This window comes from Microtus oregoni, unplaced genomic scaffold, assembly GCF_018167655.1.
Source record: "Microtus oregoni isolate MIOR12 unplaced genomic scaffold, Mior012 000005F_ref0000423, whole genome shotgun sequence".
In the NCBI taxonomy this organism is placed as follows: domain Eukaryota; kingdom Metazoa; phylum Chordata; class Mammalia; order Rodentia; family Cricetidae; genus Microtus; species Microtus oregoni.
The window spans coordinates 9303363-9447541 of record NW_024543064.1 but is presented as its reverse complement, the minus strand read 5'-3'; the positions used below and the strand labels follow the sequence as shown (position 1 = coordinate 9447541).

At 43.1% G+C, this 144179-nt stretch overlaps 3 protein-coding genes, 1 non-coding gene and 1 pseudogene across 4 annotated transcripts; all 5 read right to left on the bottom strand.

The window, feature by feature from the left end:
- Positions 1–5048: 5048 nt before the first annotated feature.
- On the bottom strand, positions 5049–14219 carry LOC121448824 (arylacetamide deacetylase-like 4). Its single transcript, XM_041653051.1, has 4 exons — positions 14055–14219; positions 9796–10012; positions 7391–7454; positions 5049–5823 (listed from the first exon to the last, which is right to left on the bottom strand). The coding sequence occupies exons 1-4, from the start codon at positions 14217–14219 to the stop codon at positions 5049–5051; spliced, it is 1221 nt and encodes a 406-aa protein (XP_041508985.1).
- A 39889-nt stretch (positions 14220–54108) lies between these two features.
- On the bottom strand, positions 54109–66900 carry LOC121448765 (arylacetamide deacetylase-like 4). The gene is made up of 5 exons (XM_041652974.1): positions 66733–66900; positions 63251–63467; positions 60240–60303; positions 54902–55707; positions 54109–54747 (listed from the first exon to the last, which is right to left on the bottom strand). The coding sequence occupies exons 1-4, from the start codon at positions 66898–66900 to the stop codon at positions 54933–54935; spliced, it is 1224 nt and encodes a 407-aa protein (XP_041508908.1). The 3' UTR covers positions 54109–54747; positions 54902–54932.
- A 9285-nt stretch (positions 66901–76185) lies between these two features.
- On the bottom strand, positions 76186–85440 carry LOC121448527 (annotated as a pseudogene).
- A 10475-nt stretch (positions 85441–95915) lies between these two features.
- Positions 95916–96074, bottom strand: LOC121448979. Its single transcript, XR_005974444.1, has one exon. It is a non-coding gene; the product is annotated as a U1 spliceosomal RNA (small nuclear RNA).
- A 4738-nt stretch (positions 96075–100812) lies between these two features.
- Positions 100813–123452, bottom strand: LOC121448446 (arylacetamide deacetylase-like 4). Its single transcript, XM_041652488.1, has 5 exons — positions 123272–123452; positions 108996–109132; positions 103902–104118; positions 103144–103207; positions 100813–101587 (listed from the first exon to the last, which is right to left on the bottom strand). The coding sequence occupies exons 1-5, from the start codon at positions 123450–123452 to the stop codon at positions 100813–100815; spliced, it is 1374 nt and encodes a 457-aa protein (XP_041508422.1).
- Between the last annotated feature and the right edge of the window lie 20727 nt (positions 123453–144179).

Genomic DNA, 144179 nt, shown 5'->3' with positions numbered 1-144179 from the left:
GTAATAACCAGCTTTGGTAACACCAAGATTTGTTTGTTAGTAAAAGTGGGGCACACTGCTTTTTTTTTTTTTTGCTCAATGCTTGTCTTCTACATAAGTTTCTATGTGGTCTATTAGCAGGTAATTTTGTGGGGTTGACTCTATGTAAATTTGGCTGTTAGAACGAAGAATAAATGTTGTCACTCTAAAGCCTCATGGTGTGGGGGAATGGATTCTGTTGCCCATGCAAGACAAATTACACTGCTGAGGTCTTTGGGGAATGAATTCTACTTCGAAGGGTGAATCATGGCCTCACAAGAGTTTTACAGATATGAGCATGGCTTTTCCAAAAGGCAAGTGTTTCCACAGCTCTGCAAAACAGATTAGTCCATGTGGATGTGTACGTATACACTTCCTGTGGGTCTGCCTATTGGTCTGTCAGCTGTGCATTCACGTAGACTCTTGTGGGCTCCAACACTGGTATTAAAGGCATACACCACCATGCCCAGCTTCCTTCCATGTTGTTTTAGAGGTGGGTCTCTCTTGCCACCTTTGTCACTGTGCTGAATGCTCTAGACTAGCTCACTCAAAGAATTCCAACCAGTTCTCCCGTCTCTTCCTCCTATCTTGCTTTAAGTGTCCTGAGATTATAGATGTGCACCACATCTGGCTTTTTATACAGATCCACTAGGCTTGTGTCTGACTCATCTCCCTGGCCTCGCAAGTGTTAATTTTGAGATTTCAATTAAATTTTCATGAGGAGGAGAATTTTCGAACATGGATTTCACAGATCTTGAGTATGAATCCTTACATTCCAGGTATTTGAACCCAACTCCAGGGTTGGATAAAAAGCTACCATGTTAAAGCAAGAGAAAGCGCTGAGGGTCATCTGAGCTATCGTGGAAGCTCCTGTCCCACTTATGATCTAGCAGATGCAGAGACACCCAAAGAATTACAAGGCAGACCCCAGAGTTTAAGAGTAAATGACCTGGAGACTCCACAGAGTAAATACTCTCCCTTTGAAAATTGACTTGGAGATAGCCACTGATTTTGGCAGAAACTGAGCACCTCAGCATGTGTGAGGGTTTTCTCATCTTTCTTTTCTTCTTCCTTCCCTTCTTTCTTCCTCCCTTCCTTTTTTGTCTTGCCATATAGACTAAAATATATAATTTATAAAGAAAGTGCATTTATGAATGCTTTTCTGTATGTTTTGGAGCCTAGCAAGCCGAAGAGCAAGATAGCAGTATCTGATAGGAGCTCATGAGGACTGAATGGCTAACACCCTGAACTATGAACCCCAGAATTTTGCAGAGCCCAAGTTTCCCATCATGAAGTGACTGTTGGAGAAGAAGGAAAGGTGATGGTGCCCAGCACTGATCCCTTCTCCCCACTTCATCCCTGGGAAGATTCTTACAACCCAGATCTGGACCCTGAAGAATTGTTGATGGTCAGAATCTCAGTGGGACATTAAATTTTCCATTTCATGTGTAGCGGACAAGGGTCAGAATGAGGTGGTACAGGTCTATAGTAGAGTTTCTAATGGTCTGACTGGATGGTTAGAAACTTCAAGGAAAAAAGAATAATGGAATCTGAGGTTAATTAGACAACCATCTCAAAATGAAGTGAACTGTGATGACAACAATACTCCATTGACTCTTAGTCTATTGAAGAAGACTTCAGGATGTTGGTGGTGCCAGTTCATGAAGTATCTGCCAAGAAAAGATGCAGATGTGGAGTGATGCTAGCCCAAGAGTTGTAGGCAACAGAGGTAAACTGTTCTACTTTCATTTTGGTTGCTGGGATGAAATATCCCAATGGGGAAAAAAAAAACTTAAAGTAAAATTTCATTTATTTCAGCTAGAATTCAAGATTGCCGTTCATGATTTTGGGAAGTCATGAACTTCAAACAGTAACATCACATCCATAGTAAAGACCAGGGAGAAGTTTAATAAGTATGTACTTGCTTGTTTACATGTATACAGCTCAATTTCAAGACTCCCTACCTAAGGAATGTTGTTGTCCACAGTAGGCTGAGACTTCCCACAGTTAATTTAGGATAATCACCCATAGACATTCTCACAGGTTAGCCCAATGTAGGCAATCTCTGACCTCCTGGGTGATTCTAGATTAGGTCAAGTTGATAACTATAGCTAACTACCATACTTTACCACTCCTTGACAACGCGATACACAAACACATTACTTTTACTCACTGTCCTCAAGGCCTTTTTTCATTATATATAATATAGTCCAAAGTATCTTAATTGTGAGCTCCTATAAAATTAGAATCCAAAAAAAAAAAACAATTTATATTCTTATATCATGCAATAGCTCAGTAACATTTCTACTCCAAAAAGGCAGAACAGGTTATAGCAAAAACAGCAAAACTAAACTCCAGCAGAAATAATATAAAATCATATAGCTCTAATATCCAGCTTTTGGGGCTCATAATGTAATTTTGATTCCAAAGGGCGTCAGTAGCTCCACTTTTTTTACTCTGCCTCCTATACCATATACTGCTTCTCCCTTAGGCTTAGTGCAGCTCCAGTCCACAATTGCAGCTATGGTTGGTGGGCATCTCACAGTCCTGGCGTCTCCAATATCATGGGGCCTCAATTGCAATTGAGGCTTCATCTTTACAGCTTAATCCAGTGGCCCCTCAGAGCCTCTTGACAGGGGTTCTGATCCTGTCACACTATACTAAGCCTCAGCTGATCTCCACAATGCTCTCCAATATTGTATCTTTCATGCCTTCAAATCCAGCTACCTAGGGATGACATTTATGGCAGTTTGAGATGTAGCCCAGCCCCCTTGTACCACCACTTCTGTGTATGAACCCCAAGAACACATTTTCCTGGGCATTTACTTTCAAAGATAGGCGACCTGCTACCTTTAGTCTTTCCCTATTGTAATTAACTAGGAGCACCACAAGATGGTGCCTCCGATGGGTGAAGTCTTGCCCTTAGGATGTGCCTTTTATTGTCCCAGTTCAGCATTTCAAGGGTGGGTACCTCTGCATCAGTTACAGTTCCTCTCTCAGCATCAGCCTGAATGCTCTCCTGGTCTGCAATTTCTCCTGTCAAACAGACTAGTTCATCATCTCCTAATTCAGCTTGAATTGGGCTCTCTGGCTCTCATAAGAAAGAAGAAGCCAGAGTCCCATATTCTTGGTCAAAATGCCACAGTAACAGCCCTTATCTTCATTCCAATGCAGTCCTCATTCATGATCTGGGTCTTCACTATCTCTGCTACTCCGAACATTTTCTTCTAAGTCCCCACTAGAAAGGTCCACTAGAAGCTCTACTTCTGTCAGTCAATGGAATTTCCAGCAACTCCCTAACATGTTCACCTGCTTTTTTTTTTTTTGACAAAATAGTTTCAGGTGCCCAAAATCACATGGTCAGGTTTATTACATCAATGATCCCACTTTGAAGTATCAATTTCTGCCCTAGTTTCATTTCTTTTGCTATATAAAAATATCCTGACCAAAAAAAAAAACAATTTAGGGGAGGAGAGGTTTATTTCAGCTTACAATTCCAAGTTACAGTTTATCATTCTGGGAAAGCCAAGGCAGGAACTTCAAACAGTTGGTCACATCACAGTCACAGTAAAGAACAGAAATGAATGCAAGTGTGCTCACTTGCTTGCTTGTGCTCAGACTGAGTTCTCCACTTTCATACAGTGTGAGCCCTTGTCTAGGGAATGGTGGCTCCTATGGTGGGTTAGGTTTACCCACATCAATAAACTTGAGATGTTCCCTTCCCCAGACATGACCATAGTCCAACCCAATGTAGACAATGTAGACAATCCCTTCCTGAGACTCTTCCCAGGTGATTCTAGATTGTGTCACATTGCAAATTAAAGCTTACCAGCATAGAAAGGTAAGGTTACACAAAGCCAAAATGACAGGCATCGAGATATAGGATTGGATATTTTCTCTGCTGAATTTTGGTCTTTACTTAACTTGTTTTCTTCTTGTTTATACTTTTAGAACAGAAATGTTTGTTCTGTTGTTTAGTGGAAGCATAGGTTGCTTTGTTGTTGGTTGTTTTGTTTGTTTTTTTTCTCTTTTTCCTTTTCTTTACAGAGATTCAAAATTATGTAATTGTCTTGATATCAAAAGAGACTTTTGGCTTTTGAACAAAAGACTAATGGGAACTTTCAAAGGTGAAATCAATTAGTTTTATATTACAGGATTCCCCAAGAACACACAGAAGTCATGAATGTGAAATGCCCTCCTTCAGCTCATTCGGATATTTAATTCCTAGCTGGTGGTACTGCCTTAGATGGTTGGGGAACTTTTAGGGGCTGGAGTCTTACTGAAGGAAGCAAGCCATTGGGTCAGGACTTGAAGTCTTGTGGCCCAGCTCCTTCCCTATCTGCTCTCTGCTTTCTGGCTTCTAATGCAATATGACCAACCACTTCATGCTTCTGTTGCCATGGCTTTCATGGTGGACTCCTCTATAAAAACATGAACAAAATAAACTTTTCCTTCCTTAAGTTGCTTCTTGTCAGATATTTGGCCATGGCAGCAAAAGTGACCAGGTATTCATTGTCAAAGGTAGAAGCCAATTGAGTTATAACCATAAAGAAGTGACTCACTTCTCCTCTTCAGCATCCTTTCCTTTTCTAATTGAGTTATAACCATAAAGAAGTGACTCACTTCTCCTCTTCAGCATCCTTTCCTTTTCTACAGTTCAACCACCCTCAACTTTTGAATCTATCAGAGACTAAACTGCTCTATAAGACAGAGTCCTTGTGATATAATTGTCTTTGAATTACTAATCTGGCTTTGAAACCAGTTGAGGAGACAATAAGATGAACCAACTCAAGGGGATCTGACCAGCAGCGAATCATCGAATCCTTTGCTGATGTCAGAGGTCATCCTTGACTTATCCTACTTATGTGTGCTGTCATATACTTCTTTTTCTCTATTTTCCTCTATGGGTTTTGTTTTTGTTTTTCATTCTGCTTGTTTACTTGTTTCTTTAGGGTTGTTTGTTTGCAGTGCTGAAGTTTTAATTGTGCATGCTAAGCAATTGTTTAACTACTGACTTCACCCTCAAGACCTCATATGCCCTTTATGTAACTGACTGTAGAATTCATAACCTCGTGTGAACAAGGAAAAGAGAAAATGCCCTTATCAAATAAAAGTATGCATCCGTGAAAGCCATCTTCTACATGGCACCAGGTCACAGGGACCCCCTGGTCCTCCAAGCGCTTCTTGTAGAGCAAGCAGTCATCACGGAGAACATCATACTCACAGCTCACCAGGAATGCTTCGGGAAGCTGAGCAATGGTCTTGTCATCTGCTAGGAGAGGTGAAGCTTCCAAATCAAAAATGTGTGTCGTTTCCAAATAGGCAGTCTCATTAAAAGGTCCAGGAAACTCGGGTTGTAGGTCTTGGCTCTTGAATCTTTGGGGGATGTTGTCAGAGCCGAGCCATTTCTTATACTTCTTCCAGTAGTCTGGGGGTATATTTATACCTTTCAACATAGCATCCATCCAGGAGAGGTCAATGGCCAAATACTTACACGCACAAGTCATCAAAAATTTTCTAGGTAGGAATGGGGCGTTTTGATTCTGCTGGTAAGATGGTAACTGAAAATTGACAACCTGGGTGATTGGATAAATCAGAACCTGAGCCCGAAACCGAGGGAGATCTTGCCTGCCCAATAACACCTGGGTGATAATGGCTACCGCCGCAGCTCCTATGCTCTCTCCACTAACCACCAACCGAGCAGGGTCTACCCCATAGGTTTTCAGGTCTTTCAAGAAGTGGATGGTGGCATTCAGGCAATCCTGGAAAGCAGAAGGGTGATGGTGGTCAGGAAGCTTGCGGTACCTAAGGAGGAAAAAACAAACAAACAAGCATACAGAATGCTAACAATTACAGGGTTTAGTGGGGGCTATTCAAATAGCACTCTCTATGCCCAGAAGAGACAGAGCCTGACTGAACCTTAAGAGTAACCCAAACAAATAAAGATGATGCCCTGATTAGCTTCAACTGTCATCAGATGGAGCCTATAATTATTTGAGAGGTGAACCTCAATTAAGGAACTTCCTAGATCAAATTGACCTGTGGCCTGAACCACACTCAAAGGCAAAGGCAGGCAAATCTCTGTGAGTTCAAGGTCAGCTTGGTTTGCAAAACAAGTCCCAGAGCAGCCAGGGCTGTTACACAGAGAAACCCTGTCTCAAAAACAAAGCAAAACAAAAATAAATAAATAAATAAGTCTGGTTGTGGGTGTGTCTGTGTGGGATGATTGTCTTGATTGTTAATTGGTACAGGATGGCCAATACCACTGTGGACAGCACCATTCCCTGGGCAGGTAACCCTAGGCTGTTAAACATGAGCCTCCAAGCCAACAAGCAAGAAACATTCTCCGTGTTTCCTGTTGTACTTGGCCGTGAAGTAAGTTCCTTGGTCAGAGGAACTTTGTGGACTAGTAAGCAGGCTGCCTTCAAGTCCCTGCCTTGACATTCCTTAATGACAATCTGTGACCCAGAGTTGCAAGCTAAAATGAACCTTTCTCCTGCTTTGGTCAGGGTGTATTTTCACAGTGACGGGAAGGAAACTAGCCTGGGGCTTTCCTCATTGTTTTTGATTTGACTTTGAATAACCTGCCCAGTGACAGATTGGCAGAGATTCTCCATTCAAATACATATAGACCAACAAATCCCACAGAGAATTATGCAAGTTGAAAGTGGGAAAACAAGTCATGAAAAGTACAGGGCAATGACATGCCTTATTGCCTGTCTGGAAACATGGGGAGGCGAAAGTTAAAGTCAAGATGAAGGTGGTTCAGCGGACATACCAGGGGAGAGAAGAGAGTGAAGGGCAGCAAGAGAGAAGAGAAGAGGGATGGTCTCCTTGTGTATGCCATTTTTGGGTGTTTATAGCCTTGTCCCACTTCCTGTGCTTGCTGTTGAGCATGTGAGCTCTGGGCTTGCTACTCCTACGGCCTTGCCTGCCACACGCTGCCATGCCTCCTAGTCATGATGGACTCTTACCCTCCTGGAATCATTCCCAATAGACTGAAATAAATTCTCTCTTCTTTAAGTTGCCTTTTGCGGTGGTAAATTTTTTTTTAAAACTATTTTTCATTTAGTTTGTAATTATGTGTATGAGTCTTTGTGTGGGTTTGTGCACATGGTGCAATGCCCACAGGAACCAGAAGAGGGCATTGGATTCCCCTGGAACTTGAGCTACCAGTGGTCTTTGAACCGTTGTTTTGTTTTATTTAACTTTTCACTACCTAGATTCCTTCACATCACAGTGCACCTTTCTATCTCCTTTACTAAATGGCCACAGACTGGTCCAGAGCAGAGCAAGGCCATCTAATCTCGTACTCACCCTATCAGGGCTCGTTGGTACCTGCTGAAGTCAGTGTCTATTGTAAGTTACTCACCCCACTGACAGCAACACCGAATCCGTCTCCCGGGCCAGGTAGCTGCATGTGTTGTGGTAACAATCTGTAAGACAAGAGCAGGTCCAATGCAGTCCATGAGGAGGATCTAGAACTTTCTACCACAGCCCTGAGACAGAAGCTTCTGGTATGAGTCAGGAGATGACATCCTTCCTGTCTTCTGATTCTTGTCACCTCTGAAGTGACTGTAGCCAGATCTTCCAGGGAAAGCCAGTTATCATTCTCAGGGCTCCAGGGGATTTGGGGGCTCATATTCTGTATCATTGAGCTTTATACTGAGGAAACCGAGGACTAAAACGCTTGGGGAGTCTGAAATGGACAAAGCTAAGATTGTGGAGTTTAGAATGAGTTTAATAAATTTTCTTTTTGTTCTTGTGAAACAGGGTTTCTCTGTGTAGTCTTAGATATCCTGGAACTCACTCTGTAGACAAAAGTGGCCTTGTAACAATTTTGTATGTTTCATATTGAATAGGAAATATACAAAGGCTGGACGGAACAGTTCAGTTATGGGGAGTATATCTGAACTTCCAGAAGGGGGAGCCTCTAAGATTACTGGGTTGCACATTCAGGTCCAGCTCCAGGCCTAGAACCCGAGAGGTGTTCTAAACTCAGCCCTGTCCAGCCCTGGCTGCAGGCATGCAGAGGTACTGGATGGCCTGTGTACACGTGTTCTGCTCAGGACCCACTGGACCAGCAACTCTGAAGTAGGAAGCAAGAACTAGGATTTTGTACATTTCACCAAGTAATGTAGTGATGATGGGCAATCGCTAGGTGGAAACAAGGTCTTTCAGTGATCTGGTCAGAACTGAAACCAGGTGCTGAGGCCAATGCGTCGAGGAGTGTCAGCTGAGGCAGGAGGCCAGCTCCTGCGTTAAAGCTCAGAACAATTGTGCTTCCGCCTTGCTATATATTTGCATCATCCAGGCTCCCTTGAGTACAGATGTCTGGGACTGCCTTTGACAGGGACTGAACTGACTTGTAGGAAGGGACTGGGAGCGGGTGTGACATTAATGGACAGCCAGTCTAGAGTCCCTTTTAGTCATGATCTGGACCCTTTCACCGGTCCAGCTTCTCTACGCTGTCTCACTCACATCCTTCCTCCAACTAAGGGCCCCTAGTTGCTCCAGTTTTAGAGTTTTGTACCTGTCACTCACTCTGCTTGGAGTACACAGGGCAGGGTTGAGATAGGGACACATCCCTGCGGACACTGAACCAAAGGAACGGCAGGACTTCAGCTTCTCATATAAGGAGCATCTCTATGGGTGTTTTACACCACTGAAGAGCCTGACAATCTAGGAGATGCTTCCAAGGGTTTCTGAGACTGAAAACTGCTGCTGGACAGGGATGGGACCCCACGGGGTTCTAATCGTAGTTAATTTGGGGGCATCATATTCAACACTTTCAGGTGTAGAAGAGCCACAGATATTTCTGCCACTAGGTGGCAGCAAGTATTCCCCATCTCATCCTGTTCTACTAACGGAGAGGGCCATCCATCTGTCCTTGTCTACCTATGTCCATGCTTCTCACTCATTCAACCATTTGTTCCTTTGCAAATTTACCCTTGCACTCAACCATCAATAGATAATTATATCCATGTGTTTATAAGTCAGTCAAAAATTACAAACAATAAGGCCAAGCACTAGGGATCCAGCAACACAGACCACACAGGTCTCTCTCTCTAAGCATTCCCATTCTTTCTAGGGGCAGAAAGACAGGAAATAAAGGAACACAGGGACTGGGGAACCAAAGAAAGCTGATGTGGTAACAAATTCCATAAAGACATTTAACAAGTAAGATGTCATGGGTGGAGCTGGAGGATAGGCGTTTAACCTCAGAATGGCAGAAAAATTCTGTAGGTAGATATTGGGGGAGGCCACTTGAGAAAGGCCATTTGTGAAAAGATTCAAGATCAAAAGGGTATTCACCCATTCCAAGCCAGCCATGGGGGACATGTTTTGAGAACAAAACAGCATGCCAGAAGACCAGGAGGGATGAGCTCAGCACAGCAGCACAGCTCAGCACAGCAGCACAGCTCAGCACAGCACAGCTCAGCACAGCAGCACAGCTCAGCACAGCTCAGCACAGCTCAGCACAGCTCAGCACAGCAGCACTTTGCGAAGGAATGGAAGGGAGGAATTACACCAAAAACTTGGCTGCTAGTGACACTGTGTCCCCTCCTGGACTAAGGCTTATTATAGAAGGCGTTTCCATGGAAATCACAACCTTATTGACTGGCATAACCCTTGGGCTCTGTCTGGCCTCCTCAGAAGGATTTCTGCCGCTGCCTTCTTTGTATCCCTCCCAAGAATTCCCAATGGAATGTGGTTGTAGTTATGTCAGTTGTGAGAACCCCCCTCCTTCCCTATACCTCAGAGACACTTCCTTACCCAGGCCGCCAAACACACAACCTCCTCCGTGGTAGAAGATGATGCCTCGTCGGAGGCCAGAGGAGGCAGTCTTGGGCTGGAATAGCCTCACAGGGATTGTTCCAAAATGCAGGTTCTTTACCAACACACCATAGTTATTCTTTGGCACCACCAGGTCTTGGATGAAGCAGAAAAAGTGGGGCATGGAGCAAATTTTCATCTTTTCCAGTAAATTCCCCTGCAGAGAGATAGAAGGGAAAGACAGTTGGCTGCCTTCCACAGTCATCCATTCCTTCCTCTCTACTGCTGTGGCCCAAGGTACTGTATGGGTCAACTCAGGACTTGGCCAAAGCTTCTAATTGGATGGAATTGTTTCCCGTAAGTAAATCAGTGCCTAGTTGTGAAGGTCTAGGAAATGAGGGACACAAACTAGGAGAGAAACTACTCCTCCTTGTCGTCAGGATTTCCCAGTGGCCTTTGCAACAGTGGTCCCACAGTTTTGATCCTATGCTAGCTCCAAGCTCATTTCTCTCACCTGGCACTTCACCTCCTAAGTACATCGGTGCCTCTTCACATTGATTTTCCTATTCCTTAAAAATACATCACGAGACTGAGTGTGGTGGTGCATGCCTTTAATCACAGCATTTAAAAGGCTGAGGCAAGCAGGTCTCTATGTGTTGGAGGCCAGCCTGGTCTACATAGTGAATCCCAGGACAGCCAGAGCTGTAGCTATGTATAGTGTTTATGTTTTGTTTTGATTGATCAAAAACAAACACAAAGATCCAAACAAAAAATATGAGGAGAGCCACTATTTCCAGTCCCATGGTCATTTTATGACTCATATGATAGCCTCTGTCACACACAGTACACAGTAAAGTTGAGTGCTGGCCCAAAGACTATCACAGAAACTTGAAGTTTCTCGGTACATCCTTTGCAGCTGTGAGGCCCATGCCTACTTCAATTTCTTCTCCAAACTATGTGTCCCAAACTAGGTGACTCAGTGACAACTATTCTCATAATTCTCTCATCCACAAAGCAAGATTAATGCATATGTACTCTAGGACTTCTGGGTGGTATAAAGTGGATGGGTTATGAAAATTACCAAATGGTGAAGTTTGCTTATGGTGATTCCCTTATCCATGATGGTCTGAGCATCAACTATGTGCTTGTCAGAAACTCTGTGGTGTTCTTTAAGTGTGAATGACAGGGATAGAATCCACTGGTAAGCCTGAAAGTCAAGGCCACTGTCGTAGTTAGGGTTTCTATTGCTATAAAGAGACACCATGGCCGTAGCAATCCTCATCAAGGAAAACATTTAATTGAGGTGGCAGTTGACAGTGTTAGAGGGTTAGTCCATTATCAGCATGATGGGGTGGCATGGTGGTGTTCAGGCAGAGAGCGCTGGAGAAAGCTGCTACATCTTGATATGCAGGCAACAGGAAGTAGACTCAGACACTTGGGCAGTATCTTGAGCATAGGAGACTTCAAAGCCCACCCCAATAGTGACACACTTCCTCCAACAAAGCCCTACCTCCTAATAGTGTCATTCCCTTCAGGGGTCATTTTCTTTCAAACCACCACAGGTGCTTTAGATTTTTGAGGAGGAAAAGGTGAGACTAGAACCTGGTAGCCACAAATGTCTCACAACAGGACAACTTTGGACTATGACTTCTGTACTGACTGACATGATGTGGGATTCCCCTCTGTATGCTGTGAATGCCATTGGTTAATAAAAGAACTGCCTTGGGCCTATAGCAGAGCTATAGGGGAACAGAGCTAGGCAGGCAAAACTAAACTGAATGCTGGGAGAAAGGAAGCAGAGTAAGAGAGAAGCCATGTAGCCCCACTAGAGACAGACACTGGAAACTTCAGCTGGTAAGCCATAGCCACGTGGCAAATATACAGATGAATAGAAATGGGTTAAATTAATATGTAGGAGTTAGCCTATAAGAAGCTAGTGGGCCAAGCAGTGGTTTAATTAATACAGTTTCTGTGTGATTTTTTTTGGGTCAGAGCTGCTGAGCAGCTGGGGACCAACAAGTGGGCCACTTAAACACTCACATGGGGACTGGGTTAGTGAGTTCAACTTTTTACTCCTAAACATATTGGCAGACACCAACACATGTCCTGGTGGTGGATTCCACCTGGAAGATTAGACATTTGTGAGTTTACTTGCCACGTGGCCTTTCTTCTTATTGGGGAAATACCAATGATCTTAGGGCACCTTTAACAGTTTATACAGTCTGCAACCACACCCCCTAATGTCACCCTCTTTCCTTCCTCTCCTCTCCTGTTCCACTATACTGAACTCCAGACTGAACATCCAAAGTCCAGGCCCCTGGATATCTTAGCTAACAAGATACCCATGTGCCTCTTCCCTCACCACCTTTAAGCTGCTAGCTCAGGTGTCACCTCTCAGTAAGGCAGGTTTCTTCTGCCTCTCCCTAGCAGAATTCATGGTCTCCTCCTGCCTTTTCTTCACCAGAGTCAGCCACTCAGGGCACTGTTCTGAGAGCAGGTTGGGCATGTTCATCATGAGTGTGCGTCATTTGCTACTAGAAGGGAAGCTATGAGTGATGTTTGTCTTCGGCATTCACCTCTGTCCTGGAAGCCTTGATTGGCAGCTGGATTCGAGGCCCAGTGTGCCACAGTGCATAGTCCCATTGGGCACACACAGAGACTGAGAGTGTCACAAGGGATAAACACAGCACAGCATTGGCTCCGTGCATAAGCCTCTTTGTTTGCTAGGAAGTAAGGAAGAGGGAGTTTTGTCTCTTCTTTTCTGTAATACACTGAGGATGGAAGGTTCTAAGAGACATTTCCCAGAGTGGGATGACAAGGACTGGTCTGTCTCCTGACACTCATCTTCAGGTCCTTCTCCAACTTATACTTTTCACCAAGCTTGGTACGGCACAGATGCCCAACCCAGTTTTTAGTCACTCTATTTATCTTGTATTCAGTAAGCACCTTTCCTTTCTCATTTCTCTATGACTTTATAATTCTGTGTCAAAATAAAATATAAACCCTCAGATCTAACCACATTTTAGTTTATACTTATTAGATATTCAAATAAAGTGATAAATACCAAAAACCATCTATCTCCAGTTAATCTCTCTTTTAATTTTCAAAGCTCGAGAACAGAGTCTAAGAAGGAAAATACAATACTATTTTGCCCTTCCCAAAATTTTAAAATAATAACAGTAGTAATGCAGAGAATTAAAACACTATGGAATTCTTAGTTCTATATGGGACATCTGTATCAAACTCCTCTCCCAGGCTCAGAGGTCTTCACAGAAAGGTGTACAGAAAGATTATAAAAGCTAGAGGAAGTAGAAAACTTGAAAGAAACAGTGGCTTCTGGACATACCAAGACTGTAGCATATACAAACTCACACAGTTTGTACAAGACCTCCTCAAGCACAAGCCAGACTGAACTTTCAGCACAGAGGGGAGAAAGGTGGACACAGAACTCCAGTACTAGCTGAGGGGCTATTGACATGCGATAGCATCTGTGTGAGGAAAAGCCTGTTTATTAAATGATGTGACCCCTGATGGTGGACAAGACTCCAGGGCAGGCTCAACTCCCAAAAATACAGAAACTTGACTTGATAAAAATAAATGAATTAATTAAAAAAAATCAAAGTTGTGTGGGCAGGGAGTAGAGAGGGTAGAAGTAGCAGGAGAGGTAAAAAGGGTGAATATGATCTAAATACATTATATGAAATTATCAAATAATAAAAACATTTTAAAAATTAAATGGGAACAACCTATACCAAGAAGGTACTAAAATCTTGTGCTGTGGTTTAAGACTTCTGGTTTCAAACATGCAAAATATATCAAGAACCATGGGGACCAGGGCATCACAACCCTTCTACCCCTAACTGAAGACCTTATTTCTACCAAAAGAACAGTAGGCCTGTTTTTCCCAACTGGTGATGAACAGATAGCTTTATGCTACTCTACCAAGGTAGGACCACTACACATAATTACTCCCCCAATTTTTATCACACAGACTCTACAGTCCTCATCAGAAACCTCCTCCATGAATTTCTTCCAAAGTAGCTGTCCCCATGCTAGTAGTATATGAACTGAGAGAGTTTAATGGACACTGTAATAGGGCCACAGTATTTACAAAGTCCTTATCACAATGTCTGTCATCATCACTGACCAGTGTATATTATCAGGCGCTCTTAAATTATATGGATCTTTGCCAAATCTTTTCCCAAGGCTGGAATTTTGTCTACACCAGGCAGAACACAGTCGTTGAAAACAAAACTTACCAATGTTATTGTCAGCTGGAATACATAGTGTAGAATGTGAAATCTCACTCGGTGGGTGATGGGAACAGGAATATGGACAGTGAAGATCTCCTCTGTAAGAACCCGAATACTGACACCCAGAACCAGGAGGCAAGCAGCCATGAAGAGGATTATTGCCAAGATCATGGTGGTCTTGTCCCTTCAGAATGCACTAAGGAAGACCCGTCACCTGGAAAGATCTTATAGAACTCTCTCCTCCACAGATCCAGGTACCTTATAACACAGAGAGTGACTCCAGGGGCTGCCCCCTCCCACTGTAAGCAGTGATGACACTCTGGGAAATGTCTTTCTGTGATGCTCAAAGGATCACGTCAGCTTTCCACCTGGAGAAGTTCCTGCCTGGCAGAAGTGGAGCCCTGGCACCTTGTTCTAGGGCAGGTTGACATTTGTCATACCACTTGGGGAGAGTCACCAGCTGATGGGAGGGGTGACACCGGTGAGGAAGACATCACTGGAGTATGGTGTCAATGCATTACTAGATGTGTGGGAGATTGGAGAAACTTGCAGAAGTCACATCAAGGGCCCTACAGGTCTTCTTTCAAGAGCAAAACCAGAGATTTGAGAGATGGCCCCATGACATTTGATGAGAAAAAAACAGAGGGGCTTTCGGGAAGTCACCCATATACTATTCTCTTTTCTTGATAATCTGATGTACTTGCTCTCAGAAATTAGCTTTATAATTACTCCTTGTCTTAGCCACATCTTATGTTTTTATGTCTCACACACTGACATCTATGGTATAGCTGATGTCACAGGGGATTAGCCAATTTAGAGAAAAAAAATAACCTCACCTTGAGCACATCTACCTGGATGAACCAAGACATGCAAGATAAACACCATCTACTTTATTAGGTTCTCAAAGTAAAGAAAGTATGGTAATTCTCCTAAATAACTGAGAGATTGGAGAGTGTATTGAGTGAGATCTCCAAAAGTTGTAGGTATGAGACAGAGTCACAAGCAGGACGTGGCAACTGTTGTATGGCCTTTGTTGTGAGCTCTAAGGCATGCAACTGAGCCTGGGCATTTTAGTCAGAAAGAATTTGCCCATGTAAGGGAAGAATTGTAACAGGAAAAAAGACAATATGGACATCCAGTATGAAGACCGGGACTTTATAACAGCTAAGTACATGAAAGTGTTACAATTGAGAACAGTCTCCAGCTAAACTGTTTGAATTGAAGAAGAGTCAGACACGGAACAGATGAACCCTTCACAGGCTGCCTTGTGAGTGGGGAGCTCATGGTATCAGTCACTGTGCCAGAGAAGCAGAAACACACGATAATATAACTACTCAATCTTTCATGAGACAAGGGTTGTATGATCTGTGACAGTACAAAGGGAATCAGCCTATAATAGATGACCCTATGAGAAACACTTGATTACTGCTAGCTGAGTCCCCAGTGAATGTTAAGGGCTGGAGAACAACAGAGGATGAATAGGTATTACTGGAGAAACTGGGTGAAAGAGAGGTGGTGTTTTGTTGTAGGAGGCTGCTAGCTCATTTCCTACTGCCCAGCAGCTCAGACTTGAAATAAGCACACAAAAACTGTATTAATCAAATCACTACTTGGCCCATTAGTTCTAGCTTCTTATCAGCTAACACTTATTCCTTAATTTAACCCATTTCTAGTAATCTGTGTAGTGCCGTGTGGCTGTGGCTTACCGGGTAAAGTGCCCAGCATCTGTCTCCAGCAGGGCTGCATGGCTTCTTTCTAACTCCTCCCTCTTTCTCCCAGCATTCAGTTTAGTTTTCCCCATCTACTGCTATTCCCTGCACAGGCCCAAGACAGTTTCTTTATTAACCAATGGTATTCACAGCATACAGAGTGGGAATACCACATCACCTCCCCTTTTCTGCTTAAATCAAAAGGAAGGTTTAATTTTAACATAGTAAAATCACATATAACAAAACAGTTATTGTAGAAGGAGGGGCCGCTTGTTCATCCTGGCTGCCCAGAACCAAAACAACCACACAGAAACTATATTAATTAAAACACTGGTTGGCCCCTTAGCTCTAGCTTCTTATTGGCTAATTCTTACATCTTAATTTAACCCATCTCCATTAATCTGTGTATTGCCACATAGCAGTGGCCTACCAGCAAAGTTTTGGCAAGTCTTAATCTGACATGGCTCCATGGCATCTCTTTGACTCTGCCTCCTTTCTCCCAGCATGTCATTTAGTTTTTCCCACCTATCTAAGTTCTGCCCTATGAACAGGCCAATTCATTAACCAATAAAAGCAGCACATAGACAGAAGGACCCCAGACACCAACTTATCAAGTAAGAATTATAGCTACAATACTTAATATCTTTTATCTTTTACCATGACTAAGGAAAATGATATCTATTCTTCAACTCCATCACAGACTCCAGAAGGATATAGTATTGTCTAAGTAGACAATAAGTTTATTGGAAGCAACTTTCAAAACTCTAGAATTGACAGAGACATCTCACTACCTGGACAATCACTCAAAGTTCTTCTATACCATTGGGGCATCCAATCTTCAGCCTGCAGGCCCATAGTATCAAACAGACTTATCCATGAAGCAGGAAATTTTAAAGACAATTTCGCCTATATTGGCAGTTTGTCAGTCACATTTTTCTGTGTACTGCAGAATGCTAGCAGACTCTTTCATGAAGCAGGAACCCTGAAGGATCATCTCACCTTTAGGAAAGTTCAGCAGTCATTTTTCTGTGGTCCTGCATGTCTAATTATGCAGGTTAGGCAAGAGCAGTTTCTTGCCCAAATGGCTAGCAAACTCCATAAGAAGCCTCTTTGATGCCCATCTTCCTCTTGAAGTAGCTTGGTGCTTCCAGGAGCACATGTGCCTCACTGTGATGAAAAGTTCTAAATTCTTAAGACACTTTAAATGCCATATTCTGTAGTCTTTGGAAGATTTGAGGAATCCCTATCCATCTGAAATACTTCTCTGTACATCTAGAAAATCTAACTAGCATGACTACAAGCTTGACTATTTTAGTGACAATTTACCTATATTTTAATTATACATTACATTATTAAATGAGCTGCAAATCGCAATACCTTAATCAAGAGCAGAAATATATATACACAGTATAACAAAATTGACCTTAAATGTATCAATAAACCAAGATCCATACCAATGCAAATCTCTATAGCATATCCCCCTTTAAGTGTAAGGAAATACTTATAAACTGTATTTGGGAATATGGGCCTAGGTTCTCCAAACTGCTTCCTGCTGTTTGTTGGGAGAAGTATTGTCTTTTTGGGAGTGTTCACAGCAACCTTTTTTTGGGGGGGAGAGGGGTCCATCAAACCATATTAGTCTGGAAGCAATCCAAAGGTTCTCATCCTCTGTGGAAACAAAAGAACTTCTTTTCCAAAACAACATATCTTTAGACTCAAGATACCTTTGAAATATATATGGTGGCTTAGTTTAGCAATCCCCAGAATCAAATGTCTCTCTGTAGTCAAAAAATTAAAGATAACACAATAATATACATAATCCAAACTCTTTGTGAATTTTCCATCTTTCGAGGTGAGATTTTCTTTACTCCTTTTAATCTATGATTGCTGTACTCTGTCTCCTACTTGTCTTGGCCAAGTTTGGCAGTTGTCTTCTTTTGTGTCCTGCTTGTCCAATTGGGACAGCATACTGTTAGCAGTCAAGGTAAGGGCAACTTCATGCTCATATGCCTAGTTTTTGCCATAAAGAAAGCAAACTACGCATGGAGTTTCTTTGATGTTCATCATCCATTTTTTAAATAAATTGGTGCTGTCAGTGTTAGACAGGTTTCATTGTAATGAAAAACCTTATGCTATTAAAACATTTTAAATGCCATATCCTACAGGTCTTGACGTGTTTGAAGATCACCTCTCTATCTAAAATATATCTCTGCATCACCTTGAAAACATATCTAATATGACTATATGTTTGATTGCTATAGATGACTATTCACCTGTATTTCTTTATTATCCTAAGTAGTTTTTAAGAGCTAAGACTTTATATTACATTTTTAAATGAGCTACATAGTTACAATACCTCAAACAACAATAGAAACATATGTATAGTATAACAAAAATAACCATAAATTTTTATCAATATACAAAATTTCATACCAATGTAAAAATATTTGAGACTAGCAGTTGTTCAAAAGTAGACTCAATAATCCACCCTTTTATCTGATAATTTTTTCTTTCTAAAGAAAGAAAATATCCCCTATTTTTTTCTTTAGAAAGAGATCCTTGAATCTAACATGTTTAGTTTTCTCCCTGAACATGACCAGTAAAAATTTGTAACCAATTCCCCTAAATGATGACACACATCCATAACCCACCCACCTCACCTCTTGGGAATGTGGATGTTGTGTTCTCTAGACTGCTTCCTGCTTTCTGTGTTTAACAAAATCTTTAGGGAACCTGAGAAAATTGAGATAATGGTCAAGACTTGGAAATACTAGCCATAACATTTGTTGTCCAGTCTCTTTGCAATGGTAAAGTGCAAGGCTTATGTGCAGTCCTGGCTAGAATAGTCTGTGAGGCTGAATCATCAGTAGCCTTGCACCTGTTCTAAATATAGAACTCTGAGGAAACTACAACAGAGGCATTTTGAGAGACCGGATAATCTGGGCCATCTATTTGCAATTATGTCTGGTCCTCTTGCTCTGAAAACACAAAACTTATGAATCCTTAAAGGATTGTAAAGTGACTCTGAACTCTTTAGAACATTAGCCAAAAGCTCAAAGTATGAGTTACTGATCTCTCACGTCGACTAATCTAGAAAGCTTTGTTCAGATACCTGTTCAATGTAAGAATATTTTATGTGTCCTTCCAAGATACCTATTTATTTGCAGGGACTTTGAAGAAGCTGTATGTTATAAATGTTTAGACAGCTGGAAGATCGGGGACAGGGAGGCTACTCTCTAAGAAAGCCTCCACAAATATGCCAAACATGTCTCACTAGCCCTTGGCATCTCTCAGTTCAGTCAAGCAGACCAAATGGCACAGTGAGTTAGTATACCCACTGAAGAAAACAGTATGGTGAGTCCTCAAAAATATCAAAACTGCTGTGATCTCTCTGTATCAATTCTATGTAAACATCCAAAGGAAAGGAATTCAGCAACTAACAAGAGATATCTGAATATTCTTGTCAATTGAGGCAGTGTTCACAGTAGCTAAACTATGGAATCAGCCCAGAAGCCTGTCAATAGATGACTAGATAGAGAAAATACGATGTGTCTGTACACATTGGATACTTACACACCCAGAAGGGAAACTGGGTGGAAAATGACATCGTCATGTATATTGAAAAAATCCAGACAAACTCTTGTCTGTTTTCTCTCCAAGAGAAGATAACCCAGAGTAGTAGTAGGACTATAATGGGCAGAGAAAAGGAAGATAAGGGGTAGGGAGAGAAGGCAGTAAGGTGGGAGGGGGTAGAGGGGAAAGTAAGTGTAATCAAGTCATGATATATGGACATATCAAAGTGTCATAGTGAATCTATCAGACTATAAAATTAAGATACATGTTAATTAAAGGTGATAAAAAGGAAAAAATACTCTGCCTGGAGTCTTATTCTAAACCCTTCTATCAAAGTATTATAGTAAATCTATCAGACTATAAAATTAATATATATGCCAATTAATGTGATAAAAAGGAAAATATCTGCTCAGATTCTTATTCTAAACCCTTCTATTTTACGGTATTTGGGCAACTGGTCAGATCTGCCAGGGGTTACCCCAACCTGGATACTTGTAGCTTTGTAGACGGGACTGGTAAGTAAATGCTAAAGATGATTAGCTGAAGATTTTCCCCACCTCTGGCATGAGTTAAATCACAGAGGCTGAAGAAAAGCACACTGATGTGAGTTTAACAGAAACCAAGATGGTGCAGCGAGGTGGTGGAATGTGCAGAGAGATCCTTCTCCCTGGGTCTCTTCTGTTTGTGTCTTGGGAACAGAAGAGCTGATATCTTTTGAGCCAGACTCTTTGCAAGGATGGTAAACACGACCGGAAGCTACAGATAGTGCTTCTTAGAGTATATTTACTGCCTAGTATGATACACACCGGGGGAAAGGTTATGCAGGTGTGTTTGCTTGAAAAAGATTGCAGTTCCCTGAGGTCTGGATTTCTCAGTTGTGATGCAAGCATCCTACAAGCTTCATCCATCTTAGTATTCCTATATCCTCCCACTGGGACCTGAGAGTCAAGGAGACAAGTACCAGTCCAAAGTTCATTCTGCCTGCTGAGTTATACTAAAATTTTCAACCACTTCAGAGTGGTTGACAAACCCTTGACATGGTTCTCCTGTGTCACCTGGAACACAAAGTTTCTTGATGGAGGGGAAAAAGGAGAACATTGGAGATGAAATCCTCTTTCTAACTCTGGAGTGTTCTTCCTGCCAGACACCTTAAGTTGATAATTCTCTAGCACTGGCTTCACAGTATGCAGTTTCTCCAACTCAAAGGTGTGAGTTCCCAAGTCATATGAGGGATGGTAGAGCATTGCCCATTTGCTGGACATCTCACAGACGGCACAGCAGGAGGGGAGCCGCTCGCTACACAAATCAATCTTGGGCCTACTCAACTCCATAGAGACAATGGTCACACCATGATAAAGCCAGTCAAGTTCTAACCCCACTCCAGGAAACTAGCTTCTCAGAAGTCACGTGACTGGCATAATCCAACTGATATGTTTGGAGATCCCCCACACTCCTGCAGCACTTCCTCCCTTGACCTCTTTCCTCCCCTCCCCTCTGACACAAGCCCCTCCATTTCAATAAATGAACTGTCCTCCAAAAGAGTCTCCCTGGTCATTCATACCTGCCATACTCACCGACACCCTAGAAAAGACTCTTCTCACCAGATCCTCTACATCCTGGGACCACTGGTGCACAATGGCCAATTGGGGTCAGAGGACACACAGAGGTCCCCACTATCAATGGTTCCTTCAGTGCTTGCCTTCTGGAGTACCCAACAGATGTCATCCTTGAGTGTCATTTGCTTCTCTTGGTACCACTCAGCCAGGTTTGCATCAAAGCAGCAGCAAGGTACTTCCCATGGTATATCTAGCATTCATTGGCATGCTTTCAAGTTAGCTATGGTCATCCATTCCAACATTAAGTTTGGATGCAGAAATAGTATGAATGTTTCTCATATCCATGAGTGCTTTTTGCTCACTGCCTTCTTTTTAGTCCCTACCTACTACAGCATCTAAAGTAGTATCTACTCTCCAGCCTTCTGGCTGTATCATCCAATAAGCCCAAGACCATGACTAGAAAGGACCACCATGAAGTTCAGAGGATTCTTAGGATTACAGCGTCAGCCTATTATTGTGGAGTACAAAGAACAAACATAGTCCCGAGACAATACTGAAAAAGTGTGCCATTGACCCTCCCACACAGAGGCAGATATTCCTGTCCTTACTGATTGAGATGGACAGAAAGGCAGGTGAGTGTCTGCTTGAAAGTGGCCTAATGCTGTGTTTACCTGTTCCATTAAAGACACCTACCACAGCTCGAGAGCAGCTGCAGTTGCTGAATGAGTAATTTTAGGATCATTGACAGTCGTTTCCCAAGGTCCACCTGGCTTCTGAGTATTTTAGATGGGGGAATGAGAGCAGGGTGTGAAATTCCTTTCTGGGTCTAATACAGAAGCCTAGGTCTTGTTGCAGTCTGTGGGGTACAGTACTTACTCTTTTTACTGTATTGACAGGAAGGAAGGTGCTAGAACTTCCCCCATGGTACTACAACAGTGACCCCTACACTGTGGTCAGCGAGCAGGTGGGAGGTTTCTACCTGATCCCCAGGGTACCTGTGCTGTCTATCACTCTGGCATAGAGATGTAAGACACATTTATTTGTGTTCCAGTGTGGCCATCTGAGGAAAGCTGTCATCTGTGCGTGAAACTGTAAGTTTATGAAGCCAGTGTTAATTCAGAATATGCTTCTAACAACTTTGGGGGTGTGTGAATTATTTCTTTTTCTTCTGGGATTACCTGATCTGGAAAATGGCTGCTAATCCCTTCCATCAAAAGGGGACTTGGGGAAACAGGAGGATTGGGATAAAGGAAGGTTGGATAGGGGAGCACGGAACCACAATTCTTAGTTAAGGGAGCCACTTTAGGGTGGGCAAGAGACTTGACCCTAGAGGGGCTCCCAGGTGCCCAAGCTGAGGTCCCCAGTTAGTTCCTTGGGCAGCTGAGGATAGGGAACCTGAAATGACCCTATCCTAGAGCAATACTGACGAATATCCTGCATATCATCATAGAACCTTCATCTGGTGATGGATGGAGATAGAGACAGAGACCCACACTGGAGCACTGGACTGAGCTCCCAAGGTCCCAATGAGGAGCAGAAGGAGGGAGAACATGAGCAAAGAAGTCGGGACCACGAGGGGTGCACCCACCCACTGAGACAGTGGGGCTGATCTATTGGGAGCTCACCAAGGCCAGCTGGACTCTGACTGAAAAAGCATAGGATAAAACCGGACTCTCTGAACATGGCGAACAATGAGGGCTGATGAGACGCCAAGGACAATGGCACAGGGTTTTGATCCTACTTAATGTGCTGGCTTTGTGGGAGCCTAGCCAGTTTGGATGTTCACCTTCCTAGAAATGGACGGAGCGGGGAGGACCTAGGCCTTACCACAGGGCAGAGAACCCTGACTGCTCTTTGGACTGGAGAGGGAGGGGGAAAGGAGTGGGGGGAGGGGGAGAAGGGTGGGAGGAGGGGGAGGGAAATGGGAGGCTGGGAGGAGGTGGAAACTTGTTTTTTTTTTCTCCTTTTCCCAATTAAAAAAAAATTAAAAAAAAAGTTTTAAAAAGGTTTGGAAAGACTGCTTGATGGGTAAAGGCTTTTTTTGCTATCAAGTTCCATCCCTAGGACTTCTATAGTAGGAGAAAAGCAACTGCTGTAGGTTGTCCTCTGACAGCCACACACCCTATTAAATAAAATAATAAAAACTGCATATACAATATATCATATTATAATTGCATACTTAAACCAAAGCGCAAGGCCCTTTTCTCCAGTGGACCTAGCTTCTACTATAGTCTAGAGGCTTCCCCTTACCCATTGTTGGGGGTAACTTCTCCAGAAAACACATGGGTATGTTCAAAGCTTTTAAGTACAAAAAGTCTTTACTCTCACTGACCAGCAATTGTATGAGGAACTCACCCAAACCATGCAGCCCGACTGATGTGGGATTCCCTTCTGTATGCCGTGAATATCATTGGTTAATAAAGGAACTGTCTTGGGACTGTGCAGGGAATAGAGGTAGCTGGGAGAAACTAAACTGAATTCTGGGAGAAAGGAGGCTGAGTGAGAGAGAAGTCATTTAGCCCCACCAGAGACAGATGCTGGAACTTTAGCAGCAGATACGTGGCAATACACAGATTAACAGAAATGGGTTAGATTAATATGTAAGAGTTAGCCAATAAGAAACTAGGGCTAATGGGCCAAGCAGTGGTATAATTAATACAGTTTCTGTATGATTATTTTGGGTCTGAGCTGATGAGCAACTGGGGACTAACAAGTGGGCCACTTATAACACTGACATGGGGACTGGATTAGTGAGTTTCTGTGTGATTATTTCAGGGCTAAGTGGCCAGGAACTAACTAGTGGCCTCCTTACTACACTGGCCCTTGCAATTCTTGGCATTTTATACGCAAAAACACATCCTGGTTTGACACACTTCAATTAGCAAGAACCATTAGCAATGAATGAAGCTACAGAATTCAAGAAAGCAAGGTTAATACATTTCTGGACTTTGCTAGAACTATGGACTATGGTAGATCAGATCTTGGTTCTTGTTTTGACAGGTTTTGGAGTCTCTGAGCTGGGTTGTTGGGTCAGAATGGTGTCTTAAACGTGGCATCAGATGTGCTAAGGTCTGGAGGCCTGTCATACCATTGCTGATACTAGCACCATATCAGTTATGTTCAAACAGGAGAAAGAAATCACACTGCAATATGAGCAGACACAGCTTAATAAAAAAGAACTTTTAAACTAATTCAAAGCACAAGAGAAAAAGATCCTTGGCCAAGAAATAATGAGCCCACTAAGGAGCACAGGGAGGGCAGATATAAGGAATGGCTGCCAGTCCTAAGTCTGGGATCATAGCCTCAGTGAAGGGCACGTTTCCATGATTAACTGTATTTCAGAAGCATGGAGGTACTGAGTTGGTATAATACTCTGGAGTACTAGTGAGTCCTCCATAAAATCAGCTGCCAGGGAAGATATGGAGGGCCTGGGGGTGGTCGGTAGGGATATGAACTGTTCTAAAGGACATTGGTAAGGCAGGCCTTGAGGAAACCACTGTATGCAGGAACAAGACACTGCAGAAGACACATATTTCAGGAGCTGACCAGAGCGCAGCGGTACTGAGAAGAGACACCTATATCCTCTAGTGCTTCTCCAGCAGTCTCAGCGAGCAATCCAAAGCTCCATGTCTATTTCATTGACTGTGCAATGAAGATTGGCAGTGGGAGTCAATACATATATAAGCGGTGAAGATATCTCAGTAGGTATACACATAATAAGAACTAGGAGACACATTTTATGGAACATTCCAGGTAACCTCCATGATAATGTTCAGGAAGTCAGTGGTCTGTGGAAGTTTCCGGTATCATACTCTTCAAGGTGGAAAGTTTCCAGATCTTATACCACTGAACATAATATTTGAAAGGCCTCTTTATAATTCCTTTTAATTCATAGTTCTAATTTAACACATATATTGATTTTGTGGTATTTGAGGTAGTTCTCTTATATAAAATCTCTGTAACACTAAATTATCAAACAAAGTGGTAAACAAACCTTTGGCCATGGTGTGTCTATCAAATTACAAATGAAAAATCGACCTTTGTGTTTTTCTATTTAAAGAGTCCTTGTCTAATCTACAACATGGATTCTATAATAATAACTCTCAGGTGTACGGAGCCTGAACCGGCTGCCTCCTATAACCAGGCAAGGCTTCCAGTAGAGGAACACCAACGAAGCCATATAAACTTTGACCTACAATTTGTCCTGTCAGCACGACGTGCTGGGGTAAATGTGGCACAGGAATTGCAGGAGTGGCAAATCAATAACTGATCAAGGTTGAGGTCTATGCCACAGAGGGATCCCACCCCTATACTGCCTGGAGGACCAGAAACCAGAGACCTAGCATAGAACCAAACATGCCTGGCAAAAAAAGGCCTACATTATTTTTAAGCTTGTATTTTTGTATGTTTTTTATTATCTCTTTGAGAATTTTATTTTGATCATATTTATTTCCATTCCCCAATTCCTCCGAGATGCACTCTGCTTCCCTACTCACCCAACTCCATGCCTCCCTTTTCCTTTTAACCCATCAAGTTCATTTTTTTAAATTTATTTATTATGTATACAATATTCTGTCTGTGTGTATGGCTGCAGGCCAGAAGAGGGCACCAGACCTCATTCCAGATGGTTGTGAGCCACCATGTGGTTGCCAGGAATTGAACTCAGGACCTTTGGAAGAGCAGGCAATGCTCCTAACCACTGAGCCATCTCTCCAGCTCCCATCAAGTTCATTTTGTGTTGTCCATACACTCCTGGATATGTGGCCTTCTGCTGAAATACAATCAGCTTGCCAGGGCCTACACTTTTTAAAAATTCATTATAGAGCCGGGCGATGGTGGCACACGCCTTTAATCCCAGCACTTGGTAGGCAGAGGCAGGCGGATCTCTGTGAGTTCGAGACCAGCCTGGTCTACAGAGCTAGTTCCAGGACAGGCTCCAAAGCCACAGAGAAACCCTGTCTCGAAAAACCAAAAATAAAATAAAATAATAAAAAAAATCATTACATATATTTTTGCTTTCTTTCTTTATTTTTGGTCTTTTGGTCTCTACAGGCCAGAAAGGTTAGCTCGTTGACAGGGAGTGATGTTCTCTTTCTGACAGAGGTGAGAGGGAAGCTGGGTGGCTCTGATGGTTGGTGATGACATGTCACGACTTCTAGGGTCATATGAAATAAAAGGCTTAGCCCGCTTTTGGAGAGGTCAGGAAGTGGTATTGCAATAGGCTGAAGGACAGACTGGCATTGAGTGGAAGTCAAAAGGACGTCAGTGGTGAGAGATAGTTACTGATGTTGATGACAATGATCGACATCCCTGATAATACCACCTGGAGTTCAAAGGTCATTATTCTAGATGCCAATCATTCCAGAAGCTTAAGTAAGCATGGATCAAAAACACAGAGACGAATTAAAAACAAGAATAAGTCTATAAGAAGTAAGAGAGTCCAAATCCCTGTGAGTTCGAGGCCAGCCTGGTCTACAAGAGCTAGTTCCAGGACAGGAACCAAAAGCTACGGAGAAACCCTGTCTCGAAAAATAAAAAAATAAAGAGAGTCCAAATCCATTCAGAAAAGATACCTGGGGCCTGTCTCAGCCAAAAGACCTATAGTAAATTTTCATTCAGACCCAAGAATAGTCTCGTACTTTCTTTGATTTTTGAGTGACTTTCCTCTACATCTTCTGAAACAACAGGTTGCACTAAGGAAGACACATTTGCCTCGCAGGTCTACAGGACAACATCCATGACCCACCAATTACTCAGGATTTCTACTAAGAAGCTAAGACATTGTTGGGCCTCTCTAGCGTCCTCTTCCAGATGGATTATAGGTTTAGAGAGATGTTTCTGACACTCATTTCTATAGCTGAGATTTTTACTACCCAAAGGAGATCGCAAAAAAAAAAAAATGAACAGTCCAAAGTTACCCATTCTAGGACCATATTGTTTGTGGCAAGCATTCTAAAACTGGGTATTCCTGGCATTCCTAGGACTTTGTTTCTGTTACATTTGAAGCACGAGTTCAAAACCAGGCATTTCTTCACACACACACACACACACACACACACACACAAAGCCTACAAAAGAAAGATCATCAGAAGATAGGAACTCTGATACACTGACAGCCTGACCATCACAGAGAAGCTTGACACTTAGTCAGGAGTGCTAGAAACATGTTGATCTCATATAGAAAACAATAGCTTGTCCTGTTAAAGTGTAGGACTCCTACATTGGTGGTCTGACAATATGTTGACGTAGTTGACTAGAATACAGGACCTCATAGTCTCTGGGGGTTGGATTCTTTTGGTCTAAGACCAGGGAGGTAGTCCTCTATACACAGAATTTGGTCAATAGGAGCACAGTTGTGAGAAATGTGAGCACATCAGATTTTGATCAAAGTAAAAGGAGAGAAGTCTCACCTGGTTTCAGACAGAGCTGCAGATATATATATATATATATATATATATATATATATATATATATATATATATATATATATATATACTTTGGTAGTATTTAAAGGGAAATGGAGTCAGGAAAAAATGTAGCTACATTCGTACTACTTTGGGTCCCCTGGAACTGGAGTTACAGATCGTTGTGAATTTCCACGTGGGTCCTGGGAACAGAACCCAGATTCTCTACAAGACTAGCCAAGCATTCTTAACCCTTAAGACATTTCTCCAGTCCCTAGATTAACCCTTTCAAGCTTTCTAGGAAATTTAGGGGGCCAACATGGCTGGAGATGGTGCCTCATTGTAAGAACTCCACTCCATTGGAAATGAAAGCAGGGCCATTATTGAATTGTAGGGACTCAGGGAGTCCTGTGCAGGCTCTGTGAGGATAATTGTTATGCCTCTATGCACACAGTGAAGGTGCTATGCTGGCTAGCTTTAACTTGTGTCAACAAATCATTTAGGAAGAGGGACTTCAATTGAGAAAAATTCCCCCTCAAGACTGGCCTGTGGTGATGGAGGAAGGTCATTGGCTAATAAAGGCACTGCCCTGGCCCATTTTATTGGTTAGAGGATAGGTGGGAGGAGTAAGCAGAACAAAATGCTGGGAGGAAGAGGAAGTGAGCTCAGAGACTCGACCGCTTTCCTCTCGGGAGCAGACGCCTGAGAGAGACGCCATGCTCCTGGCTCCTGGGCAGATGCACGCTAAGAAGCTCTGACCCAGGATGGACATAGGCTAGAATCTTCCCGGTAAGCGCACCTAGGGGCGCAACACAGATGATTAGAAATGGGCTAAATTAATATGTGAGAATTAGCCTAGAAGAGGTTAGATAGAAATGGGCCAAGCGGTGTTTAAAAGATTACAGTGTCCGTGTAATTATTTCGGGGCATAAGCTAGCCGGGCAGGCGGCTGGGGTGTTGGGGACGCAGCCCCGTCGCCCTTATTATTACACTGTGGAAAAATGTTTGTGGTAAATTTTTGTAATTGACGATTGATGTGGGAAGGCACAGCTCACTATGGGTGGTGCCACCCCTGGGGTCCTGAGTTCTATAAGAAAGCAGGGTGAGCAAGCCATGGGAGAACAAGCCAGTAGGCAGCATCCCTCTACAGCAGCTCCTGGCTCCAAGTTCCTGCCCTTTTTGGGTTTCTTCTCTGACTTTCCTCAGTGATTGACTGTTAGGTGAAACTGTAAGCTGAAATAAACCCTTTCTTCCTCAAGTTGGCCATAGTGTTTAATCACAGCAATAGAAGCCCTAACAAATCCAGGGATCAACTAGAATTAGTAGATATTGAAGTCCTTCCATGGGAACACGGTAGTGAAATCTCTTTGGCAATAACTTGACAGCATAGATTCCCTCCACTGGACAGGTTGTAGCAAGGGAGGATGTCTGAGAACAAGTGAGATGAGCTTTGGAAATTACTTACACGTTTGAGAGATCCCCAAACCTATAGAAAAGGTTCAGTTAGAATTCAGAGGGCTCTGGCACCCATGGGTGTGGTGTAATAAAAGTCACTGTGGATCTTCTACTGGGAGAACCCAGTGAGCGACAGTCCACTTTCTGGACTCTGAAGCCACCTATCTGAGGCAACCATGAAACCCTTACTTAAAACCTTTTGATTATCCTGAGGGGTACATTAAGGATGAATGAGCGTGGAGTTGAGAATTAAGACAACCTTGAGTGGAAACCAAGCTTCCTGTTTAACTTATTGATTGCTCAGAAGTTACCTTGAAAAGTACCAGTGTGGTACTTTTCCTGGATCTCGCAATACATAATGGCCACTTGATTTGAAAATCCTGATGGCTACTAATAGGTACAAAAATCTCAGGGGAATATTTTATTTTTATTTTTGTTTTAATTTAATTTTTTAAGTTTTTTAACATTTCATACATGAGTACTATATTTACATCATTTTCACTCCTTTCCTCTCTCTACCTCCTCCCATATCCTTTTGACTCCTTCTCTCAAACTCATGACTAATTTATTATTATTCGTTATTATTATTAAATATATGCATATACATAACACATATATGTGTATAAGAATACAACTCACTGAGTCCATTTAGTGTTGCTGATGTGTACATGTGTTTGGGGCTGACAGATTTGGGATTTGTTGATCTGTCAGGGAGCTCTTCCCTCGAGAAAGCTGGTTCTCCCTCTCTGAATAGCCACTGATTGCCTATATCTCTTCAACTAGGGGTGGAACCTTGTGAAATTTTCACATCCACATTGGCATGCCAATTGGTGTTGCCATTATGTAGGTATTGTTTAGGCAACCATATTGTCTAGAAGAGGTTATCTATCACTAATCTTTCTGGTCCTCTGCCTTTACAACCCTTTCTACTCAGGGGCATGTTTAAGACAGGATAATGGGCAATGAGGAGGTGCTTCTCTCCCCAGTTGGCTTCGTGCGTGTGAGTTCCACGGAATGCGTGCATTTGTGTGAACGTTAAATCTCATTTCTGTCCCTAGCTAAAGAGCCCTGGTGAGGGCAAACTGTGCTACTTTGAGGGCCGATGTGGAACTATCGAGAAGGGGCCCAGATCCTAAGAACTCTGAAGTTCACTGCTGCATACTAGAAATCCTGTGTCCTGACGCCATGTCCGTACTTCCAGCTGTGAAGTGCGCTGGGAAAGTAGAGCATCCTGTAGGACCGGTCTAGCCCTGAAAGTAAAGTCAACAGTGCCAGAGAGAGGCTTTGGTGTAGGGATAAGTCCCGCCTCTTAAGGGGCGTGTTCGCCTTGGGCTAATGTCTGCCTATAAATTTGGCGAGCAAGCTCCGAGCTTGTCGCTTCTGCTTTCCTGGTCTCCGCGGGAACGGTGGTTCTGTAAGTCTATTTCTACATTAAAGCTATATATATATTTTTACACTCTGTCTGCATTCATTTACGCCGTTACATTTTGGTGCCCAACTTGGGGCTATTTTGCCCCCAACTCAAGCGGGTAGCCCGCTAGCTAACACAGCACCCTCCCCGGTGCTGTTTTTCAGTTCGTGACTCCGGCCCCAGTACCGAGTCCGAGACACACTCAGCTACACAGGCCCATTCTGCCTGCCTTGCTAAGTTTTGCAGCGGAACCCCACTGCCTGAATTAGCAGAAGCTCAAGTACTTGCGGTTTTGCAACAAAAGCTGCCACAGCGTCAGATTTGGTCTGTTACAAAGTGACTTGGCCGGTTGTGGTGGCCCACGCCGGTAGGATTTGCTGAAGGAGGCAGAGGCAGGAGGATCACAAGTTTGAGGCCGGCCAGGCAGTGGTAGAGCACGCCTTTAATCCCAGCACTTGGGAAGCAGAGGCAGGCAGATCTCTGTGAGTTTGAGGCCTGCCAGGCCTTGGTAGTGCACGCCTTCAATCCCAGCACTTGGGAGGCAGAGACAGGCGGATCTCTGTGAGTTCAAGGCCAGCCTGGTCTACAAGAGCTAGTTCTAGGACAGGCTCCAAAAACACAGAGACCACCACTGGCAGGAACCGATCATTGCAGGTAAAAAATTTTTCTTTTATAAATAAAATGTCTGAACACATTACTGCTCAAGAATTTAATGATTTTTTTTAATTGTACCATGTGGGAGATTTTACAAGTGGTGTCTATCACCCCACATATATGGATCCTTCTGGGATTCGTAGTTTTCATTGGCACCAAATGGTTTGATAATAGAAATATGATAAAGTCTTTACGAGACGAATCCAGGATTCTTAAGGTAGAGATTGAACGCTTAAAAACAATTGAGAATGACAACAATCTTCTCAAGAATCAGGTTGAAGTTCTCCAGACTGATAACAATCTTTTCGAGAATCAGTTTGAAGTTCTCCAGGCTGATAACAATCTTCTCAAGAATCAGGTTGAAGTTCTTCAGGCTGATGTTAAGGAGAAATTCATTACTATGGAAGAGGGAACAGCTGATCTGGACCATAAGATTCAGTCCCTTTCTGTAGGAAATGAAACATTAACTGAGAGAATCAAAACTGCTGAATGTGACAATCGGATTTTGTCTAAAGCTTATGACAGATTGACGGAAAGATTGTCAATACAAGAAGGCACGGTTTATGCCATAAAAATTATGTCCAAAGATGAGATGTTATCTCTAACGGACAAACTTCACACATTAGAATCCTCAATGAAGGCTTTGGAACATAATTCTGGTCAGGAGATTCAGACATTGCAGAAGGCAATGGTGAATAGAATTGAAAAGATTGAGGAATTTCTAAATTCTGATGAAGAAGAGCAAAGGGTAGAAAGGAAAATTTTAACTACATCTGTGGGTAAGTCTCTCCGGGACAATTTCCACAAAGCTCTACCTACAGCTCTACCTGCCTTTCCCGTAATAACAACAGAGAAGGTGATTGGTTCCAAAAACCCTAGGGTCATCAAGGAGGATACATGGGAGCCTGTGCGTATGAATGATCTCAAGGAAATAAAACAGGCTGTCATGACTTTTGGGATGCAAGCCTCTTTTGTTAAAGAGATGCTAAAATCTTGGGCCACGACAAGCAGAGCAACCCCCTCGGACTGGCTCCAGCTGAGCTCTGCGGTACTCAAGAGTGGACCGCAATTGAAATGGAAATGCTTATTCAGGCAAGAGGCTAGACTCTTAGAACAGCAGGAAAAAGCGAAGGGAATTGACATTTCCCTAGATCAAATTCTAGGTGAAGGGCCCTTTTCCGATCCTCAGGAACAAGCTAATTTGGATGAAAACACACTCTCCATGTGTACTACAGCAGCCTTAAGGGCTTGGGACAGGGTACAAGACCCAGGACAGAGAATGGAATCATTTGTCAGAGTTAAACAGGGTCAGAGAGAACCCTTTAGTGACTTTTTACAAAGATTAACTAAGGCTGTACAAATAGGGATATCTGACCCAGAAGCAAGACGTATAATGATTGAGTCTTTGGCTTATGAAAATGCAAATGTGGAATGCAAAAGGATTTTGGGTCCTTTAAAGCTCAGATCAGTGCCGTTGGAAGAATGGGTCTTGCATACACTCAATGTTGATACATTTGATTATGGCACTGAAGCATGGGTAGAAGAAGCAATTTCCAATGGTAAAAGGAGACACCAGAATACCAAATGTTTTAATTGTGGCAAAATGGGTCATATGAAAAGGAATTGTAGACAACGGATTTACAGAAATAATAATAATAATAATAACAATAATGCATCTTTCAGAAATAATAATAATAATAATGCAACTTCTAGAAATAACAGAAATAGGAGGACTCAGCCTTCAGGTTTATGTAGAAGATTTGGAAAGGGCAGACATTGGACGAATGAATGCAGGTCTACAAGAGATAGACAAGGCAACCTGATACAGTCGGGAAACGTGAGAGGGGGGGCCTCACAGGCCCCCATGGCAAACATGGTTCAGTCATATCCAGTTTCTGCAGAGAACGTGCCTCATCAGGACAATTAGGAAGCCCCATGCCTACTGTTACAAGCAATAATGATCAGAAAGATAAGTTACGTGTGTTTTGGCAAACTTCTATAAATGATCAAAGACCTAAACTGAGAGTGTGTGTAAATGGCATTTTTATTACTGGCCTACTGGACACAGGTGCTGATGTAAGTATCATTACTCCAGAATCTTGGCATCCGTGTTGGCCTCTTCAGAATGTAAATGTTCAGCTCCTGGGAATTGGAACCCTATCTCCAGTAAGGCAGAGCACGAGATGGGTTGAATGTATAGGGCCAGAGGGACAAATAGGAAAATTAAAGCCATATGTAGCCAATATCGCAATGAATTTATGGGGTCGTGACCTATTACAACAATGGAATACCGAAATTAACATTCCTGCTAAATCTAGAGCCTATATTTCTGAGAATAATATTAAAAGATATTACAAACGGAGAAAACCGGCCATTCGGGCTGTACAAGAACAAGCAATTGATGTCCCTTCAGAGATACCAACAGCCTTGCCTCTAAAATGGTTGACTGAGAAACCAATATGGACAAAGCAATGGCCTTTAGCTGAGGAAAAGTTACAGGCTTTAGAACAGCTGGTACAAGAACAATTAGATGCTGGACATATAGAAGAATCTACCAGCCCTTGGAATTCTCCTGTATTTGTGGTTAAGAAAAAAACAGGTAAATGGAGAATGGTGACAGATCTCAGGGCCATCAACAAGGTTATTCAACCTATGGGCCCTCTGCAATCTGGAATTCCTTTGCCCTCTTTATTACCAAAAGGATGGCCTCTCATAGTTATTGATTTAAAGGATTGTTTTTTCACTATACCTTTGCAAAAAGAAGATAGAGAAAAATTTGCCTTCACAGTGCCTACTTATAACAATTCTCAACCTTCGAGGAGGTACCACTGGACTGTCCTCCCCCAGGGTATGTTAAATAGCCCCTCCCTGTGCCAATATTTTGTGAACCAACCATTGCAAATAATACGCAAGAAATTTCCCAAATCTATAGTATACCATTACATGGACGACATCTTGTTATCCGATTCAAACATGGATACCTTGAACAGACTGTTTGAAGAAATAAAGATACTTTTACCTAAATGGGGATTGCAAATCGCTCCTGAAAAGATTCAGAAGGGAGATTCTGTTAATTATTTAGGTTATAAAATAGGTTTGCAAAAAATTAAGACACAAAAAGCACAAATTAGGAGAGATCGCCTACGGACTCTTAATGACTTTCAAAGACTGTTAGGAGATATTTCCAGTCTACGACCAGCTATTGGAATAACACCTGATCTAATAATTCATTTGAACAAAACCTTGGATGGTGATAAAGATTTAAACAGTCCCAGAGAATTAACAGCTGAAGCAGAAAAGGAACTGACAATGATTGAGGAAAAATTACAACAGGCACATGTGGACAGGGTGAATCCAGAGCTCGATTGTATTCTCGTCATACTACCATCAAAAATTTCTCCTACAGGAATTTTAATGCAGAGAGATGATATTATTTTGGAATGGATCTTTTTACCACATAAACCAAGTAAGAAACTGAAAACTTATGTGGAAAAAGTCTCTGAGTTAATTATAAAAGGCAAGCTGAGACTTCGTCAACTAGCAGGCATAGACCCAGCAGAAATTATAGTGCCTTTCACTGCTGATGAACTAAAGAAATTATGGGAAGATAATGGCAAAGAGCTTGTGCTAATTTTTTGGGAGACATTAATAACAACTATCCAAAAAGCAAGCGGCTTAACTTCATAAAGAGAACTTCTTGGATTCTTCCTCGAATCGTCCGTGATGCTCCAATAACTGGAGCCCGTACATTCTATACTGATGCCAATAAATCAGGGAAGGCAGGTTACAAATCAGAAGACTTGGATAAGGTGGAACAAAGTCCGTATACTTCTGTCCAGAAGGCGGAATTATATGCCATTCTTATGGTGCTAAGGGATTTTAAAGAACCTATTAATATAGTTACAGATTCACAATATGCAGAAAGAGTTATTTTACATATTGAAACTGCTGAATTTATACCTGATGATACTGAACTAACCTCATTGTTCCTCCAGGTTCAAGATTTGATCAGGAACAGGCTTTGCCCTATGTATATAACACACATCCGATCCCATACGGGTCTGCCAGGTCCTCTAGCACAAGGTAATGCAGAAATTGATCAATTATTGATTGGTAGTGTGCTACAAGCCTCTGAATTTCATAAAAAATATCATGTTAATAGCAAAGGTTTGAAGAAAGAGTTTTCAATTACATGGCAACAAGCTAAGGAGATTGTAAAGAAATGCCCTACTTGCTCTTTCTATAACCAAACGCCACTGCCTGCAGGGGCTAATCCAAAGGGCACCCAAAGGAATGAAATCTGGCAGATGGATGTGTTCCACTTTGCAGAATTTGGCAAATTAAAATATGTACACCACACCATAGACACGTATTCAGGTTTTCAATGGGCTACTGCCCTGAGCTCAGAAAAGGCTGATTCAGTAATCACACATTTATTGGAAGTTATGGCCATCATGGGTATACCTGCACAAATAAAGACAGATAATGGTCCAGCATATGTATCTAAGAAAATGAAACGCTTTTTTGAATATTATAATATAAAACACATTACAGGTATACCAAATAATCCTACAGGTCAGGCAGTTATAGAAAGATCAAATCGTACTATAAAGGATATGCTGAACAAACAGAAAGGGACTGAAAATACCCCCAGAAATAGATTACATAATGCTTTATTAACCTTGAATTTTCTTAACGCTAATGAGAAAGGAACGACAGCAGCAGAAAGACATTGGATAATGGAAAAGTCTGCTGAACTAAATCAACCGATTTATTTCAAAGATGTGCTGACCTCTCAGTGGAAGCCAGGAGATGTGCTACGTTGGGGAAGGGGTTTTGCTCTTGTTTCCACAGGAGAAGAAAAATTGTGGATACCATCAAAATTAATAAAGTTTCGATTTGAAGAGGAGAAACCTCTTGGAAAGGAGAAATGACAACTCATCCACAACGATGATATTCATACAGGTGGTAAGAAAAACACATAGAATGGGGGCAGGGTTCTGTTCTTATCTCCACAGGAAAACACTCATCTTTGAGAAATTCATGGGACCCTGGATGTTTGGATACTGACAGATGGAAAAATACCTGCCCAATAGGAAATATCAAGACAACTGAATGGGTTGTGTAAGTAATATTAAACCATATTTCTAAATTTATAAAGCTGGTTTTGAAGTTGGACTCTGGCTCAGTCCCTCTCCAATTCCAAGCCTGTTAGTAAGAGAAAAACCCAGAGTTTCTGGAGTTTCTGTCTCATGTCAAGAGCCATGATATGGGACAGAAAGAAATATTAGTTTAGAAAACATCTTTGCTTTTCTTCATATCTATCATACTTTTCATTGAATATATCTATCATGTCTTTCATTGAATATATATATATGTCTATATATGTCTATATGATTAATGTTTAAGTTTTTCATAATGAACAATGAGTTTTTCCTGAAGTGACATTTGAAGTTTCCAGGAAGAAGATGGGGCCCCATAACAACAACTCCACCTGGTTGATATGACGTCATGATACTGATAGCGCTACTACAAGACCTGCTTTGGGTACCAGCTGCACAAGACAGTTCCAACTTGGTTAGCTGAAATGGTGCACATCTTATACAACATTTTGGCCAGACCTGCACGAAAATACTCAGAGACTATTTGCAATTTTAAAAGACATTATCTTGAAATTTAACCATCATTTTACTTTCACAGGATCCCCCAGAAAGAACGTCGCCCCTATGACAGCTGGAAGTAATTCTAGAGAACGACGTCCCCTCTCCCAGTAAAGTTTGCCCTTGGGTTTAGGGACATCATTTAGGGGTTGATTATAATTAGTATATGATTGAGGGTTGGGGGAGGAATTTTATAAGCTCAGGGATCATTTTGAAAAAAAAAGAGGGAATGATGGGATAATAGATTTATAATTGTGAGTTACTGCTTTTAGACAAATATATTGGTATCAATTCTTGTATAATGAAACAAAGTTAAATTATATGGACTATTGTACGCATGCATGTTTCTACCTCTGTTTAAAACATTTTTATGTATTGACATATATTGTATTGATATATATTGTATATATTTACCATATTGCAGTGTACATTTCTACCTCTGATTAAGATACTTATATAATATTTGTGTATTGATATATATTTACCTACTGCAATGTATATTTGTACATTGTTTATATTTGGAGGTCATTGTCCTCATTTGTTTCACAGTCGTTTATTGTCTTAGTCTTTAAGTTAGATAGATATTGAGAATTATATAGACTAATTGTCATCTAAGTTTGTCATTTATAATTAGACTAATCAGGTTCTTTAGATATATAGAGATTATACTCAGTATAGATAGATAATCTTCAACCTCTTCAAAGAGCTGTAGAAAATGGCCTTTAATCTAACTCAGAGTTTCGTGATAGTGAGACACAATTGCTCCTGGCAACACCGCTCTATTCCCGAGAGAATGTTGAGCACCAAAAACACTCCATCTGGAGCCTTTCTATTTGGCAGAACTGGCCTTTGGGCAAAGAAATGCCCATACCTCAACCACTGACACAGATACAGAGCATGCATCAATGGATAAAACAGGACTGTCATATCTTGCCAAGACAGGGTAAGATAGTTTTGAAAAGTTCCTTGCCTTTAATAATGGTATGTCAGTTATGTTAGGCCTTAGCCAAAATTGGTTGACTCAACGTTGCAAACGAGACTTTGGGTGATTGCCCAGGTAGTCAGTTGTCTCTGTCAATTGTTGCACATTTTGGATATATCTCGTTTGTTGAGTAGTGTTTATTCCCTTCTCAGATCTTTGACTGAGTTGAAGATTATATAATTGTAGTTACTCTTTACATTATTTGGACTTCTTGAGATAGAATGTTCAGCAAAGCTTTTGTTCTCAATATTGTTTGTTGTATTTATTATTTGTTGTTATTGTATGTAGTTGTATTTGGTTTAGTTCTGTCTTATTTAGACAAAAAGGGGAGATGTAGGGATAAGTCCCGCCCCTTAAGGGGCGTGTTCGCCTCGGGCTAATGTCTGCCTATAAATTTGGCGAGCAAGCTCCGAGCTTGTCGCTTCTGCTTTCCTGGTCTCCGCGGGAACGGTGGTTCTGTAAGTCTATTTCTACATTAAAGCTATATATATATTTTTACACTCTGTCTGCATTCATTTACGCCGTTACACTTTGGGGTTAGGATTTTGCAGTAAAGTAGCAGCATGTAAAGCGTGGCAGGGTTTTACAGGGTGCTCTAGAATTAGTAAGAGAAGCATCTGGCCCCTGTTGAGACTCATCCAAAGGCTCTTGACTGGAGAGTTTTAAGGTAGGGATGTAAGCTACTACATCTATCTCAGGGGTTCACTTAGATGCCTCCTCAACCAAGACAGCCTCAGTTGCCGGTACCCGGAGGGAAGCAGGGTAGTCTAGTGACACCAGGTCTAATGAGTTGGAGACCTAAGCAGTTAGGTTCTGGGAGGACCCCAAAATCTGGTTGAAACTCCCAGGGATGCTCTCTTTTGTCCATGTACATAGAGAGAAGGATCAAGCAAGATCACTGTCTGCTTTAGAAACCATTCCATCTCATGCATCTAATCTAATATCTCTTTCTCTGGTTCCCTTAAGGCCTCATAGAGGAATCTACCTATAAAGCTGAACCGGTGCAGGGGAGGGCAAATTTTGCATAACCTTTCCATGCTCAGGAAGGGCTGTCATTGCTTTCAGATGTGGGGCACCACAGCTCAAGTGGTACCCTTGCAATCACTGGAAAGACTCCTTGAACCATAGGGCAATATAAGTCCCAGCCAGGAACCTGATCTTTTGAGGAGAGATTTAAGTCTTTGGGGGGATACACGAAGCAAGATCTTGGAGAGTTAAAGTAGTATTTTTCTTCAAAGTGAGTTTGTTTAGGCTGCAAACTAACAGATAATTTATGCATTGAAGGATGCTTCTCCAAGAGTAAAACTGAAGGAAGGGTGGCTTTCAGAATGGGACCATCCAGAAAGCCCTGATGTAAGACAATCCAGTAAGCTTCAGGGTAGCCTAGGTGAAGGGGTCCAGTTCTTAAAGCTGCCTAGGAATTGAGAATCTGGATATATGGAAATGCAAAATAAAGCACCTTTGAAATCGAACATTGTAAACCAAGAGGTGCTGGAGGGTATTTGTTCTAAGAAGGTTTAAGGATTAGAATTTGTGGCATAGTTAAGGACCACAACCTCACGTGACCCACAGGTGCTGTACCATCTCATAGGATCCATCTGATGTTTTAATGCTACAATAGAGATATTGCATAGAGGGTTCCACAGAAGAGTCAGTCAGCTACCAGCCAAAATCTATAAAGACTTTCATGCCTTAGGCTTTACAGCAGTGGTTCTCAAACCTTCCTAATGCCATGACCCTTTAATATAGTCCCTCATGTTGTAGTGACTCCCCCATCATAAAATTATTTATTTGCTACTTCATAACTGTAGATTTGATACTGTTGTGGATTGCAATGTAAATATCTGATATGCAGAATATCTGACTTGTGGCCCCAAAGGGGTCATGATCACTGCTTTAAAGGATATCGACATTTCATAGGAAACTGTTGGATAGTTAAGAGTAATTGTGACAGGAAAGATTGTAGTGAGTGCCCAAGAATGGATGTAGACCAGACTTCAGAAGAAACTGAACGACTGGTGTGAGAGTCTATAATAGAGACTGTAGGGCCAGCATGTGAGATTTCAGACATTGCCGAGCCATTATAGGGTAGGGGACCAGGTATTTAGGTCACAGAACCTCTAAATTCTCAAAGAATCTCAAATGAGTCTTAGGTTTAGGAGTGATGTTTCTACAAAAGAAAAGATGAAGACAACTAGTTAGGACCAGAAAGGAATGAAGATATTTGTCAATCAGAACTTAAAGGGGGTAGAAATGTTGCTTAGGGTTTGTGCTCAATATTCGTGACAAGGGATGGAGACTGGAAAATCTAAACAAAGAAGGTGACCACTCCCGTATTCAAAAGCAATATACATCTACAGTTAGCCAAGGTTCAACCATGAGATGGAGAACATGGGATCATGTGTAACTTCAGTCCAAAATGTGAAGCAGAATTTTCTTTTCATTGTTTGGCTCTTCATAGTCCAAGAACAATGTCAGGAGAATTGGTTCTCTTCCAGCTATGACTTGAGTCTGAGGCTCTTAGATAGAGGCTGGCTTTTTCTCACAAAGGGTCTTCCAGTGACCCCTCACTTTGCAGCTTGTACATACTGGGGTAGGCTGACAGTCTAGTAACTTTGGACACTTCAGCTGAAATGTTCAAGGTACAAGGATAGCAGAAAAGAGGCCTTTGACCAGAGTGTGGGTTTGTCATCTTAGACTGAACTGTGGCCACTAACTACATTGAGATATAAGATGTCCTGAGATGGACAAGGAAGAAATGGTTGCTAGGATTATTAATTAGGCTTGTCTCTTGTCTCTTTCTTCCTCCAGTTTGGCATCCATGACTCATGGGGTTTCCTTTTTGGAAGACATAAAAGTTATGTCTAATAAAGTTGTAAGGACTCAGAGATCTCTCTCTGGTCTAAGGTTTCATCTAACTGCTCGCTTACAAAATGTTCAGTAAGGATGGGTTTAGCCTTCCAGATTCTCAGAATCCATGTTAGTGCTTGTGTGCTGTTTCATCTGGCCTAGGCTAAAAGAGAGCAGTGCTGTTGGAAGCTCCCTCTGTTATTTCTTGTAACTCATGGTTAGTGAGTTTGATAATGGCATTTCTCAAGTCCTCTAAAGTCAGGTAATCAGTTTTGGTGGGTCCTTTATCCTACCCTACTCCCTATATCTATTGCCCCATATGGCTAACAGGGCTCTGAGTAGGGCATGGCAGTGGAATGTGATGTGGGAGTGATTTCTTTCTAATCTGTTGCTTTCATTGGTTAACTAATAAAGAAACTGCTTGGCCCTCTGATAGGGTAGAATTTAGATAGGTGGGGTAAACAGAACAGAATGCTGGGAGAAAGAAGCTGAGTCAGTGAGTCGCCATGATTCTCCCACTCCAGATAGACGCAGGTTAAGATCTTCCCTGGTAAGCCACCTCGTGGGCTACACAGAATATTAGAAATGGGTTAGATCAATATGTAAGAGCTAGCCAATAAGAGGCTAGAACTAATGGGCCAGGCAGTGTTTAAAAAAATACAGTTTCCGTGTAATTATTTCGGGTAAAGCTAGCCGGGTGGCAGGAAGCGGCCCGCTGCCCTTATTACAACAGGAATGAACCAAGTTATAGCTTAGATATAGATGAGTATGAACATCATCAGCCCAGGACCACAGGACTTTTCTCTACCTGTACATCAAATGGTCAGGGTACCATAGACATTCTGACAAGCTTCAAACACTTCACAAAGTCCCTGAAATTGACCAGATACACTAGGCCCCTCCCTACTGCTGAGAGACACTCTCAGACTAGCTGAATTGTCTGAAATTGGTAGAGAAAAGCTAAGCTGCCTGAAAGAAGCTCAGACCAACTGATCTGCCTAGAAAAAAACATCATCAAACCTATCCAACTGCCTGCAGATCATGCAGTGAGTTCCAGGGTTCCAGTTCTTGTGAGCTGTCACCCATGCTGGTGGACTTTGGTAATACAGTCTTAGAGTCACCCTTGCTCCCATAAATAATCCAAATAAAACTCACTAGTCCTCTAAGTTGGACTTCAGCAGTGTCCTTACTTTGGTATGTTTTTGGTTCCCTGTCTGCTAGTGATGGCTAGTGTCATACAACAACTATGTTCACATCTAGTGCCACATGACCTCAACTTGCAAGGCAATGTATTCATTAGGTTTAAGCCACTAATTTTTGTGACAATATGTTGTAGCAACCACAGGAAAGGAAAGATGCTAAGCCCGCATGCAGGTCCTCTATTAAAGCAGAGCTGGCTTCTACTGGCCAATAATGATCTCTTGCCAGCAGAGACTTACACATAGGGGCATAGCTCAAAGGCACATTTGCCTGCAGAAATCTACCCACAGCCCACAAGGTGGCACTCTCACACTCACTATAACTCACCAGGTGAAAGTGTGAGCAAGTCACTTAGCCAACACGGGGACTGAGCCATAAATCAACGCGTACCTTGTCAAAGACGTGCGGTAGCAGAATAAAGTAGAAAATGAGGCCCAAAAGGAGGCCTTAACACAAAGCCTTAGAAAATCAGCATATGTGAAAAACACATGGGCGAAGACAAAAGCTGAACTACCACCTCCCCGCTGCCCCAGCCAAGGCTAAATCCAGTCTACTGGGGCAATCCTAAAAGCACTCGAGAAAGTGACCTGCAGCTCATTACAAGGCTGAAATGTATACTCCAGGGTAGAGATTTTAGTTGATGATGAGTCTTGGGATTCATGAAGCTGCATATAGAACTATATGCAATTGAACAAGTAGAAGAAAAGTTACACTATGCAAACAGTTTGTGCTATACACAAATAAACCCCAAATCCTGTGCTATGTGATTTAAAAGCTCCAGTACTTAAGGGTCCATGGAGCAGCTAAATCTCTCTCCACTCCAGTCTGTGTCTTCCCTCAGAAGTGCGTCTTTCCCTAATAAACTTTCTGTGTTTCTGCTGTGATTGTCTCTGGAGAACTCTTCATTCTAGGACTTGAGGACCCGGAATTCCCCTGGAGGTGTCTACAGCAACCTAATATCTCCTGACATCAACCTGTCAGCCAGCCAGGACCCCAATGCCTCAGACCCGGGGGAGTGGCAAATCCTCTCCCAGGCAAGACCCTTCTCTGCTCCATGTGCAGATTCTGATAATGTGTCCAGAAAGTGTCCACCGTAGCTTTCTTCCTACCCTCATGTTTACAGCCTGCAGACCGCTCCCTTACAGAGACAGCGCCTGCTAAGGTGAACTAAAGCTGCATCTAACAACCCTGCCTCCTTGTTTATGTGCAAGCAATAATCCCACCTCCTTGTTCATCAGTATGTGATAACCCCGCCAACCTGTTCAACTGTATGCAATCAACATGCTAAGCTTCCAGGCCTTTTTGGCTTCTCCATAAGAGAGCCTGGTCTACCTGATCCAGCTTTTCTGCATGTTTGACTTTTCATCAATCCCTCACCGCTCAGGCCAGTCCCTGGAGCCATGTGGAGTATAGCACAAATCCCTTCTTCAAAGAACCTGGACAGCTGGACCTTCTAACAGCTCTCAGGAGAAAATTCCTGATAGTGTCATCGTAGTGGGGGATGGCCCAAGTCACCCTGCATTAGGTTTCTTAACCCTATATACTTACTGAACTGCAGGACACTCCAACCCACCAGGTCTTCTTGAAGATCCTGCATATAGGGTGGAGGGATAGCCTCCCCATTCCAGAGGCCCTCTCTTTTTGGTCTTCCCAATTTAGGAAATTTATTTCCTCAGCCTCCTTGCTATAGTGCATCCTCAAAAGCTAAAATCAGTCTAATTCTGACAAGCTGAAGAAAAAGTTAAAGGTTTGCTGTAACACTAATCTAGCTTCAACATAGCCTGAGTCATGAAAAAGTTTGACCAAAGTATAGAAGAACCCATTCTTGGGCCTGAGTACTTGTACCTCTGAGGGAATACAAAGGCTCTGGCACTGGAAGCTAGGAGATATGTGACTCAAAATTGCTCAATGTTCCAATGCCAGTCTGCCCAGAGTGTGAGTTCTTCCTAGATCACTCTCAGTTCAGGATCACACTACCACCGCAGGTCGCCATAGAGTTAGGCTGATAATGAAAAGCCTCCTGGCAGCAATGTGAAGCCACATTAAGAAATTCAGCAGCTATGATAAGACAGAAGAGGTTACACAAGAAAGGGAAGAAAGACCTGCCTACGTTCTCAACAGGCTAATCAGGACCAAGAAATAAGGGTTACTTCAGCTGGCCCTCCTCTGCTCTTGAACCTACATCTGTATAACAAATGTCCTTTCTGGACCACTTTTGCTTTTGTTACAACTCAAAAATGTAGCTATACAAACTTTCAACTTTGTTGTACTAAGAATGCATTCAAAATTCATGCAAGTATCTCATGTCGGTTGTTGGTCATTGTTTTCAGGTTTGAGTGTAAAACATCAGGGGGCAAAACTCAACCTGCCCCTTAGAATTCCTGAAGGCAACTGAGTAGCAAAATCTGTAACTACTTCATTTTTACATTTATTGAACTTATTCACTTATTTTGAGGGGCATACCTAGTGTGTGTGTGTGTGTGTGTGTGTGTGTGTGTGTGTGTGTGTGTGAATACAAGCATTTCAGGGTGATTTTAACCTGTAATTATGGCAGAGAGGTAAAGAAGATATTTCTTTCCATGTGTGCCATTTTCTTTTGAAAAATATTTTTTAAAGGTTGTTATCTTGGCCAAGTTAGTACTAAAGAAAAAAGTAGTCATTTCAAATTTTCTTAGATTTATTTTATGCATATGAATGTTTTGCTTGTATATATGTATGCATGCCACATGCATGCTTGATGCTTGCTGAGGTCAAGTGTATCAGATCTTCTAGAACTGAAATTACAGATTGTTGTAAACATCAACATGATTGTAAGTCACCGAATCCAGGTCCTCTGTACCAAAAGTGGTATTATATCATTGGGTCTTGAGGAAGGTTGTTTCCTAATTTTCTGAGAAATCGCCACACTGACATCCAAAGGGGTTGTACCAGCTTGCATTCTCAACAGCAATGCAGAAGTGTTCCCTTTTCCCCACAACCTCTCCAGCATAAGTTGTCTTCAGTGATTTTGATCTTGGCCATTCTTACAGGTGTAAGATGGAATCTCAGAGTTGATACAGGAATTGATGGGAAGATGAGGAAGAGAGTTTTGTGGTCTTTTTCAGAAGAGACTACATTACTCAATAGTATGTAAATAGTTAGTGGAATACAGGTTATTGTCTTCCACTCTCCTCACAGGGAGTCACCTTCAAAGGACCACTCCTTGTCAACCTAGCACTCTAATAAATCTCCTTACACCATAACATTGCATGTTGGAGGGAGTGAGCTGCTTGTTGGTTCCTGGCTACTCAGCCCAAAATAATCACACAGAAACTGTATTATTTAAATCACTGCTTGGTCCATTAACTCTAGCTTCTAAATGACTCATCTTACATATTAATTTAACCCATTTCTATTAATCTGTGTATTGCCATGAGGCTGTGGCTTACCAGCTAAAGTTCCCAGCACCTGTCTCTGGCGGCTCCATGGCTTCTCTCTGACTTTGCACTTTTTTCTCCCAGCATTCAGCCTAGCTTTCCCTGCCTACCTAAGTGCTGCCTTGCTTATTCATTAATGGTAATTACAATACACAGAGGGGACTCACACATCACCAACAGGTTCATGTCCATCTCATAATGAAAAGTACATTCACTCTATCACCAAGAGTCTACTTAGACTCAACACTTATAACAAGTTCAATGGCCTCTGATATTCAAGGCAAACTCTTATCTGTGAACCCCTGTAAAATTAAAAAAAAAATAAAACAAGTGTTGACTCCCAAGATACAGTAGCAAAGAGTAAACCATCAACATCCTTATCGTAGAAGGAAAGAATGGGAATATAGAAAGGATGGGTGGAATCAAATCAAGCCCCAAACCCAGCAAGTAAAATACTAAATTATGTATCTTCAAATCTAGGAACCTGGTAGTAGGATACGAGCACTTATGACCTTGCCAGCTGCAGGCCACATGATCTCTCTTGGAATGTTCCCACCCATTGCCTGTGCCTTTCCTTGACGAACCCATTCCATGTTCCTGGCATCTCCAACATCCTGGAATCTCTGTTGCTTCTTCAGCTTCACTTAGAACTTTACACCTCAACCTGTCAGAAGTTCCCTTACTTGGGATCTCATCCTGCCACGCTCCCATAGACCCTGCTGTAGACTCCCAGAGTTTCCTTTGAAATCTGGGTGGAAGCATTGCAGGACTCATTATCGTTTGTACTTGGTGTCCTTGCAAAACTCACATTCACTGAGTAACAGTGATAAACAGTGTGGTAGATGCTGTACTCAACCCTGTTATCACTGGAAAGAATCAGAAAGAGTGGGTATTCTCTTTGAATTTTGGTGTTTATATGTTAAAATTATTCTTAGAAATTTTGCACATGTGTGCAATGCATGCTATGTTGGCGAGATTTTTGTCCACTGACAGGAACTAGAGTCATTTGGGAAAGGAATCTCACTTGAAAATGCCTCTGTCTGTTTGGCCTGTAGACAAGACTGTAGGGCATTTTCTTGGTTAATGATTGGCATGATAGGGCCCTGATTATTTCAGGGAGTGACACCACTGGGCAGGTGTTCCTGGATTGCATAAGAAAATAGGCTTTCTGGGAAACAAGCCGAAAAGCAACATTTCACCACGGCCTTTGCTTCAGTTGCTGTTTCCAGGTTCCTTCCTGCCTTGAGTTCCTTGAGTACCTGCCCTAATTTTCCTCAACGATGGACTGTAAGCCTGACAATGAACTAAACCCTTTCCTGCTCAAGTTTTTTTTTGTCTTGACTTGGGAGTATTAATAATTTTGTATATTTGTGTTGACTAGAAAATAAACAATGGTTGCATGGGGTATTTTGGTCAGTGGAGTGGTATTTCTGAAATCCTAGGAGACAGGTCCATTAGCATTCACAAAATGAAGCATAGTAACCTAGTGCTATTATAGACCCTGCTAATGTAGCTCTGATTTTGCCCCTTATTGCTCCAGTTGTGAGAACACAGAGGCACTGGGCAGTACTTTGTCCAGACTAGCTCAACCCATTTTACAAGCATCTCTGGTGGTAGTGTTTCTACACCAGGGTTGTTAAAATATTACCAAGTAATAACAGAGTTGAGGGAAGCATGCTAGATGGGTGTGTATACCTATAGCATTGTTGGGAGACACATAGACCTATTCTGTTATGGAGAACTCCACAACTAATTGTGTAGAGGGTTGGGCCTCTTATGGGAAAGAGTGTTCTTAGATAAGGGTGACTCTTATAGATTTATATGATATATTCATACATGGCTTGTGACAGAGAGAAGATAACATTGCCTCACTTATAAGCTATAAAACATCCATAGCTGTTTTTCCTATCAAGTGAAGGTAAGCAGCCTTCATCCTGGTGGTGGTTCTATGAGAAGGTGGTCATTAAATGTAAGCCAGTTTTGAAGTGCACTCGTGGATCTATTCACCCAAAATTCCAACAATATTCATTCACAAGTTAACCCTTTTATGCAATACTCACTGTTCCCTCTATCTGCTTATTCATGTATGCATGCATTTAGGAAATAAAAAACAACAACATTGAGCTGGACACAGAGAATCCATAGACACCACAGGTCTTCCCTGAGCTCTTGGAGTTCCCATCATTAATGAGGACAGACATAAAGTAAACAAGAAACACAGAGTAGAGCCATAAAAGTCATAAGTGCACCCAAGACATTTAGCAAGAAAAATGCTGTGTATGGAGATAGGAGCCTCAGGTCTTATCTGAGAGTGACAGGGGGAGTCTTTCACAAGATGCTGGAGAAGGCCACTCTGGAAGAGCCATGAGAGACAAAAGTGGAACAAGAGAACAGTCAATCCAAGCCAGGGACAAGACATCTTTTGAGCCCAAGCAACCAACAAGAAAACTGAGGGAGGGGTATGAGGCAAATGAATAGAGTCAGGGGCTGTGGAAAAACAAGCACAGGAGGAAACATAGGTCTCTGGGTCCACAAGATCATTGGGAAGAATAAAAGAGGGACAAGTGTGGTAAGTCATAATTTTAAATTTTATTTCTCTCTCTCTCTCTCTCTCTCTCTCTCTCTCTCTCTTTCCCCACAAAGCATATAGGATTGTGGTCTCCCTCCTGAACCGTCTGAGTGCCAAGGATATGAATATAAGCCATCATACTCGGTCTTTAATACTTAATTTTTACTATTCTCCTCTTCCCATTTTAAACTTCCTTCATCTCTTCAATCAGTTCTGCTTTCACATATTTAACCCACCTACATCCCTGTCTCTTTTTTTTTGCAATAATTTATTGTCTGCTTGTTAGTTCACTGGTTCCTTGGTATGGATTTGTCCTCACTTTGCCTATAGTACAATCTGTCCTGATTCCTTCATTCTTCTTTCTTGCTGCCCAGTTCTGTTTGCTTCTCCCTCTCTCTCTCTCTTGTTTTTTCTCTGTTTTTCCAATACTACTTGCTAGTGCTACCTCTCTTATTATCTTCTAATTTATGAACTTACTAACTTTTAGTGCATACAATATTATCTTTAAGTTATCAGAGTTATGGCTTTTATTGTGATATTGTTTTATCATCATAGTGGTTTATTCCACAGCTACGGTTGGCTCTACAATTAATCCTTATCTCTCTGAGCCATGAAGAAGATTGGGCGTGTTGCCCTACATACACTATGTGAGAGGTCGAGTAAACTGTACTTCATGTGCTCTGGAGAGAAACTATAACTCAACCCTGCCACAACCTGGTTTACCCTCACCTTATGAAGCCTTCGGTGGAAAGAATACAAGAGATTAAGGCTTTCAACTAGTAACATGCCGGGGTGCAGAAATTCCAACCCAGAAACACAATCATTTTTGTTTTCAAAATGGAACAATTTTTTTTTCAAAAGTTAATAGCTCTCATAATGGTCAAAAATGGCATTGATGTAGACAAGATTCCAGGAAAATACGCTAAAATGATTATAAGAATGATCAGGGACTAACTGAACATAGCGGACAATGAGGAATACTGAGAATTCAAGAACAATTGCAGTGGGTTTTTGATCCTACTGCACGTACTGGCTTTGTGGGAGCCTAGGCAGTTTGGATGCTCACCTTACGAGACCTGGATAGAGGTGGGCAGTCCTTGGGCTTCCCACAGGTCAGGGAACCCTGATTGCTCTTCAAGCAGATGAGGGAGGGGGACTTGATCGGGGGAGGGGGAGGGAAATGGGAAGCGGTTGTGGGGACGAGGCAGAAATCCTTAATAAATAAATAAATTTAAATAAAAAAAATAAATAAAAAAAAAGAAAAAGAAAGAAAAAAAAGAATGATCAGCAAAAGCAAAAAGGGAAAGAAGAAGAGCCTAAAGAATTCTAAGTTAATATTCCACAGAGACATTTGCATATGCAAGCTGATTGTTCCACTACCTGCAAGAGTTAGGAAATAGAACCTTCCTAGCTAGCCATCAGCAGATGAATGGGTAAAGCAAATAAGGTACATCTGCACAATGGGATTTTCTTTAGCTCTACATGAAAGTGGAGCCACAACTTTTGCATTTCATACATGTAGATAACTAAATATAACCATATCTACTTCCATTTCCTCCTTCCATGCCCTCCTCACACTTCCCTCGCCTAAATTTATGTATTTGCTGCTGTTATTGTTTTCATTGTTGTTCTGATAACCCATCAAGTCCAATTAGTGGTGCAAATCTTTACATAGACATGGGGTCCTCACCTGGAGCATGGGAAACCTACTACTGGCTACACCCTTAAAGAAGAATTATTCTTTCTGCTAAGCAGCTATTAAACTGACAATAACTCCTTATGAACCTGAAGATCTTCCACCCCATCTATGTTCCTAGTACATTATCTGGCTCTTTGGAGCTCATTCCCTACAGAGGAATACATTGCTCTGCCTAGAAACAGAGGGGAGGACCTTGGTCCTGCCTCAAGTAATGTAAAAGACTTTGTTGACTTTCCATGGGAAGCCTCACCCTCTCTAAGGAGTGGATGGCGGTGGGGTAGGGAGAAAGTGGAAAGAGTCGGAGGACAGGAGGGAGAGGGAACTGGGATTGGCATGTAAAATAAGATTGTTTTTTTCTTTAAAAAAAATCTTGAAACACACAATTTGGCCAGGGAAAGAGTTGTCTTTATTGTGAACCAAGAAAGTGTTGACAATGTGGTGTTATTTTGAAAGATTTGAGCGTTATTATAGAGAAGCCATACACTGCCCTAGGACAATGGAAAATGTCTCTTGATAGCAAGCTATCTCCCATCAAAAAATCCAGAGTATAGAAATACAAATATAATTTTCTAGATGATCATTTAAAAAAGCCAAATGAACATGTGCCCTACTTGGGAAAAAGTCACTTAGTGAAGTGTTGATGATGCAGCTGTGCAATTATTTAGAAACAATTGCAGCCACGATGCCAGAGAGCCTGCTTCATAAGCTGGCAGCAGAACTCAGTATTATTAACATGCTGGTGCCAGTATTGCAATAACGTAGAAGGTAAAAGCTATATGGAGTCATGAAGGCTCGTTTGTAGGAAAGTGAAAGACGGAGGCCTGTGCCAACTGCTCATGGAAAAGTGAAAGCCCGTGAGGTCAGTATAACATGGTCAGCATCTCTGCGGAATTCTCCCATGTGGGCTCTGTGTGATGCTTTGTGAGTTAAGTCCACGTTACAGTGGAGACCTCGGAATACTAGAAGTATTAGGAAAACTGGACATCTGCCACAGAAAACTGCAAACAGAATGTAACCACCCCCGAGAGAGACCACATGTGCTGTAAATGACAAGACTATAGAAGCAGGGTATCCCAAGCCCATTGGAACTCATATAGAGACATAATGTGCACCTAAGAAGCCAGGAATGGGAACTAAGATAATGGCTCATGCTTGCTACACAGCATGAGTTCAATCCCTAGCAACCATGTAAAAATCCAGGTATAACAGCATGCACCTGTAATCCCAGCACTGAGAAGGCAGAAGATCCTGAGAGCATGCTGGCCAGACAATCTAGATACATCAGTGAGGTCTAGCCTCAAAAGTTAAGGTGGAGAACAACCAAGTAAGACATATGAGCTTGACCTTTGTCCTACACACACACACACACACACACACACACACACACAGAGAGAGAGTTTTTCTTCTTGCTTTGGTTCAATATTTCCTTGATATCTCCTCATTCTAACATTTTAAGTGGGCTTGTTTACTCTGTGTGATTGTCTGTTGTAACTACATAACTTTCTTTGATTTTACAGGGTCTCACATCCAAAGGATTGCCTTGAGTCTCAACAGAGACAAATTTTTCCCTTTCAGACAATGATGAGCTTGTTAGGACTCCGGGAACTTTTAAAGCTGAACTAAACGTATTTTTCGTTCTTTGATGGACAGGAGTCTTTGAGAACTGGAAATGATGTGCTTTGGTTTAGATGTGGGATATCCCCCACATATTGATGACTTAGGGGCCTGTTCCCATATTGTGACTCTATGTTACAGACTGGGTAGAACTTAGGAGGCTGAGGTCAGGCCACTAAGAGAAGGGCTTTGAAGACGGAACCCTCCTCTGGTTCTGCCTGCTTTCTCTATTTCTTGGCCTACCATGACACAAGACATCTCCACAACATACTTCCATCCACTGAGAACTCCACCGTGCCTGCCTCACCATGTTGTACTGAAATCCATCCACAACCATGAAGCCAAATAAGTGTTTCCTTATCTCAGTTGTTGGGTCAGTATTCTGTCATAGAAACACAAAAGGAACCAATAGCAAGGACTTATACTTTATTATTTCCATGAGTTCCCCACATCCTGGGGGCAAGGCACCATCCTTAGTGTTTTATCATTTTGAGTCACTTAACCCTGAGGCTGCAAAGTAGTACTGTGGCCATGCTCATTTTACCGACATGGAAGGGGATACCCAAGATGGCAAGCATCTCACTCAGGTCCCATAAACAATGGGCATGAGGTGTCCTCCAGCTGAATTCCATGTCCAGATGATACACGCCTTATGATATCTTGTATCATTTTTTTTTCAAGACAGGGTTTCTCCGTAGCTTTTTGGAGCCTGTCCTGGAACTAGCTCTTGTAGACCAGGCTGGCCTCGAACTCACAGAGATCCGCCTGCCTCTGCCTCCCAAGTGCTGGGATTAAAGGCGTGCACCGCCACTGCCCGGCGCCTTATGATATCTTGTATGCCTCATTGGATTTGGAGATCATTCTACCTCCTGAACAGAGTGCACTTCTGTCCTCAGCATTTCCCCCTATGGCCATCATTATCATTCTAGTCCTCTAAACTGTGTTCAGATAAGTGAAGTTTGACAAGTTTGTTTGATTGTTGAAACTTTAAATCTTACAATGTGCTTCCGGTTTACTTGGTAATATCATATCCTTCTGGAGTCTTTGACGGAGTTGAAGAATTTATAGTTATAGTTATAGTTTTCCTTGCTTATGATAAAAGATAAAGTAGATATAAATATTGTAACTATAATTCTTATTTGATACCTCTTTTATTACATGTAATTTCACTATGTTCAATTTAAAGCTTTCCTTTTTTTTATTTAATCAGAAAGGGGGAAATGGTGTGGGAGGTCTTTCTGTTTATGCGTTGCTTTTATTGGTTAATGAATAAAGAAACTGCCTTGGCCTATTGATAGAGCAGAATTTAGGTAGGTGGGGAAAACCGGACTGAATGCTGGGAGAGAGAAGGTGAAGGAGAGGGAGACGCCATGGAGCCGGCACCAGAATCAGACGTGCTGAAACGTTGCCGGTAAGCCACTGCCACGTGGTGATACACAGATTAACAGAGATGGGTTAAATTCATATGTAAGAGTTAGCCATCAAGAAGCTAGAGCTAATGGGCCAAGCAGTGATTTAAATAATACAGTTTCTGTGTGATTATTTCAGGTCGAAGCTAGCCAGAAACCAACAAGCGGCTCTCTCCTCCTCCAACACATTGGCGCCTTTTGTTTCTGGGTGGCTGGGACGAACGAACGGTCTGATACTGAACGGTCTGATACTGCAGCTGAGGGTTCTATAACCAAGACAGGGAAGCGGCTTTATTAATTCAGTATTTTGGACAGAAGTAGGGTTTGGGCTAATTATAATGTTGTCTAATTTATAAAGCATGACCCCCATTAAACAACTACAACCACCTTTCAGTGGATGATTCCTTCAAATTCCCTCTCAACAGGGAGAGTGGTGTTGGTTAAGCAAAGGCAGGGACCTTCGGAAGACTTGGAACAACACATGAGCTTATCACCTTCCTCACCTCGGGACATGCCTTCCACACACCAGGTGGCCTTTACCACTCACATCATAGCTGTGATTCTGAGGGCACATGGTAGACTCGGGTCTATGTTAGGAGTTCCACCAAAAAAATGTGATCCCAGGGGGAAACTCACCCAATGTTCACCCATCCCCTTTACTCCTCCCTCATTGTCTTGAATCTCTGTTTTTTAAATGTTCCCACTGTCTCAGTGGGTGGGCGCACCCCTTGTGGTCCTGACTTCCTTGCTCATGCTCTCCCTCCTTCTGCTCCTCATTCGGACCTTGGGAGCTCAGTCCAGTGTTCCAATGTGGGTCTCTGTCTCTATCTCCATCCATCGCCAGATGAAGGTTCTATGATGATACGCAAGATATTCATCAGTGTGGCTATAGGATAGGGTCATTTCAGGTTCCCTATCCTCAGCTGCCCAAGGAACAAGCTGGGGACATCTCCATGGACACCTGGGAACCCCTCTAGAGTCAAGTCTCTTGCCAACCCTAAAATGGCTCCCTTGATTAAGATATCTACTTCCCTGCTCCCATATCCACCCTGCCTCCATCCCAACCATCCCATTCCCCCAAGCTCTCCCCATCCTCCCCTTCTCCCTTCTCTCTCCCCCTCTCCCCTTACCTCCACCCCACCCCCACCCTCAAGCTCCCAATTTTTGCCTGGCAATCTTGTCTACTTCCAATATCCAGGAAGATAACTATATGTTTTTCTTTGGCTTCACCTTCTTATTTAGCTTCTCTAGGATCCCGAATTATAGGCTCAATGTCCTTTAAGCTGCTGCACTGTATAAACCCTGATTAAGGACATTTCCAGAAGTTGTCATTGTTTCTCTTGTTGGGTTACAAAGACTTGATCTCATTATTTACATTTTAAATGTTGTTCTCACTCTTTAAGTTTTGCTAGGTAAACGCTATAATCTTTAAAGTTTCAAAGAATGGTGTGTAGATGTCTGATGATGGTGGTGGGTATGTAATACACCCACAGAACCATACACACATCACACACATATACACATAGACACACACCTCATACATAGACACAGCACATATACACACCACATACACACCCCACATACACCATATATATATACATGCATACATACATATATATACCATACACACAGTACACACACACGTTCACACCACATGCATGCATATACACCACACATACATAACCAACCACATTCACACCACACACACATACACACAACATACACACACACTACACACCACAGATACACATCACACACATACACACCACACATATACACATATTCACACATGCAGCACAGATATACACATGCAAACATACACACACATACACACAAACACACATACAAATTTAGGAAGATATGATTTAATGATCTATACCAAAGGTGTATTGCTGCGTTTCTCATGAAAAATATGATCTTTGTAAAGATTCCAAGTGAGAATTAGCAAGAAAAGAATATTTCTGCCATGTACATGTACACACTATAACTCTAAAGCTCTTTTAATATGTTGTATTTTAGTTGTCTTCAGTTTAACTAACAGTCATGTCATACGCCTGGACTTCTGTATCTGACTCTATAGGCTTTCTGAATCTTCGATTTTGCCACGTGTTTTTGTACATTGCCTTAAATTGTCTTTTATTTTATTATTACTTTCTGTGTCATTTAAATTTTAAATATGTCTCCGAAATATCAATAAATAAATGAATGTTCCCACTAATGTCATCCCACAATTCAGTGTAAGAGTCATCTTCTAAGGAGGGAGTCTATGAAACTACGTTTCTTAAGACAGATAAAGGCAATACAAGTAATGCTGCGAATTTGGTCTTGGGGCAAACAACAACAAGAAAAACCCTTTCTTTACGTTGTCATGGAAGCACTCAGCAGTGATGCTGTGACCAAATGGTGGTTCTGCACAACCTCTTTGTTAAGGCTTTCAGAAAATTTCAAAGAAAGACTTTTCTTTCCACTTCGACATTAATTTCAAGTAAATCAAGCAGTAGAGAGTGTTGCTAGTTGTAACGCTGGATCTTGTCAGTTCTAGAAAGAAACACACAGAGTTGTCTTTCTTGAATACAAAGCCAACAAATTCTTACTTCCACCTAGTCTTTCCCTTTTGGATCATGAATGGCTTAAGCATCCCCTTACTCAACAAAATAAAGCCAGGAAAAGCCCCAGAACAGATAGTTCTCACCTTGTTCCACCCTTAGATTCCAGAGTGACAGTCATATGCCCTTTATATAACTGATGACAGCATTTATAATTTTCATGGAGCAGGGAAAGGAGAAAGGCTGCTTATCAAACAAAATGATGCATCCGTGAAAGCCGTCCTCCACATGGTACCAGGTCACAGGGACACCCGCATCTTCAAGGCGCTTCTTGTAGAGCAAGGCATCATCACGGAGGGGGTCACTCTCACAGCTCACCAGGAATGCCTGGGGAAGCTGAGCAATGATCTGGTCATCTGCTAGGAGAGGTGAAATTTCTGCTTTTAAAGTATGCCTGGTTTCCAGATAGGCAGCCTCATTGAAATGTCCTGGAAACTCGGGCAGAAGGCTTTTGCTCTTGAACCTTCTGGGGATGTTATCAAAAGCGAGCCATTTCCTGTACTTTTCCCAGGTGTCTGGGGGAACACTGGTGCCACTAGCTATGGCATCTTTCCAAGATAAGTCAATGTCCAGGTATTTACACACAGACGTCATGAGTAGGTCTTTGGTGAGGAATGGAACATTTTGGTTCTGTTGATGTGATGGCAATCGAAAATCGATGATCTGTGTAACTGGAGTAATAAGCACCTGAGCACTGATCTTAGGAAGACTTGGGAAGTTGAGCAAGCCCTGGGTGACAATGGCCACAGCACCACCTCCAACACTTTCTCCACAAACTACCACCCGGGAGGGGTCTACCCCATAGGATTTTAGGCCCTTCATGAAGTGAATGGTGGCATTCAGGCAATCATTGTGAATAGAAGGGTAACAGTGGTCAGGAAGCTTGCGGTACCTAAGAAGAAATAAACAAACACAATACAGTGATGTGTGTGCACATGGGTCACTGGAGGCCATTCGAAGAGAATTCTCCACTCTCGTTGAACAAAAAACCCTGATTAAATCCTCAGAATGACCCTAACAGGTAAATATGACTATCCTCATTTTTCCTCTGTGGACATGAAGAACCTGCTAGAATCAAGGAGGCTAAGATTCTTCATTCCAACCCACATTTTGCTTTTCATAGATGAGTGAGCCCCTAAGAGCATCAGGCAAGCTCAAAGCAATTGCTTTAGGAAATAGGACACCCAGCAAAGACCCAGAGAAGGTGACTGGAGCCCTGCTAGTCCCACTGAGACAGGCACCTTCTGTGGCTCCTACTTCTCTGTTGCCACCATTCACTTCAGAACTCAAGGGCTATGAAGCCCTAAAGAGTCAGTGAAGGAGGAAGGGGGCTGCTAATTAGTTCCTGGCTTCCCAAATAACTTAGAGGCAAAATAATCACACAGAAACTGTATTAATTAAATCACTTCTTGGACCATTACCTCTAAATTCTTATTGGATAACTCTTACATATTAATTTAACCCATTTTTATTAATCTGTGTATGGCCACATGGCAGTGGCTTACCAGCAAAGTTTCAGCATGCCTGACTCTGGCAGTGGCTCCATGGCTCCTCCCTGAATCTGCTTTTTTTTTTCTCCCAGCATTCAGTTTAGCTTTCCTTGCCTACCTAAGTTCTGCCCTGCTATAGGTCCAAAGCAGTTTCTTTATTCATTAATAGTAATCACAGCATACAGAGGGAAATCCCACATCAAATCATTTGGAAGAGCTCCTCACCTACCACAAATATCCCCCCTGGTAGAAGAAAATGACCCCATGGAGATGACTGATACCACCACTCCCCATCAATAGAGATGCAGAGCCTTCACTTAGAGTCAAGGTACCTTGCTTCCAGGAAAGGGAGGTCAGGAAGGGGAGAGAAAAAGAAGAAAAGGGAGTTGGGGGGGAGGTACAAGGAGGAGTGGGTAAGGAAGTACTAAGAATGGAGAGAGATTGGTTAAGGGGGGAAGCTAAAGATAGGTGGCTGGCAGTTTCAGAACTTTAGCTCATAGCAGCCCTCAGGCAGTTTCAAGCCCCTTCTGTAGCTGAGCATCTCCATTTGCCATTCTCGCACAGTTTCCCTGGTCCATGAGTCAGAACTCTGTAAGTATCTAGAATACCACACTGAGGAATTCCCTTTAAGATTTCAGGCCAAGTACCTGCATACTTCTCTGTAGTTCCATTAAGGGGAATCTCAGAGATGTAAGGTCCCATTTTGAAAGTTTAGATATTGTGCCATCCAGGTAGGAGAAGATCTCTGGAGTCTAGAAAGATGTTACCCTTCCTATGCTATTGTAGGAGGCTGCTTGTTTGTTCTTGGCTGCTCAGCCCTGAAATAACCACACAGAAACTGCTGTGGGACAATGGTTTTACCCTGTAAAGGTTTGCTTCTTATACTTGTTTAATAAAATACTGAATTGACCAGTAGCCAGACAGGAAGTATAAGCGGGATGACCAGGCAGGAAGCAGAGGTGGAGCAATAAGAACAAGAGAATTCTGGGAGGAGGAAAGAGTCAGTCTGCAGTTGTCACCCAGATGGAGAGGAAGCCAGACACCGAGCAAGAAAGATGTGACTGCCTCACCAAAAAAGCTACCAAGCCATGTTGTTAACACAGACAAGAATGATGGGTTAATGTAAGATGTAAGAATTAATTAATAAGAAGCCTATGCTAGTAGGCTAGTCACTTTATAATTAATGTAGACTTCTGTGTGTTTATTTGGGACTAAATGGATGTGGGACCTGATGGGACAGAACTTCTGTCAACATATGGTGCCTAACATGTGGACAACTGCATCCACAGAAATCCTGAGAGAGCTTCGGAAGTAATTCTAACAGTAATTAACAGCATTAAGCTTGGCTTCTTGATAGCAGCAATTTCTTGGGTTTGTTCTGCTTGCTAGAGGCAAGAGATATTTCCTGACATAGCTTTAGCTGCAAAACCTTGCAGCTTTTTTAAGAGGCCCTGCCACCAAACACTTAAATGGTGTTTATGAATAGCTCACAGCACATTTCTTGGTGGTGGCAAGGACCTTGAAATGGCATAGAGTTGTGGCAAAAAAAAAAAAATGGCTCTGGCCGGTACCTCTGCCTTGAGGACAGACTCTCAGAAAGCTAAGGAATGGACCAGATCCAGCCATCAAAGTCACAGCTTTAATCCTAGCCATATCACTTAGCAAATAAAAGACTCATGTGGTCAGAAAAAAAGAGAGATACCATAAAGATAGTTTCAGAAGAAAAATCCTCTAAACAGTTTACAGCGTGTTTAAAAATATATTTAGGCTTGGCAAGAAAATAAAAGGATAAAGTCCTTAAAATAAAAAAGAAAGAAAGAGAGTAGTTGGGTGTGGTTGCACACACCTTTAATCCCAACACTTGAAGGCAGAGACAGGAAGATCTCTGTGAGATCAAGGACAGCCTGGTCTACAGAGTGAGTTCCAGGACAGCCAAAGATACACAAAGAAACCCTGTTTCAAAAAGCCAAAAAATTAAAAAGAAAAAGACAAGAAACAGAGTTTAAAATAAAGCCACATAAAGATGAAAAGTGCACAGAGTCAGGATAATGCTATTGTGTTGTCTTTAAATTGTTTGATGGCTGAGGAAGAAGCAAAAGCTGCTAAAAGATATTTGATTATAAATGTTGATGTATTAATCTAATATGTATTTTGAAATGCCTTTACTTCAAAATGTAAGTCAGAAGGTATGTTACTTTAGAGAAGAGATTTTGTTTTTGTTTCCACAGGAAATGAAATGCTTTGGATTCATTCAGGGCTAAGAAAAATCAGGTTTGATCAAGGAAGACCACCTGAAGAATATCCAATAGGAGCAGATGTTCCAGATGATCCAACATTTTAGAGTACCTCTGTTGGAGTTACCCCTGAGTTATGCATAAAGAACAGTTTCAAGACTACTGGCTGAGATGATCAAGCCTCACAGAATTTTCCATTCAGGACTTGACCATAATTCTAAATTTTCTTTAGGTACCCATAAGATTATCAGCACCCCCCCCCATCAGCAGGAAGTAGCCTAGAAAACTACACCCACATTTCCCCCAAAAAAAGGATTGTAGATGTTTGCCTTTGTTTAGAATGTTGGTTACAAGCTGTTATGGATAATGGTCAGGAGAAAAGCTAACCAAAGGAGATTCGATTCAGAGTTTTTGTTTTAAAAAGAGGGGGAGGCAGGAGGGCAGGAGTGCTGTGGTACAATGGTCTGTACCCTATCACTTATATTTTAAATGAACACTGATTGGCCAGTAGCCAGACAGGAAGTATAGGTAGGGTGACCCAGTAGGAAGTAGAGGCAGGGCAAGGAGAACAGGAGAATTCTGGGAGGAGGAAAGATTCAGTCTGCAGTTGTCATCCAGACACAGAGGAAACAAGATGTGGCTGCCTCACCTAAAAAGGTCTCCAAGTCCCATGGCTAACACAGACAAGAATTATGGGCTAATATAAGTTATAAGAGTTAATAAGAAGCCCGAGATAATAGGACAACCGGTTTATAATTAATGTAGGCCTCTGTATGTTTCTTTGGGGTTGAATGTAGGTAAATAAAGAAGAGAAAAAAAAGAATGTAGAATAATTAGAACAAGAATGAATCGGAACAGAGACTTGTAACAGAGAATTGAAATTGGAATTAGAATTGAGACAGAGAATTAGAGGTAGGAAATTATAGACAATTAGGACAAGAAAATTAGAATTAAAACAGAACAATAAAGAAACATGACCAGAGCTACAAGTACGTGAGCTCATTGCTCAGACTAGAAATTTTCTAAGTCTCTTTCCCTATGCTGAGGCAACTGATTTGAACCTTGGCAGGAAGTCGGTAGAGCTGGACTCTGCTGGCTCCCAAAAGTTCAGTATTTTTTTGTTGTTGTTGCAAGGAACACTATAGCTATCAACCAACAACGTTCATGACTTCAATTGACCTTGACCACCAGCCACCAACCCTGATTGCGCCACTAAATCCAAAGTCAACATCATCCCACCAAACAAAGAGACATTTTGAGTTCAATATTTGTCATTTTTTTTTCTTTCGTTCCACATTTTGAATTTCCTGGGGGGTCTCTGTGTATCCTAGAAAGCATTCTTTTGACTTTAATTAATTTAACTCCCCAAAGAGGACATAAAGGGTCTCTTCTAATTTTACGCTACCTGGGTCCCTTCACATCACAGTGTGCCCTCCCCAGTTCTCTCCTCTATGGCTCTATATTCCTCCAGAGGAGACCAGTATTCTGTAGAATTGTGCTGCTTCTGTCACAGTTCACCAGTGTGCTTCCCAGGGATGGATATATTTTTAGACTTCTACTGTTTTGAAAGTGTTGTGGCTATGTTCATGGGAACATGTACAAGAGGCCAGGATCCCTTTCTGTGGCCTAGTCAACCAAATCTGTGCCCCCCTCAAAGCACCCTCACATAAATAAACTACCAAATGTCTCAGGCCACTCACCCCACTGACAGCACCACCGACTCTGTCTCCTGGGCCAGGAAGCTGCACAGGTTGTGGTAACTGTCTGTAAAGAGGAACCCAGGTGTTAAAGCAGTGTGACCAAGAGCCCCAGCATGTCCCACCACAATCCCAGAAATATCAACAGTCATGATAGACATGATAATAAGGTCCTGTCTATCTCCGTATTCTTGATTCCTCTGAGGTGACCTTATCAGCTCTGTGTGGGCAAAGCCAGACATCATTCCCAGACCTCTGAATAGCAAGATTTGGTTGAAATTTGCAGTTCACTTTCTATATCACTGAATTTTATGCAGTATGGGTAAACTGGGGACTTAGAATGATTGGAGATCTGAAATGGATGTCCCTAAGGCTACATGTGTCTGCAGAGCCAGCCCTGGAGTGTTACTAGGCTCATCGATTTGCATTGATGAGGAGGAAAATGATGACCAGATGATAACTTTATACTAGTAGACAGTTCCATTAAGATTAGTGTACAGTTGATAATGGTCCAATTTCTGTCTGGCGTTGGGACAGAAGTCTAGACTCTCTTAATTATCATATCCCGGAAGCACCTCCAGGGAGGAGATTCAGTCACTAAAATTATTTTTTTATTTTCTTAATGAATATCCATGAAGATTCTATCTTGCCTTAGTTTCTCTTTGTTACTTTGTTACCTACAAAGTGGTGGTTTTGTTTGTATGTGTCTATGTCCTAACTATATAACCCAGGCGGACCCAAACTTGTGATCCCTTTGTCTTGACTTCCTAGGTGCTAGATTAGTGGAGTGTAACACCTCCCATCCAGCCGAGCACTGGGATTTTCTAAATTAAGTTAGTTAGTACCAATAGTCAGGGGGTTTGCTAGGTGGGTATATGCACCAGGGGCATTGGAGATATCCTTAGTAACTTTAAATGGCAACTTAATGTAGCCTCGAGTCACCTCAGGAAAAGTCTCATTTGAAGGGTTGCCCAGATCAGATTTGCCTGTGTGCATGTCTGTGGGGAATTTTCTTGTTGCTTAATAAGTATAGGGGGGCCCAGCCCACAGTAGGCAGGGTCGCTCCCCAGGCAGGTAGTCCTGGATGGCATAATGAAGCTAGCTAAGCATGAGCCTGAGACCCAGTTAGCAAGCAGTGCTCAACCATAGTTTCTGTTGGGGTTACTGCTCTGACTTCCCTCAGTGATAGAGTATAACCTGTAGGATGAAACAAATCCTGCTTTTCCCTACGGCACCTTTGGTTATGGTGTTTGTCATAGCAGCGGGGTGAACCCTGCTTCTGTGGACAAATATTCTATACCTGTCCACTGTCAAAAGACAGTGGGGGAGGGCGTAGGGGAGTGTGGATGGAAGGGCAAACACTGAGACCAATACATGGGGTAGTCTCAGCTGAGTGGGGGGGGTCAGCTTCTCTAGCCAAAGTTAGACTAAAAGCTTACCGTTTATGTCAGCTGACAATGATGGAATGAACAAGGAAAGTCCCTAATCTTTGACTCCTGATTGGTGAAAACTGTAATTGTGATTTGACAACAAGGGTTTGTGGGGTTTGTACTCATAAATCCTACATCTGCCCCTGTTTGGGGCTGCCAGGAGAAATAAGGCTCCTGAGTCCTTGTTGCCAACTATGATCAATCGGCAGCTCCACTTATGTCGTGATCTCTTAAATCCTAAAGACTTTGGAACCCGCAAGTGTTGTCTCTCTCCTTCCCCATGGAACACAGCAGACACAGGTTCAACGAAAGTTCAAATATGCTGTTTCCAACTTGCACAGGTGACTCAGCACTCAGTCACCTGCCCTCTTAGAAACTTAGATACACAGCTTCTCATAGGTTTTATTTATTTTTATTACTTTTTTGCATCAGAGCTTTCTAAAAATCTTATATTAATATACAGTATTATTTGCTTTGATGACTGAGCTTCTGGAGTCCTTTGTTTGGGTGCTGAGTTCAGGCTTCCCTCACCTCACCCAGATCCCTAACCTATCTCACATTGCTTTGCCCCAGTTCAGAAGAACTGCTTCCTTCCATCCCTTCATCCCGGTCTCAAATATCACCTTCTTGGAGAGACTGTATGATTAGATAAACTGAGGTGTTATTATTTTGAATCACTCTCTACTCCACTCCTGTGTTACCCATATCTGAAACCACCTCCTCATTTGTGTTCTCCCGTGTGGTCTAGCTTCCCCCCTTGATGGACAGACCCCGAAATTTGTGGACTGGTTCTTATTTATCTTTCAGTGTGTCCCTTATGCCTGGAGAGGACTTGGGGCTAAGTAGATAGTCAGTAGATATCTACTGAGCCATTTTTGCTTAAGATTTTGAAATATCATTATCTGCAGTAGATAATGATAGCATCTCGGGGAAGAAGGTGAGGCTGATGACAGTGAAGAGTAAACAAGGACAGTGAAGCTCTGGAAAAGGGTGGGTACCACAGGTAAGTTCAACCAGGATTCCTGCTGTATTGAGAAGTTCACAGCTACAGCTCAGAAAGGGTAATAGGAGATCATAAGTGACCAGGTGGGAGATGTGGTAAGGACTCTGGGGAGGTTGAATTACACCAGTGGGTCCTTCTGGTTGTGAGATGATGATGAAACTGAAGGATGGTAATTGTACCAAGGAAACAACTTTAGGGGGCAGAGATGATAGAGTGATCAAGAATGGATGGGTTTTGAGCACAGTGATCCAGCAGAGCTAAGGGAAACACATGGACTTGGGGTCATTATAGGACAGATAGGAATAGCCACTGTTGTGAGTGGGAAGGAAAGGGAAGTGTCACATACATTCTGGGAGAGATCTAGTATGTAGTACTGCCCAAACCTGGACTAAAACTATATTACCCAGGAAATATTGTTATGTCATTGAATGTTATGATTTCCAAGCCCTCAATTCATTCTCCCTAAAAGTTCCAAATTCTACTTACTTTAACTCCCTCCCAAGAGGTCTTCATAGGAACCTATGAAAGACTCTAACAGACATGAGGACTTTCCTCTTCCACCCAACTCAGAAGCCACTTACCCAAACTACCACATATGGTTCCTCCTCCATGGTAGAAAATGATACCTCTTCGGAGTTTGGAGGACACTGCCTTGGGCTGGAATAGTCTCACAGGGATTGTACCAAAGTACATGTTGGTCACCATCAAATTATGATTCTTCTTTATGGCTGCTAAGTCATGAATACACTGGATGAACCTGGGCATGGAGCAAATTTTCAGCTTCTCTAATATATTTCCCTGTAGGAGCCAAGAAGAAGAAGAAGATGAAGATGATGATGAAGAATAAGAAGAGGAGGAGGAAGAAGAAGAAGAAAAGTGAGACATAGGAGACTATAAGGTAGGCATGTAGATGCCGCCCCCACTTAGCGTTGCTAAAATTAGTTCATTGTTTCTTGACTTCTGCACATACAATGGACTCACATGTCTACAACTGGTTGTGGACTCTGCTTAGGAAGAATGTGGGTTTTCAGAGTTTCTAACCAAAATATCCAGATTAGATAATGATATGGTTGTAATTTGATTATTTCTCTCAATTAAAATTCATGTTGAAACTTTATTGTCATTGTTTTGAGATGGCCTTCTCACAAGACAGATAAATAGATCAATGGAATAGAGTAGAAGACCCAAATATACCTCCACATGGTCACAGCTACCTAATGTTCAACAAAGGTGACAAAAAGAGAAAGAAGAGCATCTTCAACAGATGGCTCTGGGAAAACTGAATATCCCCATGTTAATGAATGGCCCTAGATCCCTACCTCACTCTGTAGAAAAGTCAACTCCAAATGTAGCAAAGACTGTATTGTAAGAACTGAAACAGTAGAAATATTAGAAGGAGCACTGGGGGAAACATATAGGCATGGGTAAAGACTTCTTGCAGAATACTCCAGTCTCTGGAATTAAGGCCAGCTATTGACAAATGGGTACTCAAGAAATTAAAGAAAACTTACAGATGTAAAAGGAAAGTTTTAATCGAGTAAAGACTCAACCTACAGAATGGAAAAAGAGATAAATGAATAGGTTATGAAAAGATAAAGCACAAATGGACACTGTGATAAGCAAGTGGACCACAAGCAACCTGGGGAAGGAAAGGTTTTACTTGGCTTACAGGTTATAGCTGATCATTAAGGGAAGCCAAGGCAGGAAGTCAAGACATTTACCTGGGCAGGAACTAAAGCAGAAACCACCAAGGAAAACTAATCACTGACTTGCCCCCTTGCTTGCTCATCTACCTCTTCAGGGATGGTCCCACCAGTGGAGTGGGCCGCTTCACATTTTTAAAAGACACGTCTTTGGTATTGGATCACCATGGGAAATTATAAAATTATAATTTCAAAAATAAAAGAAATAATTTTTAAAAAAATATCTGTCTTTTAAGTGATGATTAGATGATACTCCCATGTGTAGATAAAGCTCATGATGGGTGGAGTGAGATAGTTCCCTCAGGAGGAGGCTCCCAGGAGGTGAGTTCTTGGTTGAGAAACTTGAAAAGACTGTGTCTGGAACAAAACCCATTAGATACACCAGAGTGTTGTACTGTTTCGTGTGGGCTTGGTTTGCCCGAGAAAGAGTTCACGTTTCCCCCAGCTGTAATGTAGGTGTAACTCTGTAGAAGGGAAGGTTTGGAAGAGTACGGTGTCTCTGGGGAACTTAGCCATCTAAGGCTCTTATTTGTCATTCCAGAGCTCTAAATTATCCTGCAATTCCATGCAGTCCCAGGGCTTGAAATAGCTTGACTTCTAGGAAAGAACTTGCAGATAAAAATGAATAAGGGGTTAAGGTCAGAAGCTTTCAATAATTGTATTGAGCAAAGCTTGCTCATTCTGATAGATGTGGTCCATCGTGGAGTTAAAAAAAAATCTCAACAGCACAGTGTCACGTTACTTTTTGTAATGTCACATATCAAAACTTATTATCCTTTACCACATGCCACGCAATGTGTATATTAACTTCACAAGACCGAGAATATTCCCTACCTCGATGATGAAGACTCTGGCATGCACACAGAACAAGCAAAGGGCTCTCCCAGCCAGGGAGAGCAGAACAGAGACACTTATCAGGCAGCCTGGCTGCAGCTGCTGCTCACCCCTTTCCTCACCACCTCCTCCTTTGTAGCTGCCCTCTGACACAATCACTTATGAACTGTCTGGCCTCTACAGATCTTTTATCAAGATTGGGACATCCTGCTTCCCATGCAAGACCAAATGTCCTTTCCAAACCTACTGTCCCTGTGGACGGGCCTTTGTCCCTATCCCCAACCAGCAACAAAGCCAAGCTAAGAGTCCAGTCACCTAGTGCAGGCGTGCTGAAAGGCTAGATACGTGCATCATCCTATGAACAACTTGATTAGCAAAGGACACCTGCCCTCTGCTCAGAACTATGCTAAGAAATAATCTGTGGCTTCAAGGTCTTCACAACGATGCAACAAAATGCCTGGAAGTGAGTAAGTGGGAGGAAGGAGTGGAGTCCTGCTGAAAGATTTGTCACACCTGTTGGGCCATGAATCTATCATGAGTAGAACCTGGGTGTGAAATCATTTTTCACGCCTCAGAAAAGAGTCTTGTAGGTTAACAGCGATGCCTGCCTCCAATCCTAGCCCTCAGGAGGTGGGAGCCAAAAGATAACCACTTCAAAATCATGAGACCCTTATCTAAGAAAATTATAAAGAAGAGTTGGGAGTGTAGCTTAGTGGATAGAGTGCTGACCTAGCATGCGAGAAGCCATGGTTTGATCCCCAAAACCCCATAAACCAAGCATGATAGTGTCCACCTCTAGAACCTCAGCACTTAGCGGTGGGTGGCAGTGGGACAATCAGGAGCCCCATACCATTGGCTACTTAGTGAGTTCAATGCTATCCTGAGCTTAAGGAAATGCTGTCATATATATATATATATATATATATATATATATATATATATATGAACAAAGACAAGAGACAGTTGGGGAAGGGACAAAAAGAACAAGAAAGAGAAAGGGAAGGAGGGATGGATACAGACAAACATGATGTTTCTGTGTATCTAAGATCCAATAATGTAACACCTCTGTTATGGGGAAATAGAGAGGGGAGAATAAAAGAAGAAAGGCAAACTACACAGAAGAACCCTGTTGTTTTTGTCTAATTTTATATCTAATGATTTTACCAAGAAAGAGGCAGGAGTCAGAGGCTAGGGTGAAAAACTGTTAGCTTGGAAAGGTTAAGGAGCAACTAGCTGACCTGCTGACCTTTCCCCTTCCCCAGCGTCTCAGAAAGAGATCTCTTTTCCACTGTTCCAACCCAAGGGGGACCAACAAACTCTAAGTCCCTCCCTTCTACTTTCTGTGTTTCTCTATTCATTTTTCTGACTCCCTCTTTACTCTCTGTCTACTTCCTGTCAAATAGCTACCGTCTCTCCCTCTTGACCTCACATTTTTATTTAACTAACACAATCTTGGGATTCACAGTGTGATCAAATATCCCACAACAGAACCCTGCAAACAGGGTTTCCCCCAAGAGTAGACTCACCATGGTAATTAAGAACAGCGCTATACAGTGCATACACCTGAACTTGACCGGATGCTGCAAGGCGGAGGGAATTTCCGCAATGAGAAAGTGCTGAATGACAGCCCAGATGAAGACTCCCAGGAAAAAGGTAGACAAGTTCACCAGTAGCACCAGCCACAGGGCAGTCATGGTCCCGAGTCTCCAACAACCTGCTCTCGGAGGCCCTGAGAAGCAACTGTCCCAAAGATCTTCCTTGGGAACAACTGGCTCAGTTTTATGGCCTACCACCTCCACTAACTCCTTTTGGACTACACCTGACTTAGTGGCCTGATCTAGCCTCTGGGATGTCCACACAGGTCAACAGGATCCAGAGGAACCTGCTCCCCAGGGAACAAAGGGAAAAAAAAAAGATGACCTGGATCCCCAAGGTCGTTTGAAAGACAGGATTACAAAGTGGAACGGGATGGGAGCTTTCCCAGCATCTGTCCACCCACTGAAGCACAGGGAAGAGCACAGGAGTCCACAGCCTGACCCTTCGCTGAGTACCAGGAGATATGAAGGCTCTTCTGCAACAGTTTGCTTAAGGAATTTGAGGCCATCCAGTTTGTAAACACTTGCTAAACTAGCAAGTCTTTTCTCATTTCTGACGATTTTACCTTGGATGGGCTCTCTGCTCTCTGAATGCAGAAGGCAGAGGAGCCCAGAGATGGGTGAACTGTTCTAAGTCAAGCCCAGATGTGCCTACAGGTACCAGGCATACCAACACTTGAGCAGCAATGGAGAGTTTTGTATAGGCTACATATTCTGAGTCTACAGAAAATTTGATAGGAAAAGCACATAGATTATTATTTCCCCGTTTGTTTGTCATTTAAAAGCATATACCAGGGCTGACCCAGTGGGTTGAAACACTTGCCAGCAAGCATATTAATCTGAGTTCAGTCCCCAGGATCTAAATGATGAAAGGAGAAAACTACTACTACCCATTGTCATCTGACCCTTTCACACATACCATTATGTGTGTGTGCCTGTACACATGCACACAATATAAGTAAACTAATATAATAAAATATTAAGCATATAACATAAAATTTGTGGTCAGAGCCATTTCTAAGTGCCCAGTACAATAGAACTAACTGAATGTGTCCCATACAATAGACCTCCTACAACAAAGAATTTACATTCTTGGACTCCCCTCCTTCCCAGTTCCCAGGCAAACATGATTCTACTCTGTAGGAGTCTGGCTACCCTAGATACCTCCGTATATGGGCCTATGTAATGTTTTGGTTTTTTGTAACAGCATTACCAAATTAACATATAGTTCACAACTTTGACAATTCTGCAGTGAACAAAATTTTTCATTTAAAATAATAGTCTGATATATATATATATTTCACATTTCTGGTATTGATTTTTTTATTTCTGTGGGTATTTCATCATCCATTTATCCACTGAGAGACATTTATGCTACCTCTACCTTTTTGCTATGATGCATAATGCTATCATAGGCTCATATATATGCAATTTTCACTCATGTTTATGCATTTTCATTTGTCTATAATACTGTTGGTATATAAAGTAGACATAAAATCCATAAACATTAAGTCAGAGGAGTCTTCACCAAATGAATTCTCTCAGGAGTGATGATCCTCCCTCTACTGTCTTTCGGGAAGAAATATTTATAGGGACCTCAGCATAACCAGTCCACCAACAAGATATCATTTATCCATCAATCACAGGTGAGAGAGTTGATCCAAGAAAAGCTATGGTTACATAGAAGAGCATCGGCAACTCCATAACTTCAATGTTGTGGGTAGTAGTGGGGTTTATGGCTATTACAGATGCATCTAACAAACACTGACCGACCAGAAATCTATGGTGGGCACTCACAGCATGAAGTACAGAGGTCACCTGACCTTTCCCTGTGAACATTAAAGAGGAATAGGCTAAGCAAGGACAATGACCTTAGTAACACTGACAGCTGTTGTGAAAGATTGCTTTATGTAAAGAGGTGTTACATTTGTTTGTGTTGCAGAATATTACTTTAACTATGTAAAGGTGTGTTGCATGTGTTTATGTTGCTTTTGTTTAACTAAGTAAAGACGTGTTGCTGTTTTACCTTGCCTGCTTAAGGCATCTAATTTGTCTAATAAAAATCTGAACGCTCAATAGATAGGCAGTAGACAGATAGGTGGGGCTGGAAGGCAAAGAGAATAAGTAGGAGAAGAGAAGAGAGAATGAGAGGAGAGAACAAGGGATAAAGAGAGGGGGATGCCCAGGGACAGCAAGTCAGGCAGCTGTCAGACAGACAGACATGGAGTAGGACATACAGGATAAAAGGAAGGTAAAAAAAAAAAAGTCCCAAGGCAAAATGCAGATGAAAAGAAATAGGATAATTTAACTTATAAGAGTTAATGGGACAAGCGAAAGATAAAGTCAAGCGTTCATAACTAATAATAAGTCTCTATGTCATGATTTGGGAGCTGGCTGGTGGCCCAAAAGAAAGCCTGATGTAGATAGACAATGGCATATAAGGTCTGCATCTTCCTCCTTTAGAAAATGTACTTTCCATGCTTAGGTGGACTTCAGAGCTGTCCTCATTTCCTTGGTTCCAAGAACCTGTCTCGTTAGAGGGGGGCTGGCTTATATTCCAGTTAGCAACTTGATCCCAGGAAAACTTGTGCTTCCTCCAGCTAACTCTCTCCCTTCTCTGCCTCTTCCCTCATATCTATTTCCTGAAAATTCCCACTAAAACCATCCCATAGCTTCCCTGAGAATTTGTTTCTGGAAGCAAAGTGAGTTGCACTCTGACCGGTGTCCTTGATTTCAGAAGAGGTCATGCTCCCTTTTAGTCTTTCTGCAGCAGGAATGAGGCCCAAATCATCCTTGTTCATCAAGGGTATTCACTAAGGAGGGTGTAATCAGAGATACCATTAATATGCACAGATCTCAGAATGAACCTTAAGGGAGGCTTGCTGATGTGAGAACAATTCTCAGCACTCCTGGAAAGAAAAATCAATGATTGTTTCGACACCTTCACATCATCATGGATGTGAAGACCATGCGGAGACCAGTGTCAGAGAAGACAGAGAGCCAGGTGTTTCCACTGCAGCTGCGGGGTGTCGAGTAAGAAGCTTGGTCCTCCAGGTCTCAGACTTCATAAAGAATACCAGTCACTCAGTGATAATACCTATAAAGTCCATCAGCTCCTGACCCATGCCAATCTCTGTTTACTCGTAAGAGTCATCCAACACTTCAGGGTCAAATCAAGATGAAAACTGAGCCAGCTCAACTCTGTAGAACCATTGGCTCTTCAGCTGGATCTAACTTGAGGAGTTCTGCAGGGTGAGGAATTTCAAAGTTAGTAGACATAATCTGGTCCTATCCTTGAAGCCTTGGAACTGACTCTGTTCCTGCCTCCTGAAGCAGCTACTGAAGTGTCACCATAACTTGGCATAGGCAAGCTGTCCTCTTCAAAGAAACCTTTACGCTCCGGTTAGCACAGCACATGGGAACAATTCAGACCTACCAAGAGGCTACAGCCCTACCATTGTCCCAGTGAGTATAACACACCTAAGAGGTTCCAGCTCTGGTTGTCACTCAGATAAGAACAATGTGCATGGGAAGCTCCAGATCTGCCTGCCCTCTGCCCTCAGTCACAGTGTTATACACTTACCCTGATAGAACAGGGAGAAGTTAGTATATTTTTAAAAATCCAGTCACCAAGCTCCAGATGCACAAGTCATCATGCAGAAAGGCAACAAATAATATTTTTTAAAAGCCAACAAAATTTAATTCCTCCAAAAATCACCAATTCCACAATAATGGCCTCCTCTAAAGGCGGCTTAGATGTAACTAAGAAAAGAACTTAAAAGAACAATTATGTGTATGTTTAAGAAACTCTAAGAAAATAAGCTCTTGAAATAACCCTAAGGGAACACAAGTGATGTATTTTTAAAAAGGAAAATGACGTATGATATGAAAGATGAATTCGATAAGAAGACAGAAGAAATATTTAAAGATAACCAAACTTAACTGATGGAAATGAAAAACATAAGTCAAATTTTAAAAGTCTATGGAAAACTTCACCAAGAGAATGAATCATGGACAAGGATAGAATATTCGAGCTCAAAGTCAAGGTAGAGTAATTGGAACATCCAAACAAGGACAACAATAAAGTAATAAAAAGTTAGGATATGGAATAGCAAGATATTAAGGACACTGAAAAGATAAAATTTAAAAGTAGTTGGGATGTGAGGGTAGGAGATCAGGAGAACTAGTCCCACTCCTTGCTGTCCAATACATGGGGTGAGCCAGCTGGGACAGAGCTGAAGAGCTCACCCCAGGGGGGGGATGATAGGGAGTGAAAGGCAGGCTGGCTGACCAACCCAGCTATCACCCAGGCCTAGAACCAGGGTTACAAGGTTTTCCACCCCAACACCTCATCTATGAACTGCTGGAGCATGTGAAGGTACTGGTCCTGAAAACCCAAAGCTACACGATCTCCGTGACACAAGGCAACAATAGGTTATCCAACAGGAATCCCAGTGAGGGTGTAGTAGAAACCTATGGCCTCAAACCAGACCAATAACTCAGTGCAATGAACACTTAGAATTAAAGATGTATGGACTAAAGGGGATAGTGACTCACTGAGCCACACTGCAGCCTCCATGCTAAGATTTTTATAACTTGTTTTTTATTTTGTTTGTTTTTTGTTTTGTTTTGGTCTGGTTTTGCTTTTAAATTTTGTTTTGTTAGGGGAGGTTGCAAGGTAAGGGGACAGAAATGAAGAGAAAGGGGAATGAATGGGATCAGGATACATGATGTAAAATCTGCAAAGAATCAATAAAGTTTTATAAAATAGTTTGAATAGAAGAGACTGAGAAATTTCTTTCTGAACATATAGAAAATATCTTCAATGAAATCATAGCAGAAAATTTCCCTAACTTAGATAAAGAAACAACTATATAGACACAGGAATAGTTTAGAACATCAAACAGGAAAGACCAAAAAGTAACTTCCCCTTGCAATATTATCACTAAACAACTAAATATTTAATGTATTGAAAGTGACAGAAAGGAAGAACAAGTTACATATAAATGCAGGCCTGTCTGAATAATGTCAGATTTCACATCAGAAACTATAAAAGTCAGGAAGGTTGGAATGATGTTCTTCAAGTGGTGAATAACAACAGCGATCAAACCTGACTATTTTATACCCAGCAAGACTACCAGTCATAATTGAAGGAGAAGGCAAAACTTTTCACAATAAAAACAGGCTTAAGGAATTCATGACAACTTCACAAGCTCTACAAGATCCTTGAAGGAATTCTTCAAACTGGACAGAAAGCCAAACATGCTCTTATGGCCACATAGAAGAATAAATCATACCAGAATAAAAGTTAAGTTTGGAGGAATTAAAAAGAAACAAACACTGTACAGCCAACAAGATGACAGGAACTGATACACATATTTTAATAATAACTCTAAATATTTATGGTCTCAATCCCCTCATTCAAATGACACAAAAGAGAAGTTTGGATTAAAATGAATGATTTGTTGTCTCCAATAAAGTACATAAAGTACAGACAAAAGGATGTAAAACACATTCCAAGCAAATGAACTAAGAAGCAACAGAAATTGCTGTTCTAATAACTGATAAAATTGACTTTACACCAAATCTAGTCAGAAGAGATAAAGAAACTTATTTCATACTGATTAAGGAAACAATGTATCAAGAGTACATTATAATCCTAAACATATACACACACAATATGAACACCCTAATTTCATTGCAAATATGCTAGAGGTAAAAATAAATCACAGGTTAATCCATCTTAAGAACAGCAGAAGACTCCAGAACTCTATTTTTATCAACAGACAGCTTATCCAATCAAAAATTAAGTAGAGAGTTCTTTGAACACGCTGGACATTAATCCTCTATTGGGTGGATACCCAGTAAAAGTTATCTCCTTTCAATGAGCTTCCTTTTCACTCAGTTGGCTATTTCCATTGCTGAACAGACACCTTTTAGTTTTGTGGGATCTCATTTGTCAATTGTTGGTATTAATTACTGAGCAAATGGAGTCCTCTTCAGAAATTCCTTTTCTGTAACTACTCTTTGGGGGACTCTGCTGTTCTGTGTTTTGATCTAGAAGTTTCAGCAATTCAGGTTTCACATTAAGACCTTTGATCTATTTGGAGTCAGGTTTTTTTTTTATGTATTTATAGATATGGTTCACTCTTCTGTATGTGGACATCTGGTTTCCAGCACCATTTGTTGAGGTTTGGTGTATATTTTTCCTTTGGTGTATATTTTTCATTTGGCATATATTTTTCATTTGGTGTATATTTTTCATTTGGCGTATATTTTTCATTTGGTATATATTTTTGGCACATTTGACAAAAATAGAAAGCTGTAGATGACATCTGTGATTGAATTTTCTATTCTGTTCTATTGATCAATCTGTCCGATTTTTGTCCATAACATACTCTTTATATTACTGTATCTCTGTAATATAGCTTGAAATCTGATACTAATTCCTCCAACCTTGTTTTTTTTGTTTTGTTTTGTTTTTTGCTTAGAGTTCCTTTGGCTATCTGGGGTCTTTTATGATTCCATATGAATTTTAAGATGGTTTGTTCTGTTTTGTGGAGATTGTCATGGGGATTTTGCTTAGGATTGCATTGAATCTGTAACTTGCTTTTGTTAGGATAATCATTTTTACAATGTTAATTCTACCAAACCATGAATGTGAGAGGTATATCTCCTAGTCTTTTCCCCAATCTCTATTTTCAGCAACTTAAAGTTTTCATTATAAAGATTTTCACATGCTTGGTTGAATTTACTCCTAGGTATTTTTTGAGACTGATGTTAATGGGAGTGTTTCTATTGTTTTTTCTCAGTAAGGTTTTTATTAGTATACAAAAAGTATGATAATAAAAACAGTGTGCTATTACTGACACAAAAACAAACCAGGAGCCGGGTGATGGTGGCTCACGCCTTTAATCCCAGCACTCGGGAGGCAGAGGCAGGCGGATCTCTGTGAGTTCAACACCAGCCTGGTCTACAAGAGCTAGTTCCAGGACAGGCTCCAAAGCCACAGAGAAACCCTGTCTCAAAAAACCAAAAAAAAAAAAAAAAAAAAAAAAAAAAACCAGGAAGATCCAGGGAACAGACTAGAGGACTCAGATATGAACCCATGAACCTACAGCCACTTGGCTTTTGACAAAGATGCTAAAAATACTTACCAGAAAAAAGATAAGCCTCTTCAACAAGTGATGCCAGAAAACCAGTATCCTCATGTAGAAGAATGAAACTAGGTTCTTATCGCTGTGCTTGCACAAAAATCAACTCTCGGTGGATCAAAGATCTTAATACAGGGCTTGAAACTCATGGACAAGTTGGAAAATTTATTCAAGACACAGGCATAGGAAATGACTTATCAATTGGAAACAATTGCTCAGGAAAGAAGACCAATTATCAACAACGAGAATCTCCCGCAGTTAAAACGCTTGGGTACAGCAGAAGAAGCTGTTAATTAAGTGAGAAAGTCACCTACAGAGAGGGAGAAAATCTTTGCCAGATGACATAAATGTAAATGGAAACCTGATAAAGGATAAATATCTAGGAAATACAAAGAACCCAAAAAAATTAAACAAGGAAAAAATTTTCTAAAGATGGGCTGGGGAGCTCAAAACAGAATTATTCAAGGAGAAAATACAAAAGGTCAACAAATAATTGGTAAAGTGCTCAAAATCTTGAGCCATCAGAGACAGGAAAATTAAATCATACTGAGATTTCATCTTACTCTCGCAAGAATAGCTCTTGTCAAATTTAAAAAAATAAATAAATAACTAATACCCAAGAGGGTATGAACGAACAGGAATACTCACTGCCAATAGAAGTACAAACTGCCAGACACAGAAGGACAATTATCACATGTACTCACTCATAGGTGGTTTTTAAACATAAAGCAAAGAAAACCAGCCCACAAATCACAATCCCTGAGAACCTAGACAACAATGACAACTCTAAGAGAGACTTACATAGATCTAATCTACATGGGAAATAGAGAAAGACAGGATCTCCTGAGTAAATTGGGAGCATGGGGACCTTGGGGGAGGGTTGAAGAGGAGAGGGGAGAGCCAGGGAGGGGAGCAGAGATAAATGTAAAGATCAATAAAAATCAATTAAAAAAAAAAGAAGAAGAAGTATAAGCTTGTACTGCCATGAGGGAAATCAGTGTGAAGGTTTCTTAGGAAGCTTAAAACCAAACTTCCAAATGACCCACATATACCAGTCCTGGGCATCCACCCAAAAGATTCCATATACACCTACAGAGATACCGGAACATCCAACTAATAGCTCCTCTATTTATAGCAGCGCAGAAATGGTATCAGGCAGGATGCCCATAAATAGATAAACAGATAACAAAAGTGTGGTACACAGGCACAATGGAATGTTTTTTTTATTACCTTATTCATTTATTGTGTGTCTGGGGGAGGGACACCTGCCATAGTACACAGATGGAGGTCAGAAGACATTTGGGGGAGTTGGGTTTTTTTTTTACTTCCACCGTATGGGTCCATGGAATCAAAATCAGGTTATCATACTTGGTGACAAGTGCCTTTACCCTTTAAGCCACCTTACCAGCCTTACACAATGGATTTTTATCCAGACATCAAAAAAAAAAAAATAGAATGGTAAAAACATTTTAAATGGATATAAGTGGAAAATAGAATATTGAGTTAAACTAGGATCCAAAAGACAAAACCACATGTTCTCTTTCCTATGTGGCACATATGTGTGTGTGTGTGTGTGTGTGTGAGAGAGAGAGAGAGAGAGAAGGTGGTAGATGATTTTAAAATCTTAAAAATAAGCACAGGAGAAGGGAAAGGAGGACTTTCAGGAGAAATGTATCCCATAGTTAAATCTCAATAATTGTATCTCTGATATTTCAAAAATTCAAAAAGCCATGACTAAATTAATACCTATTATGAGATAATTCTTGATTATGCTGTGTTGGAATTCCTCTTTAAATTTACACTCAGATGTAGTTTCTCTTCTGGTGTTATTGAAAATTTGGTATTCTGTTTCTGCACAATCCTCACATTTAGCTGCATACATTGAGTTTCATTTTTATTTTGATCTTCGTGTCTTTCATCTTTAATTAGCTGCTATTGTGAAAATTTAAATCTCATATCAAAAGTCCCAGACCTATTTCCTCACTTTGATGTTTCTGTCCCCTGAATGGCAGCAGCAGATGACAGTGTAAGATAGAACATGGACTAATTCGCCTTGGAAGCACATGCGCTGGGTTTTCCTTCCTATAAAGCTACCAGGTCTTTGATTTCTACTTCATCCTGCTCTCTTAGACTTTGCATGATGTGAGCTTCTCTGCCCAGAACAAAACTCAGCAAAGCCCACAGCACGGGAAACCTTTTATTTCATTACACTCAGAGCTCAGGGTAACTGTCATATATTCTTTATGTAACCAACAACAGTGTTGACTATTTTCAAGGAGCAGGGGAAAGACAAAAATTTCCAATCAAACAATACTAGGCACCCGTGAAAGCCATCCTCCACATGGTTCCAGGTCACAGGGACCCCCTGGTCTTCAAAGCGCTTCTTGTAGAGCAAGCCATCGTCCTGGAGGATGTCATTCTCACAGGTCACCAGGAATACCTCAGGGAGCTGAGCAATGGTCTTGTCATCTGCTAAGACAGGTGAAATTTGTACATCGAAAATGTGTTTTGTTTCTAGATAGGCAGTCTCATTAAAACATCCAAGAAACTCAAGCTGTAAGTCTTGACTCCAGAACCTTCTGGGGATGTTGTCAGAGCTGATCCATTTCCTGTACTTCTTCCACTTGTCCAGAGGTATGATAGCACCTGTCAACATGGCATCTTTCCAAGAGACGTCAATGGCCAGGTATTTACACAAACAGAAAATCATGAATTCTCTAGTAAGAAATGGGACATTTTTACTCTTCTGATGAGATGGTAAGCAGAAATTAATGGCCTGGATTATTGGAGTAATCGGGATTTGAGTCCTGATCTTAGGGAGACTAGGGCTACTGAGCAAGACCTGGACAATAGTGGCCACAGCCCAAGCTCCAACACTCTCTCCACAGAGCACCACCCGAGAGGGGTCCACCCCATAGGTTTCCAGGCCTCTCAGGAACTGGATCGTGGCACTCAGGCAGTCATTAAAAAGGACAGGGTGGTGGTAGTGAGGAAGCTTGCGGTACCTAAGGGAGAAGGAGCAAACACAGCATGCTTATTCACAAGGGGATAACTGGAGGCCATTCCAATTCCCATCCTCCACTCTCAGAGGGGACTGAACCGGACTCGATCCCCAGAGTGTTTCTAATAAGTAAACGTGGTAACCATCATTTTTCTTGAGGAGCATACCCAGAGTCATTCATTCAACCCAGGATTCTCCATTCCTGCCCGCACCATGCTTCTCTCGGATGAGTGAACCACACACAGGATAAGGTGAGTTCAAAGCTGTTGCCTTTCTATCGGGAGCTCACAAAGGCCAGCTGGACTGGGACTGAAAAAGCATGGGATAAAACCGGACTCTCTGAACATGGCGAACAATGAGGACTGATAAGAAGCCAAGGACAATGGCACGGGGTTTTGATCCTACTTAATGTGCTGGCTTTGTGGGAACCTAGCCAGTTTGGATGTTCACCTTCCTAGATATGGACGGAGGGGGGAGGACCTAGGACTTACCACAGGGCAGGGACCCTGACTGCTCTTTGGACTGGAGAGGGAGGGGGAGAGTAGTGGGGGGAGGGGGAGAAGGGTGGGAGGAGGGGGAGGGAAATGGGAGGCTGGGAGGAGGTGGAAACTTGTTTTTTTTTTCTCCTTTTCTCAATAAAAAAAAAAGTTAACAAAAAAATTCTTCAAAATGTTATATTCCTAAAAATATGTATAAATAACAATTAAAAGAAAGCAACTTACATATCAATAATAAAAAATAAAGTAAGAAAAATACTCCTTAAAAAAAAAGTCAGCCACCAAATACCCAGAAAAGTCATTTGGAACTACTACTTCTATTGACACATATTCGGGGGACACCTCTCCTGATGTACTGGGGACATGTTGATCATTGTTAGAACTACAGCTAGAAACCCTTCAAATTGATATTGATGCTAATACTAAGGTCTGTTCATAAACATTCCTTTCGATGTTTATTCTTCTGTAGTTAAGCTAAAAGTATGATAAGGGGGTAGTTTTACCTCCTATTTGAGAGCTCTTAAACTCTTCCTTGTTGCCCTGGTTGCCATGAGGAAGTGACTAATAGTCACACAACCAACTGGACTACTCTTGTGCCTGTACTGGGCACGTTGAGCACCACGTACACCTTGAGAAAGCTTTCGGACATCCATGGCCACTCGCCACTAACTCACAGCTCCAGCTCTCACCCTTGCAGCCCAGCCAGCACTGTTTTGAACATCGTGCATCAGACTCTCCCTGCCACTTTCATCAAAGCCAGAGGAGAGACCCTGGCCCTAATAGTCTACTGGAGGGACTCTTGGGACTGCTACAAGAGGAACAATGTAAGATTCTCATGGATATAGCTATTCATTGGCCGAGGTCTGCTAAGACTAAAACACATAGACTTTTTGAAACTACATAAGATAGTTGAATGAGAAATGCCCACATAGACTCGTGTCTTTAAACACACTTGGTCTCAGTGCTGGTGTTTGGGATGGTTATAACCTCTGGGGGATGTGGCCTTGACAGAGGAAGTACGTCACTGAAGGCTGACTCTAAGAGTCCATAGCTTCACCCTGCTTCCCGTTTTGGTTTCCTCTGCTTTCCATGCACAGGTGAGATGTGTTGCCCCGTTTTCCAGCTGACATCCCTCCCTCCCCTGCCCTTATGGCCTCTGACTCTTGGAAACCATAAACCAAAATAAACCCTTTCTTTCTTAAATTGTTTATAGTCAGAGAGTTTCTATTAAAGCAACAGAAATACAAGTGAGATGTGTTCCTTCGTTTCCTACTACCATCCCTCCCTCCCCTGCCCTTATGGCCTCTGACCCTTGGGAACCATAAACCAAAATAAACCCTTTCTTTCTTTAATTGTTTATACTCAGAGAGTTTCTATTAAAGCAACAGAAATACAAGTGAGATGTGTTCCTTCGTTTCCTACTACCATCCCTCCCTCCCCTGCCCTTATGGCCTCTGACCCTTGGGAACCATAAACCAAAATAAACCCTTTCTTTCTTAAATTGTTTATACTCAGAGAGTTTCTATTAAAGCAACTAATGTGGAGCTGGTGCCAAGAGTAGGGTTGTTGCTGTGAAAATCTCAATCATATTGTTTTTCTGGGGAAAAGTTTAGAAGTTTAGACTGTTTGGTCAAAAGTGAGACCCCAGCCCTCTGACACCCCAATATCCAAAGAGGCTAGAATGTAATATTGAGTTGGAACTGTTACCCCAGACTGCCAAGTGCTTGGACTTCAACTCCCAGCCTGCCAAGCACTGACCCCTTCCCAGAGAGGGTCAGGACCATTCCCACAGGGTATTTAGGCTTGTGGGGATGGGGAAAAGAAACACGTGGTTTTGGGTTTGCACGTGTGCTTTCCTCTGTGTTTGCCCTGCCATGCTCCCGGCCACCTGGGAGTACGTCATTAATTAAACACAAGCATTTGATTTGGTCTAATTTGGTTTAATTGGAGTTTTTTGTATTGGCAGAGTGGCTCGTATTAAGATTTTTCCTAACATAGACTTTAATAGTCATTGTGAGAGTGACTGGTCTAATTTGAAGCCCAAGCCATGAGAAGGAGCCCATGCTGGACACTGCCTGGAACAGGAATCTGGATAGCCCAGAGACTTAGGATAGAACCAAACATGACTAACAAAAAAGAAAACAGTGTCTAGCCCCATCATCATCAGAGACGCTTCCTCCAGCAGATGCAGAGATCACAGCCAAACATTATGTGGAACTTGGGAACCCGCAGAGAGGGGGAGGAACGATCATAAGAGCCAGAGGGGTTAAGGAGAACACTGCTCACAGAATCTACAAACAGGGCTCATAGGGGCTCCCAGAGACTGAAGCAGCAATCATGGAGTCTACATGGGTCTGCCCTAGGCCCTCTGCATACATGCTGTGTTTGTTTATCATGGGGCTTTTGTGGGGCTCCTAAAAGTAGGGGTGGGGATGTCTCTGACTCTTTTGCCTGCTCCTGGGATCCTTTCTCTTTTACTGGATTGCCTCACCCAGCCTTGATATGGGCATGGTACTCTCTAATCTCATATTTGCATTGCAAGTTGGGGGCATCTCTTCAGACTTCTGTTGTTTGGATCATAGTGTGCCCATGTATATGGGACCATGTGTAAGAGAATCAGCATCCCTGGGCTTCTTTTGGAGATCTTTAGTTTAAAAAAACCCACACTATAAATGCTGCCTCCAATGGAGAAGTCATCAACAGTCCCAGGACTCTCAGGCCACTTACCCCTCTGATAGCAATACTGAGTCTGTCTCCCGGACCAGAAAACTGCACAGGTTGTGGTATGTGTCTGCAATAGAAGGTCCAGCGTGGACCAGTTACGATGAGAACACACAGAACTTAGCAATGCCGCAGCCCCATGAATAGCAGCTACCATAATGAACATGGCTGACATCCCCTCTCTGAAGTTCAGAGAATTTTACGTGCTTCCGTATATCAAGAGCAAGGAGAAGTCAAAATGACCAAATGGGAGAGACATTAAGGTGTATGGGAAAGGCTGAAGTGTAGCAGGAGTGGGTTCTATAGTGTGTTTTTAAGGGCCCTTCTCTAGGGAGAGAAGACTAAAGGGAACTATGGAAAGTGGATCTAGTCCACCACTGTGGGAAAGCAGAGCTGGAGAGGTGGATAGATTCTCACAACAGCGATCCAGATGAGCTCAGGGATGCATGTAAGTATGAGGGCCTTTGTGGGGGAAAAAAAAAACACAGGAATAACCAGTGCTGTGAGTGGGAAAGAGGGAGTGACACCCAGTGCCAGAATAGCTCCACTCAGACATTGCTGTCCCAACCTGGACACAGACTAAAATATTGCCATGGAGATTACTACATGATTGGCTGATTTGATCCCCGGTCTTTCCGTCTACAGTCTCTAAGAGAAGTTCTAACTTCCACTTGTTTTGACTCTCCCCACCCCAAGAGGTCCTCATGGGAATGTGTACAAGACTCTGCCTGTCATGGGGTCCTTCCTCTCCTGTCCCACGTGGAAGCTACTTACCTAGGCTACCAAAGATAGCAGCCCCTCCATGGTAGAAGATGATGCCTCTCCGGAGTTGGGAGGACATCGCCTTGGGCTGGAACAGTCTCACAGGGATTGACCCAAAACGCATGTTGGTTACACACATGCACAGTAGGGTCCTTTTTTATGGCCCCTATATCACCAAAAAACTGAACAAACTTGTTCATAGTGCAAATTCTCAGCTTCTCCAGTGTGTTCCCCTGTTGGAGGAAAATGAAGGGGTGAGGGCAGGGGATTGTAGAGCAAGAAGGTAGATGCTGCAACTACTTACCATAGTTCAAACATAGTCACCATTTCTCACCTGCCTCCTACATGTACAACAGTCTCATGGGCATACAACTGACTGTGAACTCTTTCATATGAGGAAGGCAGTTCATACTTTTCTTCCTAAAAGACCTCCACTGGATGATGATGTTGTTGGGACCCAAGTATTTCTTTTCCTCTAAATTCATGTTGAAATGTCGCTGTCATTGTCAGTGTTAAAAGATTGATCATTTAAATGGTGGTGACACGGAAGCCCCATGTACGGATTAAATCCATGATGAAGGGAAGGGAATAATTACCTCTGGCATAGTCTCCTGGGGAGTGAGTTTGGCTGAAATTTTCTGACAAATGAACATAGGCACACTTGTCTTTTTACCACAGGATGATACAAAGAAGGCCCACTGATGACACCTAGTTTGTGGGTTTTCCAAACAAACCCTGTAAGACAAACTACCTTCTATTGTCTGTAAATCACCTGGTCTGTGGTACTGTTAGAGCAACATAAAAAAAAATAAGACTTGGCCTGAAGGAAAACCAGCTTAGGGCTAAGTGGCCATTAGTCATTAAGAAAGACAAAACTGAATGTCCCAGGCAATAGCCCTGACTTCAGTGTCCCAGTTAGTTGTCAACTGACACAACCAAAAGTTGCCCGAAAACAGATTCAGTTGGTACATTGCAAGATCAGATTGTTCCGAGGAGATTACTGGGTGAGATTGTCCTGATTGCTAATTGATGTTAAAGGGTGGTTCAGCCCACTATAGGCATTACCATTCCCTAGCCAAATGGGCCTGGGCTATATCAGAAAGCTGAATAAGCATGATCTTTTGAGAAACCCATCAAGCAGTGTTCCTCTATGGTTTCTGCTTCTTCAAATTACTGTTTGAGTTCTTGTCCTAACTCCAGTGATCAACAGCGACCTGGAGGCTGCAGCCTGAAATAAATCCTTTCCTCCCCTAAATCATTTACGGTCAGAGTGTTTCATCGCAGCAAAATAAAGGAAACCAAAACATTGACCATCTTTTGCTCTCTGGACGACTGTACCCAGACTGAGATAGCAAAGACAGCTCCTTAGCAGTGTCAACTCACCGCTACCCACAGCGTTGGGATATGGGGGACGCTTAGTCTGTGTGTGTCATTGACTGGAAGAAGTCATATGATAACTAGGGATGTGATATGGCCCCTAACACAGGGATAAAAAGGCCTGCACACACTCCCCAAATGGGTTCTGTGGCCCTGTTTTGATTTATTGATTTGGAAGAAAGGGGTGATGCATATATAAGGTTGTCAGGGGACAGTTTAGAGTCAGTTGTCTTCTTCCACCATATGGATTCCATGGTTTAAACTCAGTTCATCGGGTTTCGTGGCAAGAGCTTTTGCCCAGTGAACCAATTCACTGACCATTCCAATTTGATTTTAAGCTAATATGCTCACTCTGATATATCTTTGCTAATATAAATTATAGCTATGTTTCAGGAAACATTGCAGGGTCTCACAGTGTATGTGCCTAATGCTCACAGTCACTGGATTCTATCCTCTATGGACTTCATGCTTAGGGTACTTCTTTGTCATAAGGAGAGCGCCATGGTGGGCTAACAACAAAAATTAGAGCAACAGGTGCTTACCAGGTACCTATAATGTGTCAGTACTAGCCCAAGTTGTTTGTTACCAACTTGCTTGAGCCTTCTAAGTCAAGCACAAGAATTTGCTCTGTGACAAAATGGGAAACTGAGGCATGTCAATGTTGAAGTGCCTTGTTCAGAGTTGTTCAATAAAATGTAACCGATGAACTGGAAAGAATTTATGGTTGCAATCAAACGAGCATGATTTCAAGTGTGAGCCCTACCGTCAGCTAACTGGTAAGCACTGGGCATTATCACTGCACTCCAAACTCCCTTGTCTGCAAACTCGAAACTGACGTCCATGGAAGTGACCTAAGGAGGAGGGGGAAATTGGGAAACTACAAAGCTCATTCCTTTGGCTTCTGGCTCTCAAATTTGTGTTTGTCTGGGACCAAGAGTAGGCTCTTCTTTGAGAACTGTAGAATCTTTCCAGGTTTCTTTCTTCTCCTTAAACTTCTCATCCTCTCGTCCACATCTTCAGTACATTAAAACACCTGGATTTCCTCTTGTTCGCCTCCCTCCCGGACAGCATGCCCGAGGGGCTATGGACTGGATAGAAGAGGCAGGGTCCTCTTATATGAAGCACATGCTACAGGACCAATCCTAGATCATCACCTCATCTTAGGTGAAAACCTGTAGTATCTGTCAACTGTGAATATTTAGCTTAGGGGGCTATTCTCTCTCTCTCTCTCTCTCTCTCTCTCTCTCTCTCTTTCTGCTTAAATTTTGGAGAATTTCATACATGAGTATTGTATTGATATCATTTATATCATTTCTAGCTCTCTAGTCCCTGTTCCCTCTCACTCCCTCTCAAATTTATCACCTCTTTAATTAGTATGTTACACATACACCACATGCATGCTGCATGTGTATATACCACCTACTGTGTCCACTTAGCATTGCTGTTATGGACATGTTTTAGGGCTGACCACTTGGGGTTAGATGACCCAGCACAGAGCTCGCCCTGGAGAAAACGGATCCTCCCTCTCTATGCAGCTGTTGCTTACCTGTAGCTCTTCATCTAACATTGAGGTTTTGTGCAATTTCCCCCACCCATATCAGCACGGCACCTGGTATTGCTAATGTGCAGGCCTTATCTAGGCAATCAAATCTTATCAACCATAGCTGAGATTTCATGGGTGCAGCTTCCCTGGCGTGTCTAGAAGACACTATCTTGCAGCAAGCACCCTGGTCCGTTTGTTCTTACAGTATGATCAAAACTCAGAGAATTTGGGGGCCATGAATAAATAGGCTCTAATGAATAGAAATATCCAGGTGCTTGAGGGGCATTTGGAGATGCAGAGCCCTCTTTTGTGGTGCTGGGCTCTAGCCTAGCCTGAAATTCTCAGTCTTTTTACTTCCCCAACACGTTCCATTTTTCCTCGTGAAAAATCCCAACAGCATAGGAACATACATTTTCACCACTTATCAGAGCCTAGGAAGATTTATGACTTGAAATCTAATACTTCCACCTACCTGATCAGAAAAAATGCCCTTGTTCCCATGAGGATTCTGAAACACAGGTTAAACAAGAGGCTCTCACAGCCAATGAGAGCCAAGCAGAAATGCTCATCAGATCGCTTGGTTGAGTGCTTCCCACCCCTTCTCTCCAACCTCTTCCCTTTAAACAATCCCCTGGGGTATTAACTGTTCTGTTTGGCCCCTACCAAGTATCCCCGCACCCCAGTATGGGAGCATCAGATTTTTTCAAATTGCCTGTCTCCCATATTCTTTTTATATGTGCTGCACTTGTTGGCAGGTGCTGATCCCTGACCCCAATCTCAAGCCCCAACCCTGGCACAGAGCTCAGCTTTCCAGGGAAGCCATGCTGAAAGGCTGAGTGATTATCACATGCATGATTTGCCCTGTAAACAATGCCTGCCCTGTGCCCAGGACAAAGTTGAACAAGCTAATCTATGGTCTCAGGGTCTCTCACACTGATGCCAAAAGCACCTGCAGTCAGGCAGATGGGAAGAAAGAAGAGGATGGAGCTGTGGTTGAAGGTATTGGTGGAACCTCTCAGATGATGAGCGCTTAGTGGGCAGCAACGCCATCTGAAATTCACTGCAATCCCCAGAAAAGAACCCAGGAGGCAAGTGTGTCATGCAGCCTGTAATCCCAGCACTTGGGAGGTGGAAGCAGTGGGCTCAAGGCTGGGCTGGACTATATGGTGAGACTATCTCAAAGGAAAAAAAAAGATAAAGGGAATGGTGAGGAAGGAAGGAAAGGAAATATGAGTGAGAAGAAAAAAAGGAACAGGGAGAACAGGGGAAGAAAGAGGAAACATAGGAAATTCCTATGATTCTGAAATTCCTCAGATTCTCTCTAGTGGGAATCTAGAAAAAGGGAAATGAAAATAGAAGAAACAATAAGATACAAACAGCACCCCCAATCCGTGGTGTCCCCAAAAGCAAACTCACCAAGGCCATGAGGAAGAGCACAAAACAATGCATGACTCTCAACTTGACTGGATGCTTTAAAGAGGAAGGAACTTCTGTTGTGAGAAAATGCTTAACCACAGCCCATACAAAGTGTCCCAGGAAGAATGTGGTCAGTCCACCCAGCAGTAGCAGCCACAGGACAGCCATGGCCCCAAGACCCTTAAGAGCTGCTGTCCTGAAGAACTAACTTCAAAAGCTCTGAAAGAAACAGCTAAGCTGCTTTTATACACTGCATCTTCCAACCCAGTGCTTCAAGCATGCTCTTGAACTGACCTGTACTCCAGATAGCCACATAAGCCATCCAAAAAGAACAGAGGTACTTGTTTCCTGGGGAACAAAAGAACAGAAAATCATATCTCGCCCACCAAGGTGGATTGGTGTGAGACAATTGTCTGTATTCCGTCAATTATATTTTAAATAAATGCTGATTGGTCAGTAGCCAGGCAGGAAGTATAGGTGGGACAGCCAGACAAGAAGTAGAGGTGGGTCAATGAAAACAGGAGAATTCTGGGAAGAGGAAAGCTTGGCCCACAATCTTGGCCCAGCCACAGAAGAAGCAGGATATGACTGCCTCATTGAAAAAGGTACTGAGTCATGTGGCTAACACAGATAGGAATAATGGGCTAATATAAGTTATAAGAGTTAATAAGAAGCCTGAGATACTAGGTCAATTAGTTTATAACTAATGTAGACCTCTGTGTGATTTCTTTGGGGGGACCAGGCAGGACAGAAAACCTCAGACAACAGTAGATTTGAGAGGTGGGTTTCTCACAGTGTTATGAGACTCATACATCCCAGCAACTGGGGAATCCAGGGAAGAGGGTTGACATGGGTTATACAGTCTTAATGTGCAGGCCCTTCAACTGCATCACATGAGAAATGTCCCCTTTCCCCACCAGAGTCTATTAGGGTGAGGAAAACACATCTCATTCCCAACTTCTTGGCTCACTATCTTCCCACTATCCAGTACCCCATCTAGGATGCAGAGGTTTGCAGAGAATTTTCTGGTTAAAAAAATCATCAGTTTAGGATTGGTGACATGGTTTAACAGGAACAGGTACTTGGGGTGAAGGCTGATGGCAAGAGTTCAATCCCTAAGACTCACATGATGAGAAAAGAGGAAATTCAAGTACTTAAACTTCTCCTCTGCTTTCATACATGCACTGTGACATGCAAACAGATGCACATGTAAATAAAAGTAATTTTAAAAAGTTATCCAGGACGGTGATGTGGTGCAGCAGGTAAAACGATTGGTACACAAACCTGTAAACCTGGGATCAATCCCTGGATACCCCATTAAAAAAACTCAAATACAGTGGCATGCACCTGAAATACTATCACTCCTTTCATGAAACCGGAAGCAGAGATAGTCACCTGACACTCATGGACCAGCTCTCCTGGAGCACTCAGTGTGGCAGAAACAAGATGACTCAGTTGCTGAAAGGTGTCTTCTGATCTCCACAAGCACACAGTGTGCACTCGCAGACACATCATAAACACACAATGTGATAGATAACTTTTATGAAAGAGAAAAAATAGGATTGGTCTCCTTGATCCCTCAAGAAAAACACACCTAATCATAGAAAATAAACAAACATCTTAGGGTGATAAGATGGAAAAATTATTCCAAGTAAATGGAACTAAAAAACAAGAGGACTTCACTATAGCTACTCTACTATGAAAAAAATAGTCTGGAACCAAAACTGATACTAAGAGATAATGGACACTTCTTCCTGAATAAAAGAACAACTCATGAATAGGATATTATAATTCTAAACATACACACACTACATACAGCTACCCCCAACTTCATAAAGCAAATATTACTAGATATAAAGTTACATATTAATCCCAGTATATTAACAGTGGGCAACTTCAATATTCCATCTCAACAATAGAAATGTCATCTTTCTCCCCAAAATTGATGTATATAATTTGATTGTGTGAGTTTATCAAGTTTTGCTATTGGGATAATGCTGAGTTCATAAAAGAGTTCAATAATTGTAGTGTTTTGAAAAAGAATGTCCCCTTCCACAGGCTTGGGTATGTTAACACTTGGTCCCCAGATGATGGAATTCTTGAGGAGATTTGGAAGGCATGATCTTGTTGAAGGAGGTAAGTCATTGGATGTAGGCTTTGCGAGTTTAAAGACTTGCACCATTTCCAGTTTGCTTTTTCTACCTCCTGACTAGAGTTCAAGATGTGAGCCCTCAGCATCCTGTTCCTCCCACCATGCCTGCTGCAGATTGTCACGCCTCCCCACCATGACAGATTCTTACCTCTCTGAAACCACAAGTTCAAATAAATTCTTCCTTCCATAGGTTGCCTATCAGAGCAACAGAAAGGAGACTCATACAGTTTCATTTCCAACTTTCTTAGTTTATGAAATAGTTTGAAAGGCTTTGATGTTAGTTCTCTTTTGAAGGTCTGGTAGACTTGTACAATGAATGCATCTGGTCCAAAACTGTTTCTACTGGGGGATTTTTTTCTATATCAATCTTGATGCTTGTCATAGATTTAAGTTATTTATCTCTAATGTTTAATTTTGATAAATAATATGCATCTAAAATTCATCCATTTATCTTATCATTTCTTACTCAATGGGATATGATCTATTAAGGATTGCGCTAATGATTTTCTGAATTTTTTTAAATACCTGTGATGATAATTCTATTTTGGTCTTAAGAGTTTTTGATCTGAGTTCTCTTTCCCTTGATTAGTTTACTATGGTTGGTCAATCATATTTATTATTACAAAAAATCTATACTTTGTTTTAATTATTCTTTGTATTCTATTTATCTCTATTTCATAAATTTCTCCCTGATCTTAATATTTTTATTTTTATCTACTGAATTTGGGTTTGGCCTACTCTGGTTTCTCTAAAGTGTTATCTATTTGGAATTTCTCTGACATTTAATATAAATATTTCCTACTATGATTTCCCTTTTAGACTGCTTTGCATGTATCCTATGCTTTTGATCTACTGTATTTTCATTCTTATTCATTTCAGAAATTTCTTGATTTCATCATTTTCCATTCAATATTCAATAACAGGCAATTTGATCTCAGGGACATGTCAATGTTTTATAGTTTCTCTCAGAGTTGTGTTGTAGGTTTGCTCAATTATAATCAGGTAGAACACAAAGAATTACTTCAATTCTCCCATATTTGTTAATACTTGTCTTGTGTTATATAATACACGGTCTGGTTTTTTTTTTTGAGAAAATTCCATGAGCTTCTGAACAAAAGAGTATTCTCATGTTGGATTGAATGTTCTATAGATGTCAAATCTATTTGATCTGTTGTGTCATTTATTTCAGGCATTTCTCTATGGGAGGGATCCTGTATAACCCATTGGCTGGTAAGAGGAGGCGATAAGAATCTCCCACTATTACTGCATTGGGTATAACCTGTTACTTGGGCCTTTTAGTAATATTTATTTTATGAAATTGGGTGTACCCATGTTTTGTGTGTACATGTTTAGAACCAAATGTTCTCTTGATAGATTCTCCCATTAATCACTATGCAGTGACCTTTATCTCTTATGACTAGATTTGGTTTAAAGTCAGCTGTGTCAGCTGTTAGAACAACTTCTGTTGTCTTCTAGATTCACTTACTTGGAATATATTTTCCCATCCTTTTGTCATAAGTATTGTCTGTCCTATATGGCGAGGTACAATTCTTGGAGATTTTTAATATAAGATGCTATTCTGTGTCATTTAATTAAGAAACTAAGACTATAAACATTTAGAGTGAAATGTGTCTGTTATTTTTTACCATTCTGTTGATTGTACAATCTTCCGTGTTTTCCTATTCCTCCCACTTGCTTAAATATTTTCAAGTGTGCTTTATTCTTCCCTGTGGCCATGAATGTGTTTGTTTTAAGAACCTTCTGTAGAGCTGGCTTAATGGTTGTGAAATCTTTAGTCTGTTTTCATCAAGGAAAATTTTCCCTTTTCAATTATGACTGATAGTTTTGAAGGGCATAATGGTCATAAACAGACTGAGCCCCATAGCAAACAAGGTCTTGTAATGATATATTGGTTGTATTTTGATAAATAAATCTTGCCTGAAGACCAGAGGCAAAGCTAAAGCCACTAAAGATCAGGCAATGGGGATGCACACCTTTATTTCCAGGATTTTGGAGGAAGAATAGAGGGATCTCTGTGAGTTTAAGGTCACTCGGGCTACACTAGAGTGTAGGTCAATGCAGAAATAAATCCAAGTGGAGGTGGCCTACACCTTTAATCCCAGTACTAAGGAGTCATAAACCCTTAATCCAAGTACTATAGGGAATACAGGAGAGGAGAGAGAGGCTGGCAGCTTAGCTTGCTATGGCCCAGCCTTGGGAGAGGTAAGACTTCTCAAGTGGCTTGACTGCCTTGCTTTTCTAATTTTGGGTTGAACCCCAATTTCTGTCTCTGGGTTTTTATTATTCATGCTACAGGATCTACTGCAATGGAACATGAAATCACCTTTGTCACACTCATTAAGAATCAATAAAGAAGACTGGCTCACACAAAGGTGTGAACAACACGAGCGAATATCACCTTATGACCCGCTCTGCACAAATGGCCATCCCTAGAGGTGATGGGGAAACACCTCAGAGGACTTGTCTCCCCATACAGTTTTGTCAGGGTGAACTACAAAAATGAGCTTCCTTTTTGTAGTTGTTGAGAGTTGGTTACCTCCTTTCTTATTCTACACCTCCGATTTCCTTCCTTTGCCACAGAATTCCAGTCTGGCTATGGCATCCTTTTCCTAAGTCTCTTCCCAGCCTTCTTTCAGGCACAGCTGCCAATAGATTGCTTTTTTTATTTAAGAAGAAGGTAGAGACTATATTCAAAGCGCTGAGGGCAAGCTAAAGCACCACAACATGCTCCTATCCACATCCCTTCTCCACAAAAAAATATTCAACAAAACCTCCATGACAGTTGTGCCCATCATAACTGCGACAGTTTGAAAGAAAATGGTTCCCACAGGAAGTGACAGTATTAGGAGGAGTGGTCTTGAAGGAAGTGTGTCACTGTGGGGGTGGGCTTTGAGACCTTTTTCTCAAGCTTCACTCAGTGTGACAGTCAGTCGACTTCCTGTTGCCTACAAGAGGTAGCAATCTCAGCTCCAGCACCACCTCTTCCCACGTGCTACCATGCTCCCTGCCATGATGATGATTGACTGACCTCTGAAACTGTAAGTGAGCTATAAGCGAGCTCTCTCAATTAAATATTTTTATAAGCATTGCTATGATCATGGTATCTCTTCATAGCAATAAAAATCCAAAGTAAAGCAATAACTAAATGTAAAGACACTTGTTAAAGACCTTACCCAATTTGGTTGCAGGACATTGAGAATTAATCATATAGTTATTTTATGGTGAGAGAAGTTGTTTTCTCCTTGCTACTTTCAACAAAATAGCCATATAACTAAATTTCCATAACTGGTATCTATGCTTTATCTACAACTCAAAAAGTCAGAACTAATTGAATTAAGCATTAATAATGAGAAATCTCACATACTCAAATATATGTTCTGTCATAATTCTTTTTTTTTTTTTTGAGACAGGGTTTCTCTGTGTTGCTTTGGAGCCTGTCCTGGAACTAGCTTGTATAGATCAGGCTGGCTTCAAACTCAGAAAGATCCACCTACCTCTGCATCCTGAGTGCTGGGATTAAAGGCGTGCATCACCACCTGGCATCATAATTCTTGTTTAAGTTTATATCTAAATATGGTTACTTTATTTTATTAAACATTTTATAATATTCTCTTTCTGCATAACTCTATGCAGTTAGTTATTTCTTTTTAATTTAATTTTAATTTGATATTTGTGCCTTTTTTGGTTTTTTGGGGGTGGGGGTGGTTTTTTGAGACAGGGTTTCTCTGTATCTTTGGAGCCAATCTTGGAACTCACTCTGTAGACCAGGCCTCAAACTCACAGGCCTGTCTCTGCCTCTTGAGTGCTGGGATTAAAGGAGTGTGTCACCACAACCCAGCTAGTGCCTTTTATCTTTAATTAGCTCTTATTATGCGAATTTTTAATCTTCTCATTTTTAAAGCCTACACGATTTACCCACTTTGATATTTATTTCACTTAAGTAACAGTTGTAGATGATATTGTTAGATGTGGCACTGACAACTAATGTCGGAGGGAAATACACTCTCTTGATGGAGGAAGGTCATTGGCTAATAAAGGAACTGCCCTGGCCCATTTTATTGGTTAGAAGATAGGTGGGAGGTGTAAACAGAACAGAACGCTGGGAGGAAGAGGAAGTGAGGTCAGTCTCGACAGCTCTCCTCTCGGGAGCAGATGCCTGAGAGAGACGCCATGCCCCGCTCCCGGGATGAAGCTCCGACCCAGGATGGACATAGGCTAGAATCTTCCCGGTAAGCGCACCTTGGGGTGCTACACACAGATGATTAGAAATGGGCTAAATTAATATGTGAGAATTAGCCTAGAAGAGAATGGGCCAAGCAGTGTTTAAATGAATACAGTTTGTATGTTGTTATTTCGGGGCATAAGCTAGCCGAGCAGGCAGCCAGGGTGCTGGGGACGCAGCCCTGCCACCCTTATTACTACAGAATGGCGCCCCACGTGATGGACTAAACCCACTTAAAAAACCTGAGAAGGCTTAAAAATAAGGGAGAGAGAGTTTAACACAGATTTTTGCTCTTTGTTGGTGGCGTGCTGTAGAGAGATTCCCTGATTCGGCAACAGTAGCCGAAAAAAACGCTGTGTCATTTTAAAGCGCGACTTCCTGGGGCTGTGCCACCATTACGATCTCTGTCTGGCTCCTGCGGGAGACAGAGCTTTTGAATAGAGCATTTGGAGTAAAGTGCTACGATTTGTTTGATGGCAACTAGACTCGCTGTGTTCTCGGGTCTGCTCTGCTTGTTAGAGGCAAGCATGTGCTTTCTTCTAAGAGAAGCTCCTGACTCAGCTTTAGCTGCAAAGCCTGCAGCTCATTAAGAGGTCCTGCCACGAAACACTTAAACGGTGTTGACGAAAAGCTGAACGCATGCTTTTCGGTTTTCAGTCGTAGCAGGAAGAAAGCTGCGCCCTTTAAAAATGCCGGCTTTCTGGGCTGTCCTGCCAGGACAAACTCTGACTCTTACGCAGGCGGTTTGTGCGGTTTGCAAGCACAGGCTGCTGAAGCTCGCTTGCTGGCTACAGCCAGTACCTCAGCCATGAGGCTGGAAAGCTAAGGAATGGGCTGGATCCAGCCGGCAAAGCCACGCCTTTAATCCTACTGATATTGCTTGGTAAATTAAAGACTCGTGTGGTCAGAAAAAGAGAGATATACAGTAAAGAGAGATTCAAAGACAGAGAAAATTTCTGAATGGTTTAAAGTGTGTTAAAAATATATGCAGACTAAAAGTTGAAATTCTTAAAGTAAAAAAAAAAAAAAAACAAAAAAAAGGAAGAGAGTTGTGTGTGGTAGCACACGCCTTTAATCCCAGTGCCTAGAAGGCAGAGACAAACAGATCTCTGTGAGTTCAAGGTGTAGCAGTGTACACCTTTAATCCCGAATGCCTGGGAGGCAGAGACAGGCGGATCTCTGAGAGTTCAAAGACAGCCTGGTCTACAGAGTTACTTCAGGTCAAAGATACAGAGAACCTATCTCAAAAAGCAAAGAGTTAAAAGTAAAAATAAACGAAATAGAGGTTAAAACAAAGCTGTACAAAGATGGAAAATACACAGAGAATCTTGATACTGTATGCTATTATGCTCTCTTTAAATTATTTAAACGCTGAGGAAGGAGCAACAGATGCTAAAAGATATTTATTTATAAATGCTGCTGAACTAATCCAACATAGATATTTTGAAAATGCCTTGACTTTGAAATTTGGATCTAAGGACATGATGCTTTGGAAAGGAGTTTCTTATTTTGTTTTCACAGAGGATGAGACGCTGTTCATTTCTTCTATTCCGATTTGGTATGATGGACCACGTCCTCCTGAATGGTTCCTGTGCACGCCTTCAAAAAATTGCTTTGCTCAACTGCCAACTGAGATGAAACTAGCACACAGGTTATACCATGAAAGACCTAATTAACGACGCCCCCATACAGCAGGAAGCACTTTGGAGAGAAAAAAACTGCGCCCATGTTCCCAAATATGGTTTATAAACGTCCTTTTACATTTAAAGGGGGATATGATATAGGTATGAATAATTTGCATTAGTATAGATTTTGCTTTATTGATAGAGATTTAAGGTCAATTTTGTTATATGTATAAGTGTTTCTGATTTTGATTAAGGTATTGTGATTGTGTAGTTCATTTAAATATGTACTGTATAATTAAGAAATATAGGTTGTTAATGGATAATCATCGATAATAGTAAAGCTTGTAGTCATGTTAGTTAGATTTTCTAGATATATAGAGATATATTTTAGATAGACATTCTTCATGTCTTTCAAAGATTACAGAATAGGACATTTAATGTTTTAATAACTGAGGACTTTTCATGACAATGAGACACTCTGCTCCTGGCAGCACCAATGTACTTCAAGAGGAAGATGGGCATCGAAGAGGCACCTTATGGAGTTTGATAGCCATTTGGGCAAGAAACTGCTCTTGCCTGGACTATTGCATAAACTGGACACAGAGAACCCGCAGAGAGAGGACTACTGAACTTGCCTAAGGTGAGATGATCTTTCGGGGCTCCTGATTCATGAAAGAGTCTGCGAGACATTCTGCAGGACACAGTAGATAGTGACTGAACTGCCTTTGAATTTTCCTGCCTTATGGAAATGTCTGCTGGATACCATGGGCCTGAAGGCTGAAGATGGATGCCCCAACGATACAGAGGAACTTTGGGTGACTGTCCAGGCAGCGAGATGTCTCTGTCATTTCTAGAGTTTTAAAAGTTGCTTTTTTCTTGTTTGCTTAGGTAGTATTGTATCTTTCTGGAGTCTTTGATGGAGTTAAGAATAGTTAGTTATAGTTATAGTTTTCCTTAGTTATGATAAAGATTATTGTAACTTTTACTTGATAACTGTTTTGTTATATGCAATTTTGCTATGTTAAAGTTAAAGCCTTTTTTTTTTTTTTTTGTTTAAACCGAAAAAGGGGAAATGATGGAGGAAGGTCATTGGCTAATAAAGGAACTGCCCTGGCCCATTTTATTGGTTAGAGGATAGGTGGGAGGTGTAAACAGAACAGAACGCTGGGAGGAAGAGGAAGTGAGGTCAGTCTCGACAGCTCTCCTCTCGGGAGCAGATGCCTGAGAGAGACGCCATGCCCCGCTCCCGGGATGAAGCTCCGACCCAGGATGGACATAGGCTAGAATCTTCCCGGTAAGCGCACCTTGGGGTGCTACACACAGATGATTAGAAATGGGCTAAATTAATATGTGAGAATTAGCCTAGAAGAGAATGGGCCAAGCAGTGTTTAAATGAATACAGTTTGTATGTTGTTATTTCGGGGCATAAGCTAGCCGAGCAGGCAGCCAGGGTGCTGGGGACGCAGCCCTGCCGCCCTTATTACTACACTCTCTGGATCTTCTTCAACGTAAAGCCAAAATTCTTTGCTTTCACCTTGCATTCAGCTCTTAGATCACAAATGGCTCCTTCCCCAACAAAAGTAACCAGAGGCCCTAACACAGCCCTTCCCTACTTTATAACGCTCAGACTCTAGGGTGAGTGACCTTTGATGAAACTGACTACATTTATGCTTTTCAGGAATCTGGGAAAAGAAAGGACCTTCTTATCAAACAGTATACATCCTTGAAATAGGATAGGGCCAGTTCAGGCGCCCTCTCCTCAGCTGCCCAAGGAACAAGCTGAGGACACCTCCTTGGACACCTGGGAACCCCTCTAGAGTCAAGTCTCTTGCAACCCTATAATGGCTCCCTTAATTAAGATATATACTTCCCTGCTCCCATATCCACCCTTCCTCCATCCCAACCATCCCATTCCCCCAAGCTCTCCCCATCCTCCCCTTCTCCCTTCTCTTTCCCCATTTCCCCTTACCCTCACCCTACCCCCACCCCCAAGCTCCCAAATTTGCCTGGCAAATTATTTTATCATTAAAAAAAAAAAACGAGTTTGAATGAGGAAAGCTGCATGAAAGAACACTGCTGTTCCCAGGCGACTTGAAGACAGCAGTGCTCGGATGTACCGCCTGTCTGCAAGCTGTTCATCCGGGTGCAGCCCTAAGGCCTGTGGAACAATATAGGTAATTTCCACTCCTGGTAAGATCCTCCCAGATGGCTGACTGGCCCTCAATGTGCTAGGACAAGGAAAAGAGACAGGGGCAGTTAAAGGGGGCACTAGAAGCAGGAAAGACATCCTATGTTTACAAATCAATTGGATGACCACCTTCCTAGCCTACAGATTCTTCCCCAAGGCAGCACTTCCTCACTCATCCCTGAGCATACAAACTCTGCAGAGACTGCCCTCACTGCACCTGTCTCCTGCAAGACAAAAGACTACTAAAGACCACCAGGTGTAACTGGAATTGGACGGCGGCTGTGAGGCCTTTCCTCTGTTGGTTTTATCTGTGCAAAAGAATTAACTCACAAGAGAACGCCTTCTCCCCAGTGACCTCCAGGAGGAATCCTGGACTTACGATTTGCAAAGGAAATCATGTGTTGTTTTAAGCCAGGACATTTGTTTTAGTTTTATTAAAGGGAAGCAGGAATGCCTTTCTCCATTGCCACAAATTAGTTTCCCACATTGGGGGAGATGCCAGGGCTCCACATACACAGAGTGCAATGGGTGAGCCTCACCCAGGAAAAAGTTCCTTCATCCATGGTCGTGATGTCTCACCTAATATGGAAGTTTAAGCCAGTATGTTTTTGATAACATGTTTCAGCAGCCAGAGAAATCAAACAGGATCCTACACAAACTCAACTGCTCACTTCAGAAAAGCTAACAACTTACAAACATAACCTTTCAGGGTATCTCTGTCAGTACAGGAGTCACAAACCACAAGAGGGCAACCTTCTCCACAGAACAAGAGGGCCACAGACACACAGGCTAGATAAAATAGATACGTGATGGGGAATAGCAAGGCTAGTCCTTAAAGCAATAGCTCCTCAGAGTATATATTAACTACAAAATGTCTTTCCTTGTCCAGGATTACCCTGCAAACAACAGCCCTAAAATTCAGTACATACAACTAACACTGAATGACTCAGCATGTATTAATATATAAATATAACAACCATAGTTATACAAAAAGAGGCCAAAATTTAGGTGTAAGGAGGTGGCATAGGAGGATCAAAATGGGGAGAATAGGGAAAGGGTAAGAGAAAAAAAATGATATAATCATATTTTATCTAATATTTAAGACAGAGAGTTTTATTTCTCAGACAGTTGAACCTATATGGATAATGAAGTCAATTGTGTATCATCTGATATAAATTCAGCACTTTCAATATGCAAGACAACTCTTTCTGTATATTTTTGAATCAATAACTATATTGAGAGGTTCTTTACAATCCCTCAGTGCCATGAGAATAAGCATATAATTCTGCCTTTTGGACAGAATTATAAGGGCTTTGTTCCACCTTATTTAAATCTTCTGATTTGTAACCACCCTTTCTTGATTTGCTCACATCAGTAAAGAAATGTATGAGCTCTAGTTATTGGTGTGCCGCTTACAATGTGGGGAACGATCTAAGTAGTTCTCTTCATAAGCTTAATTGCTGTTAATCTCTCCTAAAAAATTAGCACAAGTTGAGAAAAATCCCACACTAGTGAATTAATAGAACATTTGAAAACTTTAGAACGAAAAGAAGCAAACCCACCCAAGAGAACTAGACATCAGGAAATAATCAAATTGAGAGCTGAAATCAACAAAATAGAAACAAAGAAAACAAAACAAAGAACCAATGAGACAAAGTGTTGGTTCTTCGAGAAAATCAACAAAACAGACAAACCTTTATCCAAACTAACTAAAAGGCAGACAGGAAATATCCAAATTAACAAAATGAGAAATGAAAAGGGGGACATAACAATAGACATGAAGGAAATACAGAGAATCATCAGGTCATATTTCAAAAACCTGTACTCTAAAAAAATTGGAAAACTTAAAGGAAATGGACAACTTTCTGGGTAAATATCACTTACCAAAATTAAATCAAGACCAGATAAGCAAATTAAACAGACCTATAACTGCTGAAGAAATAGAAACAGTCATCAAAAGTCTCCAAACTACAAAAAAGCCCAGGACCAGATGGTATCAGCTCAGAATTCTACAAGATTTTCAAAAAAAAAAAAAAAAAAAAAAAAAAACTAATACCAATACTCCTCAATTTGTTCCACACAATAGAAACAGAAGGAACATTGCCAAACTCTTTCTATGAGGCTACAATAACCCTGATATATCTTGCTCAGCCTAGATATAGTAAGGAGGGCCTTGAACCTTCCACAAAGGAATTTGCCAAGTAGCTGAGGTCCAGAAACAAAAATGACTTTTTTCAGATATACCATCAGTAAAGATTTTCTTACTAGCCAGGACTACAAAAAATAATCTGACTCCATAACCCCGAGAAAGAGTTACAAGTTTCCTTTTTAATGACCTAAAGCTACACACAGAGCAGAAAATACATTTTAAGATTTAAAATGCGGGCTGGAGAGATGGCTCAGTGGTTAAGAGCATTGCCTGCTCTTCCAAAGGTCCTGAGTTCAATTCCCAGCAACCACATGGTGGCTCACAACCATCTGTAATGAGGTCTGGTGCCCTCTTCTGGCCTGCAGACATACACACAGACAGAATATTGTATACATAATAAATAAATAAATATTTTTTTAAAAAAAAGATTTAAAATGCTTCTAGTGTCACTGTGTCTTGGAGAGTGCCAATTGAACTAATATTAAAAGGATTTACAGTAATTCTGAGTTCAAACTAAAGAATTTACTACACACCAAACAGGGTAATCTCTGAGTACAAGTAAACCTGGCTTCTAGCACTCCAAATCACAAAACAATAGCTTAAAATGTTTATACACTCCGAAGTATAGGATATAGTACACAATTTCCTTATTTTTCTTAGACTCCTTAATAGTTTTGTTGTATAACTCCTTCAAAATCCTTTTTAAGACTTTAAGACTACCTCTCTAGATAGATAACAAAATGACTGATTCTTTCTTTGCAGCTACAAGTTACAGCCCACCAATCAGGGAGTTGACAAAGGAAAAAAAATGTTCCTTCCTTGCTCTGCGACATGTTATTTAAATATATTGCATGTGAGTTGCCGCGTGCCTCTGTTTTTGTTATTTATTTCAGAAATGGAATGGGACCTTCAAATGTAATGCCTGAAAGATTTTGTGGGTTCTTTAAGCTATGGAGGACAAAGGAAGATGGAACTTTATGAGAAGGACATGTGAGATAAAGAAGGAATGCGTCAGAAAAGTGTATTCGTGTCTTTCTTTCCCCAAGCCCCGCAGATAGAAAAGTCTTGGTGCACCAGTTCCATGGACATCATTCCTACCCTCAGCGGCCTAGGAGCTGAGTCTGCCTAGACTGTGATATGAAGAGGTGAGGATGCTCACATTGAGGCTGCAGTGGATGGCCTGCTGGCCACCTGAATCCAAGACCATTTCAGGGTCTGGGCTACTGTCAAGGACCACACTTGGTCGGAGGCCCTGAAGCAGCTGAGAGGGCATGAGTTGAGATCTATGACTCCTATCCTCACTGAGGGCTGTGCAGAGGTCTGCAGTCTAGGCAGCCACTTAGGGCCAGGTTGGTATCTGAAGGCCATGCTCCTCTGGGGGTCATGCTGATCTAGGTGGCCTGCACCGCCTCCTAGGGCTATGGTGACATCAAGGCCCAGGCTGCTGCTGAGGACCATGTCTGGGTCTGTGGTCCTACCACAGCCAGGGTATCAATATTGATGTGTGTGAGCCATGTTGCCACCAAAGGCCACACTGTTACCCGGGGTCTTGGTTGCAACCTGTGGTCATGAGAGTGTCCAGGATCCATGCTACCACCAGGGCCGTGCTGATCTAAATGGCCTGCCCTGTCATTCAGGGCCATGGTATCATCCAGGTCAGTGTTGCTACCCTGCCCATGTCTAGGTTCATGGCTTTACAGCAGCCAGTGTCTGAACTGATGTTCATGGTCCCTGTTACTGCCAAGGGCCCGTCCAGATGCCCAGGATCTGCTCAACCACCTGAGACCATGTTTGTGTCCAAGAGCCATGCTACCACAGTGGGATACTGATCTGGGTAGCCTGTGATGCCACCAGAGTCAGGGTGACACCCGGGCCCAGGCTGTTGCCCAGGGCCCTGTCAAGGTCTAGAGTATTTCTAGAGCTGGGGTCAGTGTTCATGTTAATGGCCTGTGTTATCATGGCGACTTAGGAAACAATCTTGTTGAAATCAGAGAACCTGGGCTAAGATGTCCCCACCCTGAAATGGCCCTGGGATAGGTGATCCTGCCCCTCAGTAGATACCGCAGCAGGAGAAATGGCCCATGGAATCAGGAAATGTGGCCTCACCTCTCACACAGGCATTACCCCACCTAGGCAGCACACTAGATCTGACCCTGTTGTCAGGGATGCAGGTGAGCTGCCCCGAGGAGGTGAGAACAGCAGGGCTAACCATGCCCACCCCCTGCTTGTCTGCCATGTGGTGGCATGGGTGAGGGAAAGATACCCTCCTCCTCCCAACCACCCTCCTACCTCTGGCAGATGAGGAGAGTAGGCACGGGGTCACAACAGTGGGAGAACTAGCCCTGTCCCTCATCAGCAGTAGCAAACAGGAGGGCAGACACTGTTCCCCTCTGCGGCAGAAAACGAGAGCCAACCCTGTTGTCAGGAAAGCAGGTGAGCCAGCCCTGAGGGCAGGAGTACAGGAGAGCTCGCAAACCCCCATTTTTATGCCCCTTACAGCAATCTAGACAGAAGATCCTGCTCCTTGCCTGGGCAAGAATGGATCAGTCCTTGGTGGTGTGAGTGTGAGTGAGTCACACCCACGGAACTGACAGTGAGAGGAGTGATCCCATTCCTTGCCTCAGGCTGTGTTGAGTAGGCTCACCAGGCACTGCCGGAGAGCATGCCCAGGTAGGGACAATGAGAGACAGAACTCAGGCTAAGGGTCGCTTCTTTAGGGGAGTTCTTTGAAAATCATTTCTCAGGACAGGTAGCAGCAAAGTGGGTGAGCAGTGACCTTGCCCTCAGGAGTGACAGCAAGACAGTTTCAGTATCCAAAAAATCTTTTCTCAGAATTAATAAGGATTCACCAGTGACAGTGGGCCTGTGTGGCATTTCTTCTACAAAGACCTGAGTAAGCTTTCAAAACTTTCAAAGACCATTTCTTATGACTACAATATGTACCTATTGAAAGAGTAGAGACTGTGGCTGGATCCAACACATGATATTGGTCATGTAGGAAGAGAGCACAAATTAGAATTGGCTGAGCAAGAAGCCAAGAGTTCTTTGTTCCCACATCCTCATTTCTTCCTGGATCATGATTGTTTCAGCGTCTCCTTTCCCCAAAAACATGGAACTAAGTAAAGGCCCCAGCTGAAGCATAGGTTTTCCTGGCTCCACTTCACAGAAAGCTCAATTTTAATATCAGATACCCTTTATGTAAACAATAACGGCATTTACAACTTTCTTAGAGCAAGGGAAAGAAAGACACTTCTTATCAAATAAAATCGTGCATCCGTGAAAGCCATCTTCCACATGGTACCAGTTCACGAGGACCCCCTGGTCTTCCAAGCGCTTCTTATAGAGCAAGGCATCATCCCGGAGGATGTCATTCTCACAGCTCACCAGCAACGTCTGAGGAAACTGAGAAATGATCTTGTCATCTGCTAGGACAGGTGAAATTTCTAAACTCCAAACATGTTGGGTTTCTAGGTAGGCAGCCTCATCAAAAGGTCCAAAAGACTCCAGTTGTATGTCTTGGCTCCAGAACCTTCTGGGGATGTTGTCATGGCTAAGCCATTTCTTGTATTTCTTCCACTTATCCAGAGGTATAATAGCACCTGCCAAAATGGCATCTTTCCGAGAGAGATCTATGGCCAGGTATTTACACAGACACATAAACAGCATGTCTCTGGTAAGGAATGGCACATTTTTGCTCTGTTGATGTGATGGTAACTGAAAATTGACAAAATTTACTAGTGGATAAATCAGGACTTGAGCCCGGATCTGGGGTAGACTGGGAATGCTGGTTAAGACCTGTATGACAGTGACCACAGCTGAACCTCCAATACTCTCTCCACAGAGAACTACCCGGGATGGGTCCACCCCAAAGGATTCCAGGTTCTTCAGGAAGTAGATGGTGGCACTCAGGCAATCATTAAAAAGGACAGGATGATGGTGGCTAGGAAGCTTGCGGTACCTGAGGAGGAGGGAGCAAACACAGCAAGCTTCTTTACAAAGAGGTCACCGGAGGCCATTTCCATCGTCATCCTCTACTCTCAAAAGGAACCAAACCTGACTCTATCCTCAGAGTGATCCTAACAAGTAAACATAGCGACTCTCACTTTTCCTTCATGGACTTGAGGATCCTTGAGAATCAGGGATGCCAGGATGCTCCATTTCACCCACACTGCTTCCCATAGATGAGCACACCACTTACAGAATTCAGCAAGTTCAAAGATGATATCTTAGGAACAAAGCAACCGACAAAGGCTGTTGGATTCAGCTGGTCTCACCTCTTCCTAGACTCACCTCTCCCTGATGTGAGAGGCACATGGTGAGCAATATTAAAATTCACCCCTTAACACACTTTAAGTCTATACCAGGGTTTAAGTCCACACCGAAGACATTCATTCTAATGTTAATTTTCCTGTGGTTAAGCAGAGGTGTTAGGAGATTAGGCAATTGGACTCCTTAATGGGGAGCTCTTAGACTCCTGCGTGAGGCAGTTTTGAGAAAATGACTGTTAGTGTAGCTGTCAGCTAGACTTATAACAACACAGGTTATTTTGAACACTACACAAACATTAAGGAAGCTACACAATAATTGTGGCCATTTGCCACTAAAACAAAACCTTAGCATTTGAAGTTGTAGCCACAGCCAAAAGTGTTTCAAACAATTTGAAATAGATTTTCCTTGTAATATGAGGCCAGAGAACAGGAATTACCCAGGTTATTTGCCTAGCAGAAGGACTCTGGCCTAGTACAGAAGGGAAAGTATGTTTCTCATAAACACAATTATATATGAAGGCATACTGACACCAGGGCACACACTCTTTTCTTATTAGATTAGCAAGTTGTTATGTTAACTTTGTGAGCCAGCTGGAAGACGTCTTCCTATGTTGGCCATTGCCTTGGTTTGCAACATTTGACCCAGTAAACAGCCTCTTCCCTAGAGGTTATTTCCTAACTGCTTTTGTAGAGTAGACTGAGGAGGTTACCAGAAAGAAGTAACGTTGCCAGTAACAGCAAAGGCTGCAGAACCACAGAAGAGCTGAGCCACGACAGTGGTAGAGCCACAAAGGCTATTGAAAGTCTGACAGTGATGATGACCGACCGTCGGAAGAAGCCAGAAGCCTTGAGAACGGTGACAGCAGAGTCACAGGGAATATCCAGTGGCCATACAGGAGCAGAGGTGAAGACACAGGAATGGCAGGAAGGGGTAGCAGAGTGGCAATACTAACAAAAGAACTTGAATCCAACAGCAGGCAGTCAATAATGTGATCACAACAGGAGAAACAAAAGCTGGAGAAATAGCGGCTGTAGCTTTAAAGAGCCAAGGGTGTTAGATACTCCATGTGAAAAATTGTCAAGACCTAGGGTATGGTGACATCCTACGCCTTTACAGGAGATGTACATGAAAAATATAAAAATAGCACCCCAAGTTCAAGGCCCCTTTCTATAGTCTAATGTCACCCAGACGGTTCCAATAAATACCCTAGCATATATGAGTCCCCAATCATCTCAGGACACTCACCCCACCATCAGCACCGCAGAGTCTGTCTCACTGGCCAGGAAACTGCAAAGGCCATGGTAACAGTCTGCAAGAAAAGACTCAGTATTAAAGCAGCTGTGACAAGAACCAAACTCTTTCCACCACAGACCCCGGGACAGCAGCTTCCTTGGTGGACCCAGAGATGATGTCTTCTCTGAAGTTCAGAGAAGTTCAGTGTCTACACCACATGAACGGCAGGAAGAGACACCAGAGACAAGACTGGAAAGGGCATCACGGGGTATGGAGGGGGTACAGTGCAGCCGTGGCATGCTCTAAAGTGTGTTTTTGGACCCTTCTGGAGGGAAGAGAAGACTGAAACCCAAGATGAGAAGTAGAGTCAGGACACCATGTTTGGGTTCAGCAGGGAAGGGGATGAAGTGACTGGATTTTCCCCCACCATGTGCCAACCAGGCCGAGGAAAGTGCATGAATCTGAGAGTGTGGTGAAAAAGCAGAAATGTTCGGTGCTATGAGTGGAGAAGAAAGAAAGGAATCACATCCGGCTCCAGCACAGCCCTACTCTGACATGCTGCCCCAATCTAGACTTAGACCAACATAGACACATTGCTATATAGGCTGCAACCCACTGACTGGGATGTGCCCTGAATCTGCACCCACCCTCTCTTTAAGAAGGTCCAACTTCTACCTCCATTAACTCCTTCTTCCAAGTCCACAGGAGAACATGTACCAGATTACCTTTGAAGGATACCTTCCTCCCCACCTCGAATGCTAACTTCTTACCCAGGCTTCCAAATAATCCAGCTCCTCCATGATAGAAGATGATGCCTCGCCGGAGTTTGGGAGACAATTCCTTGGGCTTGAGGAGCCTCACAGGGACTGCTCCAAAATGCATGTCAATCACCAATACGTTCGGATCCTTCTTCAGTGGCAATAAACTTTGGGCGCATTGTAAAAACCTGGGCAAGGCACAGATTCTCAGGTTCTCTAGTATTTTTCCCTGTAGTGGGCAAAGGATGGAAAGTGAGGCATGAGAGAGAGTGGTGAGTGAGTAGATGCTGAAGTCAATTAGCATTGCTCAGGTGTCTTCACTTACCTTCACTTACGAGGGCCTGCTTACTACAGGTGCAAAGGGGCCATGGGGACACAACTCACTGGACATCCTTGATATGGGAGTCCCTTCTGTGTGCTGTGATTACCACTAATGAATAAAGAATCTGCCTTGGCCTATTGATAGGGCAGAACTTAGGTAGGTGAGGGTGATGGAATTGAATGCTGGGAGGAAGAAGGCAGAGTCAGAGAGACACCATGGAGCCGCCAGAGTCAAACATGCCTAATCTCTGCCGGTAAGCCACTGCCATGTGACGATATACAGGTTAATAGAAATAGGTTAAATTAATGTAAGAGTTATCCAATAAAAAGCTAGAGCCAATGGGCCAAGCAGTGTTTTAATTCATATAGTTTCTGTGTGATTATTTCGGGTCAAAGCTAGCTGGGCAGCTGGGAATGAACAAGTAGCAGCCCTCCCTGAAGCACATTCTTTTCAGATAAGAAACCTGTTCCAACTTTTCTTCCCACAGGGTCCCGAATAAATGAGGATGGCGCTGTGAAGGAAGTTCCATCAAAACTCACATTCACGTTCCATTGCCAGATTTAAGAGCTGGGCATTTTAAGTGGCGATGATGTGGTATCCTCTTGAGGAAATTAAGTCCTGAGAGTTGAGGTCATCTAGTTTTACTGTCTCATGAACACAGGTATGCTTGCCTTTTCTACTAAGAGATGACATGAGATCGTCCATTGTTGTGAGCACTCATGTTCTAGGGCTTATCAAACTTCAAGAATAGGTACAGCCATTCCTCACTGGTCTGAGTTAAAGCAAACTGTGTGATGTGGTCAGAGCAAGCCCACAGAGGTGAAAAAATGGATAAAGGCCCCATGGAGGTGCTTCAGGATGAGAGAGCCAGATAATTGAGACAATGGATAGAATATTTTCATACTATTACAACTTACTAATGCTTTTTTTAAGTGTTTATTTGGCCCCTGCTTCTCAAAGCCAATGTGTATTCAATTGAAACCATCAATAATGTATGATAAGAAGCATAGCCCACAATTACTTTTATACACCCGTATATTTCTCATGGGATAGTGACCCAGGTGCATGCTTTATTACCTTACCCATCCTCTGTAAAAAGTCAGTTGCACAGATGACAGATTGCTAATCTCTTAGTGTTCTACAAATCTAGAATCCACCTAAATGTAATACAGGTGCACATCAAAAATAGAGAATGGAGGGTGAAAGATCAATCCAACAGGGCACAAGGATTACTGTGAAATCCCTAGGAGTGATATGGGGTCAAGTAAGACATGTATGATACCTGACAAAGTCATTGAGAAAAATCCTACAACATCCAGCAAATATAAAAGAGATGCAGGTATTCTTGAACTCTTGGGATATTGGCAGATTTTCACACCCTACCCTGCCCAAGTTGTCTGCCCATTTTACAACTTGGTAAACAGAGGGACCATATGGGACTGAGGCAAAAAGGCACAAGGGACTTTTAATCAGGCTAAGATCATCTTTTTCTGAAGGCTTAAATAATTGTAGGACAGTAAAAACAGCTGTGTGCACTTCCTCCCTACTGGGGACAACAGATGTGGATGGAGCATATAAAAACGTCAACTTGACCCAAGAGAGGATAGTAAGTACACTGCACTGCACTTGCACATCTCAGGGAGGATGCAAATATGACTGCCTGGAAACCACAACAGATCTCCTGCAAGCATTCCCAAGTGCACAAATAACAATCGAAGCCACCATCAAGCATCTCACACAATTCAGTGGCAAGTATGGACACTCACAGAGAACTGATGCGGCAAGAATAGCCATTTCACAAAATGATGCGTCAAACGGGAGTGGATTCAACAGGAGCAATGATACAACCACACACCACACAGGCCAATTGGGACTGGGCTCCCATTTTAATAAATTATTAGGAAAATAGTTAAAGAACAGAGTCAAATACAGAGGCAACCTGGAGAGGTGAAAAGGGCTCTTCCAGAGGCCATATGTTTGATAAAGGAAAACCCCACCACAGATGGGTTGTCTACCTGCAATTTGTTGGCCAGGGATGCCCCTGAGGTGTTATAAAACAAAGAGACTCTTGCCACTGCTGTGGGGTACACGCCAGGACCAGATGGTGAGACTATTGCTAAAGACACCGCCTGGTCTGGTTGCAGTGCAGGGAGATACAGAGCTGGGACGGAAGTGGGAGTTATCTTCTAACTTGCTATCTAATAACGCCCATATGTGCTATGTGGGCTGCTGCAGGAGAGCTGTCACAGCAAGCCCTGCTCGGCTGTGCTCCCCGCCTGCTATAGTACCAGGCGCCAGGTGTTCCTGCAGGTGAAATAACGACATGACTATTGTGGGACAATCGGCAGCTTTCCCATTGCATGTGAGGCCCACTACACATGAGAGAGTTCATGTCTGGCACTGTAAGCCAAGACAAAACCCAGTGGCTCAGGAGGCCATAGCTTCCAGAGGGGAATCCCCGACACTCTTTGTCGCATGTATGTGATGTGCTTAGTAACTGCCTTCTGATCCTTTGTGCATAAGCCCATCGAGCACTGTTGTTGTCACCCTCAGAATTCCTTTTGCAATGGACGGTGTCCCACAGAGGACCAAAAACCACCAATGAACCTCCTGAGAACAAGTGACTACTGGTGAGCACAGTGGCCCAGTGATTAGCCTTAAAGGGCATCTGTTGTTCTTATCCCCTCTAAGACTCAGTGAACTCTGAGGAGGAAAGGGTCAGAAAGGATGTTAGTAAACGCAGAGAAAGGGGTAGAGAGTTGTACAGAATTTCTTCTGTATGGAAACATTCCCTCTAAGAGAGAGCAGGCAGCTCCTGAGACTCAAGAGAAATGCTTCATATCCCTGCAAACAATTGAGGTTCCTACAGGCAGTAACCAATTATTGGACAAGGGTACTCTGACTTTAGGTACAGAATTAGGTTCTCATACCTGGCAAGCTGCAGAAGGTTCCAAATGACTTGAATATCCAAGCTCCGGGGTTAAAATCTATAGAAAATTACCCTCTACCTCCATCTTATATTGATGGATGCTTCTTCCTTAGAGGCCATCACTACACTGCCCAGAATCCCTTAGAGGTCATTGAGGACACTATTGTAAGTGTAGAATTATTTAGATGTCTCCCTTCGACTGAGTCAGAGGTCTATGGGAAAAATAATACACGCATGCTAGTTCGCTCCTGTCTTCACCTCTACAATAAATCATAATTGACTGTTCAACAAATTTGAATGTCAATGTCATGTATGAAACTTTCAAAGAAAAAATAAATATTCTTTTGTTTTGTTGTTGAGGTCACAAAGCAAGGCTAAACTTCTCATTTGAGGACCATAGAATGTTTCCAGGCTATTTTTTCTCTTACACGAACTTCTTGTCTCTCCTTTCTCTCTTTTGGGTCACATAAACATCAACCACTTGGATATCATTCTGCTCACTATCCTCATAGGCAATGTCCCAGGAATTTCTGGGCTAGAACGATCAGGCAGGGTCTCCCACATAGAACACACTCTACACAGCAAACACTAGATACCTCCAAGTCTTCTGTGAGCACACAGCAAGCCAGCATCCGCAGGTGCCTAGATAGGTATTGTTTTTAAAGTGAAACAATAAGGTTAGGATGATCCACATGTTTCTGTGCCTCTGGAGACCCAGGGTCCTCATTTTAGTGCCAGGAGCCCAAATTAGCATGTGATTCTTAAACTTACTTATTTCTCTAAATTGATCTGTTATTTGTGGTGAAAAAAATCTTCATAGGGCAGGAATATATTTTCACACACACACACACACACACACACACACACACACCACACACATATATATAATCTTTTCAGACTCCATGAAGCCTTATCAAAGTACCAGACAATGCTTTCACTAGCACAGTCCTTCAGAAGCCATTACTTCATTTCAGATGAGGTCCCTGAGGAACAGAGAAGTTTCCCAAGGGGCTCCTGAGGCAGTGTGAACACAGTGGCAATGCCTATGAGACAGCCTGGCTGTGCACATTTTACCTTTCTCCTTTGCCCCTCCTCCTCAGCTCACCTTGAAAGTAATCCCTGTGAAATATCTGGCAACTACCAGCTTTACAGTCAGAATTGTGACATCAAACCTCATTCAAATTACCTACTTTTTATGTGGGGCCAAACAACTCTTCAGAAATCTGTTGTACTTATTAGCATGAGCTGATCTCTGTCCACAACTTCCAGCCCAGAAAGCCAGCAAAGAGCTCCAAGGTCCACGCAGCTATGCTAAAGGACTGGCTGAATCCATTACATGGATGTCATCAAATAGGGCCTGACCTAAAGACAAAGGCTAATAAATTAATCTCAAGTACATGTAAGAAATCACCCAGAGACAGGGACATGGAACAATGTGGGTGGGGGATGTGGCTGAATGTAGTTTTGGATCTATCAGGCTTTAGTGGGTAGCACCTGTGTCTGAAATTATTCTCACTGCCTTCAGAAAATAGCTTCATACACAACACTGGAGAGGCACTCTGTAATAAGATCCCTCAACAGACGGGAGTGAGGGATGGCCAGTTTAAGGGTAAGGCCAGGCTAGACTACATTGTGAGATCATTTCTCAATAAGAAAAGAAGAAGAAAAACAAAGTGGAAGAGGGAGAAAGGAAGGAAGGAAGAAAAAGAGATGGGGATGGTGAGAGGCGGGAGACAAGGAACTTCCCCAACTTCGTCTTATAAGAACCTAGAGAAAGAAGAGAGGGGAATGAGAGGAGAAGGGTAAGCTTCAAAGTGAATCCCCAACCCGTTGTGGGGCCCAAGAGAAAACTCACCAAAGATATGAGGTACTGCCCAACACAGTGCATAAACCATAGCTTGGCCGGATGCTTCAGGGTGGTCGGAAATTCTGAAGTCGGAAAGTTCTGAATAACAACCCATACAAATACTCCCAGTAAAAATGTGGGCAGCCCTGCGAGCAGCAGCAGCCACAGCACAGTCATGACCCAGAAGCTCCAGAGGCCCCAGGAGCTGTTGTCCTAGGAAACTTGCTTCAGAACTGCAGTGACAAGCACCTGATCCTGCTTTACATGCTATTGTCTCCGCCCTCTCCTTCCAGGATGACCCGTTTCTTAGCACTCCACAGAAGCCAGCCAATGAGAGGTGAATAAGTCTGAGAGAGAAGAGAGAGGGGGGGGGCAGGGAGGGGGGAGAGAGAGACTGAGGAATCTATCCTACCCACCAAGAAGAAACTGAGAACGGAGGACAGAGTAAGAGAGTGAGTGCAAGAAGAGAGACATCTTGATAGAGGGAGCCATTATATGGTTAGCAAGAAACCTGGCACAAGGGAAATTCCCAGGAACCCACAAGGATGACCCCAGTTAAGAATCTAAGCAATAATGGAGAGGGTGCCTTAACTGGTCTTCCTCTGTAAGCAGATTGCTGACTACCTTCATTGTCATCTTAGAACCTTAATCCAGTAACTGATGGAAGCAGATGCAGAAATTCAGAGCTAAGCACTGGGCCAAGCTTCTAGGCTCCAGTCATAAAGAGTAGCAGTGCTGTAGGAAATCCTACAGCCAGTAGCTTTTAAGTTACCTGCCCACTGGGGCATGATCTCTTAGACTATTTATGCTGATATAAAAAGCATGTGTCCGACCTCTTTTCCAGCTGTGGGATTCGGTTGCTGTTCTCCATTCCAGCAGAGGATTCTGATTTGTGAGTCTACTCCTAAATAAATAATCATCTATTATTCTCAATACTGAGCTAGTGTGGGGTTTCTTTTAAGCATCCTTCTTCAAGAGAGGAGCAATAATATTAGCAAATGTGTCAAGACCATGATGGGGAAACCCACAGAAATGGCTGTCCCAAGCTAATGGGAACTCACTCTCTCTGGATTGACAACTGGGGAATCTACATAGGATCAAATTAGGCCCTCTGAATGTGGGTGACAGTTGTATAGATTGAGCAGTTTGTGGGGCCACTGGCCAAGGAACCAGTATTTATCCCTAGTGCACAAACAGTTTTTTTTTTGGAACCTGTAGTAATAAGGGGCGGCGGGGCTGCGTCCCTGGCACCCCAGCCGCCTAGCTAGCTTATGCCCTGAAATAACAACACACAAACTGTATTCATTTAAACATTGCTTGGCCCTTTAGCTCTAGCCCTTACAGGCTAATTCTCACATCCCGATCAACCCATCTCTAATAATCTGTGAGCACCGGTCTTACCGGGAAAGATTCAGCATGTCTAACCTGGCGGCTTGCTTCATTGCGTGCGTCTGCCCTGGAGAGCAGAGCATGGCATCTCTCTGAGGAGTCTGCTCCCGAGAGGAGAGCTGTGGAGTCTGAGCTCACTTCCTCTTCCTCCCAGCGTTCTGTTCTGTTTACTCCTCCCACCTATCTTCTAACCAATGAGGGCCAAGCAGTTTCTTTTTATTTAACCAATGACCTTCCTCCATCAGGAACCCAATCCCTATGGAAGACACCTTGCTCAGTCTAGATAGAGAGATGAGGGCCTTAGTCCTACCTCAAGTGATATGACAGTCTTTGTTGACACCCCATGGGAGGGAGGCCTTACCCTTTCTGAGGAAAGGATGGGTAGTGGGGTGAGGTGAAGGTGAGGGGAGCAAGATGAGGGGAGAGGGAGGGAATGGGGATTGATAAGTAAAATAAAAAAGATTGTTTAAAAATAAAAATAACATGTTAATTTAAAAATGAAGTAAAATTTAAAAGTTTTTATTTCTGAGACAGTAAGGCTTCCTATGGATGTTTCCCATGACTAGTCTTACTTCTTACCCATTACCATGAAGTGGTTGGTCCACTTGAAAGAACAGAAGGGTACACCAAAGAATCAATTGTAGTAACAGCTGTCAGATTACACCTTCAACAGAGGAGGTTCTTGCTCTTGCCATGCACAGTGCAGGCAGCAAAAGAGGCTCTTAGACGAACCCATCTCCTTGAGTTGAGGGAGTGAACTGTTTAAAAAGAGGAGCACACCAACCCTAAGGTTCTGGCTCTGCAATAGTAGCAAGTACTCCAAACCCTATATTCTTAGATTCTTTTTTAACTCTGCTAGTGGTTGGCCTTACTTGCTGTGGTTTTGGATGTTAAACGCCCTCCCAAACATATTTTTGTAGCTTATTTATTCTGCGTGTCTTTTTATCGTGTGTCTTGATCTCATTCGTTTCCCCATCCTGTCGCAACTGTGCTCCACCCCTGCACACCCCCAAATAAAACAAAATTTAAGAGAAAAAAATAAAAATGAAAAGAAAATCTGAGAAAAGCTGAAAATCTCATCGCGGAAGCTGCAGCGACATAGTGAGTTATGCTGTGAACCCCTTTGTCCATTTATCTTTACCTGCAAGTGTTCATTTCAGAGTCATCAGTCTGGTTCGTGGCTTCTGGACTCTAATACCCTATCAATTCTGGGCCCTTGCTAAGGCTCCTTCTGGATATCCTGTTGTTGCCCTGTGTTGAGATCCTGCAGCTTTGGCTCCACAGGTCAGGTTCCTTCATGTGAAGATCATAGATGGGGTGGATGATGGGGTGGGCCAAATCATATCCTTGGGTCTGGGCCTTGGCAACTGTAGGGTTGGTCCACCAGGTGTGAAATGAGGACAGCTCTCCATTGCTTACAACTTCGGGGTTACATCAGTGCTAACAGGATTGGCTCCATTGTGCTGCCCTGGGAGGTGCATAAAACACGAATTTTTAATATTAGTCCTCGTAGCATAGACTGTTTGAATACTGTGGAACCTTCAAGCTGTATGATCTAAGCCTGGCTAGCTTAGTCCAAAAATAACGACACAGAAACTGTATTAATTAAAACACTACTTGGCCCATTAGCTCTAGCTTCTTATTGGCTAACTCTTATTTTAATTTAGCCCATTTCTATTAATCTATATATCACCATGTGGCAGTGGCTTGCTGGGTAAAATTCCCAGCACCTGTCTCTGGCAGATCCATGGTGTCTCTCTGACTCTGCTTTCTTCCTCCCAGAATTCAGTTCTGTCTTCTACCAAAATTCTGCCCTATCAGGCCAAGGCAGTTTCTTTATTCATTAACCAATACAAGCAACACACAGAGGGGAATCCCACATCACAAACCCAAGTCAGGGACCTCTACAGGAGTGGGCCCAGACCAGGAATATTTATGGAAACAGGACTGAGCCAGCAACCTAGGCCAGAGCAGGCCTGAGAAGCAAACTCCACAGAAGCAGGTACAAGGGAGCAACCATTGGTGGAGTAGGTTGGAACCAGAGACCTCTATGGGTCCAGGCATGAGTCTGGGACCTCTAAGGGAGTAGGACTGAGCCAGGACCTCTGTGGGTCTGAGTGTGAGTCTTGAACCTCCAAGGGAGTAGGCAGGAACCAGAGACTTCTATGGGTCCATGCACGATTCTGGGACCTTTGAGGGAATAGGCAGAAACCAGAGACCTCTGTGGGTTTGGGCACAAGTCTGGCACCTCCAAGGGAATAGGCTGGAACCAGAGACCTCTGCAGGTCCAGGGCATAAATCCAGAACCTTCAAGGGAGTAGGCCTGAGCCGGGACCTCTGCTAGAGAAGGCCCAAGGCAACAACCTCAGCAGAAAAAGCCCCAAGCAAGCAATCTCTGTGGGAGCACACCCAAATGACCCCTGGTATTGCAGAGCAAACCACAGGAGCACTGAGCAACCTCTAGGAACACAGAGTGAGCAACAGGGTAACTGGAACCATGACCCTGACTGCACCATGAGGAGCAGCGATCTAAGCCTTGGATTCACTGGCACCTGGAAGACTGATCACCAGAGCCACAGACAACCCCAACTACACCAACTACAGGAAAAGATGGGTAGACAAGGTAAGAACACATGTAACACCACAAAGAGCAACAGGACACCAATAAAAACTAGTGACCCTACAACAGCAAGACTTGAACAACCAATAATAGATGAAGTAGAAGAAAATGACCTCACCTGCCAAAGTAAACAACTTGTTTTTCTATCCTTGCAGCTGCTCTGAGCATGGAACCCTCATGAGTTCCTGATAACAAGGAAGTGGTTTCAAGTGGGCTTGCAGTGAAAAACCCTGAAAGTTAGAGCATGGCCACAGTTAAGGAGTACACTATATAAGTTGCCTTGGAACATAATAAAATTGGCATTCTTGCTTCAAGGGTGATCCATGTCTCTGGGTGTTCTTTACTCCCCAGACCCTTGCCCAACCACAGTTCCAGGTGGTGCAGGTACCACAGGTGGAGGCCCCTCTGGGATCAGGACCTAGGAACACCTCTAGGCTGGCCTGCAGGTAAGTAACAAATAAAAGATGAGAGGGTTAATTGAATTGTAAAGATGGGAGAAGATTCTTAAAATAAAACAAAGTCTTTAAAGAGATAGAGTAAACTTGTAGAAAAAGTAATATGAACAAAGAAAAATAAGCCATACAAAGATGGAATATACACAGAGAGTCTGGATTATGTATATTATTGTGTTTTCTTTGACTTTTTTGACTGTAAAGGAGCTAAGTACAGAGAGACATTCCATTGTACGGGCTGCTAAAATAAACCAACATAAAGGTACCTGGACTTCAGAATTTGAGCCTAAGAATATGTTGCTTTGGAAAAGAGATTCTTCTTTTGTTTCCACGGAAGATGAGAACATGTGGATGAATTCTAGACTAATGTGGTTTGATGAACCAAGATCCCCAGAAAGGTTGCTGTGAACACTCCCAAAAATATTTCACCCAACTAAAAGCAGAAAGCAGTTTGAAGAGAACTATACCCAAATTCCCAAATATTGTTTATAAATATTTGTTTACATTTAAAGGGGGAAATGAAATAGAGATGGATAGTTTGCATTGATATAGATCTTGGTGATTCTCTAACTAAGGGCATTAGCTATGACCTAGGCTTGCTGAAGAACTGGTCTGGGACTGTTGCCCTAGGAATTCTTGTAGATGGAGGGCTTTTAGTGCTCTGCCTTTATAACAGACATCAGCAGCAACAACAGCAAGTGCTTTGATATTGTTGCTAAGAAGCTAATGCTTGCATAAGTAAGTGGGCTTCCTCCAAGTGTAGTATGGGTCAACATGCTATGAGAAGGCCAGTGAGCCAGAAACAGGTAAGACAGGAGCCTGTCACAATCAACCTAAGACAGAGGCTTCCATGCAGAGGCAAGTGTTCTTGATAACAAGCAGATGTGAATTTGTGCTTCTGAAATCTAATACAGGCCTGGTCTAATTATATAGAAAAGAGGAAGCTGTTGGGAGCTGAAGACCCTCACACCCTGAACTTTCTATGGCACCTTGCCTGCCAGAGTAAACAACTTGTTTTTCTATGTTTGCAGCTGCACTGAGCATGGAACCCTCATGAGTTCCTGATAACAAGTAAGTGGTTTCAAGTGGGCTTGCAGTGGAAAATTCCGAGAGCTATGGCATGGCCACAGTTAAGGAGAGCACTATATAAGCTGCCTTGAAACATTATAAAATTAGCATTCTTGCTTCAAGAGTGACCCGTGTCTCTGTGTGTTCTTTATTCACCAAACCCTTGCCCCACCACAGTTCCAGGTGGTGCACGCACCACAATTATAGAAACAGAAATCATTTTTTTTTTTTTGATTTTTCGAGACAGGGTTTCTCCGTAGCTTTTGGTTCCTGTCCTGGAACTAGCTCTTGTAGACCAGGCTGGCCTCGAACTCACAGAGATCCGCCTGTCTCTGCCTCCCGAATGCTGTCATGAGAAAACAATCAGGAACCACAATTATGCAAGCATAAATGGCAGAATACAAGAGGTGGAAGAGGGAATCTTAAGTGCTGAAGATACAATAAAGGAAATAGACTCATCAGTCAAAGTAAATATTAAATCTAACAAAAGCTTAACACAAAATATCTAGGAAACATGGGACACCATGAAAAGGCCAAGCCTAAGAATAATATGTATAGAAGAAGGAGAAGTTCAACTCAAAAGCACAGAAAATATTTTTAACAAGACCATAGAAGAAAACTTTCCCAACCTAAAGAAAGATATGCCTATTAAGACACAAGAAAATTACAGAACACCAAATAGACTGGATAAAAAAAAAAAAAAGTTCTCTCACCACATAACAATCAAAACACTAAACATACAAAATAAAGAATATTAAGAACCACAAAGGAAAAGGCCAAGTAACATGTAAAGGCAGACCTATCAAAATTACACCTGACTTCTCCATGGAAACAGTAAAAGCCAGAAGGTCCTGGCCAAGCGTTCTGCTGACATTAAGAGACCACGAATTCCAGCCCAGACTACTATACCCAGCAAAACTTTCAATCACCACAGAAGGACAAAAGAAGATATTCCATTGTCAGGTTCTCTGACAGAAGGCATGGGGACAGAGACAGACCTGCCAGACTTTTCCTGGGGCTGAGCAGGATGGTGAATGTCAATGACTCAGATCCCCTTCCCCCTGGCCACCAGGGAGAAACACACACTGATCATCTGTCAAAGCAGGATCTCATTCAAATTGCAACAGGCAGGAACTTATATAGGCTGAGATAGGGGGGTGGGAAGCCTGGTATGGGTCAAGGCAGAACAAGGAACAAAGGTCAATGATATTCTGCCATGTTAGCAGTGGCTGGGCAGGAGGCGGTCCTCGGTCGGGTTGTGCTGAATCACTTCCTGTGTGGAGGCTCAGGAAGTAACAATAGACCTCACAGAAACTCAAGTTAAGCTCAGAAAGTTACACTGGGTCTCACGCCCAGGCCTCATAACGCCCAACCTCTTCCCCCCTCTTGTTTATATGAAGAAGAAAACTGCCTCACCTTGGGGTCCCTCTGAACTGCAGGGGGGTGAGGGATGTGTGGGTCTCCAAGGAAAAAGAAATCAAGGGAACCATTAAGCCGAGCAGCTACAATCCTCCTGGTTAGGAAGACAAGGGCTGTGATGCCTGAAGAGAACTTTTTGCTGCTGTCTGTGACACAGATCTTGAACTCTTGTTATGAGTGGCGACCTTTGTTGCGAGAAGCGCTTAAAACATTGAACTAGAGCTACCTTCAAGTCCCTGCCCCCCACTCTAGGACATTCGTCTTATGGGAGCTGCTGAAGAACAGGGCATGGAAGACAAGGGCAAGATAGAAGAGGTGTTGAGAATGTTTTAGAGCCATTAACTCCTTCTGCCTGAGGAGGCTGAAATGGCCTCATCTGTGAGCATCTGACGTGGACCAGCAGCAGCACCTGGAACCTTCTAAGTAAAAGGTGACGGTTAGCACCGGTCCTCAGTCAACACTAGGATTCATATCTATCTCCCCAGTGTCTACACTTATGAACAACCAAAGGGCACAGGAGAAAACAAGGTTGTTGTCTAGGGGGAAACCAGCCAGCTGCTACTCCCCCCATGTGAGGACTGGGACAAGAGCAAATGTAAGGAATGCACCTACCCAAGGCCCCTGCCACTGGGTCCTTTCGAGTTTCCTGGCACCTACCCACACTCCCTCCCTCATAAACACACACACACACACACACACACACACACACACATACACACACACATATAAAAATGTAAGGCTAGACCCATGCATGAAAAAGAACATGAAATGTTTGCCTTTCTGTGCCTAGGTGATCTCACTTAATAAAATATTTTCCAGTTCTGTGCATTTTTCCTGAAACTGTCAAATTAGTATTTTGATGGTATCTTACCATTAGATTAGTTATGAGCTGCTATACAATGCTCAGTATAAAACCCCATTCAACATGACCTAACCTCACAGAACACAGAGGTTTCACCATATCCACCTTCAACTACAGTATTCTTGGCTTTTAATGTGAACTGTGCATCACAAGAACCCTATCACATACACTGGAGACATATACAGTATGAGAACAGCAGACCCTGTGGACCAAAGGGCTCACATTACCGTCTCTAAAACTTCATAAGCTCATAACTTCATATAATGCCGATGACTTCATATGATTATATGAAGAAATGTGACAGTTTCCTATGGGGAGTAACCCATAAACCAATACCAACCCAGATGCACATTAAATTAAGAAAGAATATTTTTGTCACAGTGAAGTTAATGCCTATTGGTGCAATGTTTAAACTGCATTATATACATCCATGTAATTTTCCTGAGCTACCACCAAGTGATAAATACCACTGAAAGAATACCTACAATATTTGCAAAATGTATATAATAGAAAATTTAGCAATTTTCGACACACAGGAAGAAGAGATCCAGGAAATTATGGAAAACTAGTTTAATTTCAGATATAGCCTAAATGCTTTCCAGCAATCAACAGCACAGGCAGTAACCTCATTATCCACACTGATCCAACAAATCTCTGTACTGTTATGGAAACAGGATGATTGAAAAAAAAACCACTAAGAACAATATAAATATAATTTAAACCATGTGGTGGATGTCATGGAAATGAACTTGCAAACTCTCAGGCGTTACATAACCTGGAACAGATGTCCAGCCCAGTGTGGCAGAACACAGCAGCTACTGGGAAGGGACATGGCAAGATTTCACAAACAACACACAAGATAGGCCGTTCCACAGTTTATCAACTGGCAATAATAGCATAAATAAGGCCACCCAGGCCTTCTAGGTATTCAGCATGAAGAGACTGCTCAATACTTAAAATTCAGCCTTCAAGAGGAAATGGTGGTAGTTTATTCTGTCACATCAATCACATAAGCACACAATGATTATAATGCCCATATGTGGGGTAGAGGAGAGCTCTTATACATACCTGGATATTACATCATCATCAGTTTACCATATTCTTAAAGCCATTACCCCAGCCATAAACTTTTACCCCAGGAATGTAACAACTATACTTGATGTTGCTACTCCCTGGAGTAGGACATCTATTCCCTCCTCATAAGATTCTAATGACAAACCAAAGTATGATCCCACCCTGGGATCCAGTGAGTTTATTGGCTTCCTTATTAGCATGAGTGAGGGGTTACTGACAGGAGCATGGGTAACCCCAAAGCAGCCACACTGGAAAGTCTTCACCTAGAATGAATAATAGGTTCCCCAGAGCTGCATAGATGGGGGCCCCTCTCCTAGTCTTCCCACCTATGTATTTTTGCCCCTCTCGTAGACCTGAGGGCTCATGCAATGATCTCTGGGAGAAGTAGCTGAAGCGTCGGGTGCTGGTCCCCTGGCCTTTCCCACCCTCTCCTTCTATGAGGAAATATCAATAGTCAACATGCAACTGGCAAGTGTAAAAATTCATGTGCACTCACCAAGCATGCAGATGCTGTAACAGAGACTGCATGTTCACTTCCCAGCCAACCAGACCCGAAAACCACACAAAAACTATATTAATTACAACACTGTTTGGCCAATGGCTTAAGTGTATTCATAGCTATCACTTATATTTTAAATTAACCCATTTGTATTAATCTATATATCTCCACGAGGCTGTGGCTTACTGGTAAGTTTCCAGTGTCTTTCTCCTTCAACAGATACATGGCATCTGCCTGACACTACCTTATTTCTCCTTGCAATCAGTTTAGTTTTCCTGCCTACCTATCTTCTGGTCTGCCATAGACCAAAGCAGCTTTTTTTTATTAACCAATGGTAATAAAACATATTCATAGCACGCAAAGGGGAATCCCACATCAAGATGCTACATAGCATGAATACTTACCTGCACTGGTGAATGGCATTTAAGGGATAAACAGAAACTGAATAGTCTCTCAGATAAGGGAGCAAGTTCTCAAAGCACACACATCATGCGCAGATTCACAGTCTAAATGAAACCCTCTGACCTGAATTAAAACTGACTAGGGTAATTTAATGCTCACAATTTGGTCACACCCAAAGAAACCATTGTCCTCATTGTTAGAAATTGGATTTGGGTTCTGCTTGCATCGTGAGCCTCTGTATTGCATATGAGCAAGAAAAGAAGAGTGTGTGATTCCTCTTCTTGCAAAGCCAGTGGACTCTTGTTCTCAGAATCGGGGGGTGGAGTGTTGAACTCAGGCTGTGCCCCGACTCCTTTACTCCACATCATGTAAAACAGCAAACTCTCAGGATGTCCCTTGCCCAGAGAAACTACATTTAGACAAGCAGCTTTGAGTCAGTTTTGAGTGCAAGCACAGACATGAGCTGAGTCTGCACCTTGGTGGGCACATGCACAACAATGCCTGTCTGGCACCACCTATGAGGCACGGCTGAAAAATAACTTATTCCTAAAAGTGGCAAAGGGGCCACTGTGTAGCAAAGTAAACCAGGACTATAGGAGAGTCTGGACCTAATAAGATATCAAGAAAACCAGACCCGAGAATACAAGGAGCGTATCAGAGAAAAGGGTACGAGCAATGCTCAGACCTGGGCCTCCTAAAGAGGAGGACACCTACCTAATACTGTGTTAGTGACGGCAACAGCCCTAATGACTTGTCACCTGATCATCCAGTACATGCATCAGTAAACAAGCAGGCAGAGAGCTTCTGACTATGTAGGGGCTTCACTTCATCTCAGTCTCTACTGTGGGCATGACCTACCAGAATTGCCATCCAAGTGTACCTACTGTTCTTCCATTTGCCCATTGGCCCGTCATCCCCACAACCTCCATAGTCCCCCCACTTCACTTCTGCAGCTCAACTCTACCCTGAAACTCAGCTCAAACTTGTGACCCAGAAGCTTGGCTCTTACAGCAGCATTCCAGAGGGATTTGTCAACTTATTCCAACAGGGACACTTTCTGTGCCCCTATCAATGACTGATTCTGCTTCATTAGATTTCTTTTTAAATTTCTTGAACTCTGTCATGTTCTCTTTATGTACATGCATTCACTGTGCAATGTACGAGCTGAGCACTAGTATTAGCAAATAAGAGTAAAATAAAAGAATCTGGGTTTGACCTAGCCGGTTTTCAAGGAAATCAGAACTACTTAACAGATGAAGCCACTGTGCCTTGTAAATGTATCATTACTCAATAAACTGTAATGTGGAAAGATGCAAGAGTTTTTGTTTATGTTTTTGATATAGCTTTCTCATGACCAAACCCAGAACGTTGCCAATATGTAACATGAATGACCTCTAGCCCAGTTCCCAATAGGGTCCTGCTCACCTCTGGAACCACATGAGCCAAGCTTTCGTTGTACACATTTCTCTCAGCATTCTCATCACAGGCTCCCGCTAGAATGACCTGCTAAGCTGTGCTTACAAGAGAATCAGCAGTAGAGTGTGGTATAACTGTTTGCTCAAGGAAAAAGGTCAGTTACTAATGTCCACGTGATGAATGATCCCACTCATCTGAATGGAGCTGTTCTCATTCACGACTCCAAACTCTTGAACATTCCTCCTACAGAGCAGCTCCAAAGGCCTATGGACCACATGATCAGGTTTATCACAGCATCAGCTCCGCTTCTTGGTGCCAACTCTGTATTAACTAATTTTCTCATTGCTATGACAAAGTACCTAACCAAGGCAATTTAAAAGAGAAAAACTGTGCTTTGGCTCTAAGTATTTAAGGGATATATTGTAGCAGCCTAGCTAGGAAGGCTTGGCAGCAGGAACATAGGGCATGCACAGCCAGGAAACAGAGATAGATGCTCAACTCGCTTCCTCCTTTTTATTTAGTTGAAAAACTACAACTTAAGGGATGACGTTGCCCACACTGAGGTGAGTGTTACTCCCTCAGCTTAATCTTTTAGGGACTATCCTCACAAAAATACCCAGAGGTGTATTTCCATGACAGTTCTAAATTCTGTCAAGTTAAAAATTCAAAATTAACCAGCACCCTACCAAATCACCTGCTGAATGGACAAATACCAAGTGTGGTATAATCATAGAGTAAAGCATTATCCACTCATGAAAAAAAAAACTCTACTTTATAAATGAACCTTTAAAAACATGATACTAAATGAAAAAGGTCAATCAAAAATGTCCATGTGATGAATGACCCCATTCATCTGAAATAGAATAAGAAAATTCATGAGCAGATTATAGAAGAATGGTATTACAGCATTGAAGAATATTTCATTTTTAGTTATGTTGTTATGATTGGAAACTAAAGTCAAATATCTTTGTTATGCTTATATATTATTATTTTAAAAATTCAAGTACTAGAAATGAATTTCAGGAGGTAGTGTGATGTGGGAACTCCTTCAGCCAAAGGCCTTTGAGATGTTGGACCACTTAGGGCATGGCCTTGGGTACTATAAAAAAAAAAAAAACAGATATAAAAGCATGCAGTCTCTCTTTCTCTCCCTCTTGGCTGCTGAATTCAGTTCCTGTTCCCCGATCATGCAGAGTACTGTTGATCTGTGAGTCTACCCCTAAATAAAGAACGCTTTATTATACTCCGTTCTGAGCTAGTGTGGGACTATTTTATTATAATTCACTACATCTGACACATCTGATGCCCCATGTGGATCCCAACGCCAAAACTGCCGGAACCGCCCCAAAATGTCTAAGGCCCAGAAGCCCCAGAAGGTCTCCCACCCCTGCCTGCCTGGCTTGATTTCACCAACTAAGTGTTTCTTTTGCCAAAACCTGCCACAACAGAGATACCCCTTCGGCTGGCCTGCTGCATTGTGACGGGACAATTTCCTGCAATCTCCACCATGTCCCGCCCACTAGCCACTGCAGACTCTCCAACCAGGACCCAGGCCCCATTCGTGGCTCACGACTGCCTGCAAGCTTTGGGATCCTTGATGTTCTGGCCAATTCAATCCTTCTCCATATATGAATGTCCTGCTCTTAGTTAGTTAACTAAATTGCTTAGTACGTAAGTCCCAGGTAACTGAGGTACTAGAACCTGCCATGCAGCTGCCAGTCGCAGACACTCACAACCACAACACCTGCTGGCCAATAAAGACGATAACACCTACAACACACTGAAACTCATAATGAGGTAAGTTCATTTCATTAATAAATAAACAATAAATGAATTTGAACGTTGTATAGTGGCAGACAATATCACCACCCAGGAATTTTAAAACCTTTTTGCTTATACTATGCATGATATTCTGAAGGCTTATGTGTTTTTTTCTGCTATATCCTTTTATATGATAATGGGACTTAGGTTTTTTTTGTTTTTTGGTTTTTGGTTTTTTTTTTGTTTTTTTTTTTGGTTTTTTGAGACAGGGTTTTTCTGTAGCTTTGAAGCCTTTCCTGGAACTAGCTCTTGTAGACCAGGCTGGCCTCAAACTCATAGAGATCGACTTGCCTCTGCCTCCCAAGTGCTGGGATTAAAGGCGTGTGCCACCACTGCCCGGCCTGGGACTTAGTTTTGATCTTCATGTTATATCATTAAAAATGGTTTGATAGCAGAGTCAACAATGAGGCACTTTTAGAAACAATACAGTCTTTACAGACTAATACTGAACAGCTAGCTGACAAGATTTATACTATTGAAAATCAAAAGTTAGATAAAAAAGTTAATACCATTGAAAAGAATAACAGCAATTTGACAGACAACTTTCAATCCATGTAATTGGTTATGATTGAAAATGGTACTGAGAAATTACCTGAAAGAATTCATACTGTTGAAATTGACAATCAAAATCTGTTTAAAAATGACTGCTGAATTTGCCTAAAGGTGAGACCACCCTTCGGGGCTCCTGCTTCATGAAAGAATCTGCCAGACATTCTGCAGGACACAGAAGAAGAAAACAACTGATTGACTTTGCCATTACAAGGCAGAACAAATCTTCAAATTTCCTGCTTCATGGAAAAGTCTGCTGGATGTTATGGGTCTGTAGGCTGAAGACTGGATGCTCCAACATTACAGAGGAACTTTGGGTAACTGTCCAGGCAGCGAGGCATCTCTAGCTGTTGTTCATTCTTTCAACAAATATTGGAGTATTAACTCTATGTCAAGAATTGTCCTAGGCCACGAGGATATGTGAGTAGACAATATATTCTAGATGTGTTGAGTTTTAATTCGTTGCCCCTTGCTCTGACAGAACACCTAATACTGGACAACTTACAAAGGAAAGAGGTTTATCTGAGTTTGATTCCCAGCACTCCTGCTGGGCAGCTCACAACTGCCTGTAACTCCATCTCCAGGATATCTAGCACCCTCTTCTGGCCCCCATGAGTACTGCATGCACATGATGTACACACATATACTCATAATTGAAATTAAAATCATTCATTAAAAGAAATTTCACTGGCCCATGCTGTCACCAAAGCCTACACCGATTCCCAGGATCTGGACCTCCACCTGGGGCCTTCTTTGTGCCCGAGGGCTGTGCGGCTGCCAGGCCCACACAGTAAAAGCCACCCAGGGCCAGGTCATCGTCTGGGCCTGAGCTGCTGCAAGGGGCTGTGTCTGGGTCTGTGGCCCTGCTGTAGCCGTGGTCTCTGTTGATGCCCATAGCTTCTGTTGCACCAAAAGCAGTGAGGATGGAGCTTCACAGAATTGGTTCAGCACTTCACTAATTTCACCACCCTGGAAAGCAGACCCTGTACCTCCCCAGAGCAGCACAGTAGAGCTGTCCCTGCTGGGGACACGGAGTACCCTGCAGGGTTCCAGGGAGCTGGCTCTAAGAGTCCGAGAGTGGGAGAACTAGCCCCACAATCTGTCACACAGCGGCCTGGGTGAGGGAACGATATCCCCCTTGCTCCTTGCCCCTGGCCCCTTCCCACCTACTGCAGGCTGGAAAAGCTGGCCCCAGGGTCATGAAAGTGGGAGAATTGATCCTGCCTTTCACCAGCTGCAGCACTCAAGAGAGTGGGCCCTGCACCTAGCTAGCCAAGGCAGCATAGTAGAACTGACCTCGTTGGCATAGGTGAAGGTGACCCAGCACCATGAACGCACATGGGAAATCTGACCTCACCCTTCATCGACCATAAGGTGGTGTGAGCAAGGGAGAGAGGACCTCCCCCCCCACCCCTCGTCACATGCTGTGTGCGGCAGGTGGGAGAGCCTGCCCTGAGGTCATGAGAGTATGAGAATTGGCACTGTCCCCCACCTGCAGCAGCTCTACGGAGAGCAGGCCCTTCATCGCACCTGGACAGCAAATAGAGCTGACCCCATTAGTGAGGGCACAGGTGAGCAGCACTGGGGGTCATGAGAACAGGAGAGCTGACCCCGCCCACCTCAGCTGCCATGTGGAAGCATAGGTGAGGGGGGGAAATGCCCTCCCTCCCCTCACCCCTGTGGCAGGTGAGAGAGATGGCCCTGGGGCCACAAGAGAGAGAACTGGCTCTGTCCCTCACCAGCTGCAGCCCATGAGAGAATAAACATGGCACCTCACCTACGCAGCACACTAGAGCTGACCCTGTTGGCACGAGAGCAGAAGAGCCCCACCACTCCCTGGTATTCTCTGGCAAAAATAAGAGAAATATGCCCCCTGTAGTAATTGGAGCAGCGGGGCTGCGTCCCCAGCACCCAGGCTGCCTGCTCGGCTAGCTTATGCCCGAAATAATTACACGGAAACTGTATTCATTTAAACACTGCTTGGCCCATTCTCTTCTAGGCTAATTCTCACATATTAATTTAGCCCATTTCTAATCATCTGTGTGTAGCACCCCAAGGTGCGCTTACCGGGGAGATTCCAGCCTAGTCCATCCTGGGTCGGAGCTTCATCCCGGGAGCGGGGCATGGCGTCTCTCTCAGGCATCTGCTCCTGAGAGGACAGCGGTCGAGTCTCTGACCTCACTTCCTCTTCCTCCCAGCATTTTGTTCTGTTTACTCCTCCCACCTATCCTCTAACCAATAAAATGGGCCAGGGCAGTTCCTTTATTAGCCAATGACCTTCCTCCATCATTTCCCCTTTTTCAGTTTAAACAAAAAAAAAAGGCTTTAACTTTGACATAGCAAAATTACATATAACAAAACAGTTATCAAGTAAAAGTTAAAATAATCTTTATCATAACTAAGGAAAACTATAACTATAACTAACTATTCTTAACTCCATCAAAGACTCCAGAAAGATACAATACTACCTAAGCAAACAGGAAAAAAGCAATTTTTAAAACTCTAGAAATGACAGAGACATCTCGCTACCTGGACAGTCACCCAAAGTTCCTCTGTACCGTTGGGGCATCCATCTTCAGCCTTCAGGCCCATGGTATCCAGCAGACATTTCCATAAAGCAGGAAAATTCAAAGTCAGTTCAGTCACTATCTGTTGTGTCCTGCAGAATGTCTCGCAGACTCATTCATGAATCAGGAACCCTGAAAGATCATCTCACCTTAGGCAAGTTCAGTAGTCCTCTCTCTGTGGTTTCTCTGTGTCCAGTTTATGCAATAGTCCAGGCAAGAGCAGTTTCTTGCCCAAATGGCTATCAAACTCCATAAGGTGCCTCTTCGATGCCCATCTTCCTCTTGAAGTACATTGGTGCTGCCAGGAGCAGAGTGTCTCATTGTCATGAAAAGTCCTCAGTTATTAAAACATTAAATGTCCTATTCTGTAATCTTTGAAAGACATGAAAAATGTCTATCTAAAATATATCTCTATATATCTAGAAAATCTAATTAACATGACTACAAGCTTTACTATTATCGATGATTATCCATTAACAACCTATATTTCTTAATTATACAGTACATATTTAAATGAACTACACAATCACAATACCTTAATCAAAATCAGAAACACTTATACATATAACAAAATTGACCTTAAATCTCTATCAATAAAGCAAAATCTATACTAATGCAAATTATTCATATCTATATCATATCCCCCTTTAAATGTAAAAGAACGTTTATAAACCATATTTGGGAACATGGGCACAGTTTTTTCTCTCCAAGCTGCTTCCTGCTGAATGGGGGCGTCGTTAATTAGGTCTTTCATGGTATAACCTGTGTGCTAGTTTCATCTCAGTTGGCAGTTGAGCGAAGCAATTTTTTGAAGGTGTTCACACCAACCCTTCAGGAGGGCGTGGTCCATCATACCACATCGGAATAGAAGAAATGGACAGCGTCTCATCCTCTGTGAAAACAAAATAAGAAACTCCTTTCCAAAGTATCATGTCCTTAGATCCAAATTTCAAATTCAAGGCATTTTCAAAATATCTATGTTGGATTAGTTCAGCAGCATTTATAAATAAATATCTTTTAGCATCTGTTGCTCCTTCCTCAGCATTCAAATAATTCAAAGAGAGCATAATAGCATACAGTATCAAAATTCTCTGTGTATCTTCCATCTTTGTACAGCTTTGTTTTAACCTCTATTTTGTTTATTTTTACTTTTAACTCTTTGCTTTTTGAGACAGGTTCTCTGTATCTTTGACCTGAAGTAACTCTGTAAACCAGGTTGTCTTTGAACTCTCAGAGATCCGCCTGTCTCTGCCTCCCAGGCATTCGGGATTAAAGGTGTACACTACTACACCTTGAACTCACAGAGATCTGTTTGTCTCTGCCTTCTAGGCACTGGGATTAAAGGCGTGTGCTACCACACACAACAACTCTCTTCCTTTTTTTATGTTTTTTACTTTAAGAACTTCAACTTTTAGTCTGCATATATTTTAACACACTTCAAACCATTTAGAAATTTTCTTCGTCTTTGAATCTCTCTTTACTGTATATCTCTCTTTTTCTGACCACATGAATCTTTGAATTACTGAGCAATATGGGTAGGATTAAAGGCGTGGCTTTGCCAGCTACATCCAGTCCATTCCTTAGCTTTCCAGCCTCATGGCTGAGGTACTGACTGTAGCCAGCAAGCGAGCTTCAGCAGCCTGTGCTTGCAAACCGCACAAACTGCCTGCGTAAAAGAGTCAGAGTTTGTCCTGGCAGGACAGCCCAGAAAGCCGGCATTTTTAAATGGCGCAGCTTTTTTCCTGCTATGGCTGAAAACCGAAAAGCATGCGTTCAGCTTTTCGTCAACACCATTTAAGTGTTTCGTGGCAGGACCTCTTAATGAGCTGCAGGCTTTGCAGCTAAAGCTGAGTCAGGAAGCCTCTCTTAGATGAAGCGCTTGCTTGCCTCTAACAAGCAGAGCAGACCCGAGAACACAGCGAGTCTAGTTGCCATCAAACAAATCGTAGCACTTTACTCCAAATGCTCTATTCAAAAGCTCTGTCTCCCGCAGGAGCCAGACAGAGATTGCCATGGCGGCACAGCCCCAGGAAGTCGTGCTTTAAAATGACACAGCGTTTTTTCTGCTACTGTTGCCGAATCAGGAAATCTCTCTACAGCACGCCACCGACAAACAGCAAAAATCTGTGTTAAACTCTCTCTCCCATATTTTTAAGCCTTCTCAGGTTTTTTAAGTGGGTTTAGTCCATCACGTGGGGCGCCATATGAAGTAATAAGGGTGGCGGCGGGGCTGCGTTCCCACACCCCAGCCGCCTGCCTGGCTAGCTTATGCCCCGAAATAATTACACGGAAACTGTATTCATTTAAACACTGCTTGGCCCATTCTCTTCTAGGCTAATTCTCACATATTAATTTAGCCCATTTCTAATCATCTGTGTGTAGCACCCCAAGGTGCGCTTACCGGGGAGATTCCAGCCTAGTCCATCCTGGGTCAGAGCTTCATCCCGGGAGCGGGGCATGGCGTCTCTCTCAGGCATCTGCTCCCGAGAGGACAGCGGTCGAGTCTCTGACCTCACTTCCTCTTCCTCCCAGCATTTTGTTCTGTTTACTCCTCCCACCTATCCTCTAACCAATAAAATGGGCCAGGGCAGTTCTTTTATTAGCCAATGACCTTCCTCCATCAGCCCCCCATCCCTTGCCACCTGTGACAGGGAGCACCAACCTCAGAGAATAGAAGAACTGGTTTTGCCTCTCACCAAATGCAGCAATCCAGAGAGCAGACCCTGAACCTCACCTTGGCAAAACAGTAGAGTTGGCCCTGGTGGTGTAAGTGCCAGTGAAGGACCCCAGGGTGTGACAGCAGGAGAACTGGCCCCACTCCTTACTGTCTACCTACTATATTGGGGGGCTAGCTGAGGCAGTACTGGAGAGCCAGCCTGGATGGTAAGGATGAAAAGCTAGTGGGCTGACCCGGAACCAGGACTATGAGATGGTCCACCCCAACAGTCATCCCATCTACGAACTGCTGGAGCGTGTGAAGGGCCAGACCTGCAGATCCAACGCTACAAGACCTCTATGACGCAAGGCAACAACGGGATATCCAATAGGAATCCCAGTGAGGGTCCAGAATTGAGGGTGTAGCAGAAACCAGAGGCCTCGAACCAGACCAACGACTCATTGCAACGAACACTCACAAGTAAAGATATATGGACCACACTACAGCTTCCATGCCGAGATTTTGCTTTGTTTTTGTTTGTTTGTTTGGTTGGTTGGTTGGTTGGTTGGTTGGTTATTGGTTGGTTGGTTGGTTGGTTGGTTGTTGGTTGGTTGGTGGTTGGTTGGTTGGTTGGTTGGTTGGTTTATTTTGGGGGGGTTTTTGGGGGAGGGTGATTTACTTTTAAACTTTATTGGGGGAGGTTACAAGGGCAGAGAGCAGAAGTGAGGAGACAGGGGGATGATGGGATCAGGATGCATGGTGTGAAATCCACAAAGAATCAATAAAAGTTTAAAAAACGCCTTCACTGGCGTACATACCCCACCACCTGGGAGGAGGCAGAAGCCAGGTAAGAGACAGAAAAAAGAAACCAAGTGTTTCTAAGTACGTACCAAATGCGGATCCTGCTGCTCAAGTTTGTACGTCGTCTTAAGCAGGTGGGTTGGGAAGTCAATAATAATAACAACAATAATAATAGCAACTATTACCATTGCTACCATCCCAAGATAAATTCTACTGAGCACTCACGACTGCACAGACCTCGCAACTCTAAGGAAAGCAAAGAGGTCTAGTGACTTGCCTCTGGTCCGTCTTTGGTGTCCTGACTCAAAGTTTAGGTTAAACAGCAGGCAACAATGCACAAAGAAGCATCTTGGTCAAACTGTGGTCCCATCCACTGTTAGCCATCAGCTTGTGTCTGCAGCAGGGTGGTCTCACAAGTTACCAGAAACTGTGTGAAGTTTCCTCTCCACCCGCACCAGGTGTCAGCCTTTTCTTTCTCCCAACATGAGATTCCCCGGGGGAAATTCAAATTTCTCAGGGTCAGTTTTTCATCCTTCCTTCCTTCCTTCCTTCCTTTCTTCATAGTCTGGTAGCCAAAGGGAGGGGGCACAGGTGTCCTCACTCCCAAAGGGACAGAGCCATTTGCCTTCTGAGCTCACAAATCTTAACCAGCCTTCAGAATTCCTTCCAACCCAGGGCCCTAGGGGATAAAAAGGTGGAGAGGAGCTCAGCACTTCAGAGTTTAAACAGCTAGGTCCTCCTCTCCTAAGACCTTCATCCACGTGGCTTTACCCCTGTGTGCTTCAGGCGTGGAGAGGCTGTGAGAGCAGCCACGGGAGGCAGGCAGAGCGGCATCATACTAAGATCTCCAGTTAAAGACAAAATAACAAAAAAGACCAAAAAAAAAAACAAGGTAACTGGCATCCAGTGGACATCTCAGGAAGCATGTACAGGCCGTTGGGCATATGTGAGTTGGGGTGGGGGGGGGCGTGTTTTGTTTTGTTTTGTTGTTTTAGTTGTTTGGCTGTTGGCAAGTTCCAGCTGACCTGGAAAGCCTGCGTGGAGCTGGCTGGCCTCAGATTTACTGTCTCCAAAGTGCTGGGTTTAAAGGTGTGCGCTGCTACATCTGGCAACATTTGGGATTTTTGTCGCCAGAACTCGGGGTCCTCACGTCTATAAAACCGGTTAATCAGTGGTTTCGCCGAAGACTCTTGTGCACCAAGCACGTTAGTAAACATCCAGCGGAAATGAAAGCAGAACCACCTCACTTTCCTAGAATCGCTGCCAACGATGCCTCCCACCCTACCCCACCACCACCCCCCCACCCCAGTCTATGGTGCTATGCTACTCTCGCACAATTCCCATAGCGACATGATAAACATTTAAAAGTCCGATTTTGAGAAGCGCTGATCCTGGATTAATTTGTTTATGGTCTACAGTGCCCTCTAGAGGTAGGCACTGGTAATATCCCCCCCATTTTACTGGTGCCAACACCAAAAACCAAAACCCAGATTATTAAATCCACTCGCCAGTAATTCCAGAACCTGGAAACGGAGGGGCTTAGCCCAGAAGACACACAGCTGCTGTGTCTACTCTCCGGCTGAACAGATTGACAGAAAGACAGACAGAAGCTCATCTTCGGGATATTTTCTGCCTTCCGCGGGCAGAGCTACACACGTGTTTACTCTCTGGCTGCATCCGGAATCAACTAAGAGCCATGCCTCTGGGTGGATCTTGATGGGGCGAGTGGGGGGTGTTCCTGAGTTTCCAGAAAGGATTAAATAAAAGAGGGCGAGCTTCCTTCCCACAGAGTAAGTAGCTCTTTCCAAAAAAGCGAGGCTGCTTCTGCTTGCTCATGGTGAGCGCCCGGGCTTTGCTGCTGCCAAACCTGCTGCCATCCTTTGGCAATATTAGAGCCCAGCTTCTACAGCATCCTAAGGTGGTCTGAAGACCAGCAGCTCTCCAGGAATCCCAGGCCGTCAGTGTCAGACTGGGACTCCTGAAGCACCCAGGCTATGCACTGGGCAGCTACAGGGTTCTCAGCCTCTCCCGCATGTAGACAGACATTGTTCGACTATCCAGCCCATATCATGTGAGCCAATCTGATGAATCCCCTTTGTAATATATATTCATTCAATCAGTTCTGCTCCTCTAGAGAACCCTGATACAGATGCTGTCTGAGCACACCCGGACTTAGGCGTGGGTGTTTTTCTTTAACCAAAAACTAGGGACCCAAAATTCATGAGTCCAAGCCAGGGCTTTGCGCATGCTAGCCAGGTAAGAGCTCTACCGCGGAGCGCACCTGCAGCCCCACAGCGGGACTTTAAACCGGTGCTGTCGAGCAGGCAAGCACAGAAATCAGTTTAGCAGCCTGGGACTCTAGTGGGAGGAGTCACGCACCGCCCCCTCTCCTAACAATGCACTTGGCAGCCTAGCTGCTCCTCCTACGGGCACTATGCCACACCCCTCTCCAAACAATGTGCCTAGCAACCTCAGAACCCCCCAAACTTTCACTTAAACAGACCACACATACTTGACTCTCTGAACAATAGCATGGATTTCTCCACTCCTAGGAACCGTCTAATTTAAACAGTTTCTACTCAAGACTATTCCAATGTATCCAATATGAAGGAAAAAAGGGGCAGCCGTCATGAACCAATGTTGGGTGCACGTGCAGAAAGACAAACTGTGTTCTTCAAATGGACTTCCAGAGAGAATCCCCTATCTACCACCTAACGCCTGTGCATAATTGTGTATGCATATTATCACAATCAGATGCATTATGGGAAGGGTTCATGCAGTAGGAAGAATGAACATAGGACTTCATCCATCCATCAAAAAGCAGAGCCACTCAAACAAGTCCCTGAAGTAACCAGCCCTTCCTTCTTTTAGACCCTATAAGAAAGAGATCCTAGGCATGGTTTAAGACCCTTGAGCCTTCTCACGCTTGTGGTCTGCTGCTGGTCTGGACAGTGTGCCTCGCTAATCTGTACTACCGCTTCACTCCTAATAAACTTTGATTTCTTTGCAAATCTGTGTAAACCTCCCCCCTTATTTCAATTCTTTGGGTAAGAGGCAAAGAGCCCGGAAACATCCCCCACAGACCCCTACCTCCAGGAAACAGCTTATCACAGAGTCCATCCGCAGGCACAGCCAGCTCCAGCCTCCATCACCATGTAACTACACCCCTACACCCCAGTCATGCAGCAAATCCCCATCCTTGGCCTTGGGAGAGGCAGAAGAGAAAGGGGAGGAAGCTAGAATTTCCCAATAACTTGCTGTGTTTGGCCCAAAGTATCTGGGGAAGATGGAGTGAGGCTTGTGCCCACCAGAACACCCTGGTCACACCAGGCTACGGTGATGCATCTGCCAGTACCCCCTTGCCGGATCCATCCCGCTCTGGGGACCCAGGCCAGGCCCTGTGTGCTACAGTGCAAATCCTCCCAACTGCCCCAGCCCTGGGAGCAGATCCCTTGGGGTCACTACCAAGAGCCAAGAATTCTGAGAATTCAGGAGGGGGTGGGCAGCCCTCAAGAAAACAAGCCAGTTACTTGATCCTTGGACCAACATAACATTTTTATTCACAGGCTGGGACTAGGCTCATCCTCCTGAGGGAGAAGCCCAGGCAGGCAGGCGGGAGCAAAGGCCAAGGTACTCATCCACTCCATGACAGCCTTGAACTGTGTTGTGTTGGCTGGGGAAAGGCAACCCAGAGTGAGCACAACGAGGCTTTCCTGGGTGTGAAGCAGGGTGGGGGCAAGCAGTGAGGAGGCAACTTTTCCTCAGATGGAAACTCGATGGGCTTTCACACTCATAGGAATGTCCTCCAGAATGAATATGGCCTTTATTTCCCAGCCACACAGCATTTTCTAGCATTGAGTTAAGCCTTGATAAACGCATAATGAGCCTTGTGCCTGTTTTCTGGGCCAGAGAAACGGGATCAGAGAAGTGTCAAAAATGAATGACAGGGGCCGGGAATGTGCTTCATGGGAGAGTGTTTGCCTAGCAAGCTTCGTCTGTAGCACTTCATGAACTTGGATGCGGTGCTGTGTGCCTCTAATCTCAACACTCAGAAGTGAAGAAGGCAATCAGGAGTTCAAGGTCATCCTTGGCCATCTGGGGAGTTTGAGGTTGGCCTGGGCTACATGAAACTTGGTAAGAAAGAAAGAAAGAAAGAAAGAAAGAAAGAAAGAAAGAAAAAGAAAAAAAGGACCTGATGAAGGCGTAAATCACAAACAATCCCACACCAGTTTGGAATTGTGATTAATAGGATGGTATTTATTTAAAGGGGAAAAAAACTTACAGATCACCCTCCCAGACAACAGCCCTCTGCGCAATCAGGAGGGAGTCTAGTCGCCGGAAACGGAGCCAGAAGCAAAAGAGAGTAAGGAAGTGGCTGCTTTTTTAAAAAGAGAGACCACGCCCCAATGGGCTGGTATCTCAGCGGCTATTGGCTGGAGGAGAGAAAGGACCTCCCGCAACAAGGACCTGGAGGTATAGTTCAGCAGCTGAGTGCTTGACACATGTCCAACTTTCTTTGTTATTACAGTGATAAAGAACTCTGACCAAAAGCAATCTAGTGCAGTAAAAGTTTATCAATAAATGTTTGTTTATTTTACAAGTTCATGTGTGCACCTGAGTGTGTCTGTGTGCCGTGTGCCGTGTGCATGCAAGAGTCTGTTAAGGCCAGAAGAGGGCATCGGGTCCCACGGAATCAGAGTTACAGATGGTTGTGAAAGGACCTGAACCCTGATTCTCTGCAAGAACAATCTGTGCTCTTAACCACTGAGCATCTCTCCAGCTCTCTTCAGAGCGCCATCTCCTTGCTATTCCCATGCATCCACTGTTTTCTGTCTTTGTGTCCTTCCTCTGGATAGTATGCAGATGCCACCATTCCCAGACTATTCCAGTCCAACCTCTGCCATGGAGATCACATCTAATTATTTTTTAAAGATTTATTTATTTATTTGTGGGTGTATGTGTGGTATGCCAACAGAGACCAGAAGAGGGCTTGAGATCTCCCAGGAATTGGAATTATAGACCCCTGCAAGCCCCTTACTATGGGTGCTATAGAATAGAACCTCCCAGGAATGAGTCCTCTGGAAGAGTAGCACGCATTTTCAGGCTGAGCCAGCTCTCCAACCTACACTCTGAATATTTTTTAAAGATTTGCCTTGGGGGCTGGAGAGATGGCTCAGTGGTTAGGAGCATTGCCTGCTCTTCCAAAGGTCATGAGTTCAATTCCCAGCAACCACATGGTAGCTCACAACCATCTGTAATGAGGTTTGCTGCCCTCTTCTGGCCTACAGACACACACACAGACAGAATATTGTATACATAATAAATAAATATAAAAAAATAAAAAAAGATTTGCCTTTATTCTTTTTGATCATGTGTACATGTAGGTTTGTGCATGTGAGTGCAGGTGCTCATGGAGGCCAGATGCATCCGATACACTGGAGCTGCAGTCACAGACAGCTGTGAGCTACCTCGGCATGGTGCTGCATATCCACAGTCCTAGCACTGGCAAGGCAGAGGAGGACCCTGGCACTCACTGGTCAGCCTAACCAAAGTGGCATGACCCTACCTCAAAATTTAATGTAAAGCAGTGATTAAGGAAGACAACTTGAAGCCAACTTCTGGCCTCCACATGTGCCTTTGAGGGCAAGCACACCTGAACAGAAAGGTACACTACACACCACACGTGCACATACAAACACACATACACACATGAAAAAAGAAATATTAACTCTATGTCAGCAAACTTGGAAGCAAAGCCATTGAGAGTACAAGACATCTCTTAGCCCTGCTGTGCAAGCCTTGTGGCCAGACTTTTATCTTCTCAGATTGTAGGCCCACCCAAGGCACCTCTAAAGCCATCCCACAATCTCAGTTATCCAAGAGAGGGGGTAACATTTCTTAGCAACCCTTTGAGGTATCATCTGAGAGTTGCCAAAATGTTATCTATGGCTCCTGCTGAAACATGCCAGCAAAGTTCCCCATGAGAAGCCATGCCCACACCCCTGTTAACCTTAAACCCCATTTGTAACACTTTGTCTGTGTGCTGTATGTGTCCATGTAAATGTGCCTATACATATGTGCATGCAGGTGCGTGTACGTGTGTGTGTGTGTGTATGTGTGTGTGTGGAGGCCAAAGACAGTTGATGTATCTCCATCAAGCAAACTCCACCTTAATTTTCGAGATAGCATCTCTCACTAAACCTGGAGCTCACCAATCTAGCTAAGCGAGATGGCCAATGGATTCTAAGGATCTTCTGGTCTCCATCGTCCCATCCCTGGGATTACAGATACATGCCACTTCACCCAGCTTTGACGTGGTGCTAGGGATCCAAATTCAGGTCCTCGTGTTTGCAAGCAAGCACTTTGCTCACTGAGCCATTATTCTCCAGCCCTCAAACGTTCTCCTTTTAATAAACTCCAATTTTGCTTATTCTGGTACATCTTGAAATTATTTTCTACAGTGAAGTCAATTATTTTTTCCTGCCTTTTAATTTTTCAATCAATGGAGAAAAATGAATCTGTTCCTGCACCTTTCGGTGACAAGGACACAGCTCCATGCACTGCCACCCTCATAGGAGGTCCCTATGGCTTTTAGGGACTTCAACTCAGACCAAACTGGGATTCCTGGTTTCAACACTGAAAGAGTTTTAGGACTAGCCAATCTGAAGTAGAGTTGGAAGTTTTATTGAAGATAATTTAATACATGCGTAAGGATGGGAGTTAAAAGAAAGAGGGATACTCAGAACAAAGGTCAACACATCCAAGTGGGATCACATGCTTCCCAAGAGAGAGTATGGAAAAGTAAGACACAACCAAGTATGGACACAGCTCCTCCAGGGAGAATGAGCAACGAATTGTCCTGGCATCTGTGTAGACATTTTGGCAATCCTGAAGTTACATCCCAAAAGACAGCTAAGAACCAGTTTTCCCTCTTCTCCCTCTCCTGGTAAGAGAGCTACAGGCTCTGCGATGCCTTAGATGGAGTTACAGCGAGTGGAGGTAGAACCAGAAGCCACTGGGCTGCACAGGTTTTCAGACGTGTCTATCCCACGAGTGCAGTTTCTAGGGCGGCTCCTAGGAGAGTGCTGATTTGAAGCTGGGAAGGGAGAAAGGCCGTTAACAGCTGCTAACTGAGATGAGTCCTGTTCCACCACAATACTGGGCCCCAGGTGTAAATGGAGACTGTGCTGCCCAGCTACCCAGACCTGAATAATCACATAGAAACTACATTAACAACACTGATTGGCTGATGGCTCAGGTGTTTTTCTAGTTGGCTCTTACATCTTAAATTAAGCCATTTCTATTAGCCTATGTATTGCCACGTGACTGTGGCAATACTTCATGGCATTTCTACATGTTGTCTTTCCTCGGAGGCTAGCTGTCATCTGCTTGATTCTGCCTATCTCCCTCTATCTCTGTTCAGACTTCCCACCTTGCTTTACCCTGCTAAACCATTGGCCAAAACAGCTGTATTCATTAACCAATAAAAGCAACACACATAGAGAAGGACATCCCACATCACCTAGCCACGCCACCAGACACCTAGGAGAGGAACTTTTCTCTCTGTCACACGTCCCTCAAATTTCCCCTCTCCTTGCCTATCCTGCCTGGCATTCATAAAGCCAGAGCTTTATCCTCAGCAGTGCACAAATGAGAACAGCTGAGCAGAGCTGTGATCCCAGCACTGGGGAAGTATAGGCAGGAGGATCAGGAGTTCAAAACCATCCTCAGCTACACAGTGAGTTGGATGCCAGTCTGGGCTAGCAAAAGAAAAGGGGTGGGGAGAAAAAATTGATAGGAAAAATTGATGGCTAGATCAATGGTTAAAGCCCTTGCTGCTCTTCCAGAGTAACAGGGTTCAATTCCTAGCACCCACATCAGCTCACAACTTCTGAAATTCCAGCTTAAAATAGCTAACTCCCTCTTCTGGCCTCCACGGGTACCCGCCTTACTCATACACACAGACATAGACACAGAAATAAAAAAAAGAACAAAATGTTTGTAAAGGTTAAGAATACTTGAACTTCCTGTTTCTGTTTTTACAATGTTTCTGAAACTTTAAGCATGCACAGGAAAATGAAGCAGCAGGTGACAGGGTGACAATATGGCAGGGCAGAGAGGGAGCTGAAGAATGGCGAGCACCTATGAAGTGCCGAGAGATACCCTCGTCCCTAACAACCTCCATCCAGGACAATCAAACCTCCTCGTAAACCCGAGGAAACCAAGACACGCGTGGTTAGCTGTCTTGTCTGGAGTCATCTGGGGTTTATTGAGGCAGCACCTACTTCTAGGAAGATCTACCAGTCGACAGGGCAGCTGCTAGTTTTTCTGTCCCACTTAGCCACCCTTCACCCAGTCCAGCCTCGGGAATGAGAGAAAGGAGTGAGGGCAGGCAGGAAACTGGCCCTCCCAGCAAAACCTGTGGTTTTCTCCATCTCAAAGGCAGGCCTCAGCTCCCTGCAGCCCCACAGACACCAGCATTCACCTCAGAAGACGTAGAGACCCAACCCGATCTGAGCGGTGTTTTTAGACCCTCATGAAAGGAAGCTTTATTGGAAAGGACTTAGGCGGGAGGCAGGCAGGGGGCCTGCGACAGGTCTGGTGGCTTCCTGTGGACTCCTGGCAAGCAGTCATCATTAACAGATCCTGTTCTGGGTTGAGGGTTGGCTCCACATGACGGGGTTTATGGAAGTTACGCACAGAACTTTCTTGCAAAGAAAAGTATTATAGGATAGATGACATGGTTCTAAGGAGCAGCGGGGCTGGCTCCTACTCTGACTTGGTTTTTTTTTTTTTATTTTTTCAAGTTTTTAAAGGCCCATGTAGGGTTCCTGGGACCTCACACCAGGACTTCTGATCATTTTTAAAAGCCTCCTTTTGCAAAACATAAATAAAATTAAATTTAAAAACTGAATCACTTGGTGGACGCTTTGTCAAAGCTCAAAGTACACTGATGATGCGTACCAAGTTGTTTAAAGAGGGGAGCTGCATGTAGCAATCTGGGAGTATAGTATCTCAGCTGACGGAGTTCTTGCCTAGTATGCATCAAATCCTGAGCTCAGTTCCCAATATCACATCATAAACTGGGTGTAGGGGCATACACCCACAGTTCCAACATTCAGCATGGAAGCAGGAAGATTTGAAATTCAAGGTCATCTTCAGCTACACACTGAGTTGGAGGCCAGACACACACACACACACACACACACGAGTGGAGAGCGGGAGATAAAGAGGGAGAAGGTGGAGGAAATCATACACAGTGTTATCACGAGACAGGCAGAGGACCAGAGTTCAATTTCTCGCACCCACATGGTGGCTCCTAACCATCTGTAACTCCAGTTGCAGGGGGATCTGACACCTTCTTCTGACCTCCAAGGGCACCAGGCATGCACCTGGCACACACACACATGAATGCAGGCAAAACATTTCTATACATGAAATAAATTAAATCTAAAAAATAAAAAGACAGGAACAGGCAGAGTTAACATTCTGGTAAGTCCTCCTGTCTTTCTCTGTGTGAAGGCATGGGCATGCATGTGTGGCCATGTGCATGCATATGCATGGATGCATGTGTGTGCTCATATTTAAGAGACAGAGGTAGACGAAGCCTCAGGGCATGGAGCAGAGACCAAATCAGAGGGGGTGCCTGGACTCAAACCTCAGCTAAAATTCTATTCCCATATCTGCTCCTCTTCGGCTCCATAGCCTTAGCTGAGTTCTTCAACCTCCATCCCACGGACAGAAGACAGGTTATAGACACTGCCCCTGGGGGTTGCTTCACTGAGAGAAATTGAATACGAAGAGTTTCACACACTGCCTCACACACAATAAATCCCAACTGAGTAGCCACTAAATGAACAGGTGTGTGTACTTCAGAAGGTTTCCTTGACAAACGTGGTCCCACAGTGATTGAATTTTGTAGATCGTTACCTTAAGTGCTTCATCACCATAGATGTGGGGAAATGGGTTTCTGGGGTGGGTTAATGAGTGTCCCCCACAGGCTGGTGTGACAGAAGCTTGAACCCCTCAGAGGCACTACTGGGAGGTGATGGACCGTCATACAGTGAAGCCTAGAGGGAGTGATGTGGGAGTGTCATATATCAGTCTGTTGATTGACGCCTCAGAGAGGCCATGCTCCGCTCTCCCTGGCACACGATGAAGCAAACCGCCAGGTCAGACATGCTGAATCTTTCCTGGTAAGACCAGCGCTACACAGTTTATTAGAGATGGGTTGATCGGGATATCAGAATTAGCCAGTAAGGGCTAGAGCTAATGGGCCAAGCAGAATGGGCCAAGCAGTGTTTAAATGAATACAGTTTGTGTGTTGTTATTTCGGGCATAAGCTAGCAGGCAGCCAGGGTGCTGGGGGACACAGCCCCGCCGCTTCTATTACTACAAGGGAGGCTCCTAGCTCACTTGGGGACATGCCCTCAAACTGTGGGACTGTGATCTCTCCCATCTGTCTCTGATGCTCCTTGGCTCAGGCAGGCAGCAATTATGTTCTCCCGCCATGGTGTTCTCCTCTCTCCAGACCACTCCAAAGTTGTAAGTCAAAATAAACCTCTTCTCGTTATAAGCTAATTGCTGAAGTTATAAGCTAATTGCTGAAGTTATTTCAGGATAGCCAGACAAAGTCGACTAAAATAACTTCAGTTCCCAAGGAACTGCATTTCAAATGTGAGACTTTGCAAACACTAAATACAAATACTGATTTCTAGACAGAAAGGGGGTCTCTCATGTGCCCTACGCTGGTCTCAGGCGTGTTCCATAGCCAAGGAAGACTTTGAACTTCGGATCCTCCTGCTTCCACCACCCCAGTGCCACTAAGCCTGGTTTATGTAGCACTGGGCATTCTAGGCTCATTGACTCACATCCCCAGGCCTCGATTATTTGATGACGTCATTTGTCAATACTTTGCACATGCTTTTGACCAGTTCCTTCATGACAACACAACCTCACAAGTCCGACAAGCAGCAGATAGAGAGGCTACAGGTTCTCCGCCTCCAAAAACCCTGCTCTTTATACCCGTGTCCCACCCACACTATTCAAACCTACGTGATGTGGAGAAGTGACTTCTCTTCCCCGCCCTCAGCTGCCTTGTGTGTTAAGTGGGGACACTAAGCGGAGGCTCCCATTTTTGTTTCCCAGCCACCCAGACCTGAAAAGTCACCCAGAAACTATATTCATTAATCACAACGCTGCTTGGTCAGTGACTCAGGCACATTTCCGGCTAGCTCTTACATCTTAAAGTAAGCCATCTCTATTATTTTATGTTTTACCGTGAGGCTTGTGGTTTGTTACCTCTTGTTTCTTGGGTGGCTACATGGCTTCTGCCTGACTTTACCTTCTTTCCTCCTCTGTCTCTGCTCAGATTTCCCACCTTGCTATATTCTGCCCTGCCATAGGCCAAAGCAGCTTCTTTAGTAGCCAATGGTAATAAAACATATTCACAGCATACAGAGGGGAACCCCACATCAGGGGACAAACCAGGGCTCCATAACACACCTCAGCAGGAGACTGCCATGGCTACTATACCAAAGCAATGAACCCTGTAGTTGGAAAGTTCTCTGGAAAAGGTAAAGTTAGTTACCAAGCTGGGGACAGGATTTTTTTTAACTTATTTACATGGAATTTTACTTACTTACTTGTTTGCTTTGAGACAAGGTTTCATTTTGTAGCTCAGGCTGGTCTTGAACTTATAATACTCCTTCTGCCAACCTCTGGAGTTCAGGAGTAAAGTAGGGATGGAACCCAGAGCCTCGCATGTTACCACTGAGCTACCCCTAACCCTAGCCTGAGACCTAAACCTTCCTATTTTAAATATAGGCAGTCTAGCCAGTAAGATGGCTCAGAGGGTAAGGAGCTTGCTGCCAAGCTGGATGCTCTGAGCTCAATCCCCAGAACGCACACAGTAAAGGAGAGAACCTACTCACACAACTTGTCCGCTGACCTCCACGTATGCCACGGCACACATGCTCACAAGCAGGCATGCACACGCACTCACACATAAAAATAAACAACAAAATTTAGACATATGTATGTATGTATACACTGTACACACACACTTATCTTTGTCTGCTCTCTGTTTTGGCTTTTGGATTTTGTTGTTTTGTTTTCTTTGGTTTTGTGTTTTGGTTTTGGTGTGTGTGTGTGTGTGTGTGTGTGTGTGTGTGTGTAACTAGGATAATATACACTAACACAGGGACAGAAGTGGCCAGTCTTTACAACAACGGAGCTGCAATAAATGGAGTCACAGCTGGTGGCAGCACCTCTCAACTCTGTACCCACTGGCAGCCAGCAGGCCAGACACAGCTAAAGAAACAAGCGGCCAAGTGCCAGGGTGGGTGCTCAAAGCCAGGAACCTTCTGTGTATCTCACAGGAGGCAGGAACAAAGCTTTGCCTGTGGCCTAAGCGCACTCTTAGTGACAGGGTGACATAGGAAGTCCCCAGTGAGGCCCAGCATTTCTAACCGAGCCTGAGGTTTAACCCTATGTTGCCCCTTACAAACCTGAGGCCACGGTGAAACCATTGTAGACCTTAGTGTCCTCATCTATTAGGAGTAAACGAGACCTGACCTTTGAGAAGTCAGAATGGCACCTGGGGCACAATAGATGTTTTTTTTAAAAATGTTTTGGCTAGGTTGAGAAGTTTGAAGATTTCTTTTATCATTTTTTTAAATGTTGTTATGTTTGATATTTATTTTTCATGTGTGTCTACCTGCACACACATGGAGGCCAGAGGACCACCTGTAGGAGTTCATTCTCTCCTTCTACCCTGTGGGCCTCACAGGTATTTAATCAGGTCACTGGGCTTGGTTGGAGCAGGTACCTTTACCCACGGAGCCATCTTGCCAACCTTATTTTATTCTTTCCCTTATTTTAATTGCGTGTGTCTGTGTGTCTGTCTGTCTGTGTGTGAGCTTGAGTTATGGGCACCTGACCACCGCCCCTCCTGCTGCCTCCTGGTTCCTGCCACAATTTCAACCCTGACCACGGCCTGTGAGTTCATCTGGCCCTGGCAGTCAGACCCCTGTCTGCCCCCGTGTCAGCTCCCCCAGAACTGGCCAAAGCCCTTCCCCATTGCCAGTCAGGGATCTGAGCAACAAAATGAAAGTCTCAGCTTGTGCACGGGCTCCGCTGGGAGATGTGACTGCGTGAAAAATATACACCTGTGTACTCTGGGCACTGGAGATTAGGGGTACTGTGTTAGGGGTATTGTGTGCTCCAGGCACTAGAGATTAGGGGTACTGTGTTAGGGGTACTGTGTTAGGGGTACTGTGTGGGCTCAAAGGGGCCAGTCAACCTGCTTCTCATCATTCTAGCCATAGCAACCAAGCCTGGCCAGAGAAAGGAGCCCTGTGGACAGATGTTCTGTATTAGAAGGGAGGTGTTTTATAGGTGGTTGAAATGGTCTGGGCTTTGCAGACTTTTTTCCTGTATACTAAAGGACCCACATGCCCCCTCGCCACAGAGGCTTCCACCCATCCAAAGTCTGCATCCCCCTCTGTTCCCTTGGCCTGGCAAGCTGCCCAGGCTGGTTGCCCTGCACAGCTCATGTGCATCCACCCATTAGGAAGACCCTCCAGCATGCAAACTCTTAGGTAGAGTCTCAAATGTTTCAGCCTGGAACTCGCTATGGAGCCCAGGCCGGCCTCAAACTCATGATCCTCCTGTCTCTGCCCCCTAAGTTAGAGGTGTGTATAACCACACCAAGTTTAGCGTAAGCTTATATGACCCTTTCTCCACTAGAACAGGTATTTTTCCAGACCCTACTCATTCAACCCCTCCAGCTAGTTCTGTCCAGGGATAGGGGGTAGCTCTATGCATCTGGGTGTGTGTGTGTGTCTGTCTGTCTGTCTGTCTATGTGTATCCTCTCTCTCTCTCTCTCTCTCTCTCTCTCTCTCTCTCTCTGTGTGTGTGTGTGTGTGTGTGTGTGTGTGTGTATGTGTGTGTTTAATAAACATTTGCAATCCTGTTCTAGAGTTGAAGGGCCGGGCTGGGCTGGAGGGAAGGGCGCTCAGTGGTAGAGCCCTTGCCCTGATTCCCATTTCTAGCAGAAACTAAGAGCTGGAGGTGGATGGAGGGACAGAATGGCTCAGTGGTGGGTACTAGCATTGGCTTTGAGGATTCTGCTGCACAAACGTCAGTCAGTCCCTTAGGAGGGTAGGGAACATTTCAAGGTCCCTGAGCCAGTGCTTCAGCTGTCCTGCAAGCAGTAAGGAGCCACCCCTGCACTGAGCAAGGCTTGAGACAAGCCTCTCTGTTTCTTAGCTCTGAAGGCCCATTTGCAATGGTGGCAAGGAAAACCTTTATAAAAGAAAGACTCTCAGCCTTCATTGCTTGGGACTGTGTGGAAAACAGATTAAGCTCAGCGGCTAAGAAGCCGCTAACTGCCTCAGGACCATGTAAAACTAGCTCAGGCAGTCTACTGTCTGTGAATGTGCATGCTGGCACACGCATGTGAATGGGAGCATGCATGTCAGTGCACACACACACACACACACACACACACCACCACCACCACCAGCAGCAGCAGCAGCAGCAGCGGCAGTCTGAAAAGGACTTCAAATTTCTCCTGTTGGAGTATCTCCCTGACCCCTGGAGCTTGCTGTTTTTCAGCTAGGATGTCTGGAGAGCTGGCAAGCCCCAAGGATCTGCCCTGCCCACTTCCACCCCCAGCCCTGGGATTATAGTAGCGCATTGCCACAACCCTCTCTTATGTGGGTACTGGGGACCCAAACTGGGGTCCTCATGCTTGCATGGTGTCTCGGGGAGGAAAGGATTTACTTCACTTATATTTCCACATCACAGACCACCATTGAAGGAAGTCAGGGAAGGAACCTGGAGGCGGGAGCTGATGCAGAGGCCCTGGAGGGGTGCTACTTATTGGCTTCCTCTCCAAGGCTTGCTCAGTCTGCTTTCTTAAAGCATCCCAGACCACCAGCCCAGGGATGGCACCACCCACAGTGAGCTGGACCCTCCCACATCAATCACTAACTAAGGAAGTGTGTTACAGGCTTGCCTACAGCTTGATCTTCGAAAGACAATTTGTCAATGACTCGCGCTTGTGTCAAGGTGACATGAAAACTAGCCAGCACACACAAGTGCTCTTTCCCACTGGAACAGCTCCCCAGTCCCTAGCCAGCCTACTTCCAACCCCAAGGCCAGCTACCTCTCTTCACTGTCTCTAATCACAAACCAAGAAAGCTGGAAAGCAGCTCAGCCACAAGGCTCCAGCTGGCCCTACAAGGGGGTTGTTTCTTGCACCTCCCTAGCAGTGCCCAGCCCCAGCAGGGCTGAGTCATGGAAAAGTTAGTTCTGCAGGCAGCCGCTCACCTCTCCCATCAAGCCCACAAAGGCTCCTTTCACGTTGTCAGGAGGGGAATAAAAAAAAGTGTGGGGCCCTCCGCCCAAGGCTTGGACGGGAAATCTCAAACCTCTTTCTGGAGTTAGATTCTGCACCTCCTGCCTCGGGAAACAGAACGAGGGGTACCAAGAGAGAAAGAAAGGGGGAAAGTATCCCACATCACAAACTTCTTGTTGAAGCCAGGCCAGACTACTTAGTTGTACACCTTTAGTCAATGCTCTCCACCCCAT

Excerpts from the sequence above, each read along its gene's own strand:
- LOC121448765 (XM_041652974.1), bottom strand. The coding sequence starts at position 66,900 with ATGACTGCCCTGTGGCTGGTGCTACTGGTGAACTTGTCTACCTTTTTC. Across the intron at positions 63,468-66,732 it reads CGCTGTTCTTAATTACCATG|GGAAATATATTAGAGAAGCT; the intron begins GTGAGTCTACTC and ends TGGCTCCTACAG. Across the intron at positions 55,708-60,239 it reads TCGGTGGTGCTGTCAGTGGG|GTACCGCAAGCTTCCTGACC; the intron begins GTGAGTGGCCTG and ends ATTTCTTCTTAG.
- LOC121448824 (XM_041653051.1), bottom strand. The coding sequence starts at position 14,219 with ATGATCTTGGCAATAATCCTCTTCATGGCTGCTTGCCTCCTGGTTCTG. Across the intron at positions 7,455-9,795 it reads TTGTGTGTTTGGCGGCCTGG|ATTGTTACCACAACACATGC; the intron begins GTAAGGAAGTGT and ends CTTGTCTTACAG. Across the intron at positions 5,824-7,390 it reads TCGGTGTTGCTGTCAGTGGG|GTACCGCAAGCTTCCTGACC; the intron begins GTGAGTAACTTA and ends TTTCCTCCTTAG.
- LOC121448446 (XM_041652488.1), bottom strand. The coding sequence starts at position 123,452 with ATGGGCATCAACAGAGACCACGGCTACAGCAGGGCCACAGACCCAGAC. Across the intron at positions 109,133-123,271 it reads TCCAGATCCTGGGAATCGGT|GGCTGCCCACATTTTTACTG; the intron begins GTAGGCTTTGGT and ends TGCTGCTCGCAG. Across the intron at positions 104,119-108,995 it reads GGCAGTACCTCATATCTTTG|GGAAAAATACTAGAGAACCT; the intron begins GTGAGTTTTCTC and ends TGCCCACTACAG.